Here is a 144179-nt window from a genome sequence, read left to right on the forward strand (position 1 = left end):
CAGCTATGTACCCAGCCGCTCTGAGCTATAATACAGGTTGTAACTCAATGTATACACGATAAGTAACGCAGTTTTACTCGAATAGGTATATACATTCATTATTTAAAGGGTAACTAAACGTTCAACAAACTTCTGACGTGTCATAGTCAATGTAGATTTGTACGGGCTCAATAGAACATCTAAGAGCCCGTACTCCGCTATATCGGCTTTCCGGGAAAAGCCGAACAGTAACCAAGCAGCTCGGCGCTCACATGAGAACTTCTGCAGCTTCGATTTAGCGAATGGTGGGGTCTCAGTGCTCGGACCCCCACCAATCAAAACTTCTGACATGTGAGAGACATTTGTTGAACGTTTAGTTACCCTTCAATTATACTGTAAAGTTATGTTCAAAAGGTGAACATATCCTTTAAAGGGACATTCTAGAGAAAACTGTATATTTCTATTATAATGGTTTACTAGGGTGTATTTTGGACTCAATGAATAACTATTCTACTCTCCACAGGATAGGTTATAAATGTCTGATCGCTGGGGGTCCAACCACTGGCACCCCCAGCGATCACAGGAAACAAGGTCCCCGAGTCCCCTGTGTGAACGGAGTAATAGTGCGCATTCGTGACCACCGCTCCATTTATTGTCTATGGTACTGACGGAGATATGTGAGCACAGCCAACAGCACATATTGAGATATATACACTGCATACATTTGTGCTTCAATATTAGAGAGGGGGCAGGTGTGCTAACAGAAACCACAGACTTCATTTTACAATCTGATAAGTTGCTATTGACAACTTTAATTTTCCTTCCCACTGGTTTGTACACGACTCACATACCACCATGTCGCGCCCCTCATGTGATAGAACAGTTATAGGCTCATAGTGAACATAAGGCAGTGTCTCACATGACAGCAACATGTCACTGTACACACTACTGTATCTTAGCAATAATTAGTTACCCGGCTCCGCTCTCTACGTTCTTCCCAGGCCTTGAACACTCCCTTCCCACTCCCCTCCAGGCTTTCGTTCAGACACTGCAGCTTGTGTAAGTCAATCTTTTGGTAGAGCCCGTACTCCAGCCCGCGCTCCGGTGTTTCTGTCCGCTCAGCCCCACAAGCGCAGCCTCCACCATGACTGTGCCCGTGTGACATAGCCGCTGCTTTTCAAACTTCAACATGGCCATCTTGGTACTCCCTCTTTATATAAGCATCCACGTAGCGGCCATCTTAGTACTCTCAGTAACGTCATCACTAGTCAGCCAATCACATCCTACATTCACAGATATGGCAAGAGCGTCTACTACTTTGATGTGAAACCAACAGCGCTTATAAACAAATGCTGGCGACTCGTCAACTATAGGCATCGTATGCTTAGTTATAGAAAGCCAAAAGGGGGCAGCAGTGAGCCAGCAATCTGTGAATGTGGCAAACAGAAAGTGGTAAAGGGTGAGACAACTGTGCTCCTGCAAAACCATTTAAATCTAATGCCTGGTACCCTGGCATATCATAGGAGGAGCAAATGTTTTCAACTTGAGGCGGTGGTTGGGGGAATTGTGGTAGACTACTATGTAGCACTCTGGCACATTTGACTTTATTCCCCGTTGGTTATTGAACTGGTGCTTGATGATGCACCGGCTCCATTTTGGAGTACTGTCTGATCAGGGTTGCTAACCTGCACTTCAGTCATTTCTGGACAACTGGGCTAAAATTCACCGACAGACCAAAATGTTTACTAACACATTACAAAATCATTGCCTATGTGCTGTGCAGTGTGCTTGGAGTGTTTCACCAATCACAGCCCGGCTTGTAGGTTTCCCAAACTAACAAAGCTGCAAGCGGTGCTGTGATTGGTGAGTCCGACTCATTCCACCACCGCTACCGACAGACCCTGTTTTAGACAAAGAATGACCCTGGGCAAAGTTAAAAGTGGGGCCCCAAATGCATAAATATTGTTTCAATTCAGAAGGCGGTGTGCAGAGAAATGCATCGCTGGTTTCTAGCGCATCAGGAGTGTTGTAAGCCCCAAAGCATATGTCCCCCCTCTCACACAAAAAAATTATATACATATACAGTTATTAAATTATACCACTATACCAGATGAAATATTACCTACATACGGTTACTGAATAATACCACCACAACATAACCATATAGTGACTGACTAATAACCCCATACTGTTACTGAATATAACTCACTATTACAAGACCAATATTACCAATAACAATACATTATAAGGTCCAAATAAAACCGCCACACCATAACCACATAGTGACTGAATAATACCCACATACAGTTACTGAATAATACCGCCACAACATAACCACATAGTGACTGAATAATACCCCCATACTGTTACTGAATAATACCTCCCCAGCATAACCACATAGTGACTGAATAATACCCCCATACTGTTACTGAATAATACCACCACACCATAACCACATAGTGACTGAATAATACCCCCATAGTGTTACTCAATAATACCACCACACTATAACCACATAGTGACTGAATAATACCCTCATACTGTTACTGAATAAAACCACCACACCATAATCACATAGTGACTGAATAATACCCTATACTGTTACTGAATAATACCGCCACACCATAACCACATAGTGACTGAATAATACCCTATACTGTTACTGAATAATACCGCCACACCATAACCACATAGTGACTGAATAATACCCCCATACTGTTACTGAATAATACCGCCACACCATAACCACACAGTGACTGAATAATACCCTCATACTGTTACTGAATAAAACCACCACACCATAATCACATAGTGACTGAATAATGCCCCCATACTGTTACTGAATAATACCGCCACACCATAACCACATAGTGACTGAATAATACCCTCATACTGTTACTGAATAAAACCACCACACCATAACCACATAGTGACTGAATTATACCCTATACTGTTACTGAATAATACCGCCACACCATAACCACATAGTGACTGAATAATACCCCCATACTGTTACTGAATAATACCGCCACACCATAACCACACAGTGACTGAATAATACCCTCATACTGTTACTGAATAATACCGCCACACCATAACCACATAGTGACTGAATAATACCTCCATACTGTTACTGAATAATACCACCACACCATAACCACATAGTGACTGAATAATACCCTCATACTGTTACTGAATAACACACCACACCATAATCACATAGTGACTGAATAATGCCCCCATACTGTTACTGAATAATACCGCCACACCATAACCACATAGTGACTGAATAATACCCCCATAGTGTTACTGAATAAAACCACCACACCATAATCACATAGTGACTGAATAATGCCCCCATACTGTTACTGAATAATACCGCCACACCATAACCACATAGTGACTGAATAATACCCTCATACTGTTACTGAATAATACCTCTGCACCATAACCACATAGTAACTGAATAATACCCCTATACTGTTACTGAATAATACCACCACACCATAATCACATATTGACTGAATAATACCCCATACTAGTGACTGAATAACACCACCACACCATAACCACATAGTGACTGAATAATATCCCCATACATTTACTGATTAATACCACCACACCATAACCACATAGTGACTGAATAATACCTCCATACTGTTACTGAATAATACCACCACACCATAACCACATAGTGACTAAATAATACCCCCATACTGATACTGAACAATACCAACACACCATCACCACATAGTGACTGAATAATACCCCCATAGTGTTACTGAATAATACCACCACACCATAACCACATAGTGACTGAATAATACCACCATACTGTTACTGAATAATACTGCCACACCATAGCCACATAGTGACTGAATAATACCCCCATACTGTTACTGAATAATACCGCCACAACATAACCACATAGTGACTGAATAATACCCCCATACAGTTACTGAATAATACCGCCACAACATAACCACATAGTGACTGAATAATACCCCCATACTGTTACTGAATAATACCTCCCCAGCATAACCACATAGTGACTGAATAATACCCCCATACTGTTACTGAATAATACCGCCACACCATAACCACATAGTGACTGAATAATACCCTCATACTGTTACTGAATAATACCACCACACCATAATCACATAGTGACTGAATAATGCCCCCATACTGTTACTGAATAATACCGCCACACCATAACCACATAGTGACTGAATAATACCCTCATACTGTTACTGAATAATACCTCTGCACCATAACCACATAGTAACTGAATAATACCCCTATACTGTTACTGAATAATACCACCACACCATAATCACATATTGACTGAAAAATACCCCATACTAGTGACTGAATAACACCACCACACCATAACCACATAGTGACTGAATAATATCCCCATACATTTACTGATTAATACCACCACACCATAACCACATAGTGACTGAATAATACCTCCATACTGTTACTGAATAATACCACCACACCATAACCACATAGTGACTAAATAATACCCCCATACTGATACTGAACAATACCAACACACCATCACCACATAGTGACTGAATAATACCCCCATAGTGTTACTGAATAATACCACCACACCATAACCACATAGTGACTGAATAATACCACCATACTGTTACTGAATAATACTGCCACACCATAGCCACATAGTGACTGAATAATACCCCCATACTGTTACTGATTAATACCACCACACCATAACCACATAGTGACTGAATAATACCCTATACTGTTACTGAATAATACCACCACACCATAATCACATAGTGACTGAATAATATCCCCATACTGTTACTGAATAACACCACCACACCATAACCACATAGTGACTGAATAATACCCTATACTGTTACTGAATAACACACCACACCATAACCACATAGTGACTGAATAATATCCCCATACTTTTACTGAATAACACGCCACACCATAACCACATAGTGACTGAATAATATCCCCATACTGTTACTGAATAACACACCACACCATAACCACATAGTGACTGAATAATATCCCCATACTGTTATTGAATAACACGCCACACCATAACCACATAGTGACTGAATAATACCCCCATACTGTTACTGAATAATACCACCACACCATAACCCCATAGTGACTGAATAATATCCCCATACTGTTACTGAATAACACACCACACCATAACCACAGTCACTTAATAATACCCCATACTGTTACTGAATAATACCACCACACCATAACCACATAGTGACTGAATAATACCCCCATACTGTTTCTGAATAATACTGCCATACTATTACTGAATAATACCACCACACCATAACCACATAGTGACTGAATAATACCCCTATACTGTACTGAATAATACCACACCATAACCACATAGTGACTGAATAATACACCCATACTGTTACTGAATAATACTGCCACACCATAACCACATAGTGACTGAATAATACCCCCACACTGTTACTGAATAATACCACCACACCATAATCACAGTGACTGAATAATATCCCCATACTGTTACTGAATAATACCGCCACACCATAACCACATAGTGACTGAATAATACCCCACACTGTTACTGAATAATACCACCACACCATAACCACATAGTGACTGAATAATACCCCACACTGTTACTGAATAATACCACCACACTATAATCACAGTGACTGAATAATACCCCCATACTGTTACTGAATAATACCGCCACACCATAACCACATAGTGACTGAATAATACACCTATACGGTTACTGAATAATACCACCACAGCATAACCACATAGTGACTGAATAATACCCTCATACTGTTACTGAATAACACGCCACACCATAACCACAGTCACTTAATAATACCACCATACTATTACTGAATAATACCACCACACCATAACCACAGAGTGACTGAATATTATCCCCATACTGTTACTGAATAATAGCCCCACACCATAACCACATAGTGACTGAATAATACCCCCATACTGTTACTGAATAATACCACCACAGCATAACCACATAGTGACTGAATAATACCCTCATACTGTTACTGAATAACACGCCACACCATAACCACAGTCACTTAATAATACCCCCATACTGTTACTGAATAATACCACCACACCATAACCACATAGTGACTGAATAATACCCCCATACTGTTACTGAATAATACCACCACACCATAACCCCATAGTGACTGAATAATATCCCCATACTGTTACTGAATAACACACCACACCATAACCACAGTCACTTAATAATACCCCATACTGTTACTGAATAATACCACCACACCATAACCACATAGTGACTGAATAATACCCCCATACTGTTTCTGAATAATACTGCCATACTATTACTGAATAATACCACCACACCATAACCACATAGTGACTGAATAATACCCCTATACTGTACTGAATAATACCACACCATAACCACATAGTGACTGAATAATACACCCATACTGTTACTGAATAATACTGCCACACCATAACCACATAGTGACTGAATAATACCCCCACACTGTTACTGAATAATACCACCACACCATAATCACAGTGACTGAATAATATCCCCATACTGTTACTGAATAATACCGCCACACCATAACCACATAGTGACTGAATAATACCCCACACTGTTACTGAATAATACCACCACACCATAACCACATAGTGACTGAATAATACCCCACACTGTTACTGAATAATACCACCACACTATAATCACAGTGACTGAATAATACCGCCACACCATAACCACATAGTGACTGAATAATACACCTATACGGTTACTGAATAATACCACCACAGCATAACCACATAGTGACTGAATAATACCCTCATACTGTTACTGAATAACACGCCACACCATAACCACAGTCACTTAATAATACCACCATACTATTACTGAATAATACCACCACACCATAACCACATAGTGACTGAATATTATCCCCATACTGTTACTGAATAATAGCCCCACACCATAACCACATAGTGACTGAATAATACCCCCATACTGTTACTGAATAATACCACCACAGCATAACCACATAGTGACTGAATAATACCCTCATACTGTTACTGAATAACACGCCACACCATAACCACAGTCACTTAATAATACCACCATACTATTACTGAATAACACGCCTGTAAAGGATCTGCCAGGCACAGCTTCGGGGTTAACTCCCAGAACTAATCAGTCAGCACCTGAGAATACATCCCTGAGACTGACTCCTGCTTCCACCATTCAGGCTGGCAGGCTTAGGAGTGGGAGAGCCTATCGTAACCTGGCCAGACTCAGCTAGCTCCCGCCCTCGGTCTATTTAAGCCTGCACTTCCTGTCCCTCGGTGCTTGTGATTCTTTCCTTGTGGTTTCCTGCCCAGCTACAGCTCCTGCTATTTTTGATCCTGCTCCATACAGACCCTGGCTTACCGACTACTCTTCTGCTTTTCGTTTTGTACCTCGCACACTCCTGGCTTGACTCGGCTCGTTCACCACTCTGGTTGCTCACGGTGTTGCCGTGGGCAACGGCCCCTTTTCCTTGCTTGTGTTCCTTTGTATGTTTGTCGTGTTTGTCGTGCACTTACTGAGCGCAGGGACCGCCGCCCAGTTGTACCCCGTCGCCTAGGGCGGGTCGTTGCAAGTAGGCAGGGACAGAGTGGCGGGTAGATTAGGGCTCACTTGTCCGTCTCCCTACCCCCTGCCATTACAACGCCACACCATAACCACATAGTGACTTAATAATACCCCCATACTGTTACTGAATAATACCCCCATACTGTTACTGAATAATACCACCATAGCATAACCACAGAGTGACTGAATAATATCCCACATTGTTATTGAATAATACCACACTATAACTACATAGTGGCTGAATAATACCCCCATAATGTTACTGAATAATACAGTCACACTATAACCACATAGTGACTGAATAATACCGCCATACTGTTACTCATTAATACCACCACACCATAACCACATAGTAACAGAATAATACCCCCGTACTGTTACTGAATAATACCACCACAACATAACCACATAGTGACTGAATAATACCCAAAACTGTTACTGAATAATACCGCCACACCTTAACCACATAGTAACGGAATAATACCCCATACTGTTACTGAATAATAACCACTATACAAAAACAAATACAGAACACCATATACTGACCATATAGTGGTAGATGCCAGTTATACAAAAGAGCTCTGCAGACGCTATAAGTGATTACACCACATTTATATCCAGTGACTCACTGGTGATGTTTTCTCTGATTAGTCGTTCCCTTTTTTTCTTCATCCAGACCACAGTGACGACTTATTCCAGCCACGACTTATCTCTGCTGAATTTGAAACACAGACATGTTGGTATTTTGCTTTTCCACCACCCTCCCAAACTATACCCTATCCTCTAAACAAACTGGTAATCCATAGTGCCCCAGAAATTAATAATAATCCCTCAGTGGTCGACACAATAAAAGTGCCCCCTCAGTATCCGTGCTCCCACCTACACAGTAATAATGCCAAAGTTGTGCCCCCTGTAGGTAGTGCCACACAGCCCCCCCCCTTGTACAGAGTGCCAGAAAGCCCCCCTTGTAAATAGTGCCACACAGTCACCCCCCCCCCCCCTTGTAGATATTGGTACATAGGCCCAAGTGCGGTCAGGTGACTCAGGTCAGGTGACTGGAGTGTTCCACTCCCGGCACCGCCATCACTCAGACTACTTACTCACTTGGCCACGGCCTGCATATTTTCAGTTTGAAAATATGCCGGCGGTCTACTCTTCCCTTTGCACTGCGCATATCCTGGATAAGGCTAAATCCTGGACGATGCTTTTTTTTCTGCCGGACACTAGTAGCACCTGTGTTTTACGGACGGTTGGTAACCCTGCGTCTGCGTATTTGTTTTTAGATGCATTTTAGCTTGATGGTCAAGATGGCCTAATTTGTTATGTACGATACATAAAGTTATTTTTTTACGGCTTCTTTCACGCTACCATTAGTATACGTTTACCTCTCAAAGGAAGAGAGAATCGAAACATTAAGCCCTTCCCGCTGTGGCCACTTTTGACCTTTCTGATAGAGCCTTATTTTTCAAATCTGACATGTTTCACTTTATGTGGTAATAACTTTGGAATGCTTTTACCTATCCAAGCGATTCTGAGACTGTTTTCTCGTGACATATTGGAAATTAAGTCAGTGAAAAAATTTAGTTGATAAATTAAATATTTATTTGTGAGAAACACCAAAATTTTGAGAAAATTTGCAAAAATTAGCATTTTTCAAAATTGAAATGTATCTGCTTGAAAGACCGAGAGTTATACCACACAAAATAGTTACGAATTAACATTTCCCATATGTCTTCTTTATGTTTGCATCTTTTTTTGCACGTCCTTTTATTTTTCTAGGACGTTACAAGGCTTAGGCCTTTTTAACACGACATACGGCCATTTTCAGAACAATGATGTTCTATGGGTGTATTCACACGGCCGTTTTTTAACAGCCCGTGAATAATGGCCATCAAAAAATAGGACATATCCTATTTTTGGCCGTTTTAATGGCCTGAAGGCCCCCATAGAAGTCAATGGATCAATTTTTAACGGCTGTCAATACATGTAACAACCATTAAAAACGGATCTGTGCCATGGGGATTTGCAAGGGAACTACTAGTTCCCTTGCTGGCTATCGGTGGCGCGACGACACATACTCACCGATTCACCGATGCAGTGCCGACTTCTCCTAGTCTGGTCGCCAGTCTCGCGGGTTCTGCGAAGGCTAAGATGTCATTGCCTTTGCAGATCCCGTGAGACTAGTGACCAGACGAGGACAAGTCGGCGCTGCATCGGTGAATATGTGTCATTGCGTCGTCGCAGATCCCGTGAAGACGAGAGGCCTTACCTGAAGAAGACAGCGCTGCATCGGTGAGTATGTAGGGCATTCATGTCGGGCTGTGTGGCATCATATACATCAGGGCGGTGTGGCATCATATACAGGGGGGTGTGTGGCATCTACAGGGGGGCTGTGTGGCATCTACAGTGAGGCTGTGTGGCATCATATACAGGGGGTCTGTGTGGCATATACAGGGAGGCTGTGTGGCATCATATACAGGGAAGTGTGTGGCATCATATACAGGGGGTATGTGTGGCATATATAGGGAGGTGTGCAGCATCATATACAGGGAGGTGTGTGGCATATATAAGGAGCTGTGTGGCATCATATACAGGGAGTTGTGTGGCATATACAAGGAGCTGTGTGGCATCATATACAGGGAGGCTGTGTGGCATCATATACAGGGAGGCTACGTGGCATCCTTTACATAGAGGTGTGTGGCATCATATACAGGGAGGCTGTGTGGCATCATATACAGGGAGGCTGTAAATAGTGTATAGGTGATCATGTGACCTTCCTTTGGGTGTTTTCAGGGGGTTGGGACAAAAAAAGCCTGACCAATGAAATTCATCAGTTTTTTTAACGGCCATGAAAAACTGATGCAAAACGGATGTCAAACAGCCATTAAAAACAGACAGACGGACTGGAAATGGATGAAAATTTAGAGGCACACTGATGCAAAATGGCCACTGTCGTGTGGATATAGCCTTATAACTTTAGCAGTAATTTCTCACCATTTTCAAGAAATTTTCAAGTGGTTTTGAGGGCCCGATATATTAGAAATCCCCCATAAATCACCCCATTTTAAAAACTGCACCCCTTAAAGTATTCAAAACAGCATTTAGAACGTTTCTTAACAACAAGATTTAAAGCAAAGTAGAGGTGAAATTTACAAATTATTGTTTTTTTGCAGAAATTCATTTTTAATTCATTTTTTGTGTAACACAGAAGGTTTTACAATAGAAATTCAACTCAATGTTTATTGCCCAGATTCTGCAGTTTTTAGAAATATCCCACATGTGGCCCTAGTGGATTTATGGACTGAAGCACAGGCCTCAGAAGCAAAGGAGCACCTGGTGGATTTTGGGGCCTTCTTTTTATTAGATTAGTCAGGTTTGAATAAGTCTCGTGATGCCAAAACAAAGGAAACACCCCAAAAAAGACCCCATTTTGAAAATACACCCCACAAGGGAATTCATCCAGGAATGTAGTGAGCATTTTGACCCTACAGGTGTTTCATAGTTTTTCCTTTTCTCAACAAATAAAGGAAAAAAAGAACGCCAACATTTGTAAAGCAACTTCTCCAGAGTACAGAAATATCTCATATTTTGTCATAAACGGCTGTTTGTGCACACAGCAGAGCTTTTGGGTTTTGGAGCGCAGATTTTGCTGGATTGGTTTCTTGGCACCATGTCGCTTTTGCAAAGCCCCTGTGGGACCAAGACAGTGGAAACTCCCCAAAGTGACTCCATTTAGGAAACTACACCCCTTGAGGAATTAAACTAGGGGTGTATTGAGCATTTTGACCCCACAGGTGTTTCATGGATTTTATTAGAATTAGGCAGTGAAAATAAAAAAATAAAAATTTCCCAATAAGATGTAGATTTAGCTCAAACATTTTCATCTTCTCAACAAATAAAAGGAGAAAAAGCACCCCAACATTTGTCAAGCAATTGCTCCCGAGTACGGCAATACCCCATATGTGGTCATAAACTGCTGTTTGGGCACACAGTAGGGCTCAGAACGGAAGGAGCGCCATTTGGCTTTTGGAGTGCAGATTTTGCTGGATTGGTTTCTGGGCGCTATATCGCATTTGCAAAGCCCCTGTGGGACCAAAACAGTGGAAACCCTCTAGAAGTGACCCCATTTTGGAAACTACACCCACAAGGTATTCACCTAGGGTGTAGTTTCACAGCTCTCTAATTATTATGCTGTGTTTCTCGATTTTATAATCACCCTACATGTGGCCCTAATCTTTTGTCTGGAAGATCGACAGGGCTCAGGAGTGAAAGAGTACCATGCGAAATTGAGGCCCAATTTGGCGACTTACAAAGTATTGGTTCACAATTGCAGAGGCTCAAATGTGAAATAATAAAATAAACCCCTGAGAAGTGACCCCATTTTGGAAACTACACTCCTGAAGGCATTTATTAAGGGATGTAGTGAGCATTTTTTACCCCACAGGTTTTTTCCATAAATTAATGCGCTGCGAATTGTGCAAAGTAAAAATAGCAATTTTTTTCCCTAGATATACCATTTCAGTGGCAAATATGTTGTGCCCAGCTTGTGCCACTGGAGACACACACCCCAAAAATTGTTAAAAGGGTTCTCCCGGCTATGGCGATGCAATATATGTGGAAGTAAACAGCTGTTTGGGTACGCTGTAGAGTTCAGAAGGGAGGGAGCACCGTTTGGCTTTTGTAGCGTGGAGTTTTGTTTGGAGTTTTACTGGTATTTTAGTTTATAATATGGGGGCATATGTAAGCTGGGCAGAGTACATCAGGGTCATAGTCAGGTGGTATAATAATGGGGTAAAATAATCCATAGATGTGTGTTATGCTTTGACGCAATCCTTTATGCACAGGCCAGTGTTGCACTGATAAATGGTGTCCTTTCTTATCCCCCTTTTGGTCCACACTCCGCACCTTTGCAATTTGGGGAATTTTACTGGGAAAGTGTTGTCCTGGTATAATACGGGCACGCTTGCTTCCAGCAGGTATGTTTGAGTCCTCCCCTTTCTGGTTCCCTAATTTTAGTGCCTTGATATATCGCCATGTGAAACAGAATAAATGTTCCCCTCTGATCTGCACTACTACATATTTTTCTTTCCTGACTTATTGGAGCCTTAACTAGTTTTATTTTTTCATAGACGTAGTGGTATGATTGCTGTTTTTTTCCGGGACGACTGTAGTTATTATTGGTACCATTTTGGGGTACATGTGACTTTTTGATCACTTTTTATTAGGAGGCAAGGTGACCAAAAAACTGCAATTCTGGCATAGTTATTTGGTTTTTTTAAAACAGCGTTCACCATGCATTGTAAATTACATGTTAACTTCACTCTGCGGGGTCAGTACGATTCCGGCGAAACCAAATTTATAGCACTTTTTTATGTTTTACAACTTTTTCCACAATAAAATAACTTCTGTAAAAAGAATGTATTTTTTCTGTCACCATGTTGTAAGAGCCATAACTTTTTAATTTTTTATGAGCTGTATGAGGGCTTGTTTTTTGCAAGACGAGCTATAGTTTTTATAGGTACCATTTTTGCATATATGCGACTTTTTGATCACTTTTTATTTACATTTTTGGAAGACAAAGTGACCAAAAACCAGCAATTCTGGCAATGTTTTTTAGGTTTTTTTTTTATGGCGTTCACCGCGTGGAATAAATAAAATATTTTTATAGTAGAGGTCGTTACGGACGCGGTGATACTAAATATGTATGGTTTATTTATTGTTTTCAATAATAAATGACTTGATAAGTGAAAAGGGCGATTGTGTTTTATTTTATTACTTGAAACTTTTATTAGATTTTTTACAACTTTTATTATTACTTTTTTTATACTTTTTTTTTTGTCCCACTAGGGGACTTGAAGGTCCAACTGTTTGATTGATGTTTGCATGGCAAGGCTGCCGATTTGCTACAAACCACTAAGGCTGGATTCACACGAGCATGTTACGTCCGTAAGGGACGGAACGTATTTCGGCCGCAAGTCCCAGGAGCGTCGTACATAAGTATGATGCTAGGAGCCCGGCTCCCTGCAGTGTGTTTGGTCCGGGACTTGCGGCCGAAATACCTTCCGTCCATTACGGACGTCACATGCTTGTGTGAATCCAGCCTAAGATGCAGCGATCGCTGCATCTAAGGGGTTAATGGCAGGGATCGGAGCTAGCTTCGGTTCCTGCCATTACAGCAGGGTGTCCGCTGTATCACACAGCGGACACTGACTGCTGATGACACCGACTCAGCTCATGATCTGGAAGCTGTGCCGGAACCATCTTGCCGTTGTACCGGAAGCCTTTTAGGGACTGCCTTTGAGCGGGACATAGGAAGCTTCCGTTGCTGGCAGCCCGGGAGGCCAGTATAAGGCCTCTGGTTTCCATTGCAGCCACCAGCAACCCAGCAATCATGTTGCTGGTGGCTAAAAACTTTTCAGTTGCTGCGATCTCTATTGAATGCAGCATCTGAGAGGTTAATAGGCCGAATCGGAGGCTATCTCTGGTCGTCACATCAGGGTGCCAGCTGTAACGTACAGCTGGCACCCTGTGCTGATGGTGCGTGCTCAGCTCCTGAGCCCGCACTATCACCGCAATGTAATGCTACTGCGCTTTGTGGGAACCCCTGCCCAACAGCGCCGTATATATGGTAATTATTTTGTTTCAGTGGCTTTCCATTTGTCTCCGTTCGCTGGGTTTCCATTTCTGCAGACTCCAGTTTTGCTTCCATCAAAACAAAAAACGGAAATCTTGCGAACGGAGACAAACGGAAAGCAACTGAAACAAAAGAATTACCATTGAAAGCAATGGTAATTCTAACGGAACCATTGCTTTCCATTTAATCTTTCGATCCTCTCTTCCTCTGACGGAAGAGAGATAAACGTATATTAACGGTAGTGTGAACTTAGCCTAAGGCCTTATTTACACGAGCGTGTTAAATGTCCGTGTGACGGCCGTTGAAACAACGGCTGTCCCACGGACCTTTGTAGTTCAATGTGGCCGTTCACACAGCCGTTGTTTCAACGGACCATGTGAAGGGTCCGTGAGAAAATAGGACATGTCCTATTTTTTCGCGCGTCACGCATCCCTCCATAGACTCTCTTCTATGGGGGATGCGAGACATCGCGTCCCACAGCGCAGAGCATGGATGTACCTCGGACGTGGAAAACTGCAGTTTTTCACGTATGAGATGGGCCATGCTCGTGTCAGTAAGGCCTATCGATTATATAATATATTGCTTGTGTACTTGGATTGTTGTGGTTCACATATATCAGTTGCCATCAGGCTTTTTCAGGTTTTACTACAAAACTATCAGTTGTCTTCGGTTGTCATCAGTTTTTAACGTCAGTTTTTACCACAATGGTCCACCAAAAAGCGTATTTAACTTGTTAGGCAATAGCTTTGTTGGGAAATGGTATTGTTTTTTCTCATTAAGTAAATTTGTATAATATTTTTTCTACCACATCGTGTGCTGGAAACGTCCTAGGATCTATATTTTCTTTTTTGTCTTCTACCACCAAATGGTAGTGTATGGTATGAAAATGTGGCATTTTATCAGAGTGGTGCATAGTTTGTGATAGATTGAATACATGACAGACATGGCCGGCCTTCGGTATGTGCGACCAGTGCGGTCGACAGGGCGCCACCCGCCGCACTCTAAGGGGGGCGCCACTGGGTGTGCATGCCCCGCGACATGGCCACTACTCGGGGCGCCAGCTGCTCAGGTGCCACTCACTTACTGCACCGACCTCAATACTGGCTGCCCCGTGCCCTGACCACCGCTCATCCTAATCTGCTTCCTGAAAGACAGGCGTGATGACATCCTTCAGGACACAAGACACACCGCGCTTCCTATGCGTTGCCAGGGCTGGTGGGGACACCGAGGAAACGTTTTCTGCGGCCGGCTCCAGCAGGCAGTGTTTCTCAGAAGCCCAGCAGGTCACAAAAGATGCTAAAGGCTACAGGGGCAGTAAATGGCAAATGGGAATCAAGGGGCCACCAAACCGAAGGACGCTAAAGGGGCAATAAGTGGCAAATGGGCACCATGGTGGCACTGAAAGATACTAAAGTGTTAATAAATGTCAAATGGGAACAGAATTCAGTGCCTTCATAGTGCACATTTAACATTTGTTGCCTTTTTAAACCCTGTTCAGATTATGTTATTAGCTATGTACACCTTTGAAATTTATTTATTTATTTTTTTTTTGTTTTTTTTTTATAAAAATCAATTTGGTGCAACTTTGTAATTACATTAAGGTTGGTTACCTCTCTCCCCCAAGACGTTCCTGCGCTGGGGGCTTCTGTCATCTCTGTTCTGTGTGCGGTGACATCATGTAGACTGTACACCACTGCTGCAGCCTATTATTAGCCTCATCGTTGTGCAGCTGAGACCAGGAATAGGCTGCGGCGGTGGTGTACTGTCGACGTGATGTCACCACTGCAGCTGCTCTGTGTACACACAGAACAGAGATAACAGAAGCCCCCAGCGCAGGAACGTCTTGGGGGAGAGAGGTAAGTATAGGCTTCTTTTTTATTTGAACCCCTCCTCTCCTGCTGCCACATAAAAAGTTTAAACCCGGATAACCGCTTTAACCTATTAACACTATGTGTGTATATATGGCGGATGTGCATTCCAACAATATTGCACGTGCCACTATGTGTTATCTGTGGTGTTACGTAGGACTTCAGTTAAGGGTATGTTCACACGCAGAGTCAAAAACGTCTCAAAATACGGAGCTGTTTTCAAGAGAAAACAGCTCCTGATTGTCAGACGTTTTGGCTGGGTTCACACAGAGTTTTTTGCAGGCGGAATTTCTGCCTCAAAATTCAGTTTGGAGGTTTGAGGCAGATTTTCCTCTTCCTGCACGCTGATTTTCGCTGCGTTTTTCGCAGTGTTTTTTGCCCGCGGCCATTGAGCGCCACGGGCATAAAACACCACGAAATACGCATTCTCTGCCTCCTATTGACGTCAATGGGAGGTCAGAGGCGTAAACGCCCGAAGATAGGGCATGTTGCTTCTTTTTCCCGCAAGGCGGTTTTACTGCTCGCAGGGAGAAAACCGCCCCCGCCTCCCATTGAAATCAATGGGAGGCATTTTAGGGCAGTTTTTGACGTTTTGCGGCGCGTCAAAAAACTCAGTGTGAACATAGCCTTTTTGTGCCTAAGGGTATATTCAGACGGCCTATTTTCGGCCGTTTTCCGGGCCGTAAACGCCCAAAAAAAATCGGAAGCAGAACGTCTCCAAACATCTGCCCATTGATTTCAATGGGAAAACGGCATTCTGTTCCAATGGAGCGTTTTTCGCAGCGTTTTTTTACGCTTAAAAAACCGGCTGCAAAAAAGAAGTGCAGGTCACTTCTTGGGATGTTTTTGGAGCCATTTTTCATAGACTCTAGTGAAAAAAGCTCCAAAAACGGCCGTAAAAAACGCTGCGAAACTCGCGAGTGGCGCAAAATACGTCTGAAAATCAGCTCCATATTTTGAGACGTTTTTGACTCAGCGTGTGAACATACCCGAATACATTATCTGCAATCAGAGAGTTATCACTGTGTGTTATCTGTGGTGTTACGTAGGACTGCAGGTAACACTAAGGCCTTATTCAGACAAGCGTGAATCACGTCTGCGTGCTGTGCATTGAAACAACGCACAGCACACGGACTCATTGATTTCAATGGGGTCATTCACAGTTTTCACACAGTGAGAGTCCGTTGAGTGAAACTCATATTGGTGTGTTTTTTGAAGTCAATGAGTGTGTGAAAACAATGCGCCGCACACGGATGCACATCTGTATGCGGTGCATGATTTGCGCATCAATTCCATTAAAAAAAGAAGTGCTGTGCGAGAGCGTCAAAAACTCATGCCACTCGTAAAGCACAATGATGCATAACACAACACACACAGACCAGATTTAGGTGCGCTTTTCACGCACATGAGTATGTCACGCTCGTGTGAATGTAGCCTAAGGCTGGGTTCACACTACCTATTTTCAGACGTAAACGAGGCGTATTATGCCTCGTTTTACGTCTGAAAATACGGCTACAATACGTCGGCAAACATCTGCCCATTCATTTGAATGGGTTTGCCGACGTACTGTGCCGACGACCTGGTGTGTGTGTGTGTGTGTGTGTGTGTGTGTGTGTGTGTGTGTGTGTGTGTGTGTGTGTGTAAATATATATATATATATACACACACACACACACACATATATATATATATATATATATATATATATATATATTTTGAAGAAAGTCCCACAGCACTCAGTGTTCGTGAAACCATTTACCTTCATCACACAATCTGTATTTCAATATATTTATGACTACATATATACCCATTGGATGTCGATCTGATTTTCTTGTGCAGATCGATGCACCTCTGTTTGAGATGTAACTTCTCATATATCGTATAATCTCCAAATATATCGATCTATTTCCATCTTCCCCATTCATTTGTAAAAATTTGAATGTTTTCATTATAATTATTCTTTTGCTGCATTTTTTACCATTTTTATACCATGTCTTATGTTGTTTCTTTTGTGCACAATTGAGTTGTGTTTTACTTCTGGTCTGACATTACGTCACAGCGGTTATTTGACGGTCTTTTCGTTACAATATATTTTCTAATTATGCTGTCAATCACTATATAAACCAGTGGTTGGTTTTCGTTTGTACTTGACCAGAGGAAGACGCCACACCGGCGTAGACACGCGTAGTCTGTAGAATAAAAATTGATTTTTATTACCAATAAACGGATGACCTTCTTTGGATGTTAGCAGCGGTTTGTGGGTTCACCTTTTTTCCATATGCCCAAGTTCCCTGTACATAGTGCCACACACCCCCTGTAGATAATGTCTCAGTGACCTCAAGTACCACAGTCTCGTCGATAGTGCTACCCATGCCCCCAGTAGATCGTGCCACCCACCGCCCCTACTGGAGAAGTCCCTGATGTCACTTTCCATATATGGACAGTGACGTCAGGGGGCTCACTCTAGGAGAGGAATCCCAGGCCAGAGTGTCGGCAATGCTCTGGTCGGGGATTCCCTCCAGTGTTCCCTATAAGGTGCATGGCTGCTTTCCACGGTCCCCCCGCTCACTAAACTTTAAAGTCTACGCACTGTCACGGGCGGATGCAGGGCCGTCGCTAGCAGCAGCCACATTCACTTGTATCTGCGTTCTCAGGATGTGCCCCGCCCGCACTATATACAAGCGGAGCTGTGTGGCACTATTTACAATAGGGTGGGCTGTGTGGCGCCATCTACAGTGGGAGGGTGAGTGACGCTACCTACAGTGCGAGAGTGAGTGACGCTATCCACAGAGGGAGGGTGTGGCGCTCTCTACGAGGGGTCTGTGTGGCGCTCTCTACGAGGGGTCTGTGTGGCGCTCTCTACGAGGGGTCTGTGTGGCGCTCTCTACGAGGGGTCTGTGTGGCGCTCTCTACGAGGGGTCTGTGTGGCGCTCTCTACGAGGGGTCTGTGTGGCGCTCTCTACGAGGGGTCTGTGTGGCGCTCTCTACGAGGGGTCTGTGTGGTGCTCTCTACAGGGACAGTGGTGAAAGAGGTTTTTTCCCATTGATGCCTATAATTGGTGTACTCGTAATATTATAGTATTTAAAAAAGTAATTAAAACTAATATGAAATACATTTTCTTATTCTTATTTAGTATGCTATATTAGCGTTTACTGGCGGTATTACTTTTGGTCATCAGATCGCCCACCATTGATGGAGACCTGCCCTGCTCCCTAACTGCTATGCTCAAGAGCTGCAAAGACTTAGAGTGAAAATGGATTCCTTCCTGGTGGATCCCCTGACGTCACAGTCCATATACGGACAGTGACGTCAGGGGCTCCTTTTAGAAGCACAATCCCCGGTAAGAGCGTCGGCAGGCAACGCTCTGGCCGGGGTTTCCCTGCAGGAGCCCGACACCACAGTCCATATATGGACATGGACGCCAGGTGCTCCCTCTACCAGCAGAATCCCCCGACAGAGTGTCAGCAATCTTCTGGCCGGGAATATCGCTATCCATATATAGACCGTGACGTCCGGGGCTATGCCTGAAGTGGAATCCCCAGCCAGCCAACGCTCGGACCGGGGATCCCACTCCTAGAGTGAACCCCAATGTCACTACCTAGAGGGGGGTAGCGCCATCTGCAGAGGGGGTATGGGTGGCACTAAATTCTGTTCTTGCTCCATGGTCCGAGAGTCAGCATTGCTCTGGCCAGGGATTCCCACAACAGGTGCTGCCGCAAGGTGGATGCAGCAGCACCAGGCATTAAACTGTCATGTTTTTAACATTTGGCGGAGAAAGCAGTTTTCGCACAGTTTTTTTGCCCGCGGTGCTCAAAGGCTGCGGCCAAAAATCACTGCAATGAGAGTGCAGGCAGGTCACAATCTGCCTCAAAATTCATGACTTGGTATCAGTTTACAAGGGATAAGTCACTAGGACACAATTCCCTGAATCTCAAGGGTTTTGCCATTTGTCGCTTAATGTCCCGTGATCGCTCCCTAACTCTCAAGGGTTAAGTTTATAAAGGGCCGGCTCTTCCAACATTACTCTCCTAATCACACTTTTCAGGCACTTCCACCATAACATTGACCACCCTTCAGGTCCACCTCCATATGCCTCTTCACGCCCTGACTCTCAAAAGCTCCTACTTAGATACCCCACCCACTGGCTATTTCACTTAGTCCAGTATAATCCAGGACTACACTTCTTAGGCCACGTTTCAGGCCTACAGGGCAACCAGCCCTTACTGCACCTATCTCAAAAGGCCCATCAGGGCAAGGCTACTGCTAAATCCCCAACAAGATCCAGCCCTTGCCTGGGTTTGAGCTCAGACGGGCTGACTTTTTCCAAAGCCTCAGCCGACTCTTCATAGCTAACCGCTCAGGTCAATGAAACACTACAACAGTCACCACTTTAGCGGTGAATAATTTGTGTGAAAATAATTCTACATTTAGTACACTATCAGGTTTAAAATGTTCAGAATGTGATAATGTAACTAATAAAACCTGTTATATCTCTTGTACAAGTGTCAAACTAAATTCTACTGTACAGAAGACTAAAAGGAAATTTCGATTTTTACATGCGGTGTCAAAATTACATTTCTTATAATGGCAGCTGACATCTCTAAAGCACTTGTTAACTTTCCTGATACATTAAAATTTTCTATTTGAAAATTGAAAGTTTTAAGCTGCTTAGCTATATGTTAAATTTTAATATTTCACAGAGTTTAGAAACATAGCGGATCAGAATAAAATATACTATAATAGCGATACTGAGAAGGGGCACCATCACAGCATTCTAGAGTACTGCTATCAGGGGACCAGGCAATTAAGGTGCCCACTAGCAAGTCGCCGCATGGATTAAAAAAAAACCAAAACAAATCTGTGGAATTGTTGAGATTTGAAAAAAAAATAAAAAATACTCAAGGATCCTCACCTCGTGGGCTCACAGCGAATGTACTCATTAGGATCACAGAGACAGGACAAGGAGAAGATGAAGCACAGGGCAGGAGACTTGAGACTCCCATCCATCCGCTAATTTTACTGCACATTTGAAATGGATTTTACCCTTTGCAAAGGCAAAAACCTGTAGTACATCCATGACATTGTAGAACATGCTGCAGATTTCAAAACTTGCAGTACACAAAATCAGTACGGATTTTTCCGCTTTTTGTGAATAGGATTTTATAAGATCCTACGCACATGCATTGTACTAGATTTTTTTTTTTTATTGATTTTCGTTGCAGAACCTGAACATGGCCTACGGTTGATTGTTATATAGAATATGCGCTATTAAACAAATATTACGCCACATAAGCAGATTCAGAATTGGGACTCCAAACTCCCAGTCTAAATAGATCACCTATGAAGAGCATATCAGAGTATTTTCACATATAAAAAATACAATTTTATTGCACATTTAAAATATAAAATGTACCACACACACACACAATAGATAGAGCAGATTACATGCATCTCTTATATTGATAGAACCTGGAAAAAGTAATTATACAATGTCATCAATTCAATAGGAGGGAAATTCAGAATTTCCAAGAAGCTATATATAAAATAGCTCATAATGCATACCAGTAGGACAAATAACCCTCTCTCTACAGTAGTGACTACATCAGTAACAGTGGTAAGGCTCCCTAATAAAAGCTATAAAGCTGGAAAGATCTGTGCAACATGCCCATACAACAGATATCCTCCAAAGATAGAATTAGATGGTGTAAGAGTTTGTAAAGATATGACTGACAATGTAACTTTACCTATAAGATGTGTCTGCACCGCTGCCTCAACCCACAATCACATACTTAGGGATGTGTATTATACCACTGCCCACCATGTGCATTGTACATCTAAGTGAAGATGCAGGAAGGTGTTAAAATGTATATCAGGATTTGGCTTCATTCAGACGGCAATACATAGGTCAGTATTTTGCTTTAGTATTTGGAAGCCAAAACCAGAAGTGGAATAAAAAACAAAAACAAACAGCAAACCAGTATAATCAAAAGGTTTTGTAACTCAATAACTCTTCAAAGGTCATTTCTCATCCCGCTGTAATGGAAGTTCCTCTTGACTTAAGGGAGAAAAACAGAATAATGATTGGTCTACTCTGACGAGATCAGGGTATCTTTGCCTTGCATCTCTCCAATGAATACAATTTGTTTCTACTATTTCTGATGGTGGAATCATGAAGGTTGCCCATATCGGAGTCAAATGGGATTCACACTCTTGAATACATTTTTAGTTGGCTGGCCACTTGTGGGAAGATATTTTCTCGATTTGGCGATTCTCAGTTTTCTTCATTGGAGTCCAAGATCACCCATAAAGGGTATGTTCACACGGCTTATTTTCAGGCTAACTTTGGAGCAGAAAAGCCTAGTTTTATGCTCCAAAATACACTTGCGATAAGCATGCAAACGGTTTCCCATTGATTTTAATGGGAAATACACTGTGCGGTTCACACGAGGCTTATTTTACGCTGCTGAATTAAAATGAAAATAAAAATCGCCTTATTAAAAACTTCTAAAACCATGTGACGTGCTACTTTTTCATTGAAAAACAGCACCGTAATTTTTACTTGTGTGTATGAAAATACTTCACAATTTATCTGATCACACCATAGTGCACTGCTATGGCTAAACTTACTCCATCTTTGGCCATACAGTTCACATTACACACTTGTTGAAAGCGAAAAGGTGTAGTCAAAAGGGATGCAAATGACATCCATATGTAAACCTGGAGAATACCAGTGTGCTTATAAGTACAACCTGTTACCAGAGGAAATACGACAGCATGGGGTGCCAATTGTAATCTCAAAGAGGTTATATTCTTAGACTGCCCATCTGATGTATCGTACAAAAATTTTAGACTGTCAGTTTTTCCCTCATGATCAAATAACAATTGCCATCAGACCTTTCCCTGCAGATCTTAGAACAGTATGACTTTTCTAGCCAAAAAAACGTAACATTGTAAAGTTGTGTCCCTTATGATTTGCTGAAAGAGGCATTTGTCTCCTCTATTCTGGAAAAGTTTGATACCCCAATAAACGAGTGATATAAACGCAAGACACATTCATCATCAAAACCAACCTTTATTAATTAAAGAAAGTTGTAAGAAATAAAACTGAAGAAATTTTACAGCCACTGGTTACAAAGCAAACAAAAAAACAGGACTCATTGTGTCATGTGCGATTACATTATATTCTGTAGACTCGGCCCTAGAGGCCATATAAACCTTTGTAACCTTTTTTCGAATTAAATATTTTTTTTGTTAATTAACGGACATTAAGAATGTTTTTTAGAAGCAGCATAGTAACACTAAGCCAAATCCATCAGTTAGCTGGACTGACCGCTCAGCTGACCACGGCTCCTGTGTGCCTCAAACCCTAATGAAAAGCTACGGTATTTATGTAATATTCAGAGTTATATTCCGTTTTAGGGTATGTTCACAAGGCAAACCAAAAATGGCTGTGAAATACGGAGCAGTTTTCAAGAGAAAACAGCCCCTGATTTTCAGCCGTGTAAACATCAAGAGTTTTTGATGTGTTTTTTTACAGCCGGTTTTGGAGCTAGTTTTCTATTGAGACAATGAAAAACTACTCCAAAAACAGCTCAAGTAGTGACATGCACTTCTTTACGGGGAGTTTTTTTACGGGGCGTTTCTACAAATGGCCACGTAAAAAAAGACGCCCTGTGAGAACAAAATGCCATTTTTCCCATTGAACTCAGTGGGCAGATGTTTGGAGGCATTCAGCCTCCGTATTTTTAGTAGTTTTTCTGGGGCGTTTATGGCCTGAGATACGGCTGAAAATAGGCCGTGTGAACATACCCTTAGAGAAACATAGGAGCCGCCAGTCCAGCTGACTGATGGATTTCGCTTACAGCGGCGCTATGCAGCTTCTATGCATAGTGGATATATAGAAGCTGAAGCGCAAAAAACAAATACAATTTTTAATAAATGTCAATTTCAAAAATGTATACAAACACTTAAATGTATGTGTTAAGTCGGATCTATCCTTTTAGAAATGGTTGTAAAGCTTTGAGTGTAACATCCCAGGAAGCCCCTTTAATATCCTCAAACAGCAGTGTACACTTATCTTCGCACTAAAGGGGTTTAACGCAGGCCAATTATAGTGCAGACGAGCATTCGTATAACGCTCACTGCCCATAATTGCCCTGTGTAAACATGGCAGCGATCAGCAGATGAACGAGCTCTATCATCTTCTGATAGTAGTTTAAAAAAAAAAATATTTAATTATCGTAATCGGCAGCACGTTTCCCTGTTTCCCACGTTTCCCTGTGTAAACCGGGAGATACACTGCTGACATGATAATGTATAGGGATGAGCGATCGGTGTAACGACCGCTCGTCCCCATCCATAGCTTGTGTTATAGGTAAAATATCTCTAGATATGTAACACTAACTGCACTGCATGTATAAAATCCTACAGAACCCTTTGTCATTGCTGTGCCATGGGTAGCGTACACAAGAATTTTCTTGGGTTGGCAATCTTTATAAATAAACCATTTATGTAAATTATGCTGTGTGTACTACTGTGATAAAAGTAAAAATATATATTAGCTTAGTAGTGGTAGGTTTCAGGAAAGTACAGAAGGGAACAAAGAATGATATATCACAGAACAAATTCTCTTATGTTTGACGTGACTAAATATGAACATTAAATAAACCCCAGGACCTTCAAAGTCCCAAATGCTTAATTTGTAAATGTGTGTTTTTTTTTTTTTGTTTTTTTTTAAAGAAAACTTAAAAAAAAAAAGGAGACAAACTCATATACAGCATAATTACTCACAACTTGAAATGGTCTTAAAGTTGAACAGCATACATTTTGTTAGAAAACCGTTACACATGGTGTTAAAACTGAGGTGGACAAATATGTGCATATTCAAAAGGTTTTCACTGCATTTTCTTGTAAAAATATAATAAAAAACATCAGTAAAAATAAATTTCAATCAACTGGAGAGTTTTCTCTCAAAATATTGTACAGGAATCGGTAAAGGACACTTTTCAGGTAAAATTGTAAAAAAAAATGTCTCATAAGTCCCTGAAGATATAAGTAACAATAACAGACAGGTAGCATGGCAAGCGCAAACCATCAACCTGTCACATATACAAAGAGGTGAATACCAGACAACATTGTTGGTGTGGACTTACCCTTGGTGCGACAACTTGGGTAACCCGATGACATGTACCTTCAAAACACTAAATAGGTTTTCAATGATAAGAAAGAAGGTTCTGGTTTTATTGTACAAACCACGCCACTCTGGTCATGGGCCTTGTCTGGAATTGTAGCTTTACTCCATTCAAATGAATAAAGGCGGAGTGCAATACCAGACATAGCACATTAACAAAAGTGGCGTGGTTTCTGGAATAAAAACAGATTTTCTTATCCTGGACTACTCCCTCTAAATACATTTTCAATTTATTCATGAAGTATCCAAAAGGTTTAGATAACATGACTAAAGGGCCTGTTCACATCACCGTTCATTTCCGTTCCGGGGTTCAGTCGGGTGAACCCCGCAACAGAAAGTGAAAGCACAGCTTCCGTTTCAGTCACCATTGATCTCAATGGTGACGGAAACATTACTAATGCTTTCCGTTCGTCACCATTCCGGCTGGTTTCCGGTTTTCCGACGGAATAGCGGAGTCAACTGCGCTATCGATTGTCGGAAAACCGGAAACCAGCCGGAATGGTGACGAACGGAACCCTCCGACGGAATCCCGGAAGGGAAATGAACGGTGATGTGAACAAGCCCTTAGACAATTTTATGCAGAGCATAGACTAATGACCTGATACATCTAGAATACAAACCTTCTGCGAAATAAAATTGTACAATTCTGCATACCCCTTACAAGTGATTTTTTTTTTTTTTTTTTTTTTAGGTAAATTTAAAACCAAAACAAGATAGGTTTATTTTTTTTCAATATAGGGATATAACATTATTATTTTAAACATTATAAACTTTGTACAGTTAGTATTCTATTACTCAAACATTAAACTTTGTGAAATCCTTTGGTGCATTGCTGTAGATTACATAGACATTAAATATGCTGTTATGTAAAAATAAAATAAAAAATCAAGTTAGTGTTCGCTCAAAAGCATTAACTAGACTGGTGGTTAAGTAACTATTGCTATATATGGCCACAGACTCGCAAATTATTTGGATGATCCAACCAATAAGGAGTGTTTGTGCCAAAAGTTTGTTCATCTACAGTAGAAAATTATTTTTTCAGACCCGCTTAAAAACATGTGTTTCTTTGCGGATCCTCGTTGATTCTAGACATGTGGCGTTTAACAGTAATTAGGTATTTCCTACTTTGAAAAACTAAATTATTCAACTGATTTGTCATACAGGGAAAGTCACTTCAATCACAGCAAAAGATCTGTTCATACATGTTCAATAAAGATGAGTTCCAATAATGAAGTCATCAGAACAAGGTCTTTGCTTGACTGAACTTTAACCAATGGGAGAAGTAAAAATAAATTAAAAAAAACCCACTAAATCAGTAAAGGTCCAGCTACTGGTACCCCACCAAATCCTGAAAACGGACCAGCCCCCCCCCCCCCCCACAATCCATGGAGAGGTGACCACGCCAATGAGTTCACTCTTTATTGAAATGAATGGGATTTACGAAAATAGACTAGTGTCTCACTTTTTTTGTAACCCCCACTCAGTAGCCGCACTTATGCCTTCATCTCTCCTGAACCCTGAACAAAACCAGTTTGTTTTGGGATGAAGAGGTCATAGTATCAGCTGGATAGCATTCCTGATAACGGTACCATAGTGGACAACATATTTACATTTCTGGTGCAGCTGCATGTAAACATCTAAAGGTCTATGCATTTTTAACTTTGGAATATTAAGGAAAAAAAAAATCTATACTTTGTTTTTGTTGAAGGGACAAATATTTCTAGTTCTACAATATGCCGTGTATAATGGTTGAGATTATGTCATGGTGGCATATTGTTGCTACTAAATAGGTGCTGAAGATAACTAGTATGGCACCGCAACTCATCGACATGGACAGTTAAAGATTGTGGGTTAGGGGCTTGAACTGAAATATACATCAAATCAATTAAACACCCCTTCGGTGCAGGGACTGGCATTATTTCAAACTATACTTGGAACCAGTTCTTATTTATGTAGCCCAATAAAATCAGATAAACAATATATTTTGTTCTAAAATGGGATAAAAATAAAAAGATATTTTGTTTTGCAATTGTAAGTAAGAAAAAAAAAAACCTTTTTCAGGGGGGGGGGGGAAAAAAAACCTGAAGATTTATATTTTGGCCATGGGAATCTCTTTAGAGGATCTTTTGTGGATCAAGGCCTCATCTGGTTACAAAGCACAGTTCAGTTGGTGAGCCTTTTGGCTACGTCTGCGTATGCTATTTCGATCTCTCGGTCACAAGGACAAGTGTTGATGAATTCATCTCTGCTGTATGCATTGCTCAAATATCTCCAGATCCCGGTCATCGATTTTGGGATATCGAAGTTTCTGTATTTTTTGGTCACCACCTGTACAACAGTAAAACATATAGGAAAGGTTAGTAAACAGCAAAACCTGGCAAGTGAACAGAAATCCCGAGTTCCCCACTCCATGCTGAACAACATTACTTTTTTTGTACCTTTACTATATGGAGTTTTGGCAAAAGGTTACAATCAGCTAAAGTCATATCATCACCATCTAAGAATTTGCGGTTGGAAACCGTAACATCCTCAATACTATTCTCATCTATTTCGTCGGGTAAGGGAGAGTTCAGGTAGTCATCAAGCTTCTGCAGCGTTTTCAGCAATCCTCTTTCTAGTGCTGCAAGACAAGTTAAACAAGTGTAAATAAAATGTTTCACCTGCTTATATTAAAGTGTATTGTACTACAAATAGGCGGTAAGCTTAACCCCTTAAGGACACAGCCTTGTTTTGGCCTTAAAGAGGCTCTGTCACCAGATTATAAGTGCCCTATCTCCTACATAATCTGATCAGGGCTGTAACGTAGAGAACAGTGGTTTTTGTTTTGAAAAACGATAATTTTTGACCAAGTTATAAACTATTTTAGATTCATGCTAATTAGTTTAACCCCTTGTAATGGCGGGAACCGAAATTAGCTTAGATCCCCGCCATTAACACCTTCAATGCAGCGTTCAAATGTGATCGCTACATTTAAGCTGTTTGCAGCTCATCAGAACCCCAGCATTGAAATTGCCGGGTTTCCGGTGGCTGCAATGGCAACCGGAGGCCTAATACTGGCCTCCGGGTCTGCCTAGCACGGAAGCCGGTCAAGATCCGCCCAGCGGCGGAGCCTGATCAGCTTCCGTAGCCGCCGGCAAGCTCTGCTAGCTCTAATGAACTCTCCTTGAATTATTGTTTTTATGGTGTGAACAGGGTGACAACTTGAAGCATCCAAAATATTCCCGGACGTGGGTTTACGATAAAGACGTGATCACACTGCCATTCTGTGTCGTCTGATAGAGATATCCAAAAATAAAAGATCCTTCGATGTGGCAGTCGTAAATCGTATATTCTAACGATTACCATTTATGCAGTCCACAAACCGTGGTATGGACACCACATCTCGAACCCAAAGCAGTAAGAGGTAATCCACGTATCACCCATACCCCACGATGGAGTCACCAAATGGGTTAGAGTAAAAAAAAAAAATTTCCTCCCACTATGCAAATTTGACAGAGATAGTGAAAATTCAGAACACATGGGAGCGCCTTCAATTTGTAAAAAATATGAGCCGTCAAAGCAGAAAGTGTTCGTAAATAACATTAAAATTAATTCCTGTGTTTCTGCAGTAAAGTTACTGTATTTGGTCAGATGAAACTTAAAGAGGCTCTGTCACCAGATTTTGCAACCCCTATCTCCTATTGCAGCAGATCGGCGCTGCAATGTTGATAAGAGTAACGTTTTTTTTTAAAAACAAGCATTTTTGGCCAAGTTATGACCATTTTTATATTTATGCAAATGAGGCTTTCTAAAGTACAAGTGGGCGTGTATTGTGTGCGTACATCTGGGCGTTTTTACTTGTTTTACTAGCTGGGCGTTGTGAATGGGAGTGTATGATGCTGACGAATCAGCATCATCCACTTCTGTTCGTTAACACCCAGATTCTGGCAGTGCACAGACACAGCGTGTTCGAGAGATCACGCTGTGACGTCACTTCCTGCCCCAGGTCCTGCATCGTGTCGGACGAGCGAGGAAACATCGGCACCAGAGGCTACATTTGATTCTGCAGCAGCATCAGCGTTTGTAGGTAAGTAGCTACATCGACTTACCTGCAAACGCCGATGCTGCTGCAGAATCAACTGTAGCCTCTGGTGCCGATGTTTCCTCGCTCGTCCGACACGATGCAGGACCTGTGAGTGACGACACAGCGTGATCTCTCGAGAACACGCTGTGTCTGTGCACTGCCAGAAGCTGGGTGTTAACGAAGAGAAGTGGATGATGCTGATTCGTCAGCATCATACACTCCCATTCACAACGCCAGCTAGTAAAAGTAAAAACGCCCAGATGTACACACACAATACACGCCCACTTGTACTTTAGAAAGCCTAATTTGCATAAATATAAAAATGGTCATAACTTGGCCAAAAATGCTAGTTTTTAAAAAAAACAAAAAAAAAAACGTTACTCTTATCTACATTGCAGCGCCTATCTGCTGCAATAGGGGATAGGGGTTGCAAAATCTGGTGACAGAGCCTCTTTAACTGCCTGTACTGCAAGGTGGTGGGGAATACATTAGCATAAGCCCGCCACGTCACAGGTAAAGCAGATAAGTTCATCTGGCCATATACAATTCAGAAAAGCTTTATGCACTTCCTTACTATCTTTCAGGTAACTTGGTGTTTTGCGAACTAAGGGTTGCAGATGCTTATTCACCCAGGCAGAGTCTCACAGAGAGAATCCATGCCGGAGATTATAGGATGTAACTGCGGAGGAAAAACGTCCTTATGTATTTTAGGCATTCTGTGAAAAAAATAGGCATAACAAAAATCTGTAAGCAAGTACCCACCGAATACTCAAGTAACTGTTTTAATGAAGATGTAAATGCTGCAGAAGGATAATGTAAAAGTTTGCGGTAGGTATTAACAATATTATATACCTGTTTCTCATACAGCAAAGAATCTAAAACCACCACTGCACCTCCCTTATCTGCCTTACGTATAACTACACTGATTGTTTTTCAAATCTTTGATGGCAGAAAATTGTTTCGGTATAAGTGATCATTTTGTATCAGAAGCAGATGGGGAGGAGCATGTGTTGAGACAGTCTTCGATATCTCTATACATTATTATAAATCAACCAGCACTGATCCAAGCGAATGTGTTGGATAGAATGTAGGATTGGGTATATTCATCTTAATTTCAGGTAGATTTAAAATTTGCAATACTACTATTCTCCCTATAGAGATCTGAAAGTTGCATTGTTCAGAAAAAAATTTATGCCAGAGAATTCATTCTCAGCAGATGTAATAACGTTAGTAGCCGCAAGGCTATGAATATGTCCGGATAGTTAGGTTCCAGTAGTCCCAGGGTGTTCAAATCTATTAGGACAACTGGAATTCAAAGATTCTGTTCCCGGTGACTCAATAATTACAGATGTTTCTGTATAATAATTGGAGACAGTTGATGGAGGGAGAAAAAAAAAAAGTGTGTCTCTTAGCAGTTAGACGGGCAAACTTTTTTTTATTTTGTGAAAAAAATAGTAGGGGGGGGGGGTAATTGGAGAAAACCTCTCAACAGGGAGGCATTTTGGATCCTACAGCTGGAGACTAGGTTTACCAAGGGTCTCAATTGGACAGGGGGGGGGGATTTACTTTACTATATAGTTATACTAACCATATAGGGTTACTGCTACGTATATTAATTCTTATATAATCATTTGTATAGCATACGTAGTTATGGATAAAGTGTCTTAAGGCTTCTGAATCTTTAGTTCTTGCGGCTAGTTCATCATTGAGAGGTGAAATCGAATCAATTGCATTACTACAACCGGAGGAAGGTTTTTCGTAAGAAGTAGTCAGAATTGGTTAATTGGGTTTTTAACCAGTTAGTGACCGCCCCAAAGTGTTTTTTTACGGCAACCACTAACAGGCTTTATTCCGATGCAACAGCCTTTTTACGGCGCTGTATCGGAATAAATAAACCGAGCAGGGAGCCATGAAATATTCCTGTTCTCAGCTACCAGGAGGTAGCGGAGGGCTGGGCGCATCCCTGCTCTAACAGGCGAGATCGATATCAGTATCGATCTCACCCCTTTAACCCCTCAGATGCGGCGCTCAATAGAGAGCGCCGCATCGGAGTGGTTTTGAAGAGGGAGTGAGCTCCCTCTCCCACCCGGCGTTGTGATCGCAGAGTGCTGGTGTCTTCTATGGCAGCCGGGAGGCCTAATAAAGGCCCCCAGGTCTGCCTGTCGTGTATGACCGCTAGGTAATGCCAGAGGCATGGCCTAGCAGATGCCTGTCCGTTTTACACGGACAGGCAGTAATACACTGCAATACAGAAGTATTGCAGTGTATTATAAAAGCGATCGGAGGATCGCACAGTGAAGTCCCCTAGTGGGACTAGTAAGAGTAAAAAAAAAAAAGTTTGATAAAAAGTGAAAAAAAATAAAGTAAACCCCCGCTTTTTACCCTTACAAATTGCTTTATTATTAAAAAAATAAAATAAAGTGAAAAAAAAATAAATAAAAAATAAGTCACATATTTAGTATCGCCGCGTCCGTAAAAAACCCCAACTATAAAGTTATTACATCATTTAACCCGCACGGTGAACGTCATAAAAAATAAGAACGAACAATGCAAAAATTGCTGTTTTCTTTGAATCCTGCCATAAAAATTTTTGGGATAAAAAGTGATCAAAAAGTCGCTCCAAAATCGTACCAATAAAAACTACAAGTCATCCCGCACAAAAAAAAGGCAACAATACAACTGCATCGGTGAAAAAAAATAAAAAAGTTATGGCTCTTCAAATATGGAGACACCAAAACAAATAATTGAGAAAAAAAACCTTTACTGTGTAAAAGTAGTAAAACATACAAAATCTATATAAATTTGGTATCGATGGAATCGCAACAACCCGCTGAATAAAGTTATTATGTTATTTATACCACATGGTAAGCTGCAGTTTCGCCACACTTTTTTGTATCCTAAATTTACAGTCTTTTCCAAACATCCCCCCCCCACCAAAAAGTTTAATCAATTCTATGTGCCCCAAAATGGCGCTATTAAAAATTACAACTTGTCCCGCAAAAAAACAAGACCTTATACAGCCATGTCGACGCAGGAAAAAAAAAAAAAAAAAAAAAAAGTTATTCAAAGAGCTATGAGGCTATGGAAAAACGCTTGTCATTAAGGGGTTAAATTACATTCAGGGGTTTAGTGACGTATGCTATAAGACCACTACTGTGCGAAGCGTGTAAGCGTCAACACACCTAACCTGTGCTCTGTTCTAGGATTTTTAAAGAAGTTGCCAAATTTTAGAATTTTTATGCTTCGTTCACATCTGCATCGGGGTTACGTTCGTGGGTCCTGTCAGACTTTTCAGTCCAGGGAACCCACGAATGGAAACCATAGCATGCTCGTTTAACTCATTAAATTCTGCGGTCAATAGCGACTGCAGCATTTAAATCGTTAGAAAGAGGGGGACAACCCCCCTAACAGCTCATCGCAATCGCGTGGTGACGATGGCTGCCTGGGGGCCTAATGAAGGCCCCCATCTTTGTGCTCCTATTAAGCCCTGCCTCCCGCAGGGCTTAATAGAAGCCGGTCAGAATCACGACATACTGCAATACATTAGTATTGCAGTATAAAGTGCAAGCGATCGAACGATCGCTGGTTGATGTCCCCTAGAGGGACCAATATAATAAAAAAAAATAAAAAAGTAATGATTAGAAAAAAACTAAGTTACAAAAAAACAACAAAAACCCCTTTTCCTCCTAGAGCATAGTAAGAATAAACAAACATAATTGGTATCGCCGCATCCGTAAAAGTGTGAACTATTCCAATATATCATTATATAACCCGCACGGTGAACGCCATTAAAAAAAAAAAAATTGGAGACGCCAGAATCTTTTTCCGTCACCTCCTCTCCCACAAAAAAAAATGAAATAAAAAAAAAAAAAGTGATCAAAACATCGCATGTATCCCCAAAATGGTATTAAAAACTACAGCTTCTCTCGCAAAAAATAAGCCCTCATACCACTTAAATCGACGGAAAAATAAAAAAGTTATGGCTCTCAGAATTTGGCGACAAATTTTATTTTTTACACTTCGGTTTTCTTCTTGTAAAAGTAGTAAAATATAGAAAAAAATATATATATATTTGGTATCACTGTAATCGTATTGACCCACAGAATAAAGTTAACATGTTGTTTTAATTGCACAGTGAATTCTGTAAAAGCGAAGCGCAAAAAACAAATGGAGGAATCCGTTTTTTTCATTTTCTACCCCATAAATTATTATTTTCCTGCTTCCTAGTACATTATATGGCACAATAAATGGTGCTACGAAAAACTACAACTCGTCCCGCAAAAATCAAGCCCTCATAGGACTAGATCGACGGAAAAATGAAAACGTTATGGTTTTTGGAAGGTAGGGAGGAAAAAACGAAAATGAAAACCTGAAAAATGGCTGCGGCGGGAAGGGGTTAGAGACATGCTGGAAGACCTTTTCTTTTTCTATATTGAATTCCCATGTAAAGCCTGCAAGCTCCACTCCTTTGCACGCCACAATTGAAGGACCACAAGTACCAAGACGACGCATTCGGTGAGCCTGCTTTTTTGCTTTGTCTAATAAATGTAAACACTATAACACAAATCTTCTGTACACTGGAAAGAGTTGGCCATACCAACTAGACAAATTTCCGCCAACTAGACAGTTGTTATATTGCAACATGTCCAAATCTTCGTTTCCCCAGGAGCGAAGGCATCGCTAGGGGAGTCAACCAGGAGCTTATTCCCCCTCTATTGAAATAAACATGCATATTCAGCCTAGATGAAAATGCATTGTGAAACCAGGGGAGATGACTGTTTAACGGCGTCCATACAAATGATAATGGTCAACCAAAAACATTTTCTACTCCTTAAGCACCAGAGATTCAGATAAATTACCTTCATTGGCATCTGGCCGAGAGTTCTTGATAAACGTGGAAAACTTCGCAAATATGTCCATGCCAGCTGTATTAGATTCTGGGTGCCTTGCTGCCAACTTGCGGTACCTGGAGTATTAGATTAAAAATTAATAGTTCAAATATATTTTACGTGATCATATCTCAGCATTGAATGAAATGGAAGTCCAGCGCTACACCAAGACATTTTGTAGTGATACTGATTGGTTTTAACTATTGAGCTACAGCTGCAGTCCAAATGAGTACATTGGGTTTCATGCTATTATGGACTGTATAGCCCTGGCCTAATGCTGCAGTACTAAAGGCTACTGATAATCGTTCATAATAACCAATGATTATTTCCTTTTACGACTTTTCAGGTGCTGGGTTGTCAAGCAGACATGGTCAAGTTACCATACACAGGGCCACTCCTAGGGGTGGAGCAAACTCATGTCAGGGGCTCTATTAGCACTGGCCAGCCCAATTCACTTCATGGTTGTGTAGGGTGGTACATAATCATGGAAGATTGAAATTAACTTTCAGGTTAAACCACGAAGGTAACAACCACTAACCCTTGGTTCCTCTACTTTACACAATACTTGGCCCACCTTGCCAGGTCAAATTTCTTGAATCCCATGTATGTATGTATGTATATATATATATGTGTGTGTATGTGTATACATATATGTATATATGTGTGTGCGTGTGCTTAAATTGCCTGCGCCTCACAAAAATCAGCAGGGGATAAATGGTCAATAGAATCTTAGTGCAATGCAACCTTTGGGCCTGTCAAGCTAGCTATACACAGTGTCTCATCGCGCCATAGTGTGAAGGCTTGTCCACAAGTAACTGAACAGCTGTGTATTTCCCGTCCGGCGTTGCGGACTGAAGAGACAGTATAATATAGTAGCAGCAAAGTGGATGTAATTTAACAAATGTCAACCACATGCTATGGAAAAACTCAGTCCAGAATTTTACCTGAGGCGCATAATTTTCTTTCCGCAGCATGTCAATTATTGCTGCGGAAAGTGGATCGGATTTTTTTCCCCCATAGAAATAAATGTCGTACAATTCCACAGCAAACTACAATTCACTTCGTAATTTGCTCTGAAAATGCTGCAGAATTTCTGACATTAGGTGGAAATGACATCACAGGAAGAATAAGTACCACCACCACACAGTCCTTGGGAAAATAAAAAAAAAAAATAAAAAAAACAAAACATGAAATGGTGCAGATTTTACATAGTCAATGGTCTGCTAGTAGATGCATAAATGCTGCAGAAACTTTCCTCAGCAAATCTGTTAAATGTGGACAAGCCCCAAGTCTTTTCCTTTTGCAGTGGCTGGGTTCACACAGTTTTTTGCAGGAGGAAAATTTGCCTCAAAATTCTGTTTGGAAGTTTGAAGCAGACTTTCCTCTGCCTGAACGCCGATTTTCGCTGCGTTTTTCACCCGCGGCCATAAAACGCCGCAAAATACGCTTTCTCTGCCTCCCATTGAGGTCAATGGGAGGTCAGAGCCGTAAACGCCCGAAGATAGGGCATGTCCCTCTTTCCCGCGAGCCGGTTTTTCCGCCCGCGGGGGAAAAACGCCTCCGATTGAAATGAATGGGAGGTATTTTTGGACTTTTTTTTGCTGCATTTTGTGGCGCGGTTTTAGTGTAAAAAAAACTCAGTGTGAACTCCAACAGCTTTGTGCCTTCCCTGGTATTTATGGTTCATGAATGGAGCAAAAAAATGGCTGTTCCAAATTTCCATAACTTTTTTTTTTCTTAATGTTCGAGTGTTAGTTAGCAGGCGCATAATGCCAATGTTGAGCTCATACCACCTTTAATCAAGTTTTACTATTTCATTATTGTAGTTAAACCTCACTAGCCAATCACAAACTTTGGAGCATCACTGAATATCTAACTTACTTTGGAGGGCAGAGAACTTCTTCCAGAAATTCCTCTATCTTATTTACATCAGTTTTCAAATCATGGTTGTAGGTTATAAACGGCGGGTGTGTTCCAGGAGCAAGATTTTGTAAATCTGCTGGTTTTCTGCAAATAAAAAAAATAAATAAACAAACATGAATGAAACTATTTGGCCCCATGCACACGAACGTGCTTTTGCGGCCGCAATTCCCCCAAAAATCCACGGGAGAATTGCGGCCCCATTCATGCCTATGGGGCCATGCACACAACCATGGTTTTCAGTCTGTGCATGGTCCAGGAGCCTGAACCGCAGAAAGAACGGGCATGTCTTATTACGGCCGTGTTCTGCGGTCCAGGCTCATAGGAAATAATGAACTCGGCCATGTGCACGGCCCGCAATTTGCGGGCGGCTTGCGGGTAACCCTCAGCTGCCGGCCCGAAAATCACGGCCGTGCATGACGCCTTTTCCTCGAGTGTCAAAAAACCCCAAACACAAATATAAGCATGTGACCATATTTAACATACAAAAATCATGTTACATTATTTTTAATTTTTTTTTTACACGCTACCCCTCAGGAGATGGCATATATTCAGTAGTGTAGAAGGGACAAGGAGCATAAACAGCTCTGCTGATCCCACCACATTACATTTGTAATTGAAGTCAATTATTTTCTATTCAAGGGTTAGCCAGACTCAGATTTGCAGAAAGTCTCTGCAGACAGATTTTTTTTTTTCTTTAAATACGTCAGTAATCTTTAATGAAGAGCCAATCATTTTCTAGTAGCACTTACTGCCACAATAATCTTCTAATATAAGTAAGGCTAAAAATAAGGAGGTTAAACTGTATTTACACTTCAATGGCTAATATAGAAGGACTTGAAAATGCCCCAACAATAAGGCCGGATTCACACGAGCGTGTACAGTCCGTGATAGGTCGGCTGCATTTCCCGGACCTAACACAGTGCAAGGAGCCGGGCTTCTTGCATCATAGTTACCTAGGACGCTAGGAGTCCCTGCCTCTCCACGGAACTACTGTCCCGTACTGAAAACTTGTTTTCAGTACGGGACAGTTTTCCCGCAGCGAGTCCTAGCGTCATAGATGACGATAAGAGCCCGGCTCCTTGCAGTGTGCTCAGTTCGGGAAATACTGCCGACATACAGACCGTATATCCCGGACTGAACACGCTCGTGTGAATCCGGCCTTATAGTGTAGTTCAAGGAGCGGATCCTAAAGTCGTGTTAGGGGATTTTCTGCAATCAAAAATTCATGGCTTCGGAATCCAAGTGATTTCCTGTGGTTGTTGTGAGCAAAATGTGTTTCTAAAATCTTTTGATGCACTCCTAACCCAAATTCCTTTCCTCTTAACTCCTTCCTGCTCCTCGACGTACTATTAGGTCATAGTAAGTGCATCGTTCGCGCTCCGTGACCTAATAGTACGCCACAGAAGAATCTGACATTTCGGACATCCTCCCGGCACGTAGAGGAGCTGTGACAACTGCTGTCTCGTACAGCAGTTGCCACAGCTCCTAAAGCAGGTACCGATTGCGGTGTCCCAGCTGATTAACCCCTTAGAAGCCGCGTTCAATATCGATCGCAGATTCTTAGGAGTTAATCCACCATCTACGTCCTGCTACCCGATAGCGGGCAGCGATGGTTGCTATGGCAACCGGAGGCCCATCCTACGGAAGCCTAGTGGGTCCTGACAAAGTCAGGACCCACTATGCTTGCTGTCAACGAGTAGCTGACAGCTCTAATACACTGCACTACGCATGTAGTGCAGTGTATTAGAATTGCGATCAGGGCCTCCTGCCTTCAAGTCTCCTAGTGGGACAAAGTAAAAAAAGTCAAAATAAGTTGTGTAAGAATAAAAAAAATAAATAAAACTCCCTTTTTCTCTTCACAATACTTTATTATAAAAAAATAAACTATACATAATTGGCATCACCGCGTCTAACGACCTGTACTACAAAAGCATTTTGTTATTTATCCCACGCGGTGAACGCCATAAAAGAAAATTAATAAACCATACCAGATCACATTTTTTGGTCACTTCACCTCGCAAAAAAATGGAATAAAAAGTGACCAAAAAGTCGCATGTACCCAAAAATGGTACTGATCGAAATTAGTTAGTTACGCAAAAAACAAGTCCTCACACAGCTTTCTTGAAGGGGGAAAAAAAAAAAAAAAAAAAAAAGTTATGGCTCTTAGAATAAGGCAAAAAGTAAATGATTTATTAGAAATAGTATTTTATTGCGTCAACGCCATAAACTATAAACATATGGTATCGCTGTAACCGTAATCGGCACTCAGAATAAAGTGGATGTCATTTATAGCGCATGGTGAAGTACAAAAATAAATAAATAATTTAATTTAAAAAAAACAATCATAGAATTTAGTTTTTTTTTTTTTTTTGGTCACCACCCCTCTTTAAACATACAATAAAAACGTATCTAATAGTCGCATACACCCCATGAAAACTACAATGAATTCCTCAAGGGGTCTAGTTTCCGAAACCAGGTCACTTATGGGGTTTCACCTAGACTGGTACCTCACCCAGAAACCAATCCAGCAAAATCTACAAGCCAAAGAGCGCTCCTGCCCTTGAGCTCTGCAGTTTGTTCAACCAGCAGTTTATGATCACATATGGGATATTGCCGTAATAGTGAGAAATTGCTTTACAAATGTTGGGGTGCTTTTTCTCCTTTATTCCTTGTAAACAATAAATTTGTACCTTTTATCAGAAAAATTAGATTTTCAATCGCACAGCCTAATTCCACAAAGTGCAGCAAAAAGCTGTGGTGTCTAAATGCTCACTATACCCCTCGATAAGTTCCTTGAGGGGTGTAGTTTGCCAAATAGGGTCACTTTTGGGGGGTTTTCACTGTTTTGGCACCACAAGACCTCTTCAAACCCGACATGGTGCCTAATAAAAAGGAGGCCTCAAAATCCTCTAGGTGCTCCTTTGCTTCTGAGGCCGGTGTTTCAGTCCATTAGAACACGAGGGCCATATGTGGGATATTTCCTAAAACTGCAGAATCTGGGCAATAAATATTGAGTGATGTTTCTCTGGTAAAACCTTCTGTTTTACAGAAAAAAAAAATAAATAAATAAAATTACCTAAAAGACTTGGGGCCCTTTTACGCCGGCCAATTATAAGGCAAACGAGCATGGAGTTTTTTTTCTTATTCTATTTTCTGTACACTATTATGGGGGCAGCTGTCTTGTCTCGTCTGAGCAGCTGCTCCGCTTTGTTAACAGCACTTAGATATAGGATTTACAGCAACCATATTGATCATAGGAAACAGTCTGGAGATAACGCATTTGACTTCTCTGAGAGTTTTTCTAGGCATGCTCTGTGACCTGTTTAGAGGTCACTGTGCAGGAAGGGGATAGCAGGGGAGCTCTGTCCATCAACTATGGATCATGTGTTATCTATATAGAGGTTACATAGTTTGGGCCTGTTCACAGCGTCGCTTTCTGTTGAGGGGTTCCATCGGAGCTTTCCGTCAGCGTAACCCCTCAACGGAAAGGAAAACAGAAACCTTAGCTTCAGTTTGCATCACCATTGAGCTCAATGGTGACAGACTTTGTTAATAGTTTCTGTGGTCACCGTTGTGACAGGGTTGCATTGTTTTGACGGAATCCATAGCGCAGTCGACTACAACACTGGGAGGATCTTCCATTGGCAAGGCATTTCCTGTTGTGAAACATTATTGGTCTATTTTCCGGGACGGAATGGAGGAAGGGCACAATTAAGAGGACGATCCAAATGTAAACTCCGGGGCAACTTTGGTTTTACAGCAGCAGAGTCTGAATCAGATTACTCCAGAATTAACACTACCAGACAACCTTTTCTGGACAAAGGGAAGGTCTGCCCCGTGGAAACAAGACAAAAACCAGGAGGGGAGGTCTGAAGCATAGGAGGACAGAACAAGAAAAACATCAGGCAGACCAGATATATGGGCAAGAGACTGCCGAATTAGATCTTTTAGTAAATATCTCTTCTGTTCCTTTATCTTCTGTACAAACAAATCTATCTAAGGGGCTATCGTTTTGTCGGATTTCTAATAGGGACTAGTTCCAAATGCAACTTGACCTATATGCTTTTTTTTTTCGCAGACAGATTAAAATCATTCTTCAAGTAACATTGGCTCTTCGGATATGACAAAGAGGTGTTACACAACAGGGTGGTAATGTACAACACATTGATACATCTATAGCTACAGCGGATTGTCCCCCTTTACATTGTGTGAGACTGGTCTCTATGTTAGAAGCAGATTTCAACCGCCACAGAATAATCATTTTGTTGAATCATATTAAGCTTACTCAACAGGAGTTTAAGCGATTAAGGGATTCTGAAACGTCATAGTGTTATTCACAATGCGACTGGAGTGGATCGACGTATAATATTGGTACTATAATCTAACAAAGCTATCACTATAAAGAAGGCGGACAAGGGTGGTGCACTTGTGGTGATAGACACCTATAGGTACATTGTTGTATCTGCCAATTGTCGATGTAGTAGGATCAACAAGTAATTTTTCATACAAGACTGAACCGTGAACTAAAGTTGTTGGTAGAGGAGGCTAGGCTAGATGGAATTATAGATGGGGCCTTGGCTGAATACCTAGTGGTATTTCTGCCGAATGTACCAGTACTATATGTTCTACCCAAGATTCGTAAAAGCTTGATTGACCTTGATTTTCGGGTAGAAGCTCCCTCTTTCACCATACAGCAATCTTTCTGAATTGTATATGGAGTACCTTTGGCACCTACACTAGTTCATTTGTCCAGGCCACAACAGATTTTTTGCTACTGTTAAAGTCTGTGGACAAATAATTCTAGCATCTTTTGATGTGGTCTCCTTGTACACATCCATAGAGCAGGATGTGGGTTTGGGAGCGCTGAAGGATGTGATGGCCAGCTCAGACATGTCCCCGGGGTGTACATGCCTGATCCTGGCGCTGCTGGAGTTTGTTCTCAGAAACAATTACTTGGCACCGCCATGGGGTCCAATGTGGCCCCCACATATGCCAACATCTATATGGCGGCCTCCGAGGACAGGTTTGTGTACACCTCTAAATACTGGCGACATGTCCGATGCTGGCTTAGATATATTGATGTTTTTTTGGTGTGGCAGGGCACAATAGATGAATTAAACCTGTTCCATGTGGAACTAAATAGATAAGTTGAACTGCAATTTACACATTGTTGGTCGAACTATAGATAGTTGTATCTAGAAAGTGTATGTTATAGAGAAGGGGATTTATTAAGATCTGATTATTATGTGAAAGTAACAGACAAGAATAGAATGTTGCATTAACAAAGTAGCCACCCGAGGAAAATAGTGGATTCATTATCAAGGAGTCAATTACTCCGGGTAAGACTGATAGTGGACAGTGAAGAGATAGTGGACAGCAGATTGGTTACAATGTGCAAGAAGTTTCTTGAGAGGGGATATCCATCTAGATTAGTGTCTGAACATAGACCCATTATTAATATGGATCGTGATACACTTATGATTAGAAAGGAGAAAAGTTGGACTCAGAAAGAATACCTCATGTCCACATATGGACCTATGAGTGTACGTTTTGCACAGGCCCTGAAGAAAAATTGGTCACTGGTCAAGAGGGCTTGTTCCAATACACCCTCTTGCCCGGCCACCAATTATGTCATATAGACGCGGTAGGAATCTGCATGATTCCCTGGTAAGATCAGACTTAGGAGGTTCTGAAAGTACCAGTGCAGACATATCTAAATATGGGGGAATCTGTTAAAGGGTTCCAGTTTTTCCCATCCCTACACAGGTAGAAAAATGTATCATACCGTTTAGGTTACTTGCGCTATGAACTATGAAGTGTATATGATCACGTGTCCATGCAGCCTTGATTATGTGTAGGGAGACTACCACCGAAATAAGGGATCGCATCAATAAACATAAAAGTACTATACGCAGGACACTTGACTTGCCAGCGGCGAAACATTTCATAGAATTGAAACATTCTGTTAATCAATTATGGTTTAGAGTGATAGATCATGTACCAGTATTGCGCAGGGCAGGGAGATAGACAGAACCCTCGAAAGAAAGAACTCAAATTGATCTTTCTACTAGACAGCTTGCAGCCAAAGGGTCTTCATTTGGACTTTACTTTAAATGTCTTTATGTAGATTTTTTGCTGTGTTTTTCCTCTGGTTTTGTTTTTAATGGGCAGAGGATATGTCTTTAGAAAGAAGAACATTTATTTTAAAATGTCATTTTATATAGACAAGATATGCATGTTTGGGGAGGTCAGGACAGCGCTTCACTCGAACCCGACAAGGAAAGGTGTGATCGAATTGATTTTTTGCATTTATCGTTGACAGTAAAGTTATAGGGCTGTTTGTATTGAGGGTTACTGTGATTATCTCTTTCAACAAACTATGTTGTTATAACGATATGATGGCATATCTGGTAGCTTGTATGCACTACGGTATACTCTCAATCTATAATAAATAATATTTGATAGCATGACCTGGTTGTAGATGGTCTCTATTCGACCTATGTTAAGGGATGTAGATTTGAGTGTCCACTTACTGTACTTTCCCATTACAGATGAATTGCCACCTGGACATTTAGGAGGGGGGGGGGGTGATTGCACACTCTACGGGGTGATTGTGTTACGATCATTCTGTGGGCAATGGTGCATCACTGGGAGATGATTTTGCTCCCATAGTGAACACCCATGAGTTGTGTTTCTTTAGTAGGGTGCTAAAATCCTTACACTAGGTACATTACATTACACACCTGAGTAAAAAAAGATTTTATAATTTAGTGGCGATATTCCTTATGGACATAATTTTTTGGCACATTGTGTAATGTAACATGGAGTAGACTGCCTTTTAGGCTGACCATTGCAAATATGAGTACTACACCAAGGTCGTAGGACATATTGCTGTTTCTATGAATAAGAGACACACTAGGATCTGTTGTAGCTTAACGACACATTGCATCCTCCGGTGATTGGTACGCAATGGTCGGGCCCCTATGATGTGTCGCTGTAATATTGGTGGGGTGATTTACTTAACATTAGCACAAACAGTGGTAGTGATTTCTTATACGTGTGCGCAGACACCAAGTTAGTTTTTTTTAGCCAGGAACAAAGACTGCTAATAATGAACACCGACCTAGATGAGTTACCAGTGAAGCGGTCATGGCATTTCGTAAAAATGCACCCGAGTAACTTTTCACTTGGTTCATACAGAGGTTGATTTGACTATTATGCACGTGTTTAGAAGGAGTGTTTTGTATGCGATCACTGATTCGCCGTATACAATGTGATATGTATTTAAACATGTTTACTTTATTTCATGCTTGATAAAACACTACAGCGGGGGTCGAAACATAGCTTCTTGTATAGGGATGTGTTATACAGCAATTTTTTTTTTTGCCATGATGTCACGTTCACCATTTAACCCCTTCCCGCTCCTTGACATACTATTCCGTAAGGATGAGCACATCGTTCGCGCTCCATTACGGAATAGTAAGTCGTGGGAGGAACGGCCATTTCAGTCATCCTCCCGGCACATAAAGGAGCTGTGAAAATGCTGTCTCATACAGCAGTTGCCGCAGCTCCTTCAGCGGGGACAGATTGCAGTGGTCCCCACTGATTAGACCCCTTAGAAGCTGCGTTCAATAGCGATCGAGGATTCTTAGGGGTTAAACCATAGACGTCCCGCTATATGATAGCGGGCGGCGATGGTTGCTATGGCAAACAGAGGCCTAACAACGGCCTCCGGCTATGCCACATACGGAAGCCTAGCGAGTCCCCTAGTGAGTCAAAATAAAAAACTAAAAAAGTTGTCAAAAAAAAAAAGCACCGATCACATGTACAATATAGGGAATTTATAATCTGGTGACAGAGCCTCTTTAACCCCTTAAGGACGCAGCCTAGTTTGGGCCTTAAGGCTCAGAGCCCATTTTTCAAATCTGACATATTTCACTTTATGTGGTAATAACATCGGAATGCTTAAACCTATCCAAGCTATTCTGAGGTTGTTTTCTCGTGACACATTGGGCTTCATGATCGTGGTAAAATTTGGACGCTATATTCTGAGTTTATTGGTGAAAAATTGCAAAATTTAGAGAAAACGTTGAAAAAAATAGCATTTCAGAATTTAAATGCATCTGCTTGTAAAACAGACGGTTATGCCACCCAAAATAGTTACTAGTTCACATTTCCCATATGTCTACTTTAGATTGGCATAGTTTTCTGAACATTTTTATTTTTCTTGGACGTTAACAAGGCTTAGAACATAAACAGCAATTTCTCATATTTTAACCCCTTAGTGACCAGCCCATTTTAGGCCTTAATGACCAAGCTATTTTATTCGTTTTTCTATAGTCGCATTCAAAGAGCTATAACCTTTTTATTTTTTCGTCTACATAGCTGTATGAGGACTTGTTTTTTGCGGGATTAGTTGTGCTTTTTAATAGCACCATTTTTGGGTACATATAATTTTTATATTAACTTTTATTAACCTTTTTGGGGGGGGGGGGTTATAAAAAAAAACTTAAATTCCGCCATTGTTCTATGCATTTTTAAATTGACGCCGTTCACTATGCGACGTAAATAACATGTTACCTTTATTCTATGGGTCGGTACGATTACGGCGATACCACATATGTACAGGTTTTTTTATGTTTTACGACTTTTGCACAATAAAAACACTTTTGAACTAAAATTATTTGTTTTTGCATCGTCGCTTTCCAAGAGCCGTAATTTTTTTATTTTTCCATCAATGTAGTGATTTTTTGGGCTCGTTTTCTGCGGGACAAGACGTAGTTTTGAATGGTACCGTTTTGGGGTACATGGGACTTATTGATTCATTTTTATTATTACTTTTTTGGGGGGCAATGGAAAAAATTTGCAATTTCGCCATGTTTTTTTGCGTTTTTTTTTTACGGTGTTCACTTTGCGGTTTAAATTACATATTAACTTTATTAATGGAGTCATTACGGTCGCGGCGATACCACATGTGTACTTTTTTTTTTTTACACTTTTACTAAATAAAACCACTTTTTATGGAAAAAAATGGATTTATTTTTTTACTGTACTTTTTATTAATAATCTTTATTTCACTTTGATGACTTATTTTATTAGTGCCACTAGGGGACTTTACTGTGCGATGTTCCGATCGCTGCTATAATGCTTTGGTATACTTCGTATACCAGAGCATTATTGCCTGTCAGTGTAAATCTGACAGGCAATCTGTTAGGACTTGCCTCCGGCGCGTCCTAACAGGCATATGTCCAGGGCAGACCTGGGGGCTTTTATCAGGCCCCCGGCTGCCATGACACCCCATCGGAGACCCGCGATTGCATTCGCGGGCCGCCGATGGGTGACAGAGGGATCGCACTCCCTCTGAACAAAGTTAAATGCCGCGGTCGCTATTGACGGCGGCATTTAACGGGTTAAACGGCCGCGATCGAAGTAAACTTTGATCGCGGGCGTTGGAGCAGGAGCTCAGCTGTCATCAGACAGCAGAGCCCCGGCACCAGCCTGCACGGGAGACCCGTGCAGGACTTAGACTAGGCTGACGTGAAAAGGCGTCAGCCTAGCCTAAAGCCCATTAGTGAATCACGTGAAAAGGCGTATTAGTGGTCACTAAGGGGTTAAAGAAAATTTCAAAAGTCTTTTTTAAGGTACCTGTTCAGTTCTGAAGTGGCTTTGAGGGGCCTATGTATTAGAAACCCCCATAAAATACCCCATTTTAAAAACTAGACCCCTCAACGTAATCAAAACAGCATTTTGATTCTCCTTGATTCAAGGAGAGCGCAGCGCGTATATCCTGCCGAAAACCGGAAGTGAGGCACTGGGGCCTGAAAGTGGGGCATGCCTCACTTCTGGTTTTCAGCAGGAGATACGCGCTGCGCTCTCCTTGAATCAAGGAACAGTCTATACACCTGTATTCTACACTATTTAAGGCTGCCTCTCATTAGACACTACACCCCTTGAGGAAGCATACCGCGAAACGCGCGTTGGGGTTTCCGCACGTCTGTCAGGCTCCCGTTTACACTCTTTAATGGGTAAGACCTTCTAGCAAATGGGGAACTTATGAAAGTATCAGTCTTTGACCGATTGTTAATTTTCTATTGGCACTTCTTGAACAATTGATACTTGCACTGGCAGTGTATTTTTCCTATATCTTCACTACTGCATACTTATGTCATGATATGTCATCTAGTGTCTATTACATACTGTCTTTCATTCACTCCCCATATCTATTTTCTAGATTGGTTATTGTATCCCTATACTTGTCATACTGAGTCTGCCATTCTTGTTACACTGGAATTATATAGAGTTTCTCTGTCCATTTGTACCTTTTTAAAAACAACTTTTTCTGTGTATGTAACTATGTTCAATAAAGTTTTCACTTTTTTATCATATGGCTTCCATGCTCCTCTCTCTCTCTCTCTCGTGTATAAATATGTATTGTCCAGATTCTGCAGTTTTTAGAAATGTCCCACATGTGGCTCTAGTGCGCTCATGGAATAAAACACAGGCCTTAGAAGCAAAGAAGCACCTAGTGCATTTTGAGGCCTCTTTTATAATAATATATTTTAGGCAGCATGCCAGGTTTGAAAAGGTGTTGGTGCCAAAACAGTAGGAATCCCCCAATAGTGACCCCATTTTGGAAACTACACCCCTCAAGGAATTCATTTATGGTTGTTATTTTGACCGCACAGTTTTGTCACAGCACCTATTTGAATTGGGCTGTCAAATTAAAAAAAATTCATTTTTTCCAATAAGATGTCAAGTGTTCAAAATTTCTTATTTTCACAGGGAACAAAATACCCCATTTTGTTGCTCAATTTGTCCTGAGTGCGGCAATACCCCATTTGTGGTGATAAACTGTCGTTTGGGCCCATGGGAGGCCTCAGAAGGAAAGGACCACCATTTGGCCTACTGGGGATTTTCTGGTTCGTAGTCATGTATGCAGAAGCCCCTGAGGTACCAGTACAGTTGAAACCCGCAAGAAGCGACCCCGTTTTAAGAACTACACCCTTAAGGCATTCATCTAGAGGTGTAGTGAGCATTTTGACTGGAGACCTACACCCCATAAACTGTAATGTGGGTTCTCACGGGTACGGCAATACCCTACATGTGGCTGTTATCAGCTGCCTGCGCACACTGTAGGGCTCAGAAGGGAAAGACGAGGGGGGATAAGCTGTGTGGAGTGCATCAGAGTAAGTAAAACTGGGGTAAATTATAAACCAAGGGATGTATGATAAATTTTAAAACACTTTCATACAGAGCTCTGGTTTTTCGGGACACGTGTCACATTGATATATTGTGTCATCCCTTATCCCCCTCTTATAGTAGACTTTGCACCTCTTGACTTTTTCCCTTCTTGCCAACTTTATTTTTCCATCAAGAAAGCCGTGCGAGGACTTATTTTTTGCGTAACGAACTGTAGTTTCGATCAGTACCATTTTTAGGTACATGCGACTTTTTGATCTCTTTATATTCCATTTTTTGGGAGGTAAAGTGACAAACTCGGGATTCAGGTACAGTTTATTATTATTTTCTTTTACGGCGTTCACCGCGCGAGATAAATAAAATAATTTTTTAGTTCAGGCCGTTACGGACGCGGTAATACCAATTATGTATAGTTTATGTGTTTGTTTATATATTTTTATTAATAATAAATGACTGATAAGGGAAAAAGGGTGATTTTTACTTTTGTTAATTTTAAAACTTTTTTTATTTTCTTATTTTTATACATCTTTTTGTTAACTTTTTTTTTAAACTTTATTACTTTGTCCCACTAGGGGACTTGAGGGCAGGAGGCCCTGATCGCTATTCTAATACACTGCACTACATGCGTAGTGCAGTGTAATGGAGCTGTCAGCTACTCACTGACAGCAAGCATAGTGGGTCCTGACTTTGTCAGGACCCACTAGGCTTTCGTCGATTGCATAGCCAGACACCATTGTTAGGTGTCCGGTTGTCATAGTCACCATCGCTGGCCGTTATCGTGTAGCAGGCCGGCGATGGTAGCTTAACCCCTAAAAAGCCGCAATCTCTATTGAACGCGGCTTTTAAGGGGTTAATCAGCGGGGATACAGCAATCGGTCCCTGCTATAGGAGCTGCGGCAGCTGCTGTACGAGACAGCAGCTGTCACAGCTCCTGCATGTGTCGGGAAGACAGCCGAAATGGCTGTTCTTCCCGCGACGTACTATTCCGTCGCTGAGCGCGAACGGGTCGGTCAGCGCGACGGAATAGTAAGTCGCTGAGCGTTAAGAAACTTTCTAAATGCGGTTTTGAATACTTTGAGGGGTCTAGTTTTTAAAATGGGATGTATATTGGGGGTTTCTAATATAGAAGGCACTCAAAGCCACTTCAGAACTGAACTGGTCCCTGGAAAAAAACAAAACAAACAAAAAAAAAAAAGGCTTTTGAAATTTTCTTCAAAATATGAGAAATTGCTGCCTACGTTCTAAGCCTTGTAACGTCCCAGAAAAATAAAAGAATGTTCAAAGAATGATGCCAACAAAGTAGACATGGGAAATGTGAACTAGTAACTATTTTGTGTGGTATTACTATTTGTCTTACAAGTAGATACATTTAAATTCTGAAAAATGCTATTTTTCCAAACTGCTCTAAATTTTCCTATTTTACAAATAAACACTGAATATATCTACCAAATTATACCACTAACAAAGTCCAATGTGTCATGAGAAAATCTCAGAATCGCTTGGATAGGTATAAGCATTCTAGAGTTGTTACCGCATAAAGTGACATGTCAGATTTGAAAAATGGGCTCTAACTAGGCTCGGTCCTAAAGGGGTTCAATATTGTCTGGATGGGATTTCTGAATATGGAATTTGCATCCCATTTAACTCTGAGTGGGGAGCTCCTGTTTCAGCGAGTGCTGTGGAAATACACTCTTTTACATACACCACAGGAAGGGTCAGTCTATTGTGAGGCTTAGTGGCCAGAGTGAAAACTGCAAGATTTTAGGATTTAACCCGCAGCCCTTTTTCAGATTTTCATTTTCGTTTTTTCCTCCCCACCTTCCAAAAGCCATAACGTCTTTATTTTTCCGTCGATATAGTTCTGAGGGCTTATTTTTTGTGGGATAAGCTGTAGTTTAATACCATTTTGTTGTAAATGCGACAGTGTGATCACTTTTTATTTCATTTTTTTGTGGGAGATTAGGTGACAAAAAAAAATAGAGATTCTGGCGTTAACTTTTTTTTTTTACGGCGTTCAAAGTGCGGGTTAAATATTTATATATTGTAAGGGTATGTTCACACGTGCACGTCCGTTACGGCTGAAATTACGGAGCGGTTCTCAGGAGAAAACAGTTCCTGAATTTCTGACGTAATGGCTTGTGCAGGCGTTTTTTGCAGCTTCCATTACGGACAGAATTGGAGCGGTTTTTCTATGAAGTCAATGGAAAACTGCTCCAATTACGTCCCAAGAAGTGACATGCACTTTGACGCGGGCGTCTTTTATGCGTCGTCTTGACAGCGGCACGTAAAAAAAAAAATAACAGTCTGCACAGTACATCGTAAAACCCATTCAAATGAATGGGCAGATGTTTGCCGACGCTTTCAAGCAGAATTTTCGGCCGTAATTCCAGGCATAAAACGCCTGAATTACGTCCGTAAATAGTGCGTGTGAACATACCCTAATAGTTCAGACTTTTACGGATGTGGCGATACCAATTATGTTTATTTATTTTTTTACTATGCTCTAGGGGGAAAATGGGGGGGGTTTTTTGAACATTTAATTTTTTTATTTTTTTTTAGCACGATGACGCTCATTACTCTGAAGTGTCGGCTGTAACAAACAGCCGACACCCGCATTGTATGGAGCGAGTTCACTCCGTAAGCCCGCTCCATACTTCCACCTACCCGACTTTGGCGTATGGATACACACACAACTTTAAATTAAGTTTTTAGGTTAGGCATAATTTTTAACAATAGGTCCTTTTTCTGAGGCCAATTCCCTTTTAGGGGGGAGTTCACACGGGAGTTTTGACAAGTTGTTTTGACGCAGAAACCACGCCGCAAAACACGCAAAAAAACGGCAGAAAATGCCTCCCATGATTTCAATGGGAGGCGGAGGAGTTTTATTCCTGCGAGCGGAAAAAAACGGCACGCGGGGAAAAGGGACATGCCCTATCTTCGGGCATTTATGCCTCTGACCTCCCATTGACATCAGTGGGAGGCAGAGAAACCGTATCTTGCGGTGTTTTATGCCCGCGGTGCTCAATGGCTTCGGGCGAAAAACGCAGTGAAAAATAGTCATGCAGGCAGAGGAAAATCTGCCTCAAAATTCCAAACGGAATCTTGAGGCAAATTTTCCTCCTGCAAAAAAAAAAAAAAACAAGAAAAAAAAAAAAACAAACAGTGTGAACCCAGCCTAAGGCCTCATGCACACGACCGTATTTTTTCCCTCCCGTAAATACGGGTCCGGTGTCACACGTATTCGACCCGTTTTGCACCAGTATTTACGGACCCGTGACCGTAAATACAGTTCCGGTGTCACCAGTATTCCACCCGCATTTACGGGCACGTTTTCTATGCAAAAATTGCACTGCACTAAATCGGCAGCCCCTTCTCTATCAGTGCAGGATAGAGAGAAGGGGCAGCCCTTTCCGAGGTAAAAATAAAAGAAATTCATACTTACCCGGCCGTTGTCTTGGTGACACGTCCCTCTCTTGACATCCAGCCCGACATCCCTGGATGACATGGCAGTCCATGTGACCGCTGCAGCATGTGATTGGCCTGTGATTGGCTGCAGCGGTCACATGGACTGAAACGTCATCCAGGGGTGTCGGGCCGGATGTCGAGAGCGACACGTCACCAAGGCAACGGCCGGGAGACCGGACTGGAGGAAGCAGGAAGTTCTCGGTAAGTATGAACGTCTTTTTTTTTTTTTACAGGTTGCTCTATATTCTGATCGGAATTCACTGTCCAGGGTGCTGAAAGAGTTACTGCCGATCAGTTAACTCTTTCAGCACCCTGGACAGTGACTATTTACGGACGTCGCCTAGCAATGCTGCCGTAATGACGGGTGCGCACATGTAGCCACCCGTCATTACGGGAGCTCCATAGACTTCTATGGGCTGTCCGTGCCGTTATTACGGCCTGAAATAGGACATGTTCTATCTTTTTCAACAGCACGGGCACATTCCCGTAAGAAAACGGGAAGGTACCCGTGGCCAATAGAAGTCTATGAGCCCGTTATTACGGGTCGTAATTACAGGAGTTTTTACGGTCGTGTGCATGAGGCCTAAGATTCCGCATTCCTGATCCACACATGCATCTTCAATCTAACTAACCACCATGAGAGGATAGCAAAGACAGCCACCATACGCAAAATATCCTTGGCAGAATCTAATGAGTGCAGGGGCTTAGAGGAGTTAGGACAACCTCTTTCCATATCTGATATGGGTGTAATAGGGGATGGTCCCTCTGGAACCATTACATAGACCAGCTCCAACTCTGGAGAATCACATGCTTCTGTGCCTTACATGGGACAGCCTATTTATTACAGTGAAAATAGAAAGTTACCACAGCACTGGACCACAAGTGGGTGCACGCCTCAATGGGACCGGATCCACTGTCCCCAATACCAGATAGACAAAAACAGACGAGGAGACAGAACTTCCAACATATGTCAGCGTTTTAATCACCCGTGCAACATTTCAGTCCAGCTTGAGAAAGGCCCTGTCGGACTGAAACGTTGCACGGGTGATTAAAAAGCTAACATATGTTGGAAGAGCTGTCTCCTAGTCTATTTATTACAGTGGGCACCATGTAATGATCAGAGCAGCGGAATCCTTAGCGCTACAAGCTGATCACTAGAGGAGAGATCACATAGGAGGTGCTGATCAAGCTGGACAACCCCTTGTTGTCCATAATACATTTTATTGCTCACAAAACTGAATATTTGATGGCCCAAGGAGGTTTTTAACCCCTTCCCTCTTTAGCCACTTTTGACCTTCCTGACAGAGCCTCATTTTTCAAATCTGACGTGTCACTTTATGTGGTAATAACTTCGGAATGCTTTCACCTATCCAAGCGTTTCAGAGATTGTTTTCTCGTGACACATTGCACTTTAAAGTTACTGGCAAAACTTGCTCGATGTGTTCAGTGATTAATTGTGAAAAACTCCAAAATTTAGCGAAAAAATTGCAAAAATTAGCATTTTTCTCAATTTAAATGTATCTGCTTGTAAGACAGATAGTAATATAACACAAAATTGTTGCTAATTAACATCCCCCATATGTCTACTTTAGATTGGCATCGTTTTTTTGAACATCCTTTTATTTTTCTATGACATCACTAGGCTTAGAACTTTAGCAGCAATTTCTCACATTTCCAAGAAAATTTCAAAAGGCTATTTTTACAGGGGCCAGTTCAGTTGTGAAGTGGCTTTGAGGGCCTTATATATTAGAAACCCCCAAAAAGTCACCCCATTTTAAAAACTTCACCCCTCAAAGTATTCAAAACAGCATTTAGAAAATGTCTTAACCCTTTACACATTTCACAGGAATTAAAGGAACAGTGTCATCACAAATAATTTTTTTATATGTTAAAGATGTTAGTGCCTTAATATAAACGTTTATTTTCATTTGTGTGTTTGTGTTTTACTGTTTCTTATTTTTACACTTTTTCTTTCCTATGGGGGCTGCCATTTTTTGTTCCATTTCTGTGTGTGTCGATTAACGACACACACAGACATGGAATACGGCAGCCACAGTCCCATAGGGACTGCGAACGACTCCCGTCCCATTGACTGCCGTGTACGGCGTCTGTGTGGGAACTGCGCATGCGCCGCTCCCACACAGTCCTATTCGAAATTGGCGCCGTCCGGCGCCATTTTCCTGTGGACCGGAAGTCGCGGCCGGACAGTAATATTACTACTTCCGGTCGCGGCTTCCGGACTTGTGCACATGGAACAGCGGCAGCAAAGGGAGCGGACGGGCCGGAGGGAGCCGCGGCGGCAGGAGCAGGTAAGAGATTTCAATGTATGTTAGTGTTTGTGTGTGTTTACTACTGTATGTAAACCTACTACACTGTGGGTTACCTCAAAAAATGGCGACACACAGTGTAGGAGGTTAAACCTTTCAAACCCCTCGTTTATCCCGGCACTAGCCAGGATAAAGGAGGGGGGAATGCTGAGAGCTCACTAGAGCGAGGGCTTTTAACCCAACGTTGCAATGCTGCAATTTTGGGAACAGCTCCATCTAGTGACCAAAAATGGGTAGTATTATAAATTAGAAATAATTTATAATATTTCCTGGACTCGTGCAAAAAAATAAAAAAAATTTGAACAATGTTTAATCACCCACACACTAAATGTTTAATTTTTTTTAAAAAAACATGTTTTTCGGGCAACACATTCCCTTTAAAGCAAAGTAGAGGTGAAATTTACAAATTTCGTATTTTTTTGCAGAAATAAATACAATTTTTTTTTTTTTATAACACAGAAGGTTTTACCAGAGAAATGCAACCCAATATTTGTTGCCCAGTTTCTGCAGTTTTAGGAAATATCCCACATGTGGCCGTAGCGTGCTACTGGAATGAAGCACCGGCCTCAGAAGCAAAGGAGTATCTAGTGGATTTTGGGGCCTTATTTTTGTTAGACTATATTTTAGGCTCCATGTCAGGTTTGAAGGGCTCTTGCGGTGCCAAAACAGTGAAAATCCCCCAAAAGTGACCCCATCTGGGAAACTACACACCTCAACGAAATTATTTAGGGGTATAGTGAGCATTTTGACCTGCACAAGTTTTTTACAAAAATTATTGGAAGTAGGCCCTGAAAATTAATATCTACATTTTTTCAAACAAAATGTAGGTTTAGCGATTCTCATTTCCACAAGGACTAAAGGAGAAAAAGCACGCAAAATTTGTAAAGCAATTTCTCCCGAGTAAAACAATACCCCACATGTGGTAATAAACGGCTGTTTGGACACACGGCAGGGCTTAGAAGGGATAGAGTGCCATTTGGCTTTTGGAGCTCAAATTTAGCAGGAATGGTTTGAGAGGCCATGTCACATTTACAAAGCCCCTGAGGGGACAAAACAGTGGAAACCCCCCACAAGTGACCCCATTGAGGAAATTATCTAGGGGTATAGTGAGCGTTTTGACCCCACAGGTTTTTTGCATAAATTATTGGAAGTAGGCCCTGAAAATTAATATCTAAATTTTTTCAAAGAAAATGTAGGTTTAGCTAATTTTTTTCCACAAGGACTGAATGAGAAAAAGCACCGTAAAATTTGCAAAGCAATTTCTCCCGAGTAAAACAATACCCCACATGTGGTAATAAACAGATGTTTGAACACACGGCGGGGCTTAGAAGGGAAAGAGCACTATGTGGCTTTTGGTGATCACATTTAGCAGGAATGGTTTGCGGCGGCCATGTCACATTTACAAAGCCCCTGAGGGGACAAAAACAATGAAAACGCCCAAAAAGTGACTCCATTTAGGAAACTACACCTCTTCAGGAATTCATCTAGGGGTGTAGTGAGTGTTTTGACCCCACAGATGTTTCATAGAATTTATTAGAATTGGGCAGTGAAAATAAAAACAATCCTTTTTCTTCAATAAGACGTAGCTTTAGCGCAAATTTTTTTATTTTCTCAACAAATAAAGGAAAAAAAGAACCCAACATTTGTAAAGCAATTTCTCCCGAGTACGGCAATACCCCATATGTGGTCATAAACTGCTGTTTGGGCAAACGGCAGGGCTCAGAAGGGAAGGACTGCCATTTGGAGTGCAGATGTTGCTGGATTGGTTTCTGGGCGCCTCTGGGCCCAAAACAGTGGAAACCCCCCCCAGAAGTGACCCAATTTTGGAAACTACACCCCTCAATGCATTTACCTAGGGGTGTAGTAAACATTTTAACACTGCAGGTGATTGGCAGAAATTGGTGTGCACTCGATGTTGCAGAGTGAAAATGGGATTTTCCGTAGATATGCCAAGATGTGGTGCCCAGCTTGTGCCACCATAACAAGACAGCTCTCTAATTATTATGCTGGGTTTCCCGGTTTTAGAAACACCCTACATGGGGCACTAATCTTTTGCCTGGACATACGACAGGGCTCAGGAGTGAAAGCGTACCATGTAAAATTGAGGCCTAATTTGGCGATTTACAAAGTATTGCGTCACAACTGCAGAGGCTCAGATGTGAAATAATAAAAAGAAACCCCTGAGAAGTGACCCCATTATGGAAACTGCACCCCTCAAGGCATTTATTAAGGGGTGTAGTGAGCATTTTCACCCCACAGGTCTTTTCCATAAATGATTGCACTGCGGAAAGTGCAAATTAAAAATTTATATTTTTCCCTAGATATGCCATTCAGTGGCAAATAGGTGATGCCCAGCTTATGACGCTGGCGACACACACCCCAAAAATTGTTAAAAGGGTTCTCCCGGGTATGACGATGCCATATAATGTGGAAGGAAACTGCTGTTAGGGCACGCTGTAGGGTTCAGAGCGGAGGGAGCACCATTTGCCTTTTGGAGAGCGGATTTTGCTTGGTAGTAGATTTGAGTATTGCTGGTGTTTCCGTTTATAATGTGGGGGTACATGTAAGCTGGGCGGAGTATATAAGGGGCATAGTCAGGTGGTATAATAATGGGGTAAAAAAAACAATAACATGATCCATAGATGTGTGTTACGCTGTGAAGCAATCCTTTCTGCACAGGCCGATGTCGCACTGATATATGGCGTCCTTTCTTATGCCCCTTTTGGTCCACACTCCGCACCTTTGCAGTTTGGGGAATTTTGCTAGGAAGTGTTGTCCTGGTATAATACGGGCACCCTCGCTTCCAGCAGATATGTTTGGGCTCTCCCCTTCCTGGTTCCCTAATTTTAGGTCTTTGATAAATCGCCACTTGAAACAGAAGAAATGTTCCCCTCGGGCACAACTGCATATTTTTTTTATTTCCTGACATATTGGAGCCTTAACTAATTTTATTTTTCATAGATGTAGTGGTATGAGGGCTGGTTTGTTGTGGGACGAGCTGTAGTTATTTTTGGTACCATTTTGGGGTACATGCGACTTTATGATCACCTTTTATCCTATTTTTTGGGAGGCCAGGTAAACAAAAAAACGCAATTCTGGCACAGCTTTTTTTAGTTTTTTTTATACAGCGTTCACCATGCGTTATAAATTACGTTAACTTTATTCTGCGGGTCAGTAAGATTCCGGCGATACCTAATTTATAGCACTTTATGTTTTACAACTTTTTGCACAATAAAATTACTTTTGTAAAAAGAATGTCTTTCTGTTGCCAAGTTGTGAGAACCATAACTAATTTTTTTGTCGACGGAGCTGTATGATGGCTTGTTTTTTGCGGGACGAGCTATAGTTTTTATAGGTACCATTTTTGGATACGTGCAACTTTTTATTCTAATATTTGTAGGGCAAAGTGACCAAAAAACAAACTCTGGTAAATTTTACGCTGTTCACCGCGTGCAATAAATATAATATTTTGATATCTCAGGTCGTTACGGTCGCGGCGATACCAAATACGTATGGTTTATTATTTTTCAATAATAAAGGACATGATAAGAGTAAAAGGGGGATTGTGTTTTATTTTATTACTTGAAACTTTTATTGGTTTCAAACTTATATTTTCCACTTTTTCTCAAGTCCCACTAGGGGACTTGAAGGTCCAACGGTCAGATTTTTTTTTTTCTAATACATTGCACTACCTACGTAGTGCAATGTATTAGATCTGTCAGTCATTCACTGACAGCAAGCCAATTAAGGCTTCGCCTCCCGGCGGGGCCTAAGTCTGCTTCCGTAATGGCAGAGCAGGAGACCATTGTGATTGCCTGTCAGGGCTGGCGATCTGCTAGTAACCGCTACGATTGCTGCATCGAAGGGGTTAATGGCAGGGATCGGAGCTAGCTCCGGTTCCTGCCGTTACAGGTGGATGTCAGCTGTAACATACAGCCGACTTCCACCGCTGATGACGCCGGATCAGCTCCTGAGCCGGCGCCATCTTGCCGGCGGCTACGGAAGCCGATCAGGCTCCACCGCCGGGTGGATCTTGACCGGCTTCGGTGCTAGGCAGACCGGGAGGCCAGTATTAGGCCTCGGGTTGCCATTGCAGCCACCGGAACCCCGGCAATTTCATTGCTGGAGTTGCGATGAGCTGCAAACACCTTAAATGCAGCACTCGCAGTTGAGCGCTGCACTTAAGGGGTTAATGGCGGGGATCTAAGCTAATTTCGGTCCCCGCAATTACAGCCGGATGTCAGCTGTCAGATACAGCTGAGATCCGACGATTATGGCACAGACTCAGCTTCTGAGCCGGTGCCAAACATTTGTCGTAAGTATACGTCATTTTGCGGGAAGCACTGGCTTTCCATGACGTATACTTACGACAAATGTCAGGAAGGGGTTAAAAAAAGGGTACATTGGACGGGCTAAAGGTGAAGTGATGCAAAGCAGACACGTGTCTGTCTTATAAATACTAGAAATTCCAGCACAAATCCAGTTTTCACTTTCCCCACAAAAGGACACGATTACATAATCCTAACAGGCATCTCCCGGAATCCTTAGAAGGGTCTACACAGAACAAGAGGCTGAGTGTAAAGCACAGATCTGACAGAAGAATTCAGCACAGGGCAGTATGAAGTGTACTCATTAACACTCTGTCCATCTCATTTTCAGCTTAACATTTAACAAGATTTCCTGTTTCTACGCCTCTATTTTTAGAGACAACTTTTACACTGAGCTACGACTGTCAAGTACATAGCAGCAATGTGCCTTGAGAAATACGGACACAAACAGCTTATTGGTTACATAGAGTTGCATTCTGGGTAGGAATATATGAGGAATTTAAAGAGCTAATGAAAGTTTATTTATATTGCCTGAAGATTAAAAAAAACTCGCTTCTCATATAAACATGTCTTGCTCTTGCAAAAATAAGCCTGTACTCAGATCCAGACTAAGGGGTATTTCAACATTAGACACTTGTATACGCCATAAATGTCAGTCATTAGAACAGTCACAGGTTCCGTCACATATTCCAACAAAACGACAAGACACCACTGCGGAACCCGACAGACCCTATTATAAAGTCAAGTCAGGTGCCGTTTGTGTCCATCTCCATGTGATGGATCTGGCACTGCATCGTGGTATCAGTTTACGACAGAGCGCAGGAGAGAGTGCAAAGTTTGTAGAGAATGAATGGAGTGGCAGTGCGCATGAGTGAAATGCAACTCAGTTCAAACTTGGGGTTCGGGCAACTTCGGGCTCCCCGTTCTCGTAAACGGTGGGGGTCCGAGCTGTCTGAAACCCACCGATCAGCAAGTTGCCCCTTATCCTACGGATAGGGGGTAACTTGTTGTAACCGGAATACCCCTTTAACCCCTTAAGGACGCAGCCTAGTTTTGGCCTTAATGCTCAGAGCCCATTTTTCAAATCTGACATATTTCACTTTATGTGGTAATAACGTCGGAATGCTTAAACCTACCCAAGCGATTCTGAGATTGTTTTCTCGTGACACATTGGGCTTCATGTTCGTGGTAAAATTTGGTCGATATATTCAGTGTTTATTGGTGAAAAATTGCAAAATTTAGAGAAAATTTTGAAAAAATTGCATTTTTCAGAATTTAAATGCATCTGCTTGTAAAACAGACGGTTATACCACCCAAAATAGTTACTAGTTCACATTTCCCATATGTCTACTTTAGATTGGCATCGTTTTTTGAACATTCTTTTATTTTTCTTGGACGTTACAAGGCTTAGAACTTTAGCAGCAATTTCTCATATTTTTAAGAACATTTCAAAAGCCTTTTTTTTAAGGTACCTCTTGAGTTCTGAAGTGGCTTTGTGGGGCCTATGTATTAGAAACCCTGATAAAACACCCCATTTTAAAAACTAGACCCCTCAAAGTATTCAAAACAGCAGTTATAAAGTTTTTTAACCCTTCAGGCATTTCACAGGAATTAAAGCAAAGTGGAGGTGAAATTTGCAAATTTCATTTTTCTTGCTGAATTTCAATTTTATTCATTTTTTTTTCTGTAACACAGAAGGTTTTACCAGAGAAACACTACTAAATATGTATTGTCCAGATTCTGCAGTTTTTAGAAATGTCCCACATGTGGCCCTACTGCGCTCGTGGACTAAAACACAAGCCCTAGAAGCAAAGAAGCACCTAGTGCATTTTGAGTCCTCTTTTTTATTAGAATATATTTTAGGCAGCATGCCAGGTTTGAAGAGGTGTTGAGGTGTCAAAACAGTAGGAATCCCCCAATAGTGACCCCATTTTGGAAACTACACCCCTCAAGGAATTCATTTAGGGTTGTTGTTACCATTTTGACCGCACATTTTTTTCACAGCACGTATTTGAATTGGGCTCTGAAATGAAAAAAATGTCTTTTTTTCCAATAAAATGTCATTTGTGATCAAAATTTCTTATTTTCACAGGGAACAAAATACCCCATTTTGTTGCCCAATTTGTCCTTAGTGTGGCAGTACCCCATTTGTGGTGATAAACTGCCGTTTGGGCCCATGGGAGGCCTCAGAAGGAAAGGAGCGCTATATGTTTGTTGGAGTCCAGATTTTGTTGGATTGGTTTTCGGGTGCCATGACGCATTTGCAGAGCCCCAGAGGTATCAAAGCAATGGAAACCCACCAGAAGTGACCCCATTTTGGAAACTACACCCCTCAAGGAATTCATTTATGGGTAATGTGACCATTTAGACCCCATAGTTTCTTCACAGAACTTATTTGAATTGGGCTGGGAATGAAAACAAAATTATTTTTGTCAAATATGTAGTTTTGGCTGAAAATTTCTTATTTTCACAAGAAACAAAATACCCCATTCTGTTGCGCAATTTGTTCTGAGTGCAGCAATACCCCATTTGTTGTGATAAACTGCCGTTTGGGCCCATGGGAGGGCTCAGAAGGAAAGGACCACCATTTGGCCTACTCGGGATTTTCTAGTGCGAAGTCATGTATGCAGAAGCCCCTGAGGTACCAGTACAGTTGAAACCCGCAAGAAGTGACCCCGTTTTAAAAACTACACCCTTAAGGCATTCATCTAGAGGTGTAGTGACCATTTTGACCGGAGACCTACACCCCATAAACTGTAATGTGGGTTCTCCCGGGTATGGCAATACCCTACATGTGGCTGTTAGCTGCCTGGGCACACAGCAGGGCTCAGAGGGGAAAGACGAGGGGGGATAAGCTGTGCGGAGTGCATCAGAGTAAGTAAAATTGGGGTAAATTATAAACCAAGGGATGTATGATAAATTTTAAAACACTTTTATACAGAGCTCTGGTTATTCGGGACACGTGTCACATTGATATATTGTGTCATCCCTTATCCCCCTCTTATAACAGACTTTGCACCTCTTTTGACTTTTTCCCTTCTTGCCAGTTTGGGGAACTTCCCCTGGAAAGTGTTGCCCTGGTACGATGTGGGTGGCCCCGCTTCCAGAAGTACTGGGTGCCCCCCCTTCTTGGTCCCTAAAGATTAGGTTCTTGATAATCACCTCTTGAAATTCCAGGAAAGTTCCCGTCTGGCCTGCACATCGACGTAGCACGTACGCATTGTACAATGCCATCTGTATGATGTGCCCGGCCAGCTTCTTATACCACACCGCATGGCGCTGTAGGGCTTCAGGATTTGATCTGACAAGTCCACACCTCCCATGTACCTATTGTAGTCCAGGATGCAGTCTGGTTTGGGGGTGGCCTTTCCTTCATATAGCCTAAACCTGTAGGTATACCCGGATGCACTCACAGCTTATACATCTTCACGCCATACCTTGCCCTCTTACCCGGCAGGTACTCGCGGAATTGAACCCTCCCTTTAAAATGTACATGGGACTCCTCAATAGAAATACACTTCTCGGGGTGTATGCTTGGGAAAACCGGGCACTGGAACGGTCTAATAGGGGTCTCCGTTTATACAAACGGTGAAAACTGGGGTCATCTCGGGGTGGGCACGGCTCATTATCAGTATAATGTAAGAAGCGAAGTATTGCCTCATTTATTTATTTTTTTAGGTTCCAGTTCAGTTCTGAAGTTGCTTTGAGGGGCCCATATATTAGAAACCCCTATCAAATACCCCATTTTAGAAACTAGACCCCTCAAAGTATTCACAACAACATTTAGAAAGTTTATGAACCCTTTAGGCGTTTCACAGAAATTAAGAGCAAAGTAGAGGTGAAGTTTACATTTTTTTTTTGTCAGAAAATACTCTTTATACCATTTTTTTTACAACACAAAAGGATTTATCAGAGAAACGCAACTTATTATTTATTGCCCAGATTCTGCAGTTTTTAGAAATATCCCACATGTGGCCCTAGTGCGGTAATGGACTGAAGCGCCGGCCTCCGAAGCAAAGGAGCACCTAGCGGATTTTGAGCCCTCTTTTTTATTAGGCACCATGTCCGGTTTGAAGAGGTCTTGTGGTGCAAAAACATTGGGAACCCCCCAAAAGTGACCCCAATTTGGAAACTAGACCCCTTGAGGAATCCATTGTAGTTTTCTTGGGGTGCATGCGGCTTTTTGATCAGTTTTTATTCTATTTTTAGGTGGCGTGGTGACTAAAAAACAGCAATTCTACTATTGTTTTTTTTGTCGTTTTTTTTTTACAGCGTGCACCGTGCGCTATAAATGACATATTCACTTTATTCTGCGGGGCGATACGATTATGGCGATACCAGATGTTTATAGTTTTTTTTTATGTCTTATGGCGTTTGCACAATAAAATACGTTTTGTAAACAATCATTCACTTTTTGTGTTACCTTATTCTAAGAGCGATAACGTTTTTATTTTTCAATCAATAAAGCCGTGCGAGGACTTATTTTTTGCGTAACGAACTGTAGTTTTGATCAGGACCATTTTTAGGTACATGCGACTTTTTGATCTCTTTTTATTCCATTTTTTGGGAGGTGAAGTGACCAAAGAATTGTGATTGTGGTTCGGTTCATTATTATTTTATTTTACGGCGTTCACCGTGCGGGATAAATAACGACATCGTTTTGTAGTTCAGGCCGTTACGGACGCGGCGATACCAATTATGTATAGTTTATTTGTTTGTTTATATATTTTTATTAATAATAAATGACTGATAAGGGAAAAGGGGGGATTTTTACTTTTACTACTTTTAAATCTTTTATTTTCACACATCTTTTTTTAACTTTTTTTTCACTTTATTACTTTGTCCCACTAGGGGACTTGAGGGCAGGAGGCCCTGATCGCTATTCTAATACACTGCACTACATGCGTAGTGCAGTGTATTAGAACTGTCAGCTACTCACTGACAGCAAGCATAGTGGGTCCTGACGTTGTCAGGACCCACTAGGCTTCCGTCTATGGCATAGCCGGACGCCATTGTTTGGTGTCCGGTTGCCATAGTCACCATCGCCGGCCGCTATCGCGTAGCAGGCCGGCGATGGCAGCTTAACCCCTAAAAAGCCGCGATCTCTATAGAACGCGGCTTTTAAGGGGTTAATCAGCGGGGACACAGCGATCGGTCCCCGCTGTAGGAGCTGTGACAGCTGCTGAACAAGACAGCAGCGTCACAGCTCCTGTATGCGTCGGGAGGACGGCCGAAACGGCTGTTACTCCCGAGACTTACTATTACGGCATGGAGCGCGAACGATACAGCTGCCATGACGTAATAGTACGTCAAGGAGCGGGAAGGGGTTAATGCTGCATTTAGGCAATCCAGCAGGATGCTGGGTTATTAGAGTTTTACTGTACAATGTCTCTCCTTCTATACAGTGTACCACAGAAAGAAAAAAAAAAACAACGAAAAAAAATATCACACTACAACACATGACACTTCCGCACCTCCATGCACTTAAACATTCTGCTTAAAGAGGCTTGGTCACCTCACGAGATCACATGTGCTGTCATTCACAGAAACTTTACCGAAGTGTCGGGAGTCTGAATAGACATCGCATCCTGGCTGGAGGTGATGTCTATTCACTCCCAAGACAATTCGGTAAAGTTAATGTGGGACGGTGTTGCGAGCACGGCTAAAGATGAATGGAGAGAAGTGTCCCTGATTAGTCAAAAAAAGGTACAAAAGTAAGAAACTAATTAGCTTAAGTTTAAAATTGTGCATAACTTGCTCAAAATTGGTCGTTTTTCAAAATAAAAAAACACTTATCTACATTACAGCGCCTCTTTAAGGCCCCATGCACACGACCGCAAAAATCGTCTAATTGCAGACCCATTCACATCTATTGTCCACGGACACTTCCCAATTTACGGGAAGGTGACCGGGCCGTAGAAGTGTACCGCAAAAGATAGAACATGTCCTACCTTTTACGGGCCGCGCTCCCATACTTTGTTTTTACGGGCACAGCCATGTGCATGGGGCCTAATATAGGATATACTCTGATAATGGGTCTTGGTTTATCAGAATGTATGTTATCCAAAACCCACAAATGAATAATTCATGCCCACATTTATGAAAACAAAACTTCTTACCTTTTTAAGTCAACTGTGGTCACATTGAACACTACTCCTTTAAGCCACAAGATCATGAAAAGTCTCTGCGAGAAGGGACAATTCCCAATGCTCTCCCCATCACAGCCAGCCTGGAAGAAAACCGCCAACTGAATTAATTATAGTAGTGCAAATGGTCTGTGTACATATGCGAGATTTAGCCTTTCATTTAAATAGCTTAGATTATCTGTGGCAGCAGCACGGAACTTGATTTAATCACAATATCAGTCCAAATTCAGTACACTTCAAAAGTTCAGAATCTGCAATGGCGAAGCCAAATGTGGAACATGCATTGTGCCCCTTAATATTCTATTACACACATGGTTTTTTTACTTGTCCAATGACACATTGTAACACTGCAGAAATACTTACATTTATTGTAAGTCTTTATCTAATCAACTTTAAGTGTCACTCAGGCTGCTAAAGGACAACAGCTATTCATGGTGTAAAACACTAACACAATGCGCTATTCTTAGTGCCTTCTGCTCATTCTTATCTGCAGTACCGTTGCATCGCTCTGAAACCTAATATAGCCAAGTGACCTGTGGACCAACGAACACTGGTTTTCAGGATCCTATGTAGAGACCAGACAGCTCAGTGCTATGTATATTAATCTTAAAGGAACAGTGTCATCACAAAAAAAAAATTCATATGTTAAAGATGTTAGTGCTTTATTAAAAACGTTTATATTTATTTGTGTTTGTGTTTTACTTTTTCTTATTTTTACACTTTTTCTTCCCTATGGGGGCTGCCATTTTATGTTCCATTTCTGTATGTGTCGATTAACCCCTTAAGGACACGGCCAATTTTAGCCTTGAGGACAGAGCAATTTTTTTTACATTTCCCTCTTTGCATCCCGACGCTCATAACGCTTTTATTTTTTGTACGACATAGTTGTATGAGACATTGTTTTTTGCGGCACGAGTTGTACTTTATGTACGTACCATTTTTTGGTACAAATACATTATCGTTTAATTTCTATAAATTTTTAATTAGATTAAAATGAAGAAAAAAAGCAGTTGCGCAGCAGTTTTAATATTTTTTTTTTTACACCATACACCGATCATCATAAATAATGGTATACATTTGTTGTACACGTTGTTACGGTCGTGGCGATACCAAATATGTCTATATTATTTCATGTTTTGGGACTTATATTTTAAAAAGTTTATTTATTATAAAAAATGTGTGTTTCTCTGTATTTTTTTGACTTTTTATTTATTTATTTACCATTATTTTTTTTTTACATTCATTTAACTTTTTTTGTTAATCCCATAAAGGGATTTATCATTTTGATTTTTATTTTGTAACTGTGATGTACTGGCATAGATCTATATGCCAGTACATTAGCCTGTTACTGATCGTACACAGGCAGTTGTTAGGACATACCTCAGTATGCCCTAACAACAGGAAATATGTTCAGACAGCCCTGGGGTCCTTCACTGGACCCTGGGCTGTCTGGCCATACGAGTTGTGGGCTTTGATCGCGTCACAGTTATATTCTGTGACGCGATCAATGTGCAGTCCCCTCTCTTTGAACGCCGCGATCAGCTGTCATCGCGGCGTTCAAAGGGTTAACAGCGGAGAGAAGATGTTTCTCTCCTCTCCGCTGTCAGAGCGGGGCCGTGGCTGTGTATTACAGCCGTTGCCCCGCTCTCGATCGCACACACAGAGACGGCAGGGACGGCTGTCACACAGGACGAGTATGCTCGTCCTAATGCGCGAAGTGCTCGCCGCTCAGGACGAGCATACTCGTCCTGTGTCGGCAACCAGTTAACGACACATACAGACATGGAATACGGCAGCCACAGTCCCATAGGGACGACGAACGGCTCCCGTCCCATCCACTTCTGTGTACGCCGTCTGTGTGGGAACTGCGCATGCGCCGCTCCCACACAGTCCAATTTGAAATTGGCGCCGTCCGGCGCCATTTTCCTGTGGACCGGAAGTCGCGGCCGGACAGTAAGATTTCAATGTATGTTCGTGTTTGTGTACGTTTACTACTGTATGTAAACCTACTACACTGTGTGTTAGCTCAAAAAATGGCGACACACAGTGTAGGAGGTTAGACCGTTCAAACCCCTCGTTTATCCCGGCACTAGCCAGGATAAAGGAGGGGGGGGGGGGGGGGATGCTGAGAGCTCACTAGAGCGAGGGCTTTTTACCCAATTTTGCAATGCTGCAATTTTGGGAATAGCTCCATCTAGTGACCAGCAATGGGAAATATTATAAATTAGAATCTAATTTATAATATTTCCTGACTCGTGAAAAAAATAAAAAAAATTTGAGCAATGTTTAATCACCTACACACTTAAATGTTTAATTAAAAAAAAAACATGTTTTTCTGGCAACACATTCCCTTTAAGCATTATTAGATATACACAGTATATTATTATTACCACAGAATTATACTCTAATAGGAATCATCTCACAGCACACACAAGGATCTGTTTCGCAGCTGGCTTTGAGACAGTGTACTATTTAATAAAAGTACCAAAATTAAACAGAAACCTGATGCGTCTGAAAGAGGCTTCTCCGTAATTTTACTGCGGACACTTTCCAGATGTGGCTGATGTTCCAGGCTGCAAACTGTACTTACATTGTACCTATGTGAAAGGCCAAAACAATAATGGAGAAAAAACAGTCCATACATTGTAAACAGGGCATGCAGTTAATTTACCTAGCTGCAATTTGAACGGTTGTCCTTTTAGGCTTCGTTCACATCTGCGTCAGGGTTCCGTTAGACCTTTCCATCAGGGGAATCCATAGCTTTCAGTTTGCATTACCACTGATTTCAATGGCAATGCTTCCATTGCTAATGGTTTCCATTTGTCTGTTCCGTAAGGGTTTTGTTTTTTAGGGCAGAAACAAAAGTGCAGTCGACCTAGTTATTGATTTTGCCAAAAACAAAAACAGAAACCTTACAGAACGGAGACAAACCAACCATTTGCAACGGAAGCATTACCATTGAAATCCATGGTAATGCAAGCGGAAAGCTATGGTTTCCGCCCATGGGTACCCCTGGCGGAAAGGTCTAATGGAGCCCATGAACGGAAGCCTGAAGCAGATGTGAACGAAGTCTTAGGCATGAACATTTTATTACTTTTTTTAATATATAGGGGATGGACAAGCTATGGTACTCTTTAGGAGCCAATCTGCCATTTTTAGTGGCACAGCAATAAGGTTTTAGAAGTTGAGGAAAAAAGCTGGTTATTTTTGTCTAAAGCACAGGATTTAGATGTGCTGAATAAAAAGGTTACATTGTTTGATGGGGGCAGAACTACACACAAGATTTTAAGTCTCCTAAATAGTACTTCGTATTTTGTCAATTGCTCCTTTAAATTTTTTTGCGCTTTAGTCAGGTACAGTCAGTCAATGTAAGGGTATTTTCACACGGCTTATTTTCGGCTGTTTTTCAGGCCGTAAACAGCCAAAAAAACAAAAACACGGAAGCACAACGCCTCCAAACATCAGCCCATTGATTTCAATGGGAAAAACGTCCTGTTCAGACAGGCCGTTTTTTTTTTTTCACGTGGCCGTTTTTAAGAACGTCTGCGAAGAAGTGCATGTCACTTCGAGATGTTTTTGGAGCAGTTTTTCAACGGACTATAGAAAAACAGCCGTAAAAAACACTGCGAAAAAAGTCGGAAAATCAGGAGCGGTTTTCCCTTGAAAACAGCTCCGTGTTTTTTGTCAAGCGTGTACACATAGCCTTAGGGTTGGCGTTTGAGGCTGAAAATCAGAGGTAATATAAAAGAGTGATAGGAAAGATAATTCTGGTCTAATGGGTCACTTATAACACCACCTGCATCAGACAATAGCTGCACTTACAATATTAGAACAGCATTATTGGAAATAATATTTTAGCAGATGAAAATATCTTAGAGGTTATCCCACTAAAAGCTTAGCCATTCTGGCCCAATAACTCGCCCGTCTACTTCTACATTGAGAGCATTGTCTGTAGGCGGGCAGCAGCGCACCACACACGATTGCTCTGAAGCTTGAACTCCCAGGAATGCATTGCATCCGACTCGCTGTAGCACTGTCCCCGCTTTTCAGTGTGCGGCTCATTGAGCGTCAGGAAGCAACTGCAAAGGGGTGTCCCTCTTCTGCAGCTTTTTTAAAGCATGTTCATTTGAAAATGCTTTATTTTGTATTGGGATTTGATTTTTTTTTTTCTTTTAAATACTTTTGGTGGGATAACGCCTTTCATATAAAATGTTCCTTCCCTACCAAAGCCTTTAGCAACATGCCCACCATGTTCTGTGGGTGTCAAGTTATATCAATGTACATTAGCATGAAGCTTGTACTCGAGACTGGGCCTTCCTAGAAGTCATTACTGACAGGACAAAAGAAAGACCATCCGTTCCATATTTTCTGTAAGCTGCTAACCTTTTGTGGAGATCAAATATGCTGTAGTATACTGGCATAAGCTTGCATCAGAACACATTATATAGGAGTGTAAAGGGCTACCCTTCTGAGTTTTGGGTGCCCATGCACACAATTATTCTGCCTGCAAGTCACAGCCTCTTGGCCAGCCCTGGAGGAATGTGACCTGTGCGGTCTCACAGATGGCCTGGATCTTATTTGTATAGCAGTATTATTGAGACGTTGTACAGTACTGTTACAATGACCGCTCTATAAATACAAAGTACTTTTGTATGTTGGGATTTGAGAACTCGTGATTTTTACATTGCATGGCACCACCACGTCAGTACTACTACAATACAATACTGCACATTATTTTTGCAGCGTGTAATGGTAGCAGCACTGTATAACATTTAGGCAACGCTTTAATTGGCAAACGTACTGTATGGCGTTTGTAATTAAATACTGTTTGGTATAGTTATTTGTGCACTGACTGTACGCTATATGGAGGGCATCAACAGAAAGAACCAGATAATGCACCATCTAATTTAAGAACAGCCCTGGTGAGCTTGACCCACTGCCATCCAATAGAAGCTCCAGATGATGGTTGCGATAGCAAGTGGGTGTTGTGATCACTTGACAACACTAGCAGATTTTATTAAAATAAAATAGAAGACTTCTGTTCCTGCTCCTTGAAATTTGTTTTAGGGTACAGTGCATCAGTTTGAACACAGGTTTATCTACCACAAGGATTGCCATGGATTGTAAATGTTGCAGGAGATGCGGCGACTAGAATGCGACAGTGTCACTTTAACACTGCATAAACTATGACCTAACCATATAAGCTTACAATCTATAATGAATCTTATAAATGCCTCATGTCAACAAATGCATATGGTTATTATGTGAAGGACATGGTAAGAAGCAAGATATTTTATTTTATTGAAACATTTGTTTAACATGTAATTTAGTATATGCATGGTGTTGTGCAGAGCAAGAAAATCCAAAATTATATAGCGAAGCATTCTATGTGGAGTTGACAGACCATGAAATAAACAAGGACATCACTGGCTTTGCCGTATATTAGTCACCATAATAATGTTCTGACAAATAACCAATAGAATGAGGGCAACTTCCATACAGCATCTGGCAAGCAATGAATGTTTCAGGACCCTAGTCATTTCAAAGCGGTGTGTGAAAAGACTTTAGTAAATTATTTAACTGTCCTCTGCATCCTGTTAATGTAAAGCGTGCTGAATTGCCTACCTATTCCATCTACAGTGGGAGTGGGACTGAAGAGGAGCATGTGACCGAGGACACGCAATATAAAACAGGTATTTCACTCAAATACTTCAAGAGACTCTGTCACCACATTATAAGTGCCCTTTCTCCTATATAAGGATCGGTGCTGTAATGTAGGTGACAGTAATGCTTTTTATTTAAAAAAAAACGATCTTTTTTCACAACGTTAGGAGCGATTTTGGTTTATGCTAATGAATGTCTTAATGCCCAAGTGGGCATACTTTTACTTTAGACCAAGTGGGCGTTGTACAGAGGAGTGCATGACGCTGACCAATCGGCATCATGCACTCCTCTTCTCCATTCATTTACACTGCACTAGCGATATAGATATATCACTATGTGCAGCCTCATACACAAGCCCTAACATTACTAGTGTCCTGATAATGAATGCACATGAAATCCAGCCTGGACGTCATGTGTGCTCAGAATCCTGACACTTCTGAATCTTTTTTTGTGAGATTCCGGCAAGTGAAACCAAATCTCGTTTAGCTTCGTGATCTCGCGAGATTTGGTTTCACTTGCCGGAATCTCACAAAAAAAGATTCAGAAGTGTCAGGATTCTGAGCACACATGACGTCCAGGCTGGATTTCATGTGCATTCATTATCAGGACACTAGTAATGTTAGGGCTTGTGTATGAGGCTGCACATAGTGATATATCTATATCGCTAGTGCAGTGTAAATGAATGGAGAGGAGGAGTGCATGATGCCGATTGGTCAGCGTCATGCACTCCTCTGTACAACGCCCACTTGGTCTAAAGTAAAAGTATGCCCACTTGGGCATTTAGACATTCATTAGCATAAACCAAAATCGCTCCTAACGTTGTGAAAAAAGATCGTTTTTTTAAAATAAAAAGCATTACTGTCACCTACATTACAGCGCCCATCTCCTTATATAGGAGATAGGGCACTTATAATGTGGTGACAGAGTCTTTCACTTAAAGAGTCTTTGTCACCAGATTTTGCAACCCCCATCTCCTATTGCAGCAGATCGGCGCTGCAATGGAGATGAGTAACAGGTTTTTTTTTGACGAGCATTTTTGGCCAAGTTATGGCCATTTTTATATTTATGTAAATAAAGCTTTCTAAAGTCCAAGTGGGCGTGTTTACAGTAAAAGTACAACTGGGCGTGTATGTGTGTTACATCTGGGCGTGTTTACTTCTTTTACTAGCTGGGCGTTCTGACGAGAAGTATCATCCACTTCTCTTCAGAACGCCCAGCTTCTGGCAGTGCAGACACACAGCGTGTTCTCGAGAGATCACGCTGTGTCGTCACTCACTTCCTGCCCCAGGTCCTGCATCGTGTCGGCCACATCGGCACCAGAGGCTACAGTTGATTCTGCAACAGCATCAGCGTTTGCAGGTAAGTAGCTACATCGACTTACCTGCAAACGCCGATGCTGCTGCAGAATCAACTGTAGCCTCTGGTGCCCATGTGTCCTCGCTCGTCCGACACGATGCAGGACCTGGGGCAGGAAGTGAGTGACGTCACAGCGTGATCTCTCGAGAACACGCTGTGTGTCTGCACTGCCAGAAGCTGGGCGTTGTGAAGAGAAGTGGATGATGCTGATTCGTCAGCATCATACACTCCCATTCACAACGCCCAGCTAGTAAAAGAATGAAAAACGCCCCGATGTACGCACATAAAACACGCCCAGTTGGACTTTAGCAAGCCTCATTTGCATAAATACAAAAATGGTCATAACTTGGCCAAAAATGCTCGTTTTTTAAAAATAAAAAGGTTACTGTAATCTACATTGCAGCGCCGATCTGCTGCAATAGGAGATAGGGGTTGCAAAATCTGGTGACAGAGCCTCTTTAACCCCTTTCCACCGCAGCCATTTTTTCAGATTTTTGTGTTTCCTCTACACCTTCCAAAACCATAACTTTTTATTTTTCTGTCAATAAAGCAGTTTGGGGCTTGATTTTTGCGTGGTGTTGTAGTTTCTCATGGCACCATATAATGTTAGTAGGAAACTGGAGATTAAAAAAAAAATAATAAAAGTGGGTTGGAATGGGAAAAAGAAAAAAAAGAGAAAAAAAAAAAAGCAAAGCAGTTTATCTGTGTTTTTTTTGGGGGGGGGGGGGGGGGGGGGGGGGGTTATAGAATTCACCATGTGGTAAAAATTATATTCAGCAGGTCAAATGGATTATGGAGACACCAAATTAATAGGTTTTTTTTATTTTGTGTTTTACTACTTTTACGAGGGAAAACGAATTGTTAAAAAAGAAAAAAAAAAAATTGGTTTGTGATGCCATATTCCGAGAGCCAGAACTTATTTTGCTGACAGCTTGGTGGTGTTAAGAGTTTTTTTGGGGGGCAAGGTGTAATTTTTATTGGTATCATTTTGGGGTACAACTCATTTATTCCATTTTATTGGGGCGCGAAGTTGACCCAAAAAACAGCTATTTGGGTGTTCATTAAAAAAAAAAATTTAAATGCCATTCAAGCAGGTTAAAAAAAAAAAAGTTATATTGCAATAGTTCGGATGTTTATGGTCTCAGCGATACCAGTTATGTTGGGGCTTAAGAGGTGTAAAATGGCAGACCTGAGCGCCTTAGTTACGACCTGTTGCATCCTCCAGCCTGTTCCATAATTCCCCCTTAATGGCTGCTACATACTTTAAAAACCGAGATATAGATACATAGCAGAGTGCGGTCGCCATTTTTGAAATCCTAACACTAATGCCATCTAAACACTATAAATAAATATGCATTGCTGCTGAAACTACTTACAATAGTTCAGTGCTTAGCGCACATTTTGATCAAATTGAGGACACACTCACAGACTGCTCCACCCACACTTTTGCATGTTGCCGTCCAATAAGCTGGACGGGTGGATGTTCCCAAGCCTACATTCACACGAGCGTGACAGATTTACGCACGTAAATCTAGTCTGTGCGCCTTGCGTTATTGCATCTGTGCTTTGCGAGTGGCATGTGTTTCACACACAAAGCACTTTTTTTTTATGGAATTGATGCGCAAGTCACACACAGCACACCGACTTCAATGGGAGCGTAAATGAGTGAAAACGCACCAATATAGGACATGTAGTGAGGTTTACACAGCGATCTCCTGCTGCGTGTAAACTCCTGCATGTGTGAACAGCCCCATTGAAATCAATGGGTTCGTGTGCCGTGCGTAATTTCCATGCACAGCACACGGATGAGTTTTACGCTCGTCTGAATGAGCTTTAAGGGTATATTCACATGCTTAGCAAAAACTTCTAAAAATACATCGCAGTTTTCAAGGGAAACCAGCTCCTGATTTTCAGCCGTTTAAGCAAACTCTCGTTTTTCGCAGCGTTTTTTATGGCCGTTTTTGGAGTTGCTTTTCTATAGTCAATGAAAAACAGCTCAAGTAGTAAGGCCTCATGCACACGAATGTATTTTTTTCCTCCTGTAAATACAGGTCATTGGTCACACGTATGCGACCCGTATTCCACCAGTATTTACGGACCCGTGCCCGTAAATACGTGTCTGGTGTCACCAGTATTTCGGGACCCATTTTCTCTGCACTGATCGGCAGCCCCTTCTCTATCAGTTCTGCAGCGATTGAAGGTAAAATAAGTAAAGTAAAAGAAGTTCATACGTACCCCAGCCGTTGTCTTGGTGACTCGTCCCTCTTTTGAAATCCACTCGCTGGATGACGCGGCAGTCAATATGCCCAATGCAGCCTGTGATTGGCTGCAGCGGTCACATGGGATGAAACGTCATCCCGGGAGGCCGGACTGGAGGAAGAGAAGGAATAAAAGCAAAAAACGGGTGTCTTCCATGCGCTACTGATCGAGGTAGTCATCCATACCATCCAATTTGTGAAAAGTCGGAGATTAGTCCGTGGAAAAAGGATTTATTGAATATTTATTCAATAAATCCTTTTTCCACGGACTAATCTCCGACTTTTCACAAATTGGATGGTATGGATGACTACCTCGATCAGTAGCGCATGGAAGACACCCGTTTTTTGCTTTTATTCCTTCATTTCCTTATTGAGACTTCATAGTCTAAGTTCTCAAATCGGGTCCTATGCTGCAAATCTGATCCTGACACCTGCATTGTGAAGCTGCCCACATCGTGGAGGCTATCGTTTTTTGGAATCTGTTACACTGGATGTTATGCTCCCAGCATAACTGCACCAGGTGAGCCACTTTCAGCCTTTGTTCACACGCTGCTTATCACAGTGTCATGCACTATTGTGCGCTTTGTGTTTTTTCTATCTCCTTCTGGACTGGAGGAAGAAGCAGGTAAGTTAACTTTGAAGACGATTAACTCCAGCAGTAGTCACTGTCCCGGGTGCTGAAAGAGTTACTGCCGATCAGTTAACTCTTTCAGCACCCTGGACAGTGACTATCCCCTGACGTCACCTAGTAATTACGGGTACACACACGTAGCCACCCGTAATTACGGGAGCCACATAGACTATGGGCCTGCCCGTGCCAAAATTACGGCCTGAAAAAGGACATGTTCCATATTTTTCAACGGTACGGGCCTCTTCCCGTAAGCAAACGGGAAGGTACCTGTGGCCAATAGAAGTCTATGGGCCGTAATTACGGGAGTTTTTACGTTCGTGTGCATGAGGCATTACGCAGTTTTTTCACGGGCGGTTTTTTATGTAGAAGTTTTTCTAAACGTCTGTGTAAAAAAAATAAAAAATAAAAAAAACACGCCTCGTCGGAACAGAACGCCATTTTTCCCATTGAAATCAATGGGCAGACGTTTGGAGGCGTTCTGCTTCCGATTTTTCGGCCGTTTACGGCCCGAAAGTAAGCCGTGTGAATATGCCCTAAAGGTGGTGATCCACAACCAATGTCTCAGAAGCCACAAAGGTTTGTGGCTGCAGATACATTTGTAAACATTGGCACCAGGTTCAGAACCATACGACTGATACTTAAAATTATTAAAAGTTTAATTTTTAACAGGGATTTATTTGCAGTTGTGGAGTGGTCAAACTTTTCATAGACCTTGTATTTTACTTTAATATTTAACGGGCTTCAATTTGACAATTGGCTACAAATGGAGCTAGTCATGTGAAGTATGGACTACGCTCCATTACCCCAGCCAGTAAACAGACGAGTGGCAAGGGAACTAAACAGAATTGGAGAGTCTGATCAGCTACCTAAAAATGCTGCTCTATTTAAAATATTGTGCCGTTTGGCTTAGGCCCCATGCACACGACTCTAGATTTAGTCCGTAATTACAGAGCCATTTATTTCTATGGCTAACGGACACCTTCCATATATTTATGGGAAGCTGTTCGCGCCGTAGAAACCTTTTGTAAAAAAAAAAAAAAAAAAAAAAGAAAGAAAAAAATAGGACTTGTCTTTTTTTCTTTTCTTTACGGACCGTGCTCCAATATTTTAGGAGTACGGCCCGCAAATGCAGACAGCTGTTCACAGCCATACGTGCCCTTAATCACCGACAGGGACCAAGTGCGCAGTCGTGTGCATGGGACCTAATAGAGACTAATAAAGTGGACTCATTTGAGGGGAGCACTCTCCTCTTTTTACCAGTGACTGACTGCCGCCATGTACTCAGCTGGATACACAGAGGCAGTCAGTCAGTGGTGATAGGGACAGGAAGAGGTAGGGGGGGGGGGTGAGCTCCCCTTAAGAACACAGTCGACTGATAACGGAGTCTACTGTACACTTTGTTATGCTAAACCGCACAATAATTTTTTATGTTGATTGGACTAATAGCATAGTGGACCTCCCCCGTAATATGCTGCCCTTAAATAGATCCACATTATAAGGGGTATTCCGAAGAGACATTTATAATATATACACATGATAGGTCATAAATGTAAGATAGGTGCGGGTTCCAGAGGTGAGACCCGCATCTATCTCCAGAACGTTCTCCCGCTTTCTTGCGGCTGAATTCAGACCATGAAAAAAGGCTACATTGTCGGGAGTTACGACAGCAGCATATGTCGCAGAGCTATGCCGCTTCAGTAAGTTCCATAGAACTGAATGGCAGTTACGGAAACAGCGTAGCTCAGCGAGCTACGCGGTTTTCGTAACTTCCAGACATATAACCAGGTAGTGTAGAAGGGGGTTTAGGGGGCCCCGCTTTAGAGATATGAGTGGGTCCCAGAGGTGGCACACGCATCGATCTGACATTTATGACAGATCCTGTGGATATGTCAAAAGTCTGATGGGAAGACCCCTTTAAGCCTATTTTGTGTATCCGTGAAACGCCTATACAGTACTTTATGGTGGCAATGTTTTTGGGTTTTTTTTCCCCCTCCATCAAAAGTTGAAACCTCATTTTATTATGCTAGCAAAATAAAGTCCTATGATCTTCAGGCTTTGCAAGTTCACAAAAATTAATTTGACACGGCTCCCTCTTCCCAGATGCCTGAAACACAGCTGGCAAATTCCAGCTGGTGACTTTAACGTTAAGTGTTTGCATGGCCAATCCGGTGATGTATTCCAGACTTGCTTTTTGTAAAGTCCATAACAAGGACTTATTTGGAGGGGCTGAAAGAACAAATAAACAGACAGCTCTGCAGACAAAACATCTGGCATTCAAATACAAAGACGGCCGCCGGTATAATGGAAAATTAAGCAATAGATGGGCCCATCATAGAATATCTGCCACAACATTATCATTCAGTTTCCCATCTACTAGGTAGTCTAAAGTTGATGCAATCTCTTTGTAAGCATGTATCTATGGAACATGTAAAGTTGGCACCTGTTCCTGGAAGAATAATTAAAAGCCAAAAGCCGTGCGGAAAGATCATTGTATAGTGACACATGTTGAGGACTGTCCTGAGACTGGGAAAATAATGAGCCATGGGAGTAAGTAGTGTGATACACACATCATGCTTGTCAAATAAGATTACATATCATTTCCCATGTGAATACAGTGGAATAGCGATCGCAGTAAAAGATGACTGCACTGCCCAGCATAAAGAAAAAGTGGGTACCAGTTAAGGCTAAGATTATGACCTAAATCAAAACCACGATTAATTGAACATGTAACCTACATTACGATTAATAAAGGATTTTGAGACCACACCCTTTTGCATGCCACACCCCCTATTTACATGCCGTTAAATATAAACCCTCTGAGCCTGCTGTATATAACATACCCAAACACTGCTCCTCTCAGTATAATGCCCCATAAATGCCCCCACAAAGTATAATGTTCCTACATACTCCTAACCCTGTTTCAATGATGTGGAGGAGATTCCTCTGCTCCTCCGGTATGAGTGGCTCGGCACATATTTTCAGATTCCGCTGGACTTCTGGCATATATTGGTGTTTCAAACACTATTCCTCCACCGTGTCCTCAACGCCCGCCCCATTTACTTATTTTTTAGCCTCAATGCCGACGCATCACGGCAAGTGCAGCAAAACAAGAAGTAAATGGTGTGGGCATTGAGGAGACCCTGGACAAATAGGATGCCTGAAACGCCGGTATATGGCAGAAATTCAGCGGACCATATAAATACGCGCTGAGCCACTTACAGCTCAGCACGGACAGGAACGAGGTAGTGACATCACGCCAATCTGCGCTGAGCCAAGAGCGGCCAATGTTACACAATAGATAATAGAACAGGGAACTGACGACCCCCTGCTCTACCATAGGATTCAACGGTTTCTGCGTCCTCAGGATGCAGATACAGTTGAAACAGGGAAAACTGAATAAACCGAAAATGTGCAAGATGGCCTCTTATCCGCACTGAATTTTTTTTTTTTTCAAGATTAATTGCCCAGCCCAAGTACCAGTATTGCATGTAATCGTTGCTACCCACCTGCCAGGTATAACAACATCTATGCCTTCATCATATAAAACCTTGCATCTAGCTGATAGCACTACGTAGCTGGTGTTCCAGACGTACGATAAAGCGGATTTATTCAATAATCTAAATTTTTGCCATTAGCGGTCGGATTATCAATGCTTGAAAAAAACAAAATATCCAAAGACTAGCTAAATATGCAGCAGGAAAGCGCATAAATGAGACCGGTCAGAAAACCGTTTGTGTCACTGCAGTAGCTTGTAACACTGGTGACATGAGTAAATTAATTTTGTCATTGGATATATTCTGGGCAGATTTGCAACCACTTTGGTTTTCATCTGGAAGCCTGCATGAATACTATAGATGTCCGGCTCCAAAAATTTATTCAACCCAGGTTTATAATTATAAATTAATTTAGAGATGTCAGAATCCTGGGAATGCTCCCTATGGGATCACCTGTGCTGAGCAGAGCATAGATCTCTAGTGGTTAATTCGAAGCGGTGTCCACTAGATAAGCATGTTTAACCCCTTCCCGCCACAGCCCTTTTTCAGATTTTCATTTTAGTTTTATCCTCCCCACCTTCCAAAACCCATAACTTTATTTTTCCGTCGATCTAGTCCTATGAGGGCTTGATTTTTGCAGGACGAGTTGTAGTTTTTCGTAGCACCATTTATTGTGCCATATAATGTACTAAGAAAAAAACAGTAAAAAACAAACAAAACGATTCGTTCATTGTTTTTTGCACATAGTTTTTACAGAATTCACTGTGCAATTAAAACATCTTCACTTTATTCTGTGGGTCAATAAGATTACGTTGATACCAAATATAGTTTTTTCTATATTTTAATACTTTTACAAGTGTAAAAAGTAAAATTTATTTAGTGTTGCCAAATTCCGAGAGCCATAACTTTATTTTTCCATCGATTATGTGGTAGGGCGGCTTATTTTTTGTGGGATAAGCTGTAGTTTTTAAGGATACCATTTCGGGGTACATGCGATGTTTTGATCGCTTATTTCATTTTTTGTGTGAGATAAAGTGACCAAAAAAATATATTCAGGCGTTTACATTTATTTTTTACGACGTTCACCGTACGGGTTAAATAATGATACATTGTAATAGTTCAGACTTTTACGGATGCGGCGATACCAATTAGATTTATTTATGTTTTTACTATGCTCTAGGGGAAAAAAAAAATAAATGGGAAACTGGTTATTTGAACGTTTACATTATTTTATAGATTTTTTTCTAACATAAACAACTTTATTTTACTCATTTTGACATTTTTTTTTTATTAGTCCCCCTAGGGGACTTCAACCAGCGATCGTTAGATCACTTGCACAATATACTGCAATACTAATGTATAGTATATCGTGATTCTGACAGGCTTCTATTGAGCCCTGCCGGAGGCAAGGCTTAATAGGTGTACAAAGATGGCGGACATGGGGGCCTTCATTAGGCCCCCAGGCAGCCATAGCAACCATCACCCCCCCCCCCCCCGCGATTGCATTGCGGGGGGCGCGATGAGCTGTTAGGGGGGGGGAGTCGCCCCCCTCTAACGATTTAAATGCTGCGGTCGCTATTGACCACAGTATTTAACGAGTTAAACGAGTGGGATCGTTACTCTGAAGTGTCGGCTGTAACACAGCAGACACCGGCATCGTATGGAGCGGGTTCACTCGGAGCCCGTTCCATACTTCCGCTACCAGACTTTGGCGTATGGATACGTCAAATGTCGGGAAGGGGTTAATGGTTTATTGCTTAACATTTTAGGTAGTTGTACATAGTTCAAGGGACATCTCTATATAATGCACATGGCAGAGCCACGTGTAGGAGAGACTGTATGGTGGCACACTTCTCTTCAATCCAGCCCAGTTTGATTCACAGCCCAGCGTGATCTCGCAATATCACGCTCTGACATCACTTCCTCCCACAGGTCCTTCACCGGAGCGATGGCAGACTGGACAGTTTCCAGCCGTGCCAGGACGTTTATCTGAATCTGTAGTGGCTGGAGGCAATGTCTGTTCAGTCTTACGTTGCTCCGGTGAATGCCCTGCAGTAGGAAGTTACGTTACAGCGTGATCTCGCGAGATCAAGCTGGGCTGGAATGAAGAGAATTGTATCACTCTGATTGGTCAGCGTCATACACTCTCCTATACAACTCCCACTTGGTGAATAGAGAAAAAAAAAAAAAAACAACGCCCAGTTGGGCATTTAAAAATAAATTGCATAAATCAAAAAATGGTCATAACTTGGTCAATAATAAAAGTTTCAAAAAAAAAAAAAAATAATAAAAAAAAAAAAAAAAAGTTATCTACATCAAAGCGCCTATTAGATTAGGTAGGAGATAGGGAAGTTATTAACTGGTGACAGAGCCGCTTTAATAAGACATCCGATGCAATGGTTTTTTTTCTGCCAATCAAAAGAGACCAGACAGAAAAAATGCCTTTGTCAAATCAGTGAAATGTGCATGAGACCTAATGCTGTTCATACATTTTAGATAGCGGTCGGACAAATAATTGGTTTAAACTGTATTTTTATTGGAAAAAGTTTTCAAAATACACACAAGACATAGACACGTATGGGCAGGCCATACAATCCATTTGACATATTAGAAAATACAATCAGACAAGACAAGGAGAAAGACCAGAGGGAGGGGAGAAAAAAAAAAAAAAGATCAAAAGAAATATTGGTAGCCAATACTTGTCCCACTGATCCCAAAAAACTCTAAATCTGTTCAGCGTATTATCAAGTGAAGCCGTCATATGTTCCATAGTGCGAATTTCCCTAATCCTAGTCAGTAAGACAATGTGAGAGGGAGGGGCAGTCTGTCTCCATTTCCAAGCAGAGTTTTAGCAGCGGTAAGAAAGTGACGGAAAAGTCGAGCTGAGGGCTTCTCCAATATCCTTCATTCAAGAGATCATGAAGAGGAGCTAGAGGAATATCCTGCTGCAACACCAAATTCCTAACCTCCAGCCAAAGCGGTTGTATCAGGGAGCAGCTCTAAAATATATGGAACAGATCTCCCCTCATCACCAACAAAATACCCAGATTGAAGCTATGCAAGAGGACAGGGGTAGGATACCAAAACATAAGGATTTTATATTGATTTTCTTTGTATGTAGTACAAAGGGAAGTTTTAGCTGCTTGTGACCAGATGATCTGTCAGAATGAGAAAGGGATGGATTTATTAAACAGGGTCATATATCTATGCATAGGTGGAGGGGAGTTATCCGGGGACAGCCGTATTGTGTAAATAGCGGATATAAGCCCTTTAGTAGTGGTAGTATGGCGACAAAGCTTGTAGCAGTGACCCGAGTGGATCTGAAGGTCCGCTGCATGTAATGTCTAATTTGAAGATAGTGGAATTTTTTTTTAGAAGTGATGATGTTGTGAAGCCTTTGGAAATATGAAAACGGGTGAAGATCTAGCGTATGAGGATCAACCATATCAGCCAGGTGGAACACCTCGGCACCCGTCCACAAATCGGATCACTCGGGAAGTAGTACCCCCTGGAATAGTAGGGGTATATAGAACAGAGGTTAAAGGCGGGCAATCCGACTTCAAGTGAAAGTCTTTTGCAGGTATCCCATACCTCCCGCTGAAAGCGCCTGGGACCCAACAGACGAAGAAGGCAATGCCAGCGGGTCACCCCGTAACGAAGAATTAGGATGAACAGGAGCCATCCACAATTTCTCTATTTCAGTCCACTTGTTGTATGCCCGAAGTGACACACAACAGGGAATGCGGCGAAGATGGGAAGCCAAATACTACTTCACAACGTCCGGGACAGACAAACCCCCCCCCCCCCCCGGCAGATCGACTAGACAATAAAACAGATTTCGGGATTCTATGTCTGCCGGAGTGCCATATGAACCAGAGGATGGAAGACTGCATTGTCCTCAGTTCCCCCATGGGTACTGCCACTAGTAGGATCTCAAAGAAATACAATAATTTAGGGAGCAGTGTCATTTTGACTGCTGCAATGCGTCCAAAAAAGGACATGGGGAGAGCAAAAGAGGAGGGAAATTAGCCTTGTAAACTGATACGTAAGAGGTGGTGAGTTGGACTCACCAATAAGTCAGGGAGATCTTTCCAATTGTAAGTGTAGTTTTGTTTGAGGAGCAATAGAGTGTGGAGTGGGACATTAACCCCTTAACGCTCCATGACCTATTAGGTCATGCTAACTGTAGCGTTCGCGCTCAGTGACCTAATAGTAGGTCATGGAGTAAACACGGCGCCGTTCGCGCGGGGCGCGTTCATGAGCTGTGATAGCTGCTGTTTCCGACAGCAGACTATCACTGCTCAATGTGCCGGGACCGATCGCGGAGCTCCCCCGCCGATTAACCCCTCAGAAGCCGCGTTCAATAGCGATCGCGGCTTCTTAGGGGTTAATCCGCCATCGCCGGCCTGCTACACGATAGCGGCCGGCGATGGTGACTATGGTAACCGGACACCAAACAATGGCGTCCGGCTATGCCATAGACGGAAGCCTAGTGGGTCCTGACAACGTCAGGACCCACTATGCTTGCTGTCAGTGAGTAGCTGACAGCTCTAATACACTGCACTACGCATGTAGTGCAGTGTATTAGAATAGCGATCAGGGCCTCCTGCCCTCAAGTCCCCTAGTGGGACAAAGTAATAAAGTGAAAAAAAAGTTAAAAAAAGATGTGTAAAAATAAGAAAATAAAAGATTTAAAAGTAGTAAAAGTAAAAATCCCCCCTTTTCCCTTATCAGTCATTTATTATTAATAAAAATATATAAACAAACAAATAAACTATACATAATTGGTATCGCCGCGTCCGTAACGGCCTGAACTACAAAATTATTTTGTTATTTATCCCGCACGGTGAACGCCGTAAAAAAAAAATATTAATAAACCGTACCACAATCACAATTGTTTGGTCACTTCACCTCCCAAAAAATGGAATAAAAAGAGATCAAAAAGTCGCATGTACCGAAAAATGGTAATGATTGAAACTAGAGTTCGTTACGCAAAAAAATAAGTCCTCGCACGGCTTTATTGATTGAAAAATAAAAACGTTCTGGCTCTTAGAATAAGGCAACACAAAAAGTGAATGATTGTTTACAAAACGTATTTTATTGTGTAAATGCCATAAGACATAAAAAAAAACTATAAACATCTGGTATCGCCGTAATCGTATCGCCCCGCAGAATAAAGTGAATGTGTCATTTATAGCGCACGGTGCACGCTGTAAAAAAAATAGATTAAAAAAACAATAGTAGAATTGCTGTTGATTAGTCACCGCGCCACCTAAAAATAGAATAAAAACTGATCAAAAAGCCGCATGCACCCCAAGAAAACTACAATGGATTCCTCAAGGGGTCTAGTTTCCAAATTGGGGTCACTTTGGGGGGTTTCCAATGTTTTGGCACCACAAGACCTCTTCAAACCGGACATGGTGCCTAATAAAAAAAGAGGGCTCAAAATCCGCTAGGTGCTCCTTTGCTTCGGAGGCCGGCGCTTCAGTCCATTACCGCCCGAGGGCCACATGTGGGATATTTCTCTAAACTGCAGAATCTGGGCAATACGTATTAAGTTGCGTTTCTCTGATAAATCCTTTTGTGTTATAAAAAATATGGTATAAAAAGAGTAAATTTCACCTCTACTTTGCTCTAAATTTCTGTGAAACACCTAAAGGGTTCATAAACTTTCTAAATGCTGTTGTGAATACTTTGAGGGGTCTAGTTTCTAAAATGGGGTGTTTGATAGGGGTTTCTAATATATGGGCCCCTCAAAGCAACTTCAGAAATGAACTGGAACCTAAAAAAATAAATAAATGAGGCAATACTTCGCTTCTTACATTATACTGATAATGAGCCGTGCCCACCCCGAGATGACCCCAGTTTTGACCGTTTGTATAAACGGAGACCCCTATTAGACCGTTTCAGTGCCCGGTTTTCCCCAGCATACACCCCGAGAAGTGTATTTCTATTGATGAGTCCCATGTACATTTTAAAGGGAGGGTTCAATTCCGCGAGTACCTGCCGGGTAAGAGGGCAAGGTATGGCGTGAAGATGTATAAGCTGCGAGAGTGCATCAGGGTATACCTACAGATTTAGGATATATGAAGGAAAGGCCACCCCCAAACCAGACTGCATCCTGGACTACAATAGGTACATGGGAGGGATGGACTTGTCAGATCAAATCCTGAAGCCCTACAGCGCCATGCGGTGTGGTATAAGAAGCTGGCCGGGCACATCATACAGATGGCTTTGTACAATTCGTACGTGCTACGTCGATGTGCAGGCCAGAGGGGAACTTTCCTGGAATTTCAAGATCTAATCTTTAGGGACCAGGAAGGGGGGGCACCCAGTACTTCTGGAAGCGAGGCCACACGCATCGTACCAGGGCAACACTTTCCAGGAGAAGTTCCCCAAACCGGTGGAAAGGGAAAGAGTCAAAAGAGGTGCAGAGTCTGCTATAAGAGGGGGATAAGGAAGAATATAATATACCAATGTGACACGCGTCCCGAAAAACCAGGGCTCTGTATAAAAGATTGTTTTAAAATGTATCATACATCCCTTGATTTTTAATTTACCCTGATGCACTCCGCACAGCTTACCCCCCTCATCTTTCCCTTCTGAGCCCTGCCGTATGCCCAGGCAGCTGATAACAGCCACATGTAGGGTATTGCCGTACCCAGGAGAACCCACATTACAATTTAAGGGGTGTATATCTCCGGTGGCGCATGCTGGGCACACTATATCGGACACTGAAATGGCATATATATATATATATATATATATAAAATTGCAAATCTCACACTGCACCATCTGCTGCGCATTATCTTTTACACAGTACCTGTGGGGTCAAAATGCTCACTACACCTCTAGATGAATGTCTTAAGGGGTGTAGTTTTTAAAATGGGGTCACTTCTCGGGGGTTTCAACTGTACTGGTACCTCAGGGGCTTCTGCATACATGACTTAGCACCAGAAAAGCTCCAGTAGGCCAAATGGTGGTCCTTTTCTTCTGAGCCCTCCCATGGGCCCAAACGGCAGTTTATCACCACAAATGGGGTATTGCCGCACTAAGGACAAATTGGGCAACAAAATGGGGTATGTTGTTCCCTGTGAAAATAAGAAATTTTGATCAAAAATGACATCTTATTGGAAAAAATATCATTTTTTTCATTTCAGAGCCCAATTCAAATAGGTGCTGTGAAAAAACTGTGCGGTCAAAATGATAACAAAAACCATAAATGAATTCCTTGAGGGGTGTAATTTCCAAAATGGGGTCACTTCTGGTGGGTTTCCATTGTTTTGACACCTCAACACCTCTTCAAACCTGGCATGCTGCCTAAAATATATTCTAATAAAAAAGAGGCCTCAAAATGCACTAGGTGCTTCTTTGCTTCTAGGGCTTGTGTTTTAGTCCACGAGCACACTAGAGCCACATGTGGGACATTTCTAAAAACTGCAGATCTGGAGAATACATATTTAGTAGTATTTCTCTGGTAAAACCTTCTCTGTTACTAAAAAAAAATTTAATAAAATTGAAATTCAGCAGAAAAAATGAAATTTGCAAATTTCATTTCCACTTTGCTTTAATTCCTGTGAAATGCCTGAAGGGTTAAAAAAACTTTCTATATGCTGTTTTGAATACTTTGAGGGGTCTAGTTTTTAAAATGGGGTGTTTTATGGGGGTTTCTAATACATAGGCCCCTCAAATCCACTTCAGAACTGAACTGGCACCTTCAAAAAAAGGCTTTTGAAATTTTCTTAAGAATATGAGAAATTGCTGTTTATGTTCTAAGCCTTGTAACGTCCAAGAAAAATAAAATAATGTTCAAAAAACGATGCCAATCTAAAGTAGACATATGGGAAATGTGAACTGGTAACTATTTTGGGTGGTATAACCGTCTGTTTTTCAAGCAGATGCATTTAAATTCTGAAAAATTCTATTTTTTGTAAATTTTCTCTAAATTTTGCAATTTTTCACAAATAAAGACTGAATATATCGACCAAATTTTACCACGAACATGAAGCCCAAAGTGTCACGAGAAAACAATCTCAGAATCGCTTGGATAGGTTTAAGCATTCCGACGTTATTACCACATAAAGTGAAATATGTCAGATTTGAAAAATGGGCTCTGAGCCTTAAGGCCCAAACTAGGCTGCGTCCTTAAGGGGTTAAGAGGGAGTGCTTCCGTTTTAGAGGTATTAATTGAATAACCTGAAAGCCTCCCATATCTATGGAGAACGTTAGTAAGGGTAGGAAGAGAGGTATGAGGTTTAGTGATCGTCGAGAACGGCATCTGCAAATAATGAGACTGAACGCTTTATCTTGTATTTTGACCCCGGCTAGATCTATGGATTGTCGGATTTGAGCTGCAAGGGGCTCAATACAGAGCACAAATGGAAGAGGTGATAGTGGGTAGCCTTGATACGTGACATTCCAAATCTGGAATGGGGGGGGGGGTTGGAGGTGGAGTGCGGAAGTTTAATCGGCGAAGTTGGAATAAAGGCCACGCAGAGCCGTCAAGAAAGAACCCGAAATCCCAAACGACCTCAGTTTCAAACATAAACGGCCATCCCAAGCGATCAAACGCCTTCTCCGCATCCAGGCTAAGAAGGATCGCTGATTCCTCATGCTTGTGAAGGGCATCAATAATATCAAGGGTCCTCCTTGTGTTGTCTCCCCCTTGTCTAAAGGGCACAAAGCCCACCTGATCTTTATGGATCAAAGATGAGAGCCAAACATTAAGTCTATTTGCAAGGAGATGAGTAAAAATGTTTAGATCAGAATTCAAAAGAGCTATGGGTCTATAATTGGAGCAATCTGCATGGTCCTTACCCGGCTTAGGGATCAGTCTAATGTGAGAATGCAGGAACGTTTGAGGGATGGGAGAACCCGTAGGAAGGCGTTAAACAAGGATACCATCTTTGGCTACCATCTTTGGAACCAGGATCTCCGTGAAAGTTTTACACACACACACACACACCTGGCCCAGGGGTTTTACCACCAGGGAGGTCCTTCAGTATGTCATCTGGGTGATGGAGGCCCGAACAGCCTGCATGCGTGCGAGCAGTCGTCTGATCTCTCGATATACGAGCTAGAAGCGAATGGGCTTTGTTGCCCCTGTCACAATATCCGTTTAGTATACAGGACTGATTTTTCTACCCCTTTCATGGCTATATCCTTAAGCTGTGCTCGAGCCTCTATTAATTTCCGCAGTGTCGGCACTGTATGCCGAGTCCCCATCTCCCTTTCCCGTTTAGTAATTTTGCGAAGGAGAGACACCCGTTTGGGCCTAGAATCCCTTTTAATCTAGAACCCATGGCCATGCAATGCCCTCTCATCACTGCCTTATGGGCCTCCCAAAGGGTAGAAATGGATTGAACCGAGCCTTCATTGAGTTTGTAGATTTCACGCATGTGAGCAGCCAGGCCATCCCCAAGAGCGGGGGATTTAATTAACGATTCATTTAAACGCCGATGACAGGCTCTCGTGGAGGGTCTACCAACCTGCATATTTACCGACACTGGCGCATGGTCCAACCAGGAGATCGGATCAATGACCGCTGACTGAAGCAATCGGAGGGTGGGGACATTACCAAATAATCTAGGCGTGTGAGAGTGTTATTTGTATGGGAAAAGAAAGTAGAAGACCTATCGCCAGGATGATCAACTCGCCACAGATCATAACGGTGAGTTTCCCTAATCAACTGCCTGAAACAAGTGGAAAGTCCCACGAGAGTAGGGGATGGAGTGTTGTGTGTAAGAAGTTGTGTCCATGACCGTAGAGAACGGAACATTAAAGTCTCCACCTATCAACCATGTGCCCCTATTGAGGTTTTGTAGTTTGGAGAAAACTCTGCAGATTCCATTCTTACGCAAAGTATTAGGGGAGTAGACGTTACACAAAACAATGGGCTGGCCATACAGAGTCCCCTCTAATATAACATATCTACCACCAGGATCTAAGTGTGAGGTGTGGAACAAAAATAGAGGAAGAGGGGGGAGGAATCCTCCAGCTCACCTGACACTGTGGATTGTGTCACAGCAGCGCCCGGATCCTCGTGTCGGCACACGATCTGAAGCAGGGAAAGAAGAGGAGTGTTTTGATCCAGCGCTGCGTGGAGTTTAAAATGGAAGCGGATTTCCAAGTTTAATGTTCTTGATTTAAAAAATAGTCCAGAGGTATATAGTCCTGGTGTGAAGGTAAGCGGGCGGTGATGTCCTCAGAGCCTACGCGTTTCGGATGCTTCTGCGTCCTTAGTCTTGGCTGTAATGTCTATTTGAAAAGAGCGCGCTGTCATATTTATATCCTGGTTCTTGCGGTGCAGCTGACTGCTGAGTGCGTTCCACTGTTGTTAACTATTTGGAACGCAAACCGGAAGTGGGAATGGTTACTACCCGTCATATTTACATTTTCATTTGCGTTTACAACTGACTGCTTCGTGAGTTTGTAATGTATGGTTATGTAAATTCAACCTGACTTGGATGTATTTTGTATTTCAGGTGGTGTTACTGTGTGGAGTGTAAGCAGGAGGGACGGACAGTCTCGTCATTCCCCACTGCCTTGTAACACAAATTTTCCTACAGACGATGGCAAATATGAGATTGGTAAGTGTTGTGTATATATGTTTAAATGAATGTTTATTAGAAATATATGAATGATTATTTTACAGTGTCATATAAGTATTGAGATCTTTCTTTTGATTTATAGAATGACATATTTATATTGACTGTAGATTGTTGACTGTTGCTTATTACTGTAGGTGGGCAGTGGTAGTGTGTTGTGTTGGACTAAGTTATGAGGGGGGTATTACCAATATTCTCTAATAGAGGGGAAAAAAATCAAGAACATTAAACTTGGAAATCCGCTTCCATTTTAAACTCCACGCAGCGCTGGATCAAAACACTCCTCTTCTTTCCCTGTGAGGTGTGGACCTGTAGAGGACACGTAGTGGAGATCATAATGGCAACCCCTTTCCTCTTACGACCAGACGTTGCAGAGTACACAACAGGATACGCCCTCCCAAGCAAAACTAAATGAACCAGAAGAATCCAAATGTGTCTCCTGTAGAAAGGCAACCTCAGCCCTTTACGTTAAGTGTGACAAATTTAACCATGATTATAGATGTATGGGAGAAAGATAAGTAACGTGGAAAGTGCAAATGTATACAGCTCACAGTTACGTAGAAGCCGGTCTCTGTCAAGTCTCATAGCAAAACAGATCTGATACTCTTCGTCCAACGAGGTCCGTAGAAGACAGTCATCTCAGCCATTAGCGTGGAAAGAAGCATAAAGGAAGGGAGAGAAACAAACCAGGGAAGCAAGACAAATATCAACAACAAGAAAATACATAAAATCAATGCACACCAGTTAGAAAACTGAATGTACTACCAGGGGAAGTATGATACCCTGGGGTGGGTGATATTAAGGCAAATGAAAGCTTGTAATACAATATTACACTTTGCAACTCTCTCCAAAAACAGACGGAAGAACTGCAAAAACAATACCCAAATCAAGGAGGAAGTCGGGCTCCAGCAATCAATCAAACAACTGTGTGGAAGGGTGTGGAAGAGTACTCAAATACCAAGTAAGAGGCTGGTGAGCCAAGTTGCCTTGAACCTATCCTACCCTGCCACAATTTACTTTAAAAGGAAAGAAATACAAATGAAACAAGAAATATAAGCTTAAAATCAGCCTAAACATTTCAGCTGGTGAAGAGAATATCTGGTATAAGATGACCAGAATCCTTCACATAAATCACACAGGTGCCATGAAACCGCTTAGTGTCCATCAAGTTGGAGCAGGTCTCGGAGATCTGCGATTTGGTGATAGTCTTGGAGTCTCCGCTTGTTTCTGATGGATTGCCAAACTGGAGGTGGAGGAGAGTGTGGTAGAGGAGTCTCCCAATTCTTCAGCTTAGGCGTAGGTATACCAAGGGTATCACAAAAGTGAGGCAAAACCCCTCGGTTTCTCAGGGTTGCAGAAACACCATCTCTGAGCTGTAAGGGAAAACGGGAAACACCATCTATAGAAGATATTATGGTCACGTAAGGTTACAAGAAGGACGAAACAGACGTATTTTCTGTCGAGTAATCCAGGAGAGGTCTGGAAACAACTGGATCGGGGCGCCTCCATAAGCCAACATTTTTATACTGTCTGGCTTTGAGCATAATGTCCTCCTTAGTACGGAAATCCTGAACACAGCAAATAATATCTCTAGGTTGAGAGGTGGTTAATTTCGGTTTCAATGCCCGATGTGCTCTGTCAAGTGGTATTTTAGGAGGAGGTGCACCCAAAATGTCGTTACAGATAGTCTCTAACATGAGATGAAGGTCCTCCGCTCCCAAGGGCTCAGGTATACCCCTGATCCGAATGTTGTGACGACGTCCCGTTATCCAGGTCCTCTAGATGTAATTGCAGGTCTCTAATGGAAGCGAGCTGAGAGGACATAGTAGTTTGAATCACAGAAACATGGAGTCTAGTAGAATCATGGTCTTCCTCCAGAGTCTCCACCCTAGTAGCGATTTGGTGCATATCCTGAGAAACCGCTGCTAATTCCGAGCAAAATGTTTCTTTCACCTCCTGTATCATATTCTTGAAGTCATCTTTGGTAGGTAGTTGTGAAAAGCATTCCCTCCACATTTGTGGTATATCTAAGGGTGGTGAAACAGGGTCATCCTGATCAGAATCTGAGGCAGACATGGGAGGTATCGGAGCATATGGGGTCAAAGATGGTGTGCCCCCAAAATCATCCTCCACCTCAGTCTGCCGGGAAGAGCTATAGGAAGAACCGCATGGTACCTCCCTATGCTGGACTGAAGACCTCTGGGATTTTAGGAGCAGTTAAGAAATGAGGGGCTGCATGGTCTGAGGACTGCAACATTGGTGGTACAGTCAGCATAAGAGCAGGGTCCCCCTCTTGATGTAGTGCACCACGTGGCATGGCGGCCGCAGCCCCATCCATATGAGGCCAGTCTCTCCCCTGACTGTCATGTGAAGCACTTGCCGACATAGGGGAGTCAGGAGGAATCGCTGGAGCCCTCTGGCTGAGGCGCCATGTCTTCCATCGGCAGTAACAGCTCCTCCGGCTGTGTGAACGAGGAGGCCAAAGATGGCGGCTGATGCGGCTGGGGGAGCAGAGTGGACCGTCTCCTTAAGAAATAGACGTCCAGCGTCGGCGGAGCAGGAGCGACTTGAAGCACTGCAGGGGAAAGTCCAGACCTTTGGGGTCTCTTTACCCATAGGTGGGCACCTGTGACTGCTGTTTGCGGCTGTTGCAGAGTGGCAGGGCACAGAGCTCTGAGATTATGCGACCGGCGCAATAAGATGTTGGCCACGTCCGTCCAGAGAAATAATTGTACTGCTGACAACCATTACTCCCGATGCGCGCGCATGCACGCGCGCAAACAAAGTAGAATCTTAGATTTAATTTGAGAATGAAAAGGATTCAGAAATATTTCTATGCTTTAAAACATAACTTTATTTAATTATAGCTTTCCCAGATGCCGGAATGCTGAAGTGATCTATCCCTCTCCTCCTTATCACTAAGTCTGCAGCCTCTTGAAATGAATGTGACAACCCACATGGGACCTGTAAATGCAGTCATATGGCCACTACCCAGCTTTACCAGAGAGCTGACTGGACAGTGAAGAACACTTATATAAATGAGTCTAAGGGCATGTTCACACGCTTATCAAAAAACGTCTGAAAATACGGAGCTGTTTTCAAGGGAAAACAGCAGATTTTAAACTTTTGTTTAAAGAGGCTCTGTCACCAGATTTTGCAACCCCTATCTGCTATTGCAGCAGATAGGCGCTGCAATGTAGATTACAGTAACGTTTTTATTTTAAAAAAACGAGCATTTTTGGCCAAGTTATGACCATTTTTGTAGTTATGCAAATGAGGCTTGCAAAAGTCCAAGTGGGCGTGTTTAAAGTAAAAGTCCAAGTGGGCGTGTATTATGTGTGTACATCGGGGCGTTTTTAATACTTTTACTAGCTGGGCGTTCTGATGAGAAGTATCATCCACTTCTCTTCAGAACACCCAGCTTCTGCCAGATCACGCTGTGACGTCACTCACAGGTCCTGCATCGTGTCAGACGAGCAAGGACACATCGGCACCAGAGGCTACAGTTGATTCTGCAGCAGCATCAGCTTTTGCAGGTAAGTAGCTACATCGACTTACCTGCTAACGCCGATGCTGCTGCAGAATCAACTGAAGCCTCTGGTGCCGATGTGTCCTCGCTCGTCTGACACGATGCAGGACCTGTGAGTGACGTCACAGCGTGATCTGGCAGAAGCTGGGTGTTCTGAAGAGAAGTGGATGATACTTCTCATCAGAACGCCCAGCTAGTAAAAGTATTAAAAACGCCCCGATGTACACACATAATACACGCCCACTTGGACTTTTACTTTAAACACGCCCACTTGGACTTTTGCAAGCCTCATTTGCATAACTACAAAAATGGTCATAACTTGGCCAAAAATGCTCGTTTTTTAAAAATAAAAACGTTACTGTAATCTACATTGCAGCGCCTATCTGCTGCAATAGCAGATAGGGGTTGCAAAATCTGGTGACAGAGCCTCTTTAAGCAACTCGCGTTTTTCACTGCCGTTTTTGGAGCTGTTTTTCTACAGAGTCAATGAAAAGCAGCTCCAATACAGGCTCAAGAAGTAACATGCACTTCTTTTACGCGGCCGTTTCGAGAAACGGCCGCGTAAATAAACTGCCCGTCTGAACAAAACGCCATTTTTCCCCATGGAAATCAATGGACAGATGTTTGGAGACGTTCTGCTTCGGATTTTTCATCCGTTTACAGCCCGAAAAACAGCCGTAAATAAGCAGTGTGAACATACCCTTACAGTACAGAAGTCTATTAAAAAGGAAAAAAAATACACTGGGCGCTTCATGCTGCAGTAACTTTGGTAAATATTAAAAAGGTTGTATGAAAGCCGCTCACCTTGTCAGGTTGTGCGTATTCAAGCACAACACTGTGGATAAGTATCAAATGGAGTGTTGACTTTCTCAATGGTCCTCCCCTAGACTATCTGGAGAATCTGTGGATTGCCAAGAGTAATGGTAGGAGTGTAGTAAATACACAGGGAATTTGGGCACTGACACTCTAAACGGATGATATTCAATGTCAAAGTATAAAAACTTTTTTCATATAACAAGCAACACGTTTCGGCACTGTACTAGCACCTTCAAACCAAGCCTGAGGAAGGTTCTAGTACAGCACCAAAATGCTTGTTAGGGTATGTGCACACACTAGCTTCCTTTTACGTCTGAAAAGACACTGTTTTCAGGAGAAGACAGCAGAATCGTTTCAGAGGTAAAAGCTCCTCCTCGCATTATGCGAGGCGTCTTTGACGGCCGATCATTTGAGCTGTTCTTCATTGAATTCAATGAACGGCTCAAATTACGTTTCAAAGAAGTGTCCTGCACTTCTTTGACAAGGCAGTCATTTTACGCGTCGTCATTTGACAGCTGTCAAACGACGACGCGTAGATGACAGGTCGTTGGCACAGTACGTCGGCAAACCCATTCAAATGAATGGGCAGATGTTTGCCGACATATTGGAGACTAATTTTCAGACTTAAAACAAGGCATAACACGCCTCATTTACGCCTGAAAATAGGTTGTGTGAACCCAGCCTTATATGAAAATAGGCTTTTAAACGTCATCAGCTTAGAGTATAAGTCAGTGCCCAAATTCACCATGTTTTCACTACCATCTTACTGGTCCATGAGTGGAGATAGACCACCTACCAAAATATGAATTATGATCAAGCTTTGTGCTTGGGTTGGAGGGATATTACCCGTGACATAAGAAAAATTAAGGACACAGACAAAATAACTTATCACTCATTTATGTCACTACATAAGCCCTAAACAACGGTCCTATAAATATCCAGTAAAGTAACAGTGATAGCCATCGCCACAAACACGTGCCTATACATTTATTACTTTAATGATTGAAAGTCTCATATATATATATATATAAAATCTGTATCTGAATAGAACCATGCGGTCCGAATATTGGCACTTACAGTACATACTACTGATAAAAACTTATATATGTGCTTAAGCACATGAGACTCCTACAAAAAGTCACTGCTGCTCCAAATGTAGCTCGCAGCTTAAGTAGATCTGCTATTTAGCAAAACCCTCCATGGAAGAGTCAAGAGCTGGAGGAAGGGAGGCAGCAGAAGGGACTGAGAACAGAATTTAAGAGAGCGTGAGAGAGGAGGGGGAGAGAGGCGGAAAACTGGATGGTGGGAGAGAACACGAAAGGAGCCCAGTAGGGGGAAGGGTGTTAAACAGAGAATCTTTGAAAAACACATTAAACTGCAAGGAATGAAAAAAAAAAAAAAAAAAATCACAAATGTAGAGAATGTTCTGGAACAAGTTTCACCCTTCAATGTTGATGTTGAAGAGATTAGGAATTCTTATAGGCTTTCATGATTTTTGCTGCTTAATTAACTAAAAACAAAAGTCTATTTAATCAGTTTTCGTACCGGGAATATCTGAAAAGCCACCGCTGGGGCATTTCACCAATATGTGCACGTGTCTCATTCTTCCATAAAATGGCTCAATTCATGGTGTCAGGACAAGAGCTCCATCAAGTCATAGGTCATGGCCCAAATAGCTGACAAGTGCCAAAATTCCAACCATCTGGAATCTTTATGGCATAGGAAGCCTTTTTTTATCCGGACATTCAACTCGCTTATCTATGCATTTCAGTTCTCTACTTTTCTCTTTGTATTGTCCAAATGCAAGTTAAAGCAAAGTTAATGAATTCTAGCCGTTTTACTACATGTAATAGATCATTTTAGACCGCACTGACTGTTGGCACACCCCACATCCCATCATGTAGCCTAGGCGATAAAATGATAGGAGTCAATCCCTGGAGATGCACCTCCCTTAGCTACCAGTCCTTTGTGAAGATACTCCAATCATTTTAGAATAGCAGTACAGCTTTATGCGTAAAGATTGTTCATAGGACCAGTGCACTGGACACTAAAATGACCACGTCGTCACAAAAACTTACAGGAATTAGCCTGAAATATTTAACGTGCCAGCAATCTATCTTCTGGAGCAAATATTGTCAAATGAAGGCATTTACTATAGGTCACCCTTCAAAACTGGAAAATGCTTAGTCATTTCGGATTATGCTACAGCAGTGGTCTTCAAATTACGACTGTCCAGCTGTGATAAAACTACAACTCCCAGCATGCTCTAATAGCCGCAAGCAGCATTACATATAAGTGCAACAAAAGAGCATACTGTTACTTAGGCACAAGTTAGTGATGTCTCAAGTGGATGTACCAAGTCGCATAATGTATGGCTTAAAGAGGCTCTGTCACCACATTATAAGTGCCCTATCTCCTACATAATGAGATGAGCGCTGTAATGTAGGTAACCGCAGTGTTTTTATTTAGAAAAACAATCTATTTTCACCAAGTTGTGAGCGATTTTAGCTTTATGTTAATAACTCTTAATGCCCAACTGGACGTTTTTACGAAGACATCCCATTCTGGCTGGAGGTCATGTCTATTCACTGTCAAGACACTTCAGTAACGTTAATGTGGGTGTATGTGACAGCACATCGTCAACAACGCAGGATCACTGTGCTGAATACATGAATGGGAAGAAGTGCATAACGCTGATTGGTCAGCGTCATACACTTCTCTCCACAACGCCCACTTGGTCAAAAGTAAAAAAAACACGCCCAGATGGGCATTAAAAAAGTCATTAGCATAAAGCTAGTCGCTCAACTTGATTGTTTTCTAAATAAAAAAAACACTGCCGTTACCTACATTACAGCGCCGATCTCATTATGTAGGAGATAGGGCACTTATGTGGTGACAGTGCATCTTTAACCATAAAAATGTAAAGCTGCAACCTTTGATCGCTGCAATAACGATCCAGGACATTTCTACAATATAGGCTACCATTCAAGAGTGTCCTTTTAGCCCCCAGGGTGGTATTTCACAGCACACTTTTTTTATATAGGAAAGCAAGGCAGATTGCACTTTCAGTGGGTTGCGGCTATTGCTGCAAAAAAAAAAAAAAAAAAAAAAAAAAAAAAAAAAGTCATAGCATTCAACTTAAGTCTTTGAACCAACTTGTACCGTGCATTACTCCACATAGCTCATGCCTTAGGCCTCATGAGCCATATTATAGATCTGAATAAAAAACACCAAGTGTCATTGAGTCGTAATACTGCACCCAAAGACTTCACTGACTGAGGAGGAGGTTTTTCCCTCTTCAAGCAACAGAAAGTCAGTGCTCGGATCCCCACCGATCAAAAACTTCCGACATGGTAACCTCAAACTATTCTCCTATAACAGCATCGCTTCTAGGGGAGAATACCACAGTAAAAAGGTGCGGTATGGAGGCATCATATAGGCATCATATAGGAAATCAGATGGTGTTTGGCTGCAGAGCATAACGACGCAGAAACGCTAAGGGTATGTTCACACGACAGCGTCCGTAACGGCTGAAATTACGGGGATGTTTTCAGGAGGAAACATCCCCGTAATTTCAGCCGTAACGGCATGTGCAGGCGCTTGAACGGCGCGTCCATTACGGACGTAATTGGCGCTGCTTTTCATTGGAGTCAATGAATAACGGCTCCAATTACGCCCCAAGAAGTGACAGGTCACTTCTTTGACGCGGGCGTCTATTTACGCGCCGTCTTTTGACAGCGGCGCGTAAATATACGCCTTGTGTGAACAGACAAACGTCTGCCCATTGCTTTCAATGGGCAGATGTTTGTCAACGCTATTGAGGCGCATTTTTCGGACGTAATTTGGGGCAAAAACGCCCGAATTACGTCCGTAATTAGTGTGTGTGAACATACCCTAAGTGCGGTCGTGGCTCTGCCTTAGGGCAGCGATTCTCAACCTTCTACTCTACTTCGGGCCTTACCTGCTGGAAATGTAAGTCATAATTTACAGATCTGAGCTCCAGGAAATATTGTTTTCTCTATTACGATTGGAATAACTGGTTATAAATACAAGAATGCTTTTTAAAGAATGTTTCCAGTGATAGAAGGGAAAACTTTATATACATTGTCTGTTCCGCGGTTTGCGTTTTTTTTCACAGAAACAAAAGTTCTGCAGACTGCACTTCGGCGAAAAGAAAACCGGAAACCCAGCGAACTGAGACAAACAGAAATCAACTGAAGCAAAAGAATTACCATTGAAAATCAATGGTAATTCTAACGGAACCGTTGCTTTCCGTTTAATCTTTCGATCCTCTCTTCCTCTGACGAAAGAGAGGTAAACGTATACTCTGGCCCTGTTCACACAGAGTTTTTTGACGAGTTTTTTGGGGCAGAAACCACGCCAAAAAACTCAAAAACCGCCCGAAAATGCCTCCCATTGATTTCAATGGGAGGCAGAAGAGTTTTTTTTCCACGAGTAAAAAAAACTCGTCGTGGTAAAAAGCAGCAACATGACCCATCTTGAGGCGGTTTCCGCCTCCAAAACCCCATTTCAATGAGTCAGAAAGAGGAAAAAAAAACCTCGACGAGTGTTTTGACGAGTTTTTGTCAAACCACTGTGCAAAAACCTACTGGAGCAGTTTTTGCAGGAGGAATTTTCCTCCTGCAAAAAACTCCGTGTGAACACAGCCTAATGGTAGTGTTAAAGCAGCCATTCCATTTACAATAGGTGTATAAAGTTTTCCCTTCTATCATTGGAAACATTCTTAAAAAGTATGCTTGTATGTATGCATGCTCCCTCCCCAAAAAAAAAAAAATAAATGAAAAATTAAAGGGGTGATGTTATTGGTTGCTATGCATACCACTGGGCCTCGTGCATTAAAACCGTTCCAACAAAAATGGTCACAGCTATTACAGCACTTTCAAGAAAGTCACAGAAGCAGCTTGTAAACACCACATATCAAAAGTCAATCAAGTGACAATTGATGCAATAGCTGAATTAGTCCCATGTGAGTAGTTCCATACATCACAAAGAGATGAAAACATTTGTATGCAAGTGCTGCCTGCCAAGCTTCTCACAAAAGAGCAGTGACAACAACCATCCACTGAGGCCCAATAGAGTGGCACATGTATGGCAGGCCACCGCGTATTGTATTCTACCTTTACTAACATGCTGGTAATAAACCCAGCAACGCGTGACTGAATCATCAGTTGTTTTTGCTTTAGAACCTCGCATGCTGGGATGTTAGATTGCTCTATATTGTTAGATAGATTTTGCAAAAACAGCATGCATGGGTAAGGGTTAACGGCACCTCTGGCTGCTATGGTGCCCATGGAGAATGGTGGCCTCAACTAAAGTGGACGCCTTCCCTCTTCATGGGTGGTGTAATCCTGTGCAGGACTCCATTCTCCACAAACAAAGAAACATGCCAAAGAAGGGAGAAATTATGTTTTTTGCTATGGGGCCCCTATCCTCTATGTAAGCCCCTGAATAAGATAGATTACATTTTAGCTCTGCATTTGCATGGTGGCTTCCATTCATAATGGAAGTCCTAACGCTGATCCTGACAGATCAGTCACACAGACATCAGTGGTGCACCCAAGAAACCAATGACTTATATTGGGGTCCGTCGGGTTCCACCAAGTAGTTGTCATTTTAGAGTAAAAACCAATGGAATCTGCAACTGAGCCTTTAAACAGGCTTAACCACTTCCCGACCGCCCACAGTAAATTCACGTCTCTGTGCAGCGCCAACGTGAATTCACAGTGGGTGTTAAAAGCGCGATCCGGGTGTCTCAGAGCAGCGCTGACACCCAGATCACGCTGTTAACCCCTGCCTCTGGTCCCGGAGACATGATCGGGACCTAAATTGGTTCAGGTCCCGATCATGTGATCGCAGGGAAAGTTTGTTGCTACAACAAGCTTTCCCGGGGGCTGATTGCAGGTGCTGCAGTCAGTTGCATGGCAAAACCAGAGGCCATACAACAGCCTCTGGGTCTGCCATGCACGGCAGCCTGTGAGTATAAACCGGAGGCCGGTCCTCATAGGCTTCCTGTCAGTGTGACTCTGAGTCACACTGAGTTTATAATACATTACACTACCTAGGTAGTGTAATGTATTATAGCAGTGATCAGTGCTGCAGGTCAAACTAAACAAAAAAAAAAGGTTTTATAGACGTGTAAAAACAAGATAAGTTACAAAAAAAAATGTTTTTTTTCCCAATGAGAAGTCTTTTATTATAGGAAGAAAATGAAACCGTTAAAAAAAAAAAAAAACAAAAGTACACATTTGGTATCACCGCGTTCGTAACGACCCAAATTATAAATATTATCCCGCACGGTGAACGCAAAAAAAAAATTAATTGAAGAAAACAATGTCAGAATCACAATTTTTTTGGTCATCACCCCTCCCAAAATATAGAATAAAAAGGTGATCAAAAAAGTCACAAGTACCAAAAAATAGTACCAATAAAATCTACAACCCGTACTGAAAAAAACAAGCCCTTACACAGCTTTTTTTAATTAACAAAAAAAAAGTTACAGCTCTCAGAATATGGAGACAAAAAAAAAAAAAAAAAAATACATTTCATCGAAAAGTGATTTTATTGCGTAAACCCCACAAAACATTAAAAACTATATACATATAGTATCGCCGTAATCGTACCGACCCGCAGAATAAAGTAAAATGTCATTTATAGCGCACAGTGAACACAAAAAAAGAAGTCAGAATTTATGTTTTTTGGTCACTTTGCTTGCCAAAAAAAAAAATCTAATAAAAAAAGTGATTTAAAAAAAATAAAAAATTAAACAAAATCACATGTACCCAAAAATGGTACCAAAGAAAAGCTACAGATTGTTCCACAACAAATAAGCCCTCACACCGCTCCTGTGGGGAAAAAAAAAAAAAAAAAAAAAAAAAGTTCTGGCTCTCAGAATATAGCGACAGAAATTGTGCAGTGTCCAAAAGCGGATAAGATCGGGCACCATTTGTCAGTGCGACACCAGCCACATATCTATTAATTATTTATCGCATTATTATACCCTCTTATGTCCTGATCTACTCTGCCCAGCTTAGGGCCTGTTCAAATCACCGTTCGCTTTACGTTCCGGGGTTCCGTCGGGTGAACACCGCAACGGAAAGTGAAAGTGAAGCCACAGCTTCCGTTTCAGTCACCATTGATATCAATGGTGACGGAAACATCGCAAATGGTTTCGTCACCATTCCGGCAGATTTCCGTTTTAACGACGGAATAGCGGAGTCGACTGCGCTATTGATTCCGTTGGAAAACCGGAAACCTGCCGGAATGACGAACGGAAACCATTAGCGATGTTTCCGTCACCATTGAGATCAATAGTGACTGAGACGGAAGCTGTGGTTTCATTTTCACTTTCCGTTGTGGGGTTCACCCGACGGAAACCTCAGACGGAACCCTGGAATAGAAAGCGAACGGTGATGTGAACAGGCCCTTACATATACCCCCACATTATAAAATGAAATACCAGCAAAACCCTAAAACAGAACTATTACCAAGTAAAATCTGCGCTCCAAAAGCCAAATGGCGCTCCCTCCCTTCTGAGCGTGCACACGAGCTTACGTCCACATATGACATTTTATATCCGGGAGAACCCTCTCAACATTGTATGAGGTATTTGTCTTCAGTGGCACAAACTGGGCACAACATATTGTGCATTAAAATGGCATATCAGTGGAAAATTAAAACTTTCACTTCGCACCATCCGCTGCGCATTAACGCCTTAATAGCATGTCGTGGTGCAGAGGGTTATATATGGAGCGGGCTCATGCTCTGCGCCCACTCCATATTTTGCAGGTGTCAGCTGTGTATTACAGCTGACACCCGGGCCTAACGGACAGGAATAGCGATCGCGCGGTTACAGGAGCCTGTAAAAATGATATTCTACTGCAATACATTAGTATAGCAGTGTATTGTACCAGCGATCTAATTATCGCTTGTTCCAGTTCCCTAGGGGGATTAATAAAAGGTGTATTAAAAAAAAAACAAAAAAAATAAAAAAGTTTCGTTTAAAAAATATATAGTATATTCAAAGCCCAAAAAAATCCCCCTTTCCCACGTTTCCTCTAAAGTAATGTAAGAAATAAAATAAACAAAATTGGTATCGCTGCATCTGTAAAAAGGTACCAATAAAAACTACAGCTAGTCCCGCAAAAAAATAAGCCCTCACACCTTTAAAATCGACTAAAAAAAAATAAAAAAAACCTAGTTTTTACTTTGTAAAAGTAGTAAGATATAAAACAAAAAAAAAAAAAAGCTGTATACATTTGGTATCACCATAATCGTATTAAGTCACAGAAAAAAATTTAAGTTGTTTTTACCGCATGGTGAAAGCCGTAAATATGAAACCCAAACAATGGAGGAATCGCAGCTTTTTCAAATTTCAGCCTGCAAATAATTTTATTTTCCGTTTCCCAGTACATTAAATGGTGTCACTAGAAAATACAACTTCTCCCGCAAAAAATAAACGAGCACACCGCTCTGATGGAAAAAGTTATGGCTCTTGGAAAGCAGGGAGGGAAAAACTAATATGTAAAAGCAAAAAAAAAAAAAAAAACGGATTTCTATTGAGAAAGCATTTATGACCACGTGGGGTATTTTGCCGTACTTGGGAGAAATGGCTTTACAAATGTTGGGGTGCTTTTTCTCCTTTATGAAAATAAAAAAAATTCAAATGTTGATATTCATTTTCACAGCCTGAAGGCTTATTTACACGAACGTGTAAAACGTCCGTGCAATGCGCGTGATTTTCACGCGCCTCGCACGGACTTATGTTAGTCTATGGGGCCTTGCAGACAGTCCGTGATTTTCACCCAGCGTGAAACGCACATGTCTTATATTTGTGTGTTTCTCGCACATCACGCACCCATTAAAGTCAATGGGTGCATGAAAATCATGCGCAGCACACGGAAGCACTTCCGTGTGATTCGCGCAACAGCAGTAAAAAGTATGAATGAAAACAGAAAAGCACCACGTTTACAGAGTCATAATAATGGCGGCTGCGCGAAAATCAAGCAGCCACGCATCAATTCTGCAAAAGACCTGTGGGGTCTAAATGCTCACTATACCCCTAGATAGATTCCTTAAGGGGTGTAGGTTCCCAAATGGGATCAGTTTTGGGGTGTTACCACTGTTTTGGTACCTCAGGGGCTTTGCAAATGCAACATGACACCCAAAAACTATTCTAACTAAATTTGAACTCCAAAAGCCAAATATTGTTCCTTCCCTTCTGAGTCTTGTCGTGGGTCCAAACAGCAGTTTATTACCACATATGGCGTATTGCTGTAAACACGACAAATTGCTCTACAAATTTTTGGGTGCTTTTTCTCCTTTATTCATTGTAAAAATTAAACATATCTATGTTTTTTTCAGCAAAAGAAAAAAAATAAAAAAAATATCTAGATTTTCATTTTCACGGTCTAATTCCACTAAATTCAGCAAAAACACTGTTGGGTCAAAATGCTAACTATACCCTTAGAAAAATTCCTTGAGGGGTGTAGTCTCGAAAATGGGGTCACTTTGGGGGGGGGGGGGGTTCCACTGTTTTGGTCCCTCAAGGGTGTCGCAAGGTCACGCTGTAAATGACAGGTTACAGCGAGATTACGCTTGCTCTGCTGCAAGTACCACAGAAACGTTACCCAAGTGTCAGGATTGTGAATAGACATCCCGTCCTGGCTGGAAGGAATGTCAATTCACTGTCTAAACACTTCAGTAACGTTAATGTGTCAGTATAAGACAACACATACTGATCTAGCAGGATCCCTATGCGCTGAGGTAATGAATGGAGAGAAGTGCATGACGCTGATTGGTCAGCGTCATACACTCCTCTGTACAACGCCCACTTGGTCAATAATAAAAACACGCCCAGTTGTCCATTAAGAAACTAATTAGCATAAAGCTAAATTCCCTAATGTGGTGAAAATAGATAGTCTTTCTAAATAAAAAACACTGCGGTCACCTACATTACAGCGCCTATCTCATTATGTAGGAGATGGGGCACTTATAATGTGGTGAGAGATGCCAGTAGAAATACACCAGTTCTGAACGGCCCACCGAGTCAACACCACTAAGCAATAAGAAGACCAAGTAGCTCTCCAAACAGGTCAGAGGCAAAGTTATGAAGGAGTATAGATCAGAATGGTGCTATAAAAAAATATCCCAAAACTTTGGACATTCTACGGAGCATTATTAAATCCATTATAACAATATGGAAAGAATAAGGCAAAACTGCAAACCTAACGAGAGACCATATCTCAGAGACTGGGCAAGGAGGGCATTAATCAGATTTCACAGACATTAACAATAACATTGAGGGAGCGCCAAAGATCCACAGCGGAGATGGAAGTTTCTATCCATAGGACCTCTATAAGCCGTACACTCCACAAAGAAGGGTTTTCGGAAGAGTGGCCAGAACAACAACGATTGCTTAAAGAGACTGTCACCACATTATAAGTGCCCTATCTCCTATAAGGAGATCGGCGCTGTAATGCTTTTTATTTGAAAAAACAATCTTTTTTCACAACGTTAGGAGCGATTTTGGTTTATGCTAATGAGCTTTCTTAATGCCCAAGTGGGCGTACTTTTACTTTCGACCAAGTGGGCGTTGTACAGAGGAGTGCATGACGCTGAACAATCGGCATCATGCACTCCTCTCCATTCATTTAAACTGCACTAGCGATATAGATATATCACTATGTGCAGCCACATACACAAACCCTAACATTACTACAGTGTCCTGATAATGCAGGGACTGGAAAAGTGGTCAGAATTGAAGGAAGAAATAGGGCAATTCTTGAGGAAAACCTGTTTCAGGCTGGGTTCCCACATAAGGTGCGTTTTTAAATTCCACGCTATGACAATTTATGCTGCGTGCTCTGTGCAGAGATGCTGCGTGTTTGGCCCATAGACTTCAATAGGGAGAAGAAATTCCGCAACAGATTTGTTGTTGTGGTTTTAACAGTGTTTATTCAGCAAAAGCCATTGGAAATCCGCAGGCGCACATATGATTTGCTATAACCAACGTTTAACACTAAGGCCCTGTTCACAGATTCTTGCCGTGGAAACCGCAGCAAAAAAAGTCCAAAACCGCCTCCCACTGATTTTAATGGGAGGCAGAGAAGTTTTTTTTCCCCCCGCGAGCGTAAAACAAAAATGCTCGCGGGAAAAAGCAGTGATACACCCTTTCTGGCGTTGAAGTCTCTGACCTCCCATTGACGTCAATGGGAGGCAGAGAAAGCTTTTTATGCAGCGCTCAAAGGCCATGGCCGAAAAACGCCATGAAAAACCACGACAAACAGTGTGCAGTCAGGTCAAAATCTGCCTCAAAATTCAAAACTGAATTTTGAGGCAGATTTTTCTGTCTACAAAAAAACTTTGTGTGAACAGGGCCCAAATCCAGAGGTAAAACTGCTGCAGGAAAAAAAAAACGCCACGTTTCCGCAGCAATTTGAGCAGGAAAGAGCGCACGGTGGGGTGCGGATTTCTGTGACAGATTTGCCAGTGTTTTTCTAGAGATTCTGCTGCAGAAAATCTGCAGTGTATGCTGTGTGTGGAAACAAACCATCAGTGTGCCAGAGATTTGAGACTGGGACAGAGGTTCACCTTCCAGCAGGACAATGACCCTAAACATACTGCTAAAGCTACACTGGAGGGGTTTAAGAAGAAAACAAACACAGTCTAAGGCCTCATGCACACGACCGTATTTTTTCCCACCCGTAAATACAGGCGTAAATACGGGTCCGGTGTCACACGTATTCCACCCGTTTTGCACCAGTATTTACGAACCCGTGCCCGTAAATATGGGTCCGGTGTCACCCGTATTTACGGGCACGTTTTTGGCGGCAAAATAGCACTGCACTAATCGGCAGCCCCTTCTCTCTATCAGTGCAGGATAGAGAGAAGGGACAGCCCTTTCTGTAATAAAAGTTAAAGAAATTCATACTTACCCGGCCGTTGTCTTGGTGACGCGTCCCTCTCCACATCCAGCCCGACATCCCTGGATGACGCGGCAGTCCATGTGACCGCTGCAGCCTGTGATTGACCTGTGATTGGCTGCAGCGGTCACATGGCCTGAAACGTCATCCAGGACGTCGGGCCGGATGTCGAGAGGGACGCGTCACCAAGGCAACGGGCGGGAGACCGGACTGGAGGAAGTTCTCGGTAAGTATGAACGTCTTATTTTTTACAGGTTTATTCTGATCGGTAGTCACTGTCCAAGGTGCTGAAAGAGTTACTGCCGATCAGTTAACTCTTTCAGCTCCCTGGACAGTGACTATTTACTGACGTCGCTTAGCAACGCTGCCGTAATGACGGGTGCACACATGTAGCCACCTGTCATTACGAGAGCTCCATAGACTTCTATGGACTGTCCGTGCCGTTATTACGGCCTGAAATAGGACATGTTCTATCTTTTTCAACGGCACGGGCACCTTCCCGTGAGAAAACGGGAAGGCACCCGTCGCCAATAGAAGTCTATGAGCCCGTTATTACGGGTCGTAATTACGACCCGTAATAACGGGAGTTTTTACGGTCGTGTGCATGAGGCCTAAAAGGTCTTTGAATGACCTGGTCAAAGCCCAGACTTCAATCCAATTGAGAATCCATGGCATAACTTGAAGACTGCTGAACACCAACACAACCCATCTAACTTGAAGGAGACGGAGCGGTTTTGCTTGGAAGAATGGACAAAAATCCCAGTGTCAAGATGTGATCAGCTAATAGAGACATTCCCCAAGAGACTTGTATCTGTAATTGCAGCAAAACGTGGCTCCACAAAGTATTGACTTTCAGGGGGTGAATACTTGCGCACATTACTAATGTTCCGTTTTGTTTTTTTCTTAATTATAGTTTGTGTTAGGGTATGTTCACACGATGAGAGGCATTTACGTGTGAAAAGACAGACTGTTAACAGCTGCCTCGTTTCACACGTAAATGCTCCTCGCATTTTGCGAGCCGTCTGAGACGCTCGTAAATCTTGAGCTGTGCTTCATTGAGTTCAATGAAGAACAGCTCAAATTACGTGGCAAAGAAGTGCACTTCTTTGCCGAGGCAGTCAATTTACGCGTCGTCGTTTGACAGCTGTCAAACGACGACGCGTAAATGACAGGTCGTCTGCACAGTACGTCGGCAAACCCATTCAAATGAATGGGCAGATGTTTGCCGACTTGTTGTAGCCCTATTTCAAGGTGTAAAATGAGGCATAATACGCCTCGTTTACGCCTGAAAATAGGTCGTGTGAACCCAGCCTTACAGTAAAAAATAAAACGTTTTGCACCTTGAAAGTGGCAGTCATTTAATGTACCGTATATATCGGCGTACAAGACGACTTTTTACACCCTTAAAAAAATGTCAAAAGTGTGGGGTCGTCTTATATGCCGGATATTGTCTACATTAGGGATGCACGTTGCAGCCGCACAGCTCAGTATAGTAACACATGAATGTATGGGAGCGCGGCTGCGGCAGTGTAATTCAGCCACAGCCCCGCTCCTGAGTCATGATAAGTTTGCGGGGTCAGGATGATGCAATGCGGCCAGCGCTGCACTAATGAGCGGCGGCACTGGAGACAGAACATGGCGGGCGCGCTACAAAACACCCCCATGTTCTGTCTTCAGTGCCTGAACTGCCGCTCATTAGTGCAGCGCCGGCCGCATTACCTCATGCTGACCGCGCACGCACTTCCTGTCAGGAGCGGGGCAATGGCTGTATTACACAGCCGCAGCCCCGCTCTATAACGGCGGAGATCAGAGAAACCGCTCATCTCCGCCGTTATTCCCCTGAATGCTGCGATCACAGCTGACTGCAGCATTCAGGGGAAAGTGAGAAGGGGGGATGCCCCTGGATCGCGTCACAGGGAATTCCTGTGACGCGATCGAGGGCCATACCATATATGGGCAGACAGCCCAGGGTCTATTGACGGACCCCAGGGCTGTCTGCCCATATTTCATGTTGTTAGGACATACCCAAGTATGTCCTAACAACTGCCTGTGTATTATCCGTCCACAGGCTAATGTACTGGCATATATCTGATATATGTCAGTACATTAAAGTTTAAAAATAAAGTAAAAACAAAGTATTGTTAAATTTTAAAAAAAATACACCTTCACCTTTTTTACAATAAACATTAAAATAAGTCTCAATACATAAAATACACACATTCAGTAATGGCGCGGACAACAATGTTTTTGCATCATTTATGATGTGTACGCTGTAAAAAAATGAAATAAACACGGCTTTCATTCACTTATTAATGTGAGGCGCGAGGTGCGATGAATTTACCCTCCATGTTCCTCACATTAATAGTAATTAACCCCATCATGTACCTCGCACATTAACCCAATATGACTGAGGAACATGATGGGATTAATTACTATTAATGTGAGGCGCGTTCAAAATTCATCACACGTCGCGCCTCACATCAGAAAACGGAAGAATTTTTTTTTTATTACTGTTGGCAAAAGTATTGAAATTGGTATAGAAATCGCAATACTAAACGAAGTATCGGTATCGAAGTCCAAATTCTGGTATCGTGACATCCCTAGTCTACATATTGTCTACACACAGGTTGTGTGTTACCTTGTGAGCCTGCAGTCCGGTACACAGGCTCCCGGGATGCACGGAATCCGCCACGGATCTGAGGGAAGCCGGTATTAGCCGCCAGGGAACATCTCTGTAAGATCCTCTGGCCCGCCCTTTCCTCTCATTCCCTGCCTCTCAGATCTCGCTCGATGAAGCAGCCTATCTGCGCATGCGCGAGTTCAAAGAGACAGAGAGTCCTGGGTCCTGCCGCCGATGGCCATAGTGAAGCGCTCCTGCACGAAATGGTGAGTATATCTTAAATTCTATATTTTAAGGGTAAAAGTTGTGGGTCGTCTTATACGCCCAGTCGTCTTATACGCCGACATATACGGTAGATTAAATTGTACAAACCCCCAAAAATCCATTTTAATTCAAGATTGTAATGCAACAAAGCAGGAAAAACTACTATTGAAAGGCACTGTGTGCATGACGAACACTTTCTGGCCGTTAGATTACTTATTCAATTGCAAAAAAAACAAAAAAAAAAAACTACGCGAACCCTTTAGCATTACCTGGACTTCTGAATGGATTACTACATTTTCCTGTAAGATGTAATGCAAGGGCAGCAGTCCATGACTTTAAAGAGGCTCTGTCACCAGATTTTGAAACCCCTATCTCCTATTGCAGCAGATCGGCGCTGCAATGGAGATAAGAGTAACGTGTTTTTTTGGTTTTTTTTAAAACGAGCTTTTTTGGCCAAGTTATGACCATTTTTATATTTATGTAAATGAGGCTTTCTAAAGTACAACTGGGCGTGTTTACAGTAAAAGTACAAGTGGGCGTGTATTATGTGCGTACATCTGGGCGTTTTTACTTTTTACTAGCTGGGCGTTGTGTATAGAAGTATCATCTACTTCTCTAAACAACGCCCAGCTTCTGGCAGTGCAGACACAGCGTGTTCGAGAGATCACGCTGTGACGTCACTCACTTCCTGCCCCAGGTCCTGCATCGTGTCGGACGAGCGAGGACACATCGGCACCAGAGGCTACAGTTGATTCTGCAGCAGCATCAGCAGGTAAGTAGCTACATCGACTTACCTTAAAAAAACGTTACTCTTATTTCCATTGCAGCGCCGATCTGCTGCAATAGGAGATAGGGGTTGCAAAATCTGATGACAGAGCCTCTTTAAGCTGAAGAGACGTTAGGTGATGCAACAAGACAAATGACCCAACCCACACTCGTAAATCAACTAAAGAAGGGTGGAAAAATTAGTCGATTGGTGTTCTGGAATAGGCGAGTCACTGTCCTTAACCCTATTGAGATACTGTCATGACCTGTAGAGGGCTGTGCAAGCAGTCCCAGAAATATTGACAAACAAACACATTTGCAGATGGAATGGCCCATAACTCTTCCTCAACCTTGTGCAAATCTTATTTGCAGCTACAATAAACATTTGGTCGAGGTCATTGCTGCTAAAAGGTTATTACTCAATAAAAAGAAACCCGTGCAACTGTTTATTAGTTTAGTAAGATTGTGTTTGTCTATAATTGTGACTTAGATAACAACCAGACCACATTGTATTAGTGATCAATGCAGAAATCCAGGTAATTTCAAAGGGTTGACTCCTCTTGAAAACTGTATATTGCATTTTTCATGTTTCCCCCTCTGTATACTCTAATTTTCAGTTTTGAGCTAGGCGGTGGAGACTAGCTGCTAGGATGTCTCATACACTGCACACAGGGGAGCAGGATCTCCTCTTTTCTCTATCTCTGTAGCACACCCTCAGAGCAGCAAAGAGGACAATATATAACAGTACTGAGAAGTGGAAGTGTAAATCCAGCACTTGGGTGAGAAAACTCTTACTAGAAGTGGCAGCGTAGTCTTTGGGAGTCTCTGTCTCCCTCTTCAAAGACTTCTAAGGGAAACACGTAAAGTGATCCCTCATTGAGAGGATAATCTGTCTGGTCTCTCAAGACAGATTCTAGTAGTGAATTAAGAGTAAATGATCATGAGGGGGAAGAAGTGGCAGCTCATAAGTGGAGAATGCAGCAAATTTCCTCTAATAAGATAATACAAAGATTAGTGTGTGTATGTGTATGTATATATATATATATATATATATATATATATATATATATATTCGCTTGTGCTACCGATTTATGCAAAGTTTGTTAAAACGACAGTGACCACTTAAATTGGACTACTATTAGTGTTCATGTGGGTCTGATGGAGCTGGAGTTTTACATAATTGTTAATATTAGTTTCCTCACATAAATCAGCTAAGGATCTATTCACATCTGTGTTGGAGGCTCAGTTAGAGGCCTCAGTCACAGATCCAGCAGATTACCAGACGGAACCCATTAATGCCGATGGGTTCCGTTGGCTGCTGGTGGTGTACGCGCTGCAACGGAATTGGCACTTCCGGTTTTACTTTGTTATGCTCCTGTAACAGGGCAGAACAAAAAGCAGCGACGAAGGTGCGTACATAGCCTTACTGAAAATTAAATTGTTGAATTTTAATCACTTGTAAGAAAGCCTTTTTGCTTTACATATCTCAACCATCTGTTGGTTTAGATTATATATGAAAGACCAGCTGCACTTTCCCTTTCTCATTGAGGGACCAGGACATGTGTCACTAACTGAACGATATGAGAAGGGCCATTAGTGAGTGACGAATAGGGGGGGCGGCGCTGTTACCATGAGGGGCCACGCTGTAAGCCAGTTTGCAGCGCGGCCCCTCATGGCAACAGCGCGGCCCCTCATGGCAACAGCGCGGCCCCTCCTTTTTTCCTCCAGTTCCTTTTATGGTCATTAATTAAAGGTCATTTGGTTTAACCCTCTTTTTCCCCTATTTTTATTTGGTACTTACCTGTCTGAGGTCAGGTTCAGGTCAGTGGTGCCCCACCCACTTGGTCTTGGCACGCACAGGTTCTGTAAAATTCCTATGTGGCGGGAAAATCTGGTGTTTTCATTGGTTCCCTTTGGTAAAAAGGCGAGAATTTTGAATATATATTCCCAGGTTTTGGAGTGGTCCGGTGCCCGTCCGAGTTGGATGAAGAAGAGGAACATAATTGCCCCGCCCCCTCCCTTTTATTGTCGCAGTATCCTATTAGTGGGGGGTTAGTCACCCAGTTTATGGGTGGACAAGGTCATGAATTATTGGTATAATATTAATTGGTTTTTAATATTTATTAAAATATTTGGTATTACAAGTTTATTTATTTATTCTATTTATTATGTAACCCCTTAATAAATACTGCGGCTATTTTATTCCATCTGCATTGTCTCTTGGTCTTTATTAATTACATTTTTAGTATGTGTGTTTGGAAGGTTGGGGGGCGCTTGTGTTACCATGTGCCATGAACTCTTGGATCTCAATGTACTAAGTTTGTGCAAGTTCAGATGTCCCAAGTGATTGTGTACAATAAACCACTATCTGAATATACCTGGCACTACATTAGATGAACCTGGTCTGATACTTCTCATAGGATGGCCCCAATATAGACTTGTCCGTGCACAGAGCAGTTGGTTAGCAGTTACATTTTCCATTTCCCAGCGAGCAGATGAAAATAGGACACAGATTCCCCCCAGAGAAAACACTCAGCATGTAGTCTGAATAAATAACATAAGGACAAAAGAAAAGCAATATCAGTCAGAGAAGCCATCCATCAACTGGAGCATTATTTCTACTGTTAACCTAGAACTTTGTGTTATGTAAATCATGTCTAGAGATGGTCATAGAAATATCGATACACATCTCTTAATATTCCTTGGTCATAAACACTATTATATACAGAAGCGATAAAAGCTGCAGCAACTGTGAGAAGCCCAGAATATTTAACCACGTGCCCAATTTAGTTTCTGCTCCTAGCACACATTTATTCTTGTGAGGTAAGAGACGGTATAACATACATGTCACATGCTTACAAGCGTATAACGTGTGCCTATGTTAATAGATATGGCCCATACACGTTAAAATGGAAGCCGTTTGTAGGAAATAAACCATGAACTGTGACATTTATTCGCCCTTCTATGGCAGTTTTCTGGCATTAGAAAAGTCGCAAAAAAGGACCAAACACTGCCACTGCCGTTTTTCCCAGCGTGCGAGCGGCACCAGATAGATTTCAGAGACTCATTCACTTTAGCGGGTGGAATCAGGTCGGTGAAAACGGACCCAACTTTCCGATCCGTGGAAAGATAAGACATGTCCTATCTTTCCATGGAACACGGATAGGACCCGGCCGGCGCACACTAGCGTGTGCATGAGGCATAAGGGTGGATTCACATGCGGAAGGTTTTGATGCAGAAATTTCTGTGACTGGAAATAAATTCCATTCATCTGTACGGTGTGGTTTCTGCAGCAAGTACATGGATTTCTGCACGTTTCATTCAGATTAATGGAATGGATTTTCAGAAAATTTCTGAAACTAAATCTGCCACATGTTAATCTATCCTGCAGAGGCAATCCTACCGCAAAAAAAACTCCGTGTGAACATAGCCTAACAATCCTTCTCCCGGTAAAGGATTGGATGGGGCAGAAGCTTCAGGTTTCTAATCATTTCTTCTGTCTGGTCTACAATGTCTGGTCTACAAAATGAAGGCTAAACTCCAGGGTACCAAGGCTAGCACATGGTCCTCAGAACCCATGCTGCCTCGCACTCCTCCACTAGCACAAGGGGCTGTGTCATGACGACAGACAACGATAGCTGTACTGCTGCACGGTCACCCGGAGTACCAGCCGATACCCTCAAACATCACGGATTAGTGCAGATCACTGAGGCGATTAGTGTTACACAACAGATCATGTGCCAGGGATGGAAAGTTAGCAGGACGCCCTCTATGTACTGCCACCACTGCAGCAGTTACTTACCTTGACGAAGAGTTCTATTAGATTGTCCTTGTCCTCCAGCACTCCGTTCTGCGACACAGACATCGCTGCTCTTCTGGTGAACTGTGCTCGACCAACTTCTCCCGGGCCGCTTCTCCTCCTCGTTTGGTGGTCCCACTCCCTTAACTATCCTCTTCCCCCACTAGACACTCTCTAAGGGAACTTAACCTACTCTATAACCAGTCAATTTTTCCTCAGCACCCTTTATATTAGTGACGCGTTTGAGTGGAAAAGGCGCTAGAGAGAATAAAGGCGCTTCACAAGGCAGGCAGACGGTATAACGGGATGTTACTGGCAGCTGAGGCAGAGAAAGGGAGGAGGCGGGAAAAGAGGGCGCGGTAAGACGAGCAAGTGGATTCATTAACCGCTTCGTTCTCGTCACACACTCACAATGTGGCACAGTATTCCAGTGGGTGGAGGACCGTGCCCATGTAGCTCACCACCTCACAGTATAATACACCGCTCTGTTCTCACTTTTCTACTTACTGTAGGTGTAAAAAAGATTCTGGGAACAGTACAACTCCTGTGACTAGATGTCTCTCAGTTCTTAGGCCGTAATTATAGAACGTGTAATGATGGCAACTTTCTGTGATTTCGGCCATGTTCACACATGGTGGTAATTGTGTATAGCTGCACAAGAAAAAAAAAAGCATTCATCAATGTTTTTCCAGCAGTTTTGGTGCAGCAAAAAATAAATTGAAAAATACAGCGTTTGTGCCGAATGTCATATTTATGAAGTCCCTACGCCACCTTTTCCAATGCTTTAGAGTTGTGCCAAGCATGACACTTTTTAAAAAATATATTTTTTAGAGAACTTGTTAGGGCAGACCTGGCTTTTTACGGCACAGATTCATAAAAGGCATGTATGCCCTGCTGATCTGGCTCACTGGGGGAGAGACTGGCCCCATGTAAGGCCCCATGCACACGACCGTAGAATTAGTCCGTAATTACGGAACCATTCATTTCTATTAACCAAGGACACCTTCCCATATATTTACGGGAAGGTGTCCGGGCCGTAGAAAGCCTCCGCAAAAGATGTGTCCTATCTGCTTTTTAGGGACCGTGCTCCCGTACTTTGTATGGGAGCACAAGCCAAAAATGTAGGTGGCTGTCCGCGGCCGGCCGTGCCCGTAATCACGGACCATGTGTGCATGAGGCCTTAGGCACACTTCAGTGATTTTCTTCAGTGTGCTATCAGTTTTTTTTTTAACGGATAGCACACTGACACATTAATTTCTATGGGGCCATGCACACTTCCGTTATTCTAGCAATTCCGCGCGTCCGTTAAAAATAGAACATGTCCTATTCCTGTCCGTTGTTCTTTGTCCGTCTCGCCCATTGTAGCCTACGGGCCGTCAAAATAACGGAACACACACAGAAGGCATCCGTGAGCGGTCCGTTTTTCGCAGATCCGTTGCCAAGAAACGTCAGGATGGGACAAATTTCCAAGTATTCAACTCGAGATGGATGTTGAGAGGCTGATTACTATGGTGCATGACCATCCAGAATTGTGGGATACACAGTCAGAATCCTACCATGACCGCTACAAAAAGAATGCTACGTGGGAGGAAATAGCCAAGGAGCTATTACAGCGTCATTGGGAGAAGGGAACTCGTGCACAGCGTCAGAAAATAAGTAAATAAATACCCACATTCACCATTGCTGTAATTTTTCATTAATGACCTATTTTGAAATTAGGCTATTAACCCCTTAGGCTGGGTTCACACGACCTATTTTCAGGCGTAAACGAGGCGTATTATGCCTCGATTTACGCCTGAAAATACGGCTCCTATACGTCGGCAAACATCTGCCCATTCATTTGAATGGGTGTGCCGACGACCTGTCATTTACGCGTCGTTGTTTGACAGCTGTCAAACGACGACGCGTAAATTGACTGCCTCAGCAAAGAAGTGCAGGACACTTATATACATTATATGCAGGACACTTATATACATTATATGCAGGGCACTTCTTTGCAACGTAATTTGAGCCGTTCTTCATTGAAGTCAATGAAGAGCAGCTCAAGATTTACGAGCGTCAAAGACGCCTCGCATAATGCGAGGAGAAGCTTTTACGTCTGAAACGAGGCAGCTGTTTTCTCCTGAAAACAGTCTGTCTTTTCAGACGTAAAAGACAGTTCTCGTGTGCACATACCCTTCGTGACCACCAATACGCCTTTTAACGTACGTCACTAAGGGGCCTTAGGCTAGGCTGACGCCTTTTCACGTTCGCCTAGTCTAAGTCCTGCACGGGTCTCCCGTGCAGGCTGGAGCCGGGGCTCAGCTGTCTGATGACAGCTGAGCTCCTGCTCCAACGCCCGCAATCGCAGTTTACTTCGATCGCGGCCGTTTAACCCGTTAAATGCCGCTGTCAATAGCGACCGCGGCATCTCACTTTGTTTACAGAGTGAGCTCCCTCTGACACCCATCGGCGGCCCGCAAATGCAATCGTGGGTCTCCGATGGGGTGTCATGGCAGCCGGGGGCTTGATAAAAGCCCCCAGGTCTACCCTGGACATATGCCTATTAGGACGCGCCGGAGGCACGTCCTAATAGATTGCCTGTCAGATTTAGGCCTCGTTTACACGAACGTATTATACGCGCGTGCGACGCGCGTGCTTTGCACGCATGTCGTACGCACCTATATTAGTCAATGGGGCTGTTTAGACGATGCGTGAATTGCGCTCATTGCGTGTGCGCAGAAAAAAACTCACGACGTTCTATAATCGTGCGTTTTTCGCGCACTCACGCACCCATTGAAGTCAATGGGTGCGTGAAAACCACGCATGCCGCACGGAAGCACTTCCGTGCGAACTGCGTGATTCGCGCAAGAGCTGTCAAACTCCTGAATGTAAACAGAAAAGCACCACGTGCTTTTCTGTTTACAAACATCCAAACGGAGTGTCAAATTCGAGATGAGCGCCCCGAACTTCACCGGGTTCGGCCAAACTCGTTTTGACCGAAACCGGTAAAAAATGTTCGGGTACGCGACGTCAGGAGACAGTCACTGTCCACGGTGCTGAAAGCGTTAAACTGGTTCAGCACCATGGACAGTGACTTCCGCTCCGAAAATCCATGAACCTGTAAAAAAAAAAAGACGTTCTGACTTACCGATAACTCCGGTCCGACCTCCCGGGATGACAGTTAAGTCCAAGTGACAGCTGCAGCCAATCACAGGCCAAGCACAGGCTGCAGCCAATCACAGGCTGCAGCGGTCTCATGGACTGCGGCGTCATCCTGGGAGGTGGGGCCGGATGGCAAGAGAGGGACGCGTCACCAAGGCAACGGCCGGGAGCCCGGACTGGGGGAAGCAGGAAGTTCTTGGTAAGTATGAATGTCTTTTTTTATTCACAGGTTGGTGTATATTGTGATCGGCATTCACTGTCGAGGGTGCTGAAAGAGTTACTGCCGATCAGTTAGCTCTTTCAGCACCTTGGACAGTGACGGGCCTCGACTACCTCATCTCTATGATGGCGGCTGCGTGAAAATCACGCAGCCGCGCATCATGACACACGGAGCTGTCAAATGCCTTTTGCGCGTTTAAAACGCAACAAGGCTGCGTTTACGCAGTGCATACGCCATGCATACGCGCGCAAAACGCAGCGTTTTTTGTGCGCGCAAAACGCATACGCTCGTGTAAATGAGGCCTTAGGCCTGATTCAGACGAACGTGGCATTTTTGCGCACGCAAAACACGCAGAGTTTTGCCTGCGCAAAAGCCACTTACCTGCTCCGTGAGGCAGCATCATATGATGCGCGGCTGCGTGCTTTTCGCGCAGTCGCCATCATTATGACACGCCATTTGGATGTTTGTAAACAGAAAAGCACGTGGTGCTTTTCTGTTTACATTCATCCTTTTGACAGCTGTTGCGCGAAACAGGCAGTTCGCATGGAAGTGCTTCCGTGCGACCTGCGTGGTTTTCACGCACCCATTGACTTCAATGGGTGCGTGATGCGCGAAATACGCCGAGATATTGAACGTGTCGCGCTTTTTACGCAGCGGACAAAGGCTGCGCAAAAAGCACGGACTGTCTGTACTGCCCCATAGACTTCTATTGGTCCATGCGTGCCGCGTGAAAACCACGCGGCCTGCACGGACGCAATTCACGGTCGTGTGAATCCGCCCTTACACTGACAGGCAATAATGCTCTGGTATACGAAGTATACCAGAGCATTATAGCAACGATCTGAAGATCGCACAGTAAAGTCCCCTAGTGGGACTAATGAAATAAATAATAAATGTGAAATAAAGATTAATAATAAAAATTACAGTAAAAAAATAAATAAAACCATTTTTTTCCATAAAAAGTGGTTTTATTTAGTAAAAGTGTAAAAAATAAATAAAAGTACACATATGTGGTATCGCCGCGACCGTAATAACTCCATTAATAAAGTCAATATGTAATTTAAACCGCAAGGTGAACACCGTAAAAAAAAAACGCAAAAAACTATGGCGAAATTGCAATTTTTTTCCATTGCCCCCCAAAAAAGTCATAATAAAAATTAATCAATAAGAGCCATGCAACCCAAAACAGTACCAATCAAAACTACGTCTCGTCCCGCAGAAAACAAGCCCAAAAATCACTACATTGATGGAAAAATAAAAAAATTACGGCTCTTGGAAAGCGACGATGCAAAAACAAATAATTTTAGTTCAAAAGAGTTTTTATTGTGCAAAAGTCGTAAAAAATAAAAAACCTCTACATATGTGGTATCGCCGTAATCGTACCGACCCATAGAATAAAGGTAACATGTTATTTACGCCGCACAGTGAACGGCGTCAATTTAAAAACGCATAGAACAATGGCGGAATTTCCGGGTTTTTTTATAATCCCCCCAAAAAAAGTTAATAAAAGTTAATTAAAAAATTATATGTACCCAAAAATGGTGCTATTAAAAAGTACAACTAATCCCGCAAAAAACAAGTCCTCATGCAGCTATGTAGACGAAAAAATAAAAAAGTTATAGCTCTTTGAATGCGACTATAGAAAAACGAATAAAATAACTTGGTCATTAGGGCCTAAAATGGGCTGGTCACTAAGGGGTTAATATATGCTTGTTGGTGTGGAAGTAAACAGCTGTTTGGGCACACTGTAGGGTTCAGTTGGGAGGGAGTGCCATTTGGATTTTGAAGCGCAGATTTTGCGTGGTAATAGTTTTGTTTGGAGTTTTACCTGTATTTTATAATGTGGGGGCATATTTAAGCTGTGCAGAGTACATTAGGGGCATAGTCAGGTGGTATAATAATGGTGTAAAACAAAACAATAAAATACTTATTAGATGTGTGTTAGGCTGGATTCACACGAGCGTGTGCGTTTGCGCGCGCAAAAACGCTGCCTTTTGCGCGCGCAAAAGGCACTTGACAGCTGCGTCTGTTAGCCCCGTATGATGCGCGGCTGCGTGCTTTTCGCGCAGCCGCCATCATTATGACACTCCGTTTGGATGTTTGTAAACAGAAAAGCACATGGTGCTTTTCTGTTTTCATTCATCCTTTTCACAGCTGTTGCGCGAATCACGCGCGTCCCACGGAAGTTGATTTTCACGCACCCATTAACTTCAATGGGTGCGTGATGCGCGAAATACGCCCAAAGAACGGACATGTCGTAACTTTGGCGCTGCAGACTCACGCAGCGTAAAAATCACGCACCTGTCTGCACGGCCCCATAGACTAATATAGGTCCGTGCGACGCGCGTTGCACGGACGTATATCCCGTTCGTCTGAATAAGCCCTTACGCTGTGCTCAATCCTTTCTGCACAGGCCGGTGTCGCACTGATAAATGTCCTTCCTTATCCCCCTTTTGGTCCACACTTTGCACCTTTGCAGTTTGGGGAATTTTGCTGGGAAAGTGTTGTCCTGGTATAATACGGGCACCGTCGCTTCCAGCTCTCCTCTTCCTGGTTCCCTAATTTTAGGGCCTTGATAAATCCCCCTCTTGAAACAAAAGAAATGTTCCACTTGGGCCTGCACAACAGCATATTTTTCTTTCCTGACTTATGGGAACCTTAACTAATTTTATTTTTTCATAGACGTAGTGGTATGAGGGCTGTTTTTTTGCGGGACGAGCTGCAGTTTTTATTGGTACCATTTTGGGGTACAAGCGACTTTTTGAGCACTTTTTATCCTTTTTTTTTAAAAGGCAATGTGACCAAAAAACAGCAATTCTGGCATAGATTTTTTTAGTTTTCTTTTTATACAGCGTTCACCATGCGTTATAAATTACATGTTAACTTTATTCTGCAGGTCAGTACAATTCCGGCGATACCTAATTTATAGCACTTTTTTACAACCTTTTGCACAATAAAATTTCTTTTGTGAAAAGAATGTATTTTCGCCATGTTCTGAGAGCCATAACTTTTTAATTTTTTTCTATCGATAGAGCTGCATGAGGACTTGTTTTTTGCGAGACGAGCTATAGTTTTTATAGGTATCATTTTTGGATACATGCGACTTTTTGATCACTTTTTATTCCAATGCTTGGAAGCCAAAGTGACCAAAAAACAGCAATTCTGGCATTGTTTTTTATTTTGTTTTTTTTTACGCCGTTCGCCGAACGGGATAAATAACATAAAATTTTTATAGTTGAGGCCGTTACAGACGCAGCAATACCAAATATGTATGGTTTATATAATTTTTTCAATAATAAAGGAATTGATAAGGGAAAAGGGTGCGATTTTGCTTTATTTTATTACTTGAAACAGGGCTGCCGATTTGCTACAAACCACTAAGATGCAGCAATCGCTTTCTATCGCTACATCTAAGGGGTTAATGGCAGGCATCGGTGCTAGCCATTACACCAGGATGTCAGCTGTAACATATAGCTGACACCCACCGTTGATGACACCGGCTCAGCTTCTGAGCCAGCACCATCTTGCTGTCGGCTACTGAAGTCTTTTAGGACGGGACCTAGGAGGCTTCCGTAGCCAACAGACCGGGAGGCCAGTATTAGGCCCTCGGTTCTCGTTGCAATCATCGGTAACCTAGCGATCATAACACTGCGCCGGTGGCTAAAAACTCCTCAGATACTGCGATCCTTATTGAGTGCAGCATCTTAGTTGTTAATCGGCGGATCAGAGACTAGCTGCGGTCCTGGCCATTACAGCAGGGTGTCAGCTGCAACATACTCCAATCACCGCAACGTAACTGTGCCATATATGTACGACAGCGCCATATATGTACGGTGGATGTCGGGAAGGGGTTGATGAACTTTCTTTCAACCTACACATTATTTACCTGTTTGGAATAATTGGTTAATCATGCACCTGACTATAATCCTACAAAATCCATGACTTTGTGCAAGTGTACCTAGAAGAATTGATGCTGTTTTGAAGGCAAAGAGTGGTCACACCAAATATTGATTTGATTTAGATTACTGTTCTGTTCATTCACTTTGTATTTTGTTAATTGATAAAAAAAACACTTCTATTTTTGAAAGCATTCTTACTTTGAAGCAGTTTTCCACAACTGCCTAAAACTTTTTCACAGTACTGAATATATATTACACCATTTGCTGAGATGAGACATGTAACAATAATTATGTGTTACTCAAATAATTTATTTTAATAATTTTATTTTAATTTATTATGAAATGTAAAATACTTTTGTGTCAAAAAAGACAAAAGTATAATAGTTCTTCTCAATGAATTAGAATATCATCAAAAAGTTAATTTATTTCAGTAGTTCAATTCAAAAAGTGAAACTCAAATATTATATAGATTCATTACATACAGAGTGATCTATTTCCAGCATTTTTTTCTTTTAATGCTGATGATTATATCTAAAAGTTAATGAAAACCCAAAATTTAGTGTCTCAGAAAATTTGAATATGAACCCTTTCATGCCGACAATCTGTAGATTCACGTCCTTTTTGCACATACCCCGTGCTGCCAGGGCGTGACTATACAGATCTCTGTTCTAGCCGGCATAGCGCTGTGAAAAGCGCTCGGACGCCGGCTGTGTCAGTTTCTGCGGCTCCCCAGCAACCTGTTCTCTGACTGCCGAACCCATTGGTTCGGCTACAGAGAATATGATCACCGTTATTAACTCCTTCCTGACCGCCCACAGTAAATTCACGTCGGCGCTTGCTGGGCTCTGTGCAGCGCCGACGTGAATTCACAGTGGGTATTAAAAGCGCGATCCGGGTGTCTCAGAGTAGTACTGACACCCGGATCGCGCTGTTAGCCCCTGCCTCTGGTCCCGGAGACATGACCGGGACCTGATTGGTTCAGGTCCCGATCATGTGATCGCCGGGAAAGTTTGTTGTAGTAACAAACTGGAAAGTTTGTTGCTACAACAAACTTTCCCGGGGACCGATTGCGGGTGCTGCCGTTGGTTGCATGGCAAAACCGGAGGCCATACAACGGCTTCTGGTCTGCCATTCACGGAAGCCTATGAGGACCAGCTGGTCCTCATAGGCTTCCTGTCAGTGTGACTGTCAACGTCACACTGACAGTTTATAACACGTTACACTACCTAGGTAGTGTAATGTGTTATAGCAGCCATCAGTGCTGCAGGTCTTCAAGTAAAACAAGAAAAAATAAAAAAGTAATAAAAATGTTTTATACAAGTGTAGAAACAAGTTATGAGTTACAAAAACAAAAAATGCTTTTTTTCCTATAATAAGTCTATTATAGGAAAAAAAATAAAACATTAAAAAAGTACACATATTTGGTATCACCACGTTCGTAACGACACCAACTATAAAACTATAACATTATTTCTCCCGCACGGTGAACACCGCAAAAAATAATTAAAAAACAATAGTAGCATCACTATTTTTTGGGTCATCACCCCTCCCAAAATATAGAATAAAAAGTGATCAAAAATTTGCATGTACCCCAAAATAATACCAATAAAAACTACAACCCGTCCCGCAAAAGACAAGCCCTTACACAGCTTTTCTGACTGAAAAATAAAGAAATTATGTCTCTCAGAATATGGTGACACAAAAAATAAACAATTTTATGGAAAAGTGATTTTATTGCGCAAACGGCACAAAACATAAAAAAAGATATACATATGGTATCGCCGTAATCGTACCGACCCGCAGAATAAAGTAAAATGTAATTTATAGCGCACAGTGATTACTGTAAGAAAAAAAAGGACAAAAAATATTGTCAAAATGTATGTTTTTTTTGTCACTTTGCTTGCCAAAAAATCGAATGAAAAGTGATCAAAAATCACATGTACCCTAAAGTGGTACCAATGAAAACTACAGATTGTAACGTAACAAATAAGCCCTCGACAGAAATTGTGCAGTGTCCAAAAGCGGATAAGATTGGGCACCATTTATCAGTGCGACACCGGCCACACATCTATGAATTATGTATTTACTCCCTTATTATACCCTCTTATTATGCCCTGATGTTCTCAGCCCAGCTTACATATGCCCCCACATTATAAACTGAAATACCAGCAAAACCCCAAACAGAACTATTACCAAGCAAAATCTGCGCTCCAAAAGCCAAATGGCGCTCCCTCCCTTCTGAGCTCTGCCGTGGGTCCAAACAGCAGTTTATTACCACATATGGGGTATTGCCGTAATCGTGTGAAATAGCTTTACAAGTTTTGGGGTGCTTTTTATTCTTTATTCCTTGTAAAAATTATTTTTTTTTCAGAAAAAAAGTAGATTTTCATTTTCACAGACATATTCCAATAAATATAGCAAAAGACCTGTCGGGTCAAGATGCTAACTATACCCCTAGATAAATTCCTTGAGGTGTGTCGTTTCCAAAATCACTTTTGGGGAGATTCCACTGTTTTGGCACCACAACCTGACATGGTGCCTAAAATATATTCTAAAAAAAGGAGACCCCAAAATCCTCTAGGTGCTCCTTTGCTTCTGAGGCCGGTGCCTCAGTCCATTAGCACACTATGTGGGATATTTCTAAAAACTGCAGAATCTGGGCAATAAATATTGAGTTGCATTTCTCTGGTAAAACCTTCTGTGTTACAGAAAAAAATGTATTACAAATTAATTTCGGCAAAAAAAATTAAATTTGTAAATTTCACCTCTACTTTGCTTTAATTCCTGTGAAATGCCTAAAGGGCTAATAAACTTTCTGAATGCTGTTTTGAATACTTTGAGGGGTGCAGTTTTTAAAATGGTGTCATTTATGGGGGTCTATCTAGTACATAAAGCCCTTAAAGCCACTTCAGAACTGAACTTGTCCTTGACAAAATAGCCTTTTGAAATTTTCTTGAAAATGTGAGAAATTGCTGCTAAAGTTCTAAGCCTTGTAACGTCCTAGAAAAATAAAATAATGTTCAAAAAACAATGCAAATATAAAGTAGACATATGGGGGATGTTAATTAGCAACAATTTTATGTGGTATTACTATCTGTTTTACAAGTAGATTACATTTAAAATTAGAAAAATTATAATTTTTGCACATTTTCTTTAAATTTTGGTGTTTTTCACAAATAAGTTATGAATTTATTGACCAAATTTTTACACTAACATAAAGTACAATATGTCACGAGAAAACAGTCTCTGAATCGCTTGGATAGGCAAAAGCATTCCAGAGTTATTACCACATAAAATGACACGTCAGATTTGAAAAAATGGGGCTGGTCATTGAGGCATCGATGACCCTTGGTCCTGAAAGGGTTAAATAAGCCCAATTTCAAAAAATATTTTTAATACCGAAATGTTGACCTACCGAAAAGTATGCACATTATATGCATTCAATACTTGGTCGGGGCTGCTTTTGCATGAATTACTGCATCAATGCGGCGTGGCATGGAGGCGATCAGCCTGTGGCACTGCTGAGGTGTTATGGAAGCCCAGGTTGCCTTGATAGCTGCCTATTAAACCAAATATTGGTACTTTTGGCATTGTGGGCAGGTGCCAAGTCCTGCTGGAAAATGAAATCAGCATCTCCATAAAGCTTGTCAGCAGGGCGAAGCATGAAGTGCACTAAAATTTTCGGGTAGACGGCTGCGTTGACTCTGGACTTGATATAACACAGTGGACCAACACCAGCAGATGACATGGTTCCCCAAACCATCACTGATTGTTGAAACTTCACACTGGACTGCAAGCAACTTGGATTGATGCCTCTCCACTCTTCCTCCGGACCCTGGGACCTTGATTTCCAAATGAAATGCAAAATTGACTTTCATCAGAAAACAGGACTTTTGACCACTGAGCAACAGACCAGTCCTTTTTCTCCTTAGCCCGGGTAAGATGCGTCTGACGTTGTCTCAAGGAATGTGACAGTTGTAGCCCATGTCCTGGATACGTCTGTGTGTGGTGGCTCTTGAAGCACTCCACTCCTTGTGAATTTCCCCCAGATTCTTGAATGGCCTTTTCTTGCCAATCCTTTCAAGGCTGCGGTTATCCCTGTTGCATGTGCACCCTTTTCTACCACACTTTTTCCTTCATCTCAACTTTCCATAAATATGCTTGGATATAGCACTCTGTGAACAGCCAGTTTCTTTAGCAATGTTCTATTGTGGCTTACCTTCCTTGTGGAGTGTGTCAATGACTGTCTTCTGGTCAACTGTCAAGTCAGCAGTCTACCCCATGATTGTGTAGCCTACTGAACCAGACTATTGGACCATTTAGAGGCTTAGGAAACCTTTGCATGTGTTTTGTGTTGATTCGCTGATTAGAGTGTGACTCCATGAATCTACAATCTTGAACTTTTACCCAATATTCTAGTTTTCAGAGAGACTTAAATTTTGGGTTTTCATTAACTGTTAGCCATAATCATCAACATTAAAAGAAAAAAATTCTGGAAATAAATCACTCTGTGTGTAATGAATCTATATAATATATAAATTTCACTTTTTGAATTGAATTACTGAAATAAATTTCACTTTTTGATGATATTCTAATTCATTGAGAAGGACTAGTATGTGCCATGTGTCTTTCCCTAATGCACAGGGTTAATGCCCACTGTGATGTCATAGCATATAGATAATGCACACAGTGATATCACAATACAGAGATAATGGACACAATGATATCACAGCTCCAGAGTAAAAATATCACCATACATTTTTGACATCACAGCATAGGAAAAACACATAATGACACAATGCAGGTGTAATGGTCACAATGAAGTCATAGTACAGGGATAATGCAGCGGTGTCAGGACACATGATAAATGCACAAAGGGAAGCCACAGAAGAAGATAATGCACATAGCAGGGGTGCAATAAGTAACCTTGGGGCTCCATAGCAAAACTTAGAAAGGTTCTCCATTTTCCACTCTGGGTAGCTGTAGTTTTTATTAATATTATTTTGGGTATATACCATTTGATCACTTTTTATTCCATTTATTTTAGAAGGTAAGGTGACCAAAAAACAGCAATTCTGGCAGGTTTTATTTTTTTAAGGCATTCACCGTGTGGGATAAATAATATCATAATGTAAAAAGTTCAGACTTGTATGGACGTGGCGAAGCCAACTATGCAATTTTTTTTTATAATACTTTACGGAAAATAGGGAAGTTTTTTTTTTATTTTATTATTTTTTATTTCTCTGTACATGATTAAAAACTTTATTCAACTGTTTTTTCATTCTCTTTTTAATTTATACCCCCTAGGGGACTTGAACAAGCAATCGCTTAATTGATAGCACAAACGATTGTATGATCCCATTATTTGCTTAGCCCATTAGTAACCACCCATTAGTGTTCTTACAGAGGCCACTACCGGGCTTTATTCCGATGCAATTGCCTTTTTACGGTGCTGCATCAGAATAAATAAATGCCGCCGGGAGGTAGCTTAGGGCTGGGAGCATACCTGCTGGAACGGATGAGATCGATATCAGAATCGATCTCGATCGTTTAACTCCTCAGATGCTGCACTCAATAGCGAGGACAGCATCTGAGTGGTTTTAGAGGGAGGGGGCTCCCTCTCCAAACCCACCGGCACCCTGCTATACGATCGCAGGGTGCGGGTGTCTTCTATGGCAGCCGGGAGTCTAATAAAGGCCCCCAGGTCTATCTCTAGTTAATGCCTGTTAGGTCATGCCAGAGGGATGGCCTAGCAGATGCCTGTCCGTTTTACACGGACAGGCAGTAATACAGTGCATTATAAAAGCAATCGGATGATCGCATAGTGAAGTCCCCTTGTCGGACTAATAAAAAAGTTTTAAAAAAGTCACGTCCATGACGACCCCAACTATAAAGCTATTACATTATTTAACGTGCTTGACGAACGCGGTAAAAAAAAAAAAAAAAAACAATTCAAGAATTGATGTTTTCTGTGCATCCTGCCTTAAAAATTTTTTGATAAAAAGTGATCAAAAAGTCGCATGTACTCCAAAATGGTACCAATAAAAACTTCAAGTCGTCCTTCAAAAAAAAGCCATCATACAACTGCATCAGCAGGAAAATAAAAAAGTTATCGCTCTTCAAATATGGAGACGCAAAAACAAATAATTTTGAAAAAAAAAGTGTTTTTACTGTGTAAAAGTAGTAAAGCATAAGAAAACTATATACATTTGGTATCATTGCAATTGTAACAGCCTGCTGAATAAAGTTATTGTGTTATTTATACCACTCGGTAAACGGCGTAAATTTAATATGCAAAAAAGTAGCAAAATTGTTGTTATTTTTTTAATTCCCCCCCCCCCCCAAAAAAGTTAATAAAAGTTAATCAATAAATTATATGTACCACAAAATGGTGCTATTAAGAAATTAAACTTGTCCCGCAAAAAAACAATACCTTATAAAGCTATGTTGACGCAAGAATAAAAAAGTTATAGCTCTTTGAATGAGACGATGGAAAAACTATAAAAAAAGCCTTGGTCATTAAAGGGAATGTGTTGCCAGAAAAACATGTTTTTTTAAAAAAAATTAAACATTTAGTGTGTGGGTGATTAAACATTGTTCAAATTTTTTTTATTTTTTCCACGAGTCAGGAAATATTATAAATTAATTCTAATTTATAATACTACCCATTTTTGGTCACTAGATGGAGCTATTCCCAAAATTGCAGCATTGCAACATTGGGTTAAAAGCCCTCGCTCTAGTGAGCTCTCAGCATCCCCTCCTCCTTTATCCTGGCTAGTGCCGGGATAAACGAGGGGTTTGAACGGTGTAACCTCCTACACTGTGTGTCGCCATTTTTTGAGCTAACACACAGTGTAGTAGGTTTACATACAGTAGTAAACACACACAAACACGAACATACATTGAAATCTCTTACCTGCTCCTGCCGCCGCGGCTCCCTCCGGCCCGTCCGCTCCGTTTGCTGCCGCTGGTCCAAGTGCACAAATCCGGAAGCCGCGACCGGAAGTAGTAATATTACTGTCCGGCCGCGACTTCCGGTCCACAGGAAAATGGCGCCGGACGGCGCCAATTTCGAATTGGACTGTGTGGGAGCGGCGCATGCGCAGTTCCCACACAGACGCCGTACACTGAAGTCAATGGGACGGGAGCCGTTCACAGTCCCTATGGGACTGTGGCTGCCGTATTCCATGTCTGTATGTGTCGTTAATCGACACACACAGAAATGGAACAAAAAATGGCAGCCCCCATAGGGAAGAAAAAGTGTAAAAATAAGAAAAAGTAAAACACAAACACACAAATGAATATAAACGTTTTTAATAAAGCACTAACATCTTTAACATATAAAAAAATAATTTGTGATGACACTGTTCCTTTAAGGCCTAAATTAGGCTGGTCACTAAATGGTTAACTTGGCCAACGTTTACCCTACATGGTATTCTCTACCTTTTGTTTTCATGTTGGATTTTATAGCCTTCAAACATTTGTCAATAAAAATACAATTGACCAGAAAAAAAGGATTGCACAGTTAAAGAGGCTCTGTCACCACATTATAAGTGGTCTATCTTCTACATAATGTGATCGGCGCTGTAATGTAGATTACAGCATTATTTTTTATTTAGAAAAAGCATACATTTTGGCGGAGTTATGACCTAGATTTTAGATTTATACTAATGAATGAACCCATAATAATGAACCGAACTGGGCGTTTTTTAGCTTTTGACCAAGTGGGCGTTGTCTGAAATTCAAGAGCTGTTTTCTCCTGAAAACAGCTCCGTAATTTCAGACGTTTTTGGCAATGTCGTGTGAACATACCCTTACTGCCAGTTTTCCTTACAGATAAAAGCTGAGTGCTTGGAGTCCTAGCAGGAGGACACTTTGTGATTTGCCTAATGTCAAGAGACCTTACAAGTAGGGATTGTCGAAAGCGGACAAACCTTTTAGGTGATTACAAATGCATGGGCTGGTTACCCCGCTTTGACCTTTATAGATGCTTTTGGGTATTAGAACTAACTGAACTAATCATACACAAATAGTTGTTTATGTCTATTATTGAGCACATTGAGCAAACATCCACAATGCAGTGAGAAAAAGTAAGTGAACCCTTGAATTTAATAACCTGTAGATTCCTGTTTAGCATCAATCACCCCCACCAAAGGTTTTCTGTAGCTGTAAATAAGATTTGCACAACGCTGAGGAGAAATTATGGACCATTCAATCTGCAAATGTGTTTCAGCTCATCAATATTTACGGGATGCCTTGGTCTTGCCACAGCATTTCGAAAGGGCTCTGACTTGGCCATAACAAAAGACAAATCTTTTTTAACCATTCTTTAGTTGATTTACATGCACTTTGGGTGCCCTTATATATTACTTTAAAATGTTTTGATACACCTCTGAATTCATTTTTCCCTCAATGAACACAAGGCTACCAGGCCCTAAGGCAGAAAAGCAGCCCCATACCATGATGCTCCCTCACCTGTGCTTCACAGTTGGGATGAGGTTTTGCTGTTTGTGTCCATTGTTCTTTTTTTCTCCAAACGTAACATCGTGCATTCGTGCTAAAAAGTTACACTTTTGCAGTTTGTAGAGTCTTCAGTAGGTCATTTGTTGTTACCCTTGGATGCTTTCTCACTTCTTTTAGTCCGTTGTTCTCTTGGCGTGATCTTAACCCCTTAACGCACCTTGGCGCAACTCTACGTCATGGTTTGCCCTGCATTAAGGCACCATGAAGTCATTTCAGATTTGAAAAAAATTGTCTGGTCCCTAAGACCAAAACAAGCTTAGTCACTAAGGGGTTAAAGGGAGTTTGTCACCAGAATGTCCATATTAAACTAGTACAAGGGTATTGTAGAGGAGACTAACCTGTTTCTAGTGTTTCTTTTAAATTTCTGCATACTGCGTCCTTGTAGAGAAAATCCATTTTATTAATTTTATGCTAATGAGCATTTAGGTTCTACGAGGGCGTCACCGTCGGTACCCAGTTCAACCCCCCTCCCTCCCTTCTTACATTGAATAACTGGGGCCAGGCAGCGTAATCAGCACGTTCATGACTGGCCCCATACTGTCTGTAACACACGTGTGTGCCTGCTCTTTACTCAGCGCATGCGCAGTACGATGTTTCTGCTCTCCTTTCTAATCGGCACTTCTGCGCATGCACCGAGTAAAGAGCAGGGACGTGCGCGCCTTACAGAGAGTATGGGGCCAGTCATGAACACGCTGATTACGCTGCCTGGCCCCTGTCAATCAATGTAAGAAGGGAGGGAGGGGGGTTGAACTGGGTATCGACGTAGGAGCATTTAGGGGCAACGGTGACGCTCCCGTTGCACCTAAATGCTCATTAGCATAAAGTTAATAAAACAGATTTCTCTGCAAAGGAGTCTCCTCTACAATACCCTGTTACTAGTTTAATATGGATATTCTGGTGACAGACTCCCTTTAACTGGGCAATTTGTCTAACGGTGGATTTATGTTTAACTTTAGCAGTGCTTTTGTAGCCTTTTCCAGCTTCATGCTCCTGTAAAACCCACACTTTCAATCTCATCTCTTTAATTGAAACACCTTTTGTATGTTTATAAACTACATAAGCAGTTTAGTAATCTTGTAAATACGTTGCCTTACTTATCTACGTATCTTGAGTTGTTGCATGCATTACAGTATATTGACAGTCATTCTTATTGTTGGAAAGTGTTAAAACACAGACACATTTCTCACAGCTTAAAGAGGCTCTGTCACCACATTATAAGTGCCCTATCTCCTACATAAGGAGATTGGCACTGTAATGTAGGTGACAGTAATGCTTTTTATTTTAAAAAACGATCTGTTTTCACTACTTTATTAGCGATTTTAGATTTATGCTAATGAGTTGCTTAAAGCCTAAGTGGGCGTGTTTTTACTTTAGACCAAGTGGGCGTTGTACAGAGGAGTGTATGACGCTGACCAATCAGCGTCATGCACTCCTCTCCATTCATTTAGTCAGCGCATAGGGATCCTTTTAGATCGCTATGTGCTGTCATACTAACACATTAACGATACTGAAGTGTTTAGACTGTGAATAGACATTCCACGGGATGTCTATTCACAATCTCTGCACTTCGTTACTGTTTCTGAGGTAGTTACAGCAGAGGAAGCGTAATCTCGCGAGATTACGCTGTAGATAACAGGTTACAAGCGTTACTGTCACCTAAATTATAGCGCCGATCTCCTTATGTAGGAGATAGGGCACTTATAATGTGGTGACAGAGCCGCTTTAAGCTTCCTTCACATCTACGCTAGGGCTCCGTTCCGACATTCCATCTCAGACTTTCCGTCGGAACGGAGCCCTGACAGACACAAATGGAAACCATAGGTTTCCGTTACCATCACCATTGATTTCAATGGTGACGGATCCGGTGCCAATGGTTTCCGTTTGTCTCAGTTGTGCAAGGGTTCCATCGCTTTGACGGAATCAATAGCGTAGTCGACCCAGGCGCAGATGTGAACGAAGCCTCAGTTGAGTTCCTATAATGCACTTCAGATTACCGTTGAGTGTGTAGCTAAAGGCTCATGGGCCCTGGTGCAAGAATTCAGCTTGGGCCCCCTCCCCAACACCACAAGACCCCTGCCCGCGCCTATGCCCAGCCGCCTTGCCCAACAGCCCCCATGGATGCCCACACAGTATAATGCCCCCCATAGCCGCCCACACAGTATAACTCTCCCCGTAGCTGCCCCCATACATTATAATACCCCCATAGCTGCTCTCATACAGTATAATGTTCCCATAGCTTCCCCTAATACAGTATAATACCCCCATAGCTGCCCTCATACAGTATAATGCCCCCATAGCTGCCCTCATACAGTATAATGCCCCCATAGCTGCCCCCCACACAGTATAATTCCCCCCATAGCTGCTCCCCACACAGTATAATTCCCCCCATAGCTGCCCCCACACAGTATAATGCTCCCCATACACTATAATGCCCCCTATAGCTGCCCCATACATCATAATGCCCCCCATAGCTGCCCACACAGTATAATGCCCCCATAGCAAACCCATACAGTATAATGCCCCCCATAACTGCCCAACACATTATAATGCCCCCATAGCTGCTCCACACAGTATAATGCCCCCATAGCAGACCCCACACAGTATAATGAGCCTCATAGCTGCCCAACAGAGTATAATGCCCCCTATAGCTGCCCCCAAACAGTATAATGCTCCCCATAGTTGCCCCATACAGTATAATGCCCCCCATACAGTATAAACCCCCTTAGCTGTCCACACAGTATAATACCCCCATAGCTGCCCTAATACCGTATAATGCCCCCATAGCTGCCCCACACACAGTTTAATGCTCCCCATAGTTGCCCCGTTACAGTATAATGTCCCTATAGCTGCCCCCATACAGTATAATGCCCCCATATTAGACCCATAAAGTATAATGCCCCCATATCAGACCCCATACAGTATAATGCCCCATATAGCTGCCCAACACAGTATACTGAGTGTACCATGTGACCGTGATTTCTAAAAGAGCCCTGCCAGTAACCAGGATGTGATGGCATAACAGCACATACAGAATTAGCATTAGCTCGCTGTGTGGCAACGGGGGCCCTGTGGGCCCCCCAGGCTTAGGGGCTCGGTCGCAAGTGTGACCGCTGCGACCCCTATAGCTACGCCACTGTGTGCAGTGCCTGGTGTAAAGATAACATTCCCCAAAATTCTAATTACAAGAGCAAACTTTGAAACAACAATAAATGCTGGGAGATTTTAGCTCTGAAGCCAGCAAAATTATGAATTCAGATCTGGACTATAATGCAGAGTGTAATTTAGGATAAGTACAAAATAAGGTATTTGTAAAGGTACTCCACTTATTATGTAGACAACACGCTATGTATACTGTGGGAAATCAATATAAAGATGGATTCCATAAAAAAGTAGATATATGACCATATACTAGTAAAGCATACTAGCAGCTGATGGTAAATTGTCACTTTGTTAATAATTGAATGATTGACTGTTGGCTGTCAGTTTCTAAGAAGCTAATTCAACAGTGGCAACCAATATGACAGCACCTCCTGTCAGGTGCAAAAATGTCTGCCACAAAAAAACCAAAACGGTAATATCTCTGTAAGTAAAGCAAACATATTTACCATAATATCAGTTTAAGGCCTTTTTCATGCTTGTGTCGGGGACTCGGTCCAGAGTCTCCATTGCAGATCCTGTCAAATTTGATGGGAAGAATAGCACTGCATGTAGCGCTATTCTTCCTGTCACAACAAAAACAGACAGCCCTCATTAAAAATTAATAGGGTCTGTTGGGCACCTGTGGTATCCGTCGTACAACAGATTCCATTATAGGTGGGAACTGTGACGCAGATGTGAACAGAGACTAAATTATGATTTACTAGTATTGGACTATTTTTATGTTTTGTGTGGAAATCCTTCTGTATCAGATTACCAACGTGGTAAAGAAGTACAATCAAAAACTTCAGAAGTGATAAATCATGAGGTACTTATTGAAGTAACTTGCATGATATTTTGACAGCTTGCAATTCCATTCCTCTGGGTGAGATAATAAGATTAAAATATATGCTAGCTATAATACAATAAAATGCAATAAATATATCTAACAAATCCGGTTACTCAACTTGCAACTTTTGTATATGTGGGAGTAAAGAAGTTCTACTTAATTCTTATTTGGAAATGTTTTACGGACAAGGTGATGTAATAAAGTATGACATAACGTCTGTAAGGAGGGCTAGGTCTTTCTACTGGGCAGAAGCTAAAAATATCCTGTAGGAGGGAAAAACAGTGCAGCACTGAAATAGACTGATTCCTTACCAATGAAGCAGCACTATTCGGTACTGTTTTTTTCCCAAATAGTTTGCTTGATTACTCCATATTTGAATGACAATGCGATGCCAGTCTTGTGTAAAATCTCTTCCCACCCTTACTGTTTCTACCTTATATGGCAAAACTAGTTCCCTGGCTGTCCAATGACAATATAACAGTATGCCACGATGTTACTATGTTTTCTTACAAGAACTGTACTGTCTTTAACCCCTTAACGACTGCCCATATGTGTTTTCACGGAACTGTAGAATAGCAGCTGCATGGCTCTTAGAGAGGCTGTATCAGTAGAGAAGACAGAAAGTTGTTTTTTTACCATTTCTTATTTCTCAATCTCATCATTAGAGATGAGCGAACCGGGACAACCGAACCCGGTTTCGGTCCGAACATCAGGAAAAGTTCGGTTCGCAGCGAATCCGAACTTCACCGGGTTCGGCTGAACCCGTTCTGACCGAACCCGGTCAAAAATATTATACAAATCGGCAGCCACTTGTCTCTATCAATCACTGATAGAGAAAAGAGGCTGCTGATTAAAAATTAAATAAAAAGCATTTTATACGTACCCGGTCGTTGTTTTGGTGACGAGTCCCTCTTCTTCCTCCAGTCCGACCTTCTTTTCTGACGCGGCAGCCTGTGATTGGCTGCAGCGGTCACATGGGCTGTAACGTCACCCAGGAATGTCGAGAGGGACGCGTCACCAAGGCAACGGCCAGGAGACCGGACTGGAGGAAGCAGAAAGTTCTCTGTAAGTATGAACGTCTTTTTTTTTTGACAAGTTGCTCTATATTCTGATCGGAATTCACTGTCCAGTGTGCTGAAACAGTTACTGCCGATCAGTTAACTCTTTCAGCACCCTGGACAGTGACTATTTACGGACGTCGCCTAGCAACGCTGCCGTAATGACGGGTGCACACACGTAGTCACCCGTCATTATGGGGCCTCATGCACACGACCGTAAAAACACCCGTTATTACGGGTCGTGATTACGACCCGAAATAGCGGGCCCATAGACTTCTGTTAGCCACGGGTACCTTCCCGTTTTCTCACGGGAAGGTGCCCGTGCCGTTAAAAAGATAGAACATGTTCTATTTTTTTATTTTACGGGCCGTTCTCCTATACTTTATAATGGGAACACGGCTCGGAAAAACGACCGGCTGCCCGTAGCCGGCCGTGTTCATCTCCTGAAATACTCTGTGCTGCCTTAAACTCTGTGGACAGGTCAGGATCCTGTTTCTTTTAAATGCTGCTGGGGAACCCACTTGATCCACTATATAAGGCTGCGCTACAGTGCAGCATTTAAAAGAAACAGGATCCTGACCTGTCCACAGAGTTTAAGGCAGCACAGAGTATTTCAGGAGATGCGCGTGCAGATTCAGTGCTGCTGTGAACTCTGCTCTTACCATTACGTAGCTCAGTCTGTTACCTCTCCTCCACTCCTGTCCTCAATAACACCATCACATGATTGGCAAGTCACCACGTAATGGTAAGAGCAGAGTTCACAGCAGCACAGAGTATTTCAGGAGAGGAGCGTGCGGATCTTGTGTGGGGTGGTGACTTGACAATCATGTGAAGGTGTTATTGAGGACAGGAGTGGAGGAGAGGTAACAGACTGAGTGCTACGTAATGGTAAGAGCAGAGTTCACAGCAGCACAGAATATGCACGCTCCTCTCCTGAAATACTCTGTGCTGCTGTGAACTCTGCTCTTACCATTACGTAGCTCAGTCTGTTACCTCTCCTCCACTCCTGTCCTCAATAACACCTTCACATGATTGGCAAGTCACCACCCCGAACAAGATCCGCACGCTCATCTCCTGAAATACTCTGTGCTGCTGTGAACTCTGCTCTTACCATTACGTGGTGACTTGCCAATCATGTGAAGGTGTTATTGAGGACAGGAGTGGAGGAGAGGTGACAGACTGAGAGCTATGTAATGGTAATCTCCTGAAATACTCTGTGCTGCCTTAAACTCTGTGGACAGGTCAGGATCCTGTTTCTTTTAAATGCTGCACTGTAGCGCAGCCATATATAGTGGATCGAGCGGGTTCCCCAGCAGCATTTAAAAGAAACAGGATCCTGACCTGTCCACAGAGTTTAAGGCAGCGCAGCACAGAGTATTTCAGGAGATGAGCATGTGATTGGCTGCAGAGGCCGGTGCAGCCTGTGATTGGCTGCAGAGGCCGCTGCAGGCTGTGATTGGCTGCAGGGGCGGTCACGTGGGATGAAGCGTCATCCCTGGAGGCCGGCCTTCTGACGTCATCCTGACGTGCGTGACCGCCACTACAGCCTGTGATTGGCTGCAGCGGCGACATGGATGAAACGTCATCGCTGGAGGCCGGACAGGAGGAATGTAAGTATGAACGTATTTTTTTTAATTTTTTTTATTACATTAAAATTTTATTTTCCGTGCGCCGAGCATGGTACTGTCAAGGTTGCTGAAAGAGTTAGTGCAGCCCATTAACTCTTTCAGCACCCTGTACAGTACCATGCTCGGCGCACGGAAATTACAGGTTCGGTCAGAACTAGTTCGCTCCGAATCGAACTTTTTCGTGAAATTCGGCGAACTAGCCGAACCGAACTTTTCATAAGTTCGCTCATCTCTACTCATCATATATTGCTCTATGAAGGTCCATGTGATAGCCGGTACAACTATCAAATGAGAGATCTGTCCGGTCTAACTAGACCTAACACAGCCCTAATTGTAACAAATGTCACATCGTCAGAGCTGTTTTTCTATGACAGGTCTAACTACAACAGAAATAGTGTAAAAAAAAAAAATAATAATGTCCCCCCGCCAAATTTTTTTTTTTTACGTTAAAGCATACAAAAAGGAAAAACAAAACAAATAATAATAAAATAACAATGTAAAAAATTATAACAAACAAATAAATACTAATAAAGCCCTACCAACATGTTTGTAGCCCTGGCCCAACCCAATTACTCTAACTACTATGTTATATATATATCAAAATAAGCGTTACATAATAGTGGACACAAACATAAATTCTATTTTATTAGGGTTTCTCCGTGTGATTAAAAAAAATGTTTATACTTGAAAAATTATTAGCTTTTACTATTTGTCACACACTAAAAACCCAATAATTATATATAAAAATTGTGTTTAAAAATAAAAAATGTATAGCATAAAACATAAAAAAGTTATACCTGTTTAACCAATACAAGCAAAAAATCGATAATTATCATCTCGTTAAAGCATACCTGTAATTAAAAAGTTTTTTGTTCTTCATAAATCATTAGTACATGTAAATCTATGAAACTTTGTAACATATTTTTCTTTGGAAAGCGGGATTTTCCTCACCACTGCTTCCACTTTCTTTTTAAATGTTCGGAAACCTTGAATGTGCATTCCAAATGTTGCCAATGACACTCCTGACTTGTTGCAAAATGTAGTGCTCATAGTAGTTGTAATGTCCGTGGCTGCGGGCTGTCAGCTCCAGCCTCCCGCTGACAGCCGCAGCCACGAGTCGGCAAGCGCTGGCCCCAGCCTCCTCCTCAGGAGACGCCAGCGCTTGCATCCACTCACCTCCGCCCGAGCCCGCAGGGTGCGCGCGCACGCTCGTCCCCGCTCTTAAAGGGGTAGCGCGCGAATCGGACATCATGAACGACCTTTGACCCGTGAGTACCCTGGGCTATAAGAGGGGTCCAGCCCTCTAGTTCGATGCCTGAGCGTTGTTGTGTATTCCTAGTCTGTATATGCAAATTGGTCCCTTAGTGTTTCCTGATCCCAGTGTTTCCCGTTCCTGCTCCTGTTCCTATATCCCGTGCTTGCTATTGCTATGCTGTGCCGTGCTTGCCATTGCCGTGCTGTGCTGTGCCGTGCTTGCCATTGCCGTGCCGGATACCATGCTTGACATCCAACGCACGCCTGTCGTCACCTGCTGCCTAGTTTCTGCCAAGCTACTGTCCGTGCTGCCACAGGTACCCTCTATACGAACTATAGACATTGTCGCTGCACCCTGTTGGCCATCTGCCCTACCGCCAAGGCGGTACGGCCCAGTGGGTCCACAGACCCTTCGTGACAGTACGCTCAGGTCATGGACCCCGCTGGTCGGTTAAAAGTTATGACGACGACGCAAGAGATGCGAGCGGATATGCTGGACCTTCGGTCCCGACAGGACCAACTCCTCCAGGCGTTGAACATTCTTGCACGTCGGCAGGAGGCACAAGCTGCTGTTCCTCCTACTACACCTCCTGGCAATATTGTTCCTCCTACTACACCTCCTGGAGATGTGGAGCCCCCGTCTACACCGCTTGGCAGTATTGACCCACGTGTTTCTCTGCCCCTTCCTGACCGCTACGATGGAGAAGCAAGTGCCTGTCGCGGTTTCCTCAATCAATGCCAGATCCACTTCTGCTTGTATGCTAGGACATTTTCGTCTGACGGCGCCAGGGTCGCGTTCATCATTTCTCTCCTCACCGGAAAGGCCCTTGCATGGGCGAACCCTGTCTGGGAGAGACAAGGACCAGAGACCTGTGACTTCCCTACCTTCCTTCGGACGTTTCATATGGTGTTTGAGGAGCCCGGCCGGGTCTCATCTGCAGCGGCTTCTTTGATTGACCTGCGCCAAGGAGACACCTCCGTGAGTGAATACTCCATCCACTTCCGCACCCTGGCGGGAGAACTCGCATGGAACAATGAGGCTCTGGTGGCTGCATTCTGGCACGGGCTATCTTCCAGAATTAAAGACGAACTTGCCGCCCGGGATCTGCCGTCTACCCTGGATGACCTCATCCTTCTCTCTGCCCGGATTGATATGCGGATCCGTGAACGTCTCCAAGAGGTTCGACGGGAGGAGGCTCTTCCTAGTCTGGCCCCTACGTCGCAGCAACCCCTGCTGTCCTCTGATGCCGATCGTCCTGAGAAGTCGGTAATAACAGACCGTTATAAGCTATCCACCCAAGAGAGACTACGCAGACGCACATCTGGACTTTATCTTTATTGCGGCCTCGATGGCCACCTGGTGCGCCTGTGTCCCCAAAAGTCCCAAAACCTAGGGTTGCTTGGAGTAACGACCCTGGGCCAAGATGGTCTTCCGGCTAAACTATCCATACCCGTGACTATAGTGGTCGGTGAGAGAACGCATCAGGTTTCTGCTTATCTGGACTCTGGATCCGCTGCTAATTTTATCCGCAGAGATCTGGTGGACCGTCTGCAATTACCCACCACCCCCCTGGAGAGCCCATTGACCGTTGCCTCAGTAAATGGACTACCTCTGCCAGACCCAGTTATCGCTGTGACCAAGCCGCTGAGGCTCCAAGTGGGAGCTCTTCACACCGAACTTCTGTCATTCTATGTCCTGCCTAAAGCGGTTAACCCTGTGTTGCTGGGCCTGCCTTGGCTCCGACTGCATGCCCCAGTTCTGGACTGGAATTCTGGAGAAGTTCTTCAGTGGGGCCCGGAGTGTCAGGATCGTTGCCTGGTGAGGATCCGTTCGGCTCAGCCTTCGCTGCCTCGGTCACTGGCAGGATTGCCGGGTCATTATGCCGCTTTCTCGGACGTCTTCAGCAAGAAGGAGGCGGAGACTTTGCCCCCACATCGGGCGTATGACTGCCCTATTGAACTGCTACATGGTGCATCCCTTCCCCGTGGTAGGGTATATCCTCTCTCCTTGCCAAAGACTCTGTCCATGTCCGCCTATGTGAAGGAGAACCTAGAGAGGGGCTTCATACGAAAGTCTTCCTCCCCGGCAGGAGCCGGGTTCTTCTTCGTCAAGAAGAAAGATGGCTCTCTTCGCCCTTGCATCGACCACCGTCGTCTTAACCAGATCACGGTGAAAAATAAATATCCATTGCCACTGATCTCCGAACTATTTGATCGAATACGTGGTGCAAAATTTTTTCCCAAACTAGATCTGCGTGGGGCTTACAACCTAATCCGGATGCGCCGGGGCGATGAATGGAAGACTGCATTTAACACCCGTGATGGACACTATGAGTATCTTGTAATGCCCTTCGGCCTGAGTAATGCTCCCGCGGTCTTCCAGGAGTTTGTGAATGACATTTTTTGTGACCTCCTATACGTTTGTGTTGTAGTCTTCCTTGATGACATCTTGATTTTCTCCCCAGATCCGGCGACACACCAGAGACATGTCCGTCAAGTTCTGCTACGGTTAAGGGAGAATCGTCTGTACGCCAAGTTGGAGAAGTGCGTATTTGACAAGGATGCTTTACCCTTCCTGGGCTACATCGTCTCGAATCGAGGCCTCGAGATGGATCCTGAGAAGGTGAAGTCTGTCCTGGAGTGGCCACGCCCCCAAGGCTGGAGGGCCATACAGCGCTTTTTGGGATTTGCTAACTTTTACAGGCAGTTTATTCCGAACTTCTCTTCACTGACTTCTCCCATCTCTAAACTTACTAAGAAGGGTATGAACGCCAAGGTGTGGACTCCCGAGGCAGAGTCTGCATTCAATAGCCTGAAGAGTGCCTTCACGTCAGCTTCTATCCTCCATCATCCGGATATCTCTCTACAGTTCTCGTTGGAGGTGGACGCTTCCTCTGTCGGTGTTGGTGCACTCCTGTTCCAGAGAGGTCCCAAGGGTATGTGGATACTTCTCTAAGCTCTTCTCTTCCGCAGAACGTAACTACTCGATTGGGGATCGGGAGTTACTGGCCATCAAATTGGCTCTGGAGGAATGGAGACATCTACTAGAGGGCGCAGCTCACCCGATCTTTATTTTTACGGACCACAAGAATGTGACCTACCTCCAGACGGCTCAACGGCTGAACCCTCGTCAGGCCAGGTGGTCACTGTTCTTTGCTAGTTTTCTGTTTGAACTTCATTATCGCCCGGCCGACAAGAATGTGAGGGCCGATGCCTTGTCCAGGTATTTCGAGACAGAAGACACCATTGAGAATCCACAGAATCTTATCGACCCATCCTGTATTGTCTCAGTCAATCCCCTGCAGATTGGGGACATTCCCCCTGGGAGAACTTTTATGCGCCTGGCTGATCGTGGAAGAATCCTCCGCTGGGGTCACTCCTCTAGACTGGCAGGTCACGCAGGGTTACGTAATTGCTCATCATTTCTGGTGGCCCACACTGCCCAAGGATATTATGGACTTCGTTTCTTCCTGTACTGTATGTGCAGCCAACAAGGCCACCCACTCCAGGCCTGCTGGCCTGCTCCAGCCATTGCCTGTGCCTAATGCTCCCTGGCAGCATATGGTGATGGACTTTATCATGGACCTGCCTCTCTATGCTGGATGCAGTACTGTCTGGGTAGTGGTGGACCGATTTTCGAAGATGGCCCACTTCGTTCCTCTGACCGGTCTTCCTTCCGCTCCTCAGTTGGCAAAGTTATTTATTCAGCACATCTTCCGCCTGCACGGCTTGCCACAGCATATTATGTCCGATCGGGGTGTTCAGTTTACCTCAAGGTTCTGGAGAGCCCTCTGCGGACTTCTTGGCGTAAAGTTGGACTTTTCTTCTGCCTACCATCCTCAGTCTAATGGTCAGGTCGAGAGGATAAACCAGATTTTGGAGAACTACCTACGCCACTTCATCTCCAAGCAGCATGATGACTGGGTGCAGCTGCTCCCATGGGCGGAGTTCTCCTATAACAATCACACGAGTGAGTCTACTAGGAGTACTCCGTTCCGCATTGTCTATGGCCAGCATCCACGAGTTCCTCTTCCGATGTCTGATGCTTCTGAGGTACCCGCAGCTGACTCCACGTTTAGAGACTTTTTGCAGATCTGGCAGCAGACTCGATCCTCCATCCTAGTGGCAGTGGACCGCATGAAACGGAGGGCTGACAGAAAGAGAAGAGAGCCTCCTCGGTTACTTCCTGGCACTAGGGTCTGGCTGTCGTCCAGGAATATCCGACTGAGGGTGCCATCATGTAAATTTGCCCCCAGGTTGCTTGGACCATTCGAGGTCCTGCAGCAGATCAACCCTGTCGCCTACAAGCTTCGGCTGCCTCCTAACCTCAGGATTCCCAACTCATCCCCACTCTTAAAGGGGCAGCGCGCGCACCGGACATCTGGAACGACCTTTGACCCGTGAGTACCCTGGGCTGGATACCATGCTTGACTGCCTACGCACGCCTGTCGTCACCTGCTGCCTAGTTTCTGCCAAGCTACTGTCCGTGCTGCCACAGGTACCCTCTATACGAACTATAGACATTGTCCCTCAACCTGTTGGCCAGCTGCCCTACCGCTAAGGCGGTACGGCCCAGTGGGTCCACGGATCTTCGTGACAGTAGTCTTGACACTTGCAATGTCCATACTGTAGGACTGTGTACAGACACAATTTTCTTGAGATTGTCATGCGAACTGGACGATAAAAGGGCATGGTTTATGCTTAATTACGTTAAAAGGGATGTTCTCGGGCTGACCGGAGGTTGGGCTTAAATGTTGCACAATTTCGGATTAAGTATGGAAGTGCAAGCACCTTAATAACATCCATACAGAAGTGCCCATACTATTGTGACCACCACACAGAATTATGCATATAATTGTGTCAGCCACAGAGCACTTTCCATACACTAATCACATTTCAATGCCTACAGAGTGGTTTCAGCTGTGCCCTTACTAATGTGTAGACAAAGAATGGACAGAGGCAGCACTTCCAAAAAGAGCAGGAGCTATTTATTTACCCATGCGACGTTTCAGTCCAACTGGACTTTTTTCAAGCATTACTAATGTGTCGGGCACAGTGCCCCATATTTGTTCTATCCCACGCCTCTTCACTGCTCTCTACCAACTTAAATTTGAGCAGCCATAAAGCAGTCACTTCAGCAATGTCTGCCCTTTCCAGTCTGTATAGTCAGAGCTCTGCACTGGAAAATTACATCTTGTAAAGGCAATCTATGGTAGTCAGGGCAGATGTGTGGAATTCTGACACTAAGAATCCAAGACTATCGCTCTAAATCCTGGAATGTTGTTGGTCATGAGGTGGGGTATCAGGAGCCATAAAAAAGAGGTCCAAAGCAAGGATATGACAATTTTGGTGCTTAAGGCAAAGGTTTCAAGATGCATCCCCCTTTTCTGAAATTCAGGGTGAAAGTAGTCAGATAGGTGCTAGGTGTCCACACATGGCACAATAGTCTCCCCTGGGGTCCCAGTGGCCAATTTTATTACGCTATGTATGGCTATTTTTACAACAGTCCGAGGGTGCTTAAAGGGGTTGTCCACTACCGGACAACTGATGTCATCTGTATATCATCGGGGCAGGTCCGATACCCGGATCCTGCACCGATTAGCTGCTCCTGTGGCCTGCGGGCATCGGATGTTATGGCACAGTATGCAATGTAAGGAGCCGGAAGCAGTTGGCTCCATACATTGCATAGCGGCCATGCTGCAGAACTGCAGCTCTGCTCCTATTCACTTGAATAGGAGCAAAGCTGCAGTGCTGCAGCTCGACCGCTATTCCATGAATGGAGCCAACTTCTTCTGGCATGGACGTCTGTTGCACGGAGGCAGCCAGAGCGGCTTAACGGTGCGGGGTCCGGGTGTCGGACCCCCACAGATCATGTGCTGATGTCCTATCCGGTGGATAGGTCATCAGTTGTCCGGTAGTGGACAGCCCCTTTAAAATCTACTGATCATTTGGTTCAAATGTTAGGACCCCCACCGTTTCCTAGAACAGTCAGCAGCGGTGCTGCGTGATAAAAAAAAAAAAATCAAGGTGGCCTTTGGTAGTATTGCAGCCCCCTTACTCTAGTTATTTTGGAGGTCCAAGTAGATGGAACCAAATGAACAGCAATTTATAGCAAATCCCAGTGATCACATTTTTTAAAATCATGTTTTTTTTTTCATTTTGTTCACATTTTGTTTTCTTTATAAAGTTTTTTTTTTTTTTCGTTTTTTTTTAACACTTTACCACTATGCACCCTCTTATTTATCATTAGGGGAGCTCACTGCATACAGATTTATGTAGCTGTCATAGAACTCAATGCCAGCTGTACAAATTATTGTATAAGAAGCTCTCCCTAGTGGACAATGCTGACAGAAAGCATCAAATCATTTATCCTACAGGCTTTATCAATGTTGCTGGAGGAACACTGAAAGGAAAAAACGAGGAAGGAGGGGAGCCCCTTGGGAACAGAAAAGATAAGTGATGGGGGCCAGAAACAAGGCAGACAAAGCTGCATCCTACAGCATGCAGCGCCCCTGCCTGTATTATGCACAGGGAGGATGCTTTTTTTGGACAAAGTGTTCTACAGGAACACATTAAAAAGCCTTTCTTTGATTTTATTTCAGCTTGTTTTCCCGCCCATTATCGTGTGCTGATTGATGGATGTGTGCAAGAAAAAGACACTGCTGCCCCTAAGCACTCACCACACTGCCGATACACTGTTCAGAGTTCCCCTGATCCTCTGCATTGTGTCTCTCCTTGCAGATTGAAGCAGGTGCCTGTCACACAGTTACAGGCTATAATTGTGTAACAGGCACCGCACATTTTAACCAATGAGCCGTTCCCTGTGGTGCTCATTAGACCCCAGCATCCACACAACAAGTAAAACCTGCTTCTCAGACCCAGTGCTGAGCGGCTGCCGAGAAAATGTGCAGAGTTATTAAATTATGAAATTGCGCCTCCCCATGCCTAAATTTCAATAGCTTTCTAGGCAGGTGCCTACCCCTGCCTAACACCTTTTTCCCTGGCCCTGGTACAAGGATCTTTAAAGTTACCATTGCTTAACAACAATCTGCCAATCGTGTCACGATGCGGGGTGTGGACCCACTGGGCCGTACAGCGTAGCGGCCCGGCAGCTGGCCAAACAGGTAAAGTACAGAGTCAATAGTTCAGAGAGGATACCTGAGGCAATGTCGACAGTAGAAAGGCAGGCACAACTGGGACCAGGCCGCGGGTAGACGTCAGCTGTGGTGTAGCGAAACAGGCATGGAACGTAGTCCAATCTGGCAACAACTCAGCACGGCACTTAGAACAGGGTAGCACGGAAACAGGATACAGGAACAGGGTACACTGGGAAACTGGAAGACACTAGGAGACCATTAGCACGACAAACTTCGGGTAACAAACAACGCTCTGGCAAAGAGCAAGAGGGCAGAGCCCTTTTTATAGCCCAGAGCATCCTGGGCTAGATTGCAGACTTCCTGCAATATGCACGCACTGGCCCTTTAAGAGCGTGCACGCGCGGGCGAGCGCGCCCTCCGGAGACAGTCTCGTTATCTGGAAGTGAGTGCCGGCGCCTCACGGGAGGACGACGCTGCACACAAGACAGGAGTCCATGGCCACGGCCGTCGAGGGGTAAGTCAGAACGACGGGCCGTGGCCATAGACGTTACACGTGTAATGACTTTTGGTAAGACAAGAAAAATTTCCTGTTTACTAAAATATGTGTATGTATGTTGCTTAACCCCTTTCTGACATCCGCCGTGTATATAGCGACCGCGACATCTAAGTGGTTAGTAGCCCATTGACACCTCCGTGACTCCATCACGGGGGTGCTGATGGTTGCTGTTGCAACCGGAGGCCTAACAATGTCCTCCAGGTCTGCCATGTATGGAAGCCTAATAGGCAGCCTGTCAGTGTAGAAATGACAGTTGCAATAAATTTCACTACATAAGTAGTGTATTGTATTAGAATGGCAATCAGGAGTTCAGGCCTTCAAGTCCCCTAAAAAAAAGTGCAATATTTCAAAAAATAAAAGTTTCAAGTTCAAAAACCAAAAATCACCTTTTTTTCCCCATAATAAGTCTATTATTATTAGAATAAATTAAAGAAAAACAAAAAACGATACATAAATGATATAATTTATCAGTGCAATACTGGCCTGTGCATAAAAGATTGCTTCAATGTGTACCACACATCTATGGTCAGGAAGAGACTGGTCAGCAGGACTAGGAGGAGGAGAGAATGAAGGCAAAATGTCTGGGCGTGAGTAAGCAGTGCTTAATTGAGGATCCTCCGTCTGCGAAGGCGATGTCATGGTTGCAGTAGTGCCTTTGCACGCTTTCAATTTTCTGGCTTTTTGGTTTAAGTGGGGAGAACTCAGAGTAATAGAAGATCTAGGGGTACGCTTGTGCATAGCACTAGTTGATGGGTGGAAGTATTTGTCCTTATCAAGAAGGCAGCAGGTATATGACACAAAAAGGGAGCACTGACAGACCACCTGCGTGCTTACATGCTATTGCAACATGGCGTCCAGATTGTTAGGTGGTTGAAGAGTATAAGGGCCATGTGGAGCAATGGGGTCCCTCCAGGTCGGGTGGGAGAAAGCTGTTTAGAATGAGACCCCAGAGTGTCTTAGCCACCACGTATGAGGCGTATCCTAGTCAAGAAGGGAGTTAAGCAAGGGTGTTTCAGTGAGTGTGAGTAGTGGCTGTAATGTCGGGGTAGGGAGACAGACAGGTGAGCCCTAATCTACTCGCCACTCAGTCCCTGCCTACTTGCACGACGTACAACTGGGCGACGGTCCCTACGCTCAATATGTGCATGACGGACAAACAGACAAGGGTACACAGAAGCTAAGGGAAATGGGGCAGTTGCCCACGGCAACACCGTGAGCAACAGGAGTAGTGAACGAGCCGAGTCAAACCAGGAGTGTACGAGGTACCAAACGCAGAGCAGGAGCGTAGTCAGTAAAGCCAGGGTCAAAATGAAGCAAGGTCAGTAGTAATAGCAGGAGCAGCAGAGCCAGGAAACGGGAAAGAATCACAGGCAA

General features: G+C 42.6%; 2 protein-coding genes across 7 annotated transcripts in view; both read right to left on the bottom strand.

Moving 5' to 3' along the window:
- Positions 1 to 1199, bottom strand: part of PITHD1 (PITH domain containing 1) — a 12755-nt gene extending 11556 nt beyond the window's left edge. Inside the window, exon 1 of the mRNA XM_075853213.1 lies at positions 953 to 1199. Coding sequence (XP_075709328.1) covers positions 953 to 1144 — 192 coding nt within the window. The 5' untranslated portion in view covers positions 1145 to 1199. The remainder of the gene's footprint in view (positions 1 to 952) is intronic.
- Positions 1200 to 23218: 22019 nt separating this feature from the next.
- CLIC4 (chloride intracellular channel 4) lies at positions 23219 to 112018 on the bottom strand. 6 transcript variants are annotated; one of them, XM_075853217.1, is made up of 7 exons: positions 111445 to 111531; positions 110021 to 110186; positions 63670 to 63779; positions 36190 to 36315; positions 34279 to 34385; positions 27795 to 27976; positions 23219 to 27684 (listed from the first exon to the last, which is right to left on the bottom strand). In XM_075853217.1, the coding sequence occupies exons 3-7, from the start codon at positions 63723 to 63725 to the stop codon at positions 27520 to 27522; spliced, it is 636 nt and encodes a 211-aa protein (XP_075709332.1). In that variant the 5' UTR covers positions 63726 to 63779; positions 110021 to 110186; positions 111445 to 111531; the 3' UTR covers positions 23219 to 27519. The 6 variants fall into 6 exon arrangements, with proteins under 6 accessions (XP_075709332.1, XP_075709333.1, XP_075709335.1 ...); XM_075853218.1 differs by lacking the exon at positions 110021 to 110186 and adding an exon at positions 106632 to 106867 and having other exon boundaries at positions 111445 to 111523; XM_075853220.1 differs by lacking the exons at positions 110021 to 110186; positions 111445 to 111531 and adding an exon at positions 111949 to 112018.
- Between the last annotated feature and the right edge of the window lie 32161 nt (positions 112019 to 144179).

This window comes from Rhinoderma darwinii, chromosome 2 (genome assembly GCF_050947455.1).
Source record: "Rhinoderma darwinii isolate aRhiDar2 chromosome 2, aRhiDar2.hap1, whole genome shotgun sequence".
NCBI lineage: Eukaryota > Metazoa > Chordata > Amphibia > Anura > Rhinodermatidae > Rhinoderma > Rhinoderma darwinii.

What these genes read in the sequence shown, in the direction of transcription:
- CLIC4 (XM_075853214.1), bottom strand. Translation starts at nt 111,507, where the DNA reads ATGTCTGTGTCGCAGAACGGAGTGCTGGAGGACAAGGACAATCTAATA. An exon ending in TAATAGAACTCTTCGTCAAG is followed by an intron (nt 63,780 to 111,444) that starts GTAAGTAACTGC and finishes GTTTTCTTCCAG; the next exon opens with GCTGGCTGTGATGGGGAGAG. An exon ending in CAAAACTCCATATAGTAAAG is followed by an intron (nt 27,685 to 27,794) that starts GTACAAAAAAAG and finishes ACTGTTGTACAG; the next exon opens with GTGGTGACCAAAAAATACAG.